Below are 122,500 nucleotides of genomic sequence, written 5' to 3'. Positions count from 1 at the left end.
GTTGAACAGACAGCTATGTTAAAAAAATAAAAAAATAAAAAAAATTAGGAATTTAAAAAGTAATGCTGGCGTGTTTTATATTGCAACGTCATGCGCGTGCACGTCGACTTCATCTCAACCTTGTTTACACAATAATAAATCGTTCACAAAAAATATATTTCTAAATATATATATATATATATATATATATATATATATATATATACACACAAATAAACGCTCGTAACGGTTTGCCAGGAACGACGTTTCAGAGTGCCATGGTAACGGCGACGTTTCTGATTGGGTGTGGAGCACTGGAGGATTGTGGGTAGTGTAGTCCTTGGCCTGATTGTGAACTCGTAAATAACGTGTCATTAATTATTACTATTTATTTTTAATCAAGGAGAAACGTGTTACTATTAAATTTCGCACTACTGTTAGTTTGTTAATGATAGTTAATATGTTTATTTATTTATTTATTTAAATTAAATATATAAAACTAGGCTAACTCGTGACCTGTCACTTTCACTTCCGGAAGCGGTCCGCTTCAGTTCTATGGTAACGTCATCCGTGTTGTGTGTGCGCGTGCGCTCCTTCGCCTGCGTTCGGCTTGTATGTTTGTGTGCGTGTGCCTGAGTCTGCTTTACCGAACCGATTTAGCGCGTTTGTTACGGTTCCGACCGGCTGAGGCGCGCGACATGGCGGCGGCCCCAAACTCGAGCCCGAGCCCGAGCCCGAACTCGAACCCGAATCCAGCCCGGAGCTCAGGTTCAGGCGCGAGCCCGGAGGAGGTGCACCGGCCCCCGGCGGCGGCGGCGGCAGCTGCAGCGGCGGCAGCGGCTCTGGCGAGTGACGGTGAACCGGAGGAGGCCGAGCAGTTCTCCTCAGCACTGCACTGCTCGGAGCTCGCGCGGCGGCAGAACGAGCAGCGGAAGCTCGGGCTCTTCTGCGACGTCACACTGGCGTTCAGCGGCGGAGGAGCGGGTGGAGGAGGAGGAGGAGGAGGAGGAGGAGAGGGCGCGGGCAGTGGGTTCGAGCTCGGCGCGCACCGCTCCGTGCTCGCAGCCGCCACCGATTACTTCACCCCGCTGCTGGGGGGCCAGTTTGCGGAGTCCGTGTCGCGGCGCGTGGAGATGAAGGAGTGGAGCAGCGAGGCGGGGCCCGAGCGCGAGACCGTCGAGAGCGTCGTGCAGTTCATGTACACCGGAGAGATCCGCGTCAGCACGAGCAACGTGCACGAGGTGCTGGAGCTCGCGGACAGGTGAGACCTGAACCTGCATAACAGTGTGGTTTTTAGTTGTGTATAATCCACTGCTTACCTGCACTCTCAGACCTGCACCTTTCCCCTGTCACCATCACCATCATAATCATCATCGTCACTCACCATCATCACTCACCATCATAATCATCATCGTCACTCACCATCATAATCATCATCATCGTCACTCACCATCATCACTCACCACTATCATAATCACCATCATCACTCACCACCACCACCATCACCATCGTCACTCACCATCGTCACTCACCATCATAATCATCATCATCACTCACCACCACCACCATCGTCACTCACCATCGTCACTCACCATCGTCACTCACCATCGTCACTCACCACCATCATCACCACCATCATCACTCACCACTATCATACTCATCACCATCACTGACCATCGTCACTCACCATCATAATCATAATCATCGTCACTCACCATCATCAATCACCACTATCATAATCATCACCATTGTCACTCACCATCATCATCATCACTCACCACCACTCACCACCACCATCATAATCATCACCATCACTCATCACTCACCACCACCACTCACCATCATCACTCACCACTATCATAATCACCATCACTCATCACCATCATAATCCTCACCATCACTCATCACTCACCATCATAATCACCATCACTCACCACCACAATCATCATTCACCACCATCACCACCACTCACCATCACTCACCACTATCATAATCACCATCACTCACCACTACCATCACCACTCACCATCACTCATCACTCACCACTATCATAATCATCACCATCACTCATCACCACCATCACTCGCCATCATCACTCACCACTATCATAATCACCACCATCACTCACCACTATCATAATCACCACCATCACTCACCACTATCATAATCACCACCATCACTCACCACCACCATCATCATTCACCACTATCATAATCACCACCATCACTCACCACTATCATAATCACCACCATCACTCACCACCACCATCATCACTCACCACTATCATAATCACCACCATCACTCACCACCACCATCATTCACCACCACTCACCATCATCACTCACCACTATCATAATCATCACCATCACTCATCACCACCATCACTCACCATCATAATCATCATCACCATCACCACCACAATCATCACTCACCATCACTGTCACAACCACCATCATTACTCACCACCATCACCACCATTATTACACACCATCACACACCACCATCATCATCATCATCATCACCACCATCTTCTCATTTGAATCTTCATCAGAAAGCCTTCACCTGATCTGTGTTTCCACTCTTCTTCTTCTTCTTCTTCTTCTTCTTCTTCTTCTTCTTCTTCTTCTTTGTACGGTCTACCTGCTGTGTTCTCAGAACCCTGTTCCTGACTGACAGGAGAGGAACCCTGTGTGGTCTTCTGCTCTTGTAGCTCGTCTGCCTCAAGGTTCAGCGTGTTATGCTGCTTTTTTGCTTGCCCTGGTTGTAAAGAGTGGCTGTTTGAATAACTGTACCGCTCCTGTCCACTCTAACCGCATTCAGACTAATCCACTGAGATCACTCCCCTCATCCATCCCTCCATCCCTCCCTCCATTTCCATTGATTGTTGACATTAACACACTGCTCTGCTACATCCTGATTGTTTAACTGATTGTATGAATCAGCAGGTGTTCCTAATAAAGTGGTCAGTGGGTGTATATTTAGACCTGAAAACGTGATCAACTAACAAAAGCTCAAAAATAGTTAATAAAGTAAATGTATTATTATTATTATTATTAATATTATTAATATTATTACTAAATTAGATGTATTTCCAGGTTGTTGTATAAGGAATAAAACCCTCCATGTTTCGTTGTTGTAGGAAAACGATCAACAGAATGTTTAATCTCTCTTATACCACAGCGAAACACCAACACGTACAAATTTTAAACATATTAACGATGTTGTACTTCTTATCCGTTTCTAGTTACATTTAAAAGATTAAACGATCACTTCTTTTCATCCGTCAGGTTCCTGCTGGTGCAGCTGAAGGAGTTCTGTGGTGATTTCCTGAAGCGGAAGCTGAGCCTGGCCAACTGCGTGGCGGTGCACAGCCTAGCGCACATGTACACTCTGGACCAGCTGGCATTGCGTGCCGCCGAAATGATACGCCGCAACTTCCACCGGGTGATCCAAGACGACGAGTTCTACACGCTGCCGTTCCACCTGGTGCGTGACTGGCTGAGTGATGCCGAGATCACCGTCGACTCGGAGGAGGTTCTGTTCGACGCGGTCGTCAAGTGGGTGCACCGGGGCACCGAGGACCGCGAGAGGCACTTCGAGGAGCTTTTCCGCCTCCTCAGGCTGCCTCAGATCAAACCCACTTACCTGACGCGGGTGGTGAAGAACGAGCCCCTCGTGGCACGGAACGAGGCGTGCCTCAAACTTGTGTCGGATGCCGTGGAGAGTCATGCCATCCGTTTTGAGAACCATAAAAAGTCCGCGTCCGATTCAGAATTCTGGGCAGCTTTCCAGCCTCGATTTGGACAAAACATGGACGTCATCATGGTGGTCGGCGGCGTCTCGGAAGGAGGCGACTACCTGAGCGAGTGTGTTGGGTATTTCGTGTACGAGGACCGTTGGGTGAACCTTCCGCACATCCACAATCACCTCGACGGCCATGCGATCGTAGTTACGGATTCGTACGTCTACGTGGCGGGCTCCATGGAGCCTGGATTCGCCAAAACGGTGGAAAGATACAATCCGAATCGCAACACTTGGGAGCAGGTGAGCAACCTCACGACGCGTAAGCACTCGTTCGGCCTGACGTGCGTCAAAAATATCCTCTATAGCATCGGCGGCCACGGGAATTTCAGCCCGGGATTCAAGGACGTAAGCGTTTATGAGCCGGAGCAGGACAAATGGCACAATTTGGAGTCGGCACCAAAAATCCTGCGTGATGTGAAGGCGATTAGCGTCGAAGATCGCTACGTTTACGTTACAGCGAGGACCCCTGTGGATACAGACAATGACGACGGGCTCAAGACGGTGACGACGCGCTATGACACCGAGAGCCGCCAGTGGCAGGAAGTCGATTCTTTGCCCCTGATCGACAATTACTGCCTCTTCCAGATGGCCGTGGCGTCCACCAATTTCTACCACACCGCGTCCTGCTGTCCGAGGAGCTACACCAACGTCCGAGATGAAGCCGCACGGCAGAAGATTAGTGCCCGGATTTCGGACGAGATCCTTGAAAGCCTGCCTCCGGAGGTCACCAGCGTCGAAGGAGCTGCCGTGTGCTTCCTCGGCGACGACGTGTTTGTCATCGGCGGCTGGAAAAACAGCGATGACGTGGACAAGCAGTACCGAAAAGAGGCCTACCGGTACTGCGCCGAGAGAAAACGATGGATGCTGCTTCCGCCGATGCCGCAGCCTCGTTGCCGGGCGACCGCGTGCCACGTCCGAATCCCCTACCGCTTCTTGTATGGGTGCCAGAGGTACCCGATGCCACAGAATTTAGCACGGCAGCGAGACCGGATGCAGCAGATGCAGCAGCTTCATCGACGCACACTCACCCTGCGCAGGCAGCTGCAGTCCCAGATCGAATGCTGAAGGAACGGACAATGTTCGGCTGCGTTTTGGGTCCAAGCGGAAGGAAGAGAGTTCTCTGGAGCTGCTGCGCTTTTCTCAATACCGTTAACATCTTTTGGTCCAGCTTTCATCTTTTCACCGCGGTCCTAAACTTTCATTGTGCGTCGAAAGTGTGTGTGTGTGTGGGGGGGGGTGTCCTCCGGGCCACTTGGGGGCGTTGAGGAACGAAGAGACTCGATAACTTTCTGCCGTTTTTCATTGTGTATTAAAGCTTCTTTGTATATTTATTTGTCGACTTTGATAATCGGCGATAATCGCCTGTGTTTCGGGTTCGGCGTGAAAGTCCTCAGGTCCACCAGGGGGCAACAACGGACGCCGAGCGATAACATTAACATTCCACCGTTACGGGTTTCGCATTGCGTTCTGCGTACGATATTTGTCCAGTTTTTCATCGAGACCGAGCGATCACAAATTGAAATCTAAATGTAGCTTGAACTTTTTGCTTAAACGTCAAGACATGGTGAGTTTTTAAATTCCGATGACGTACAACTGCGTTCGTATACAGCATCGCATCCTGCGAGCGATCAGCCCCGACCCTAACGTTAGCGCTTAATTAGTGTGATGGCTTTACAAAATAAATTCCCAGTGACTCCGGTAAGTCCATGAAACGCGCAATATAAAGCAGTTATGTAACGGTCAGGCCGTAGCTATTTCAGCCAAGAACGCGAGCTGCTGTTGCTCAGAAGGTCCTCCGGGCCACTAGAGGGCAATGGTATGTGTATAATGTAATAACTGTATTATATAACGTACAGGAAGGAATAACTGCTTCCGAGGCCACGTGTAATGTTCGTATCGTCGCTTGCTTCAGGTTTTGCCTTAATGTTGCGATATGTTTCATCACAAAGACAGATGAAGATCCATTTTTGAACACGCTGATAATTTTATGAATGGACGACCAAAATGTTAGAATGGAGGTCTTTTTGTTGTTGTTGTTGTTGTTTTTTTAAACCTGAAGAGTCATCTTTGCACTTTGCCACATCCTGATTTGCATATTTTTATTTCCCCATTGTGTTCTGCACTTGAAACTTTAAACGCACTTCTAAAGGGACTCTGTGTCTTAATCATTTATTCGCGCTGAGCCTGTGTTCCAATACGACCGTACCGACCTTGTTTACTTGCCTTTGTTTACGTCTACTTGTGCACGTTAATTGTAGTTCCATTGCAGCACGTTTCGATATCGGCCGAAGGTAATGACTTTGCTTTCTTTATTCTGCTAGTTAGCTTTAAGGCTAACGGCCGAGCCGAGACGAGTGTGAGGGATACAGTCTGAGGGGAAGTCCGGGTCAGCGAGGGCGCGTTAATCACCGTACAGAACGCAATGCGGAAGTGAAGCGGAAAAGGGGCCGTTACAGTAATAATTTATTGTATTTAACAGCATTAAACCATAGTGATGTTTTATTTTCTACCTCAGTGCATCCTTACGTGTGTGTGTGTGTGTGTGTGTGTGTGTGTGTGTGTGTGTTAATCGCTGCCATGCGAGGAAAGGGAATTCCCATCGTCTTGTTATTACGAGATATGTATTATTACAAGAACAGCATCTCGCTGCTACTCCAAAAAGAACTTATTATAAAATAGCTCGTTATTGCAAAACCCTGGTGTTGTTATAAGGAAACGTTTTGTTATTACGAGAACATTATTTTGTTATTTTGCGAAAACATTCAGGTACAATGAAAGGACATTTTATTACTACAAGAAAACATTGTGCGGTAAAGCGTCTTATTACTACAGGATAAAAAAAACTATGAGGAAAATCAACATCTTATGAGAAAACGTTTCCTTATTACGATAAAACGTCTCGTTAATAAGAGAACGTTTCGTTATTACGAGAGAAATTTCCTAAATGCCATTAAAATGTCATTACGATAAAACGTCTCGTTGCGGTTAAAGGACATTTCATTGCTACAAGAAAACGTGGTAAAAGCATCTTATTACTACAAAATAAAAGCTACGAGAAAACCATCTTATGAGAGAACATTCCGTTATTACGAGGGCGTTTTGTTACTGAAAGGAATATGTAATTGTTTTAAAAAGAAGAGATGTTTTCTCATAAAATGTTTTTCTGTAGTAATATAAGATCCTTTTGTTTTTCGTAATATGAGCTTTAACATTTTTCTTGTAATAAAGATTCATATCTGTAAATAATAAGACGCTACTGGTCAGTTTTTTTTCTCGTGTGGCAGAGACACGTTTTCGTACATAAATAATTCTTGTGGTGGTTTTTCATTTTTATCGCCTCAAACCGTACACGAGTGTGCGTGAAGCTTCTTTATTCCGTTTTTACAGATCCGTTCACTCGACTGTGATTAAATCAGCTCCCGTACTTCTTTGACGTAGTGAATTTTTATCCTGTATGATTGATCGCCTCTGAGCGACTGTAAATATTACATTCCATCGTTTTGTGTGCGCCGCCCACACGTGATTTTTTTTTTGTTGTTTATTTATTATTTTTGTTTTTCTTTTTTTGCAAACCATCAGGTCAAGTTTGTGCCCAGTTTGGAAGTACGTTTATGGTTTTTGAACTGCGTGTCCAAAATTTAAAAGCCAGACGTCTGTAACTTCCCCGGGTCAAGACGAGCTGCGCCTAATTTAGATTTTCCGCCATCTTGGATTTTGGAAAAACAGTTTTTGTTTGTTCGCTACTTTTTTTTTTTTTTTTTTTTTACAAATGTTGTCCAATCCTTACAAATGTGGCACATGTCCTCTTCAGACTAAGCCTCACAAAGCTATCGAAAGAAATTTGAACATTTCAAACGGTTTGTCCAAACTGGGCCGACGAATCGGCGAAACCGCCAAGCAGGAAGGGTGGCTGTATCTCAGAAACGACGCGACAGCACCACCTTCTGGTCAAAAGTTACAATAACATGCTTAAGAATCGAGCTGCCGTTTTTTGCTCCTCCTCCAAATTTTGCTCAAATCTCGCATAAAACGGAATTCTGATACTCAGAACCGTTCTCCCATAACGGACTGGCGAATGCGTGAAACTACACATCATTCCTGAATCCCTTTGCCTGTAGTCATGGCTCTGCTTTCCTGTGATTGCTTATGCAACAATTGTGAATGTGCAGCTCATTATTATTATTATTCAAGTTATGCTTTTTTCACACTGACGTGCTGATTATCGTTAGCTACGGTAGAAATATAGGTACGTCTAGTATCGCTGAAACCTTTTCCACTCCCGCTGAAATAACCGAAAATATTCAGCGTTAGATTATTTCAGTGCACAAACCATCTTTAATCGTTTTTATTTTTTATTTTATTGAGATGTTGGGATTGATGTCCGTCTCCTGCTACGAGTGAACAAGTCCAAAGAACTTCCTGCCTGTGAGAAAAATCTGTGTGTGTGTGTGTGTGTGTGTGATGTCTGATTCCAGCCTAAATGTGCCAGATATGTTTAAAATAAAAAATCAATCATGTTGACGCTTTTGTGAGATGAAAAGGTCTGTAAAGAACATATATATATAATATATATAGTATATAAATATCAGTATATTGCATTATATATTTTGCTTTGCACGTATCAGCAGGAATGCACAGCAAGATGTGGACTGCAATAAAAAGATAAAGTTTGTAATAAAGTTTTGTGGGTTTTTTGACGATCATTGATTTTGAAATGATTTTTAACAGCCTCAGATGTTTTAGCGCCCCTTCACCTCTCCGGAATGGTTCCACGAATAAACTTGTTCGAAATAGAACAGCTGGAGACAGAGGTTCTGCCAATGTGGTTTAATAGCGTTTTTAAAAGCTCCGTGTCTAGAGAAGGTCATGGATAACAGAACGTCATGTCAGGTTTTCTACCTCACTTAATACCATGAGTTTAGGATTTCAAGGAAACGTCACTAGACATCACTACAGTTCTGATCCTGGTCTCGATTTATATCTTAACTCCAGAACGGCAGATTTCTGGACCTGACACTATACGTCTCGTACCAGTCATCGTTCTCTTCGTCGTAGTACGCGCAGTTGGTTGTGGTGCTTTCGTCGCTGTAGCCGCCAACCACGTACAAGCGGCCGTCCATCACCTGGAAGAAGAAGAGGAAGAAGAAGAAGGCGGCGTCATGGTGAAGAGGTACATGACTAATTTCATTAATTCATTCCAGTGTTCGGAGTTAGGAAGTCTGATGGATCCAGCCTCGGTAAAAGAAACGATAAATTAGTTAGCCATGTGTTGTTTGGTGCGTTACCTCGACGCCAAAGTTCCTTCGTGGGTTAAACATGGAGGCAAGCATTCTCCAGGAGTTGGTATGAGGGTTGTAGGCTTCGACGCTCTGCAGACTGTGGGCTTAATGTGCATTAATAAAAGAACATAACATAATGATGCATTAATAAAAGAACACAAACCATGCTAACAGAAACACGCCTCCTTCCCATCCTTTACAGAGCGATTACAGAAACTTCACTGACTCTCAGCGCTGGAAGTTCTTACCGCAAACACTCGGTTGTTCACAGCGATGACGCTCACGACACTGCTTTGGATGGGCATCGGTTCGAATCGCGTCCACTGATCGTAACGAGGGTCGAAACACTCGACCGTGAAAAGGCACTCGTTTCCGTTGAGTCCTCCACAGATGTAGATCTGAAGGAACCCAAAACCAAGATGGTTCTGGGTGTTTCCAGTTCAAGCTTTCAGGTTCCCTCAGGGACTGTAACATTTTAAATAATGTTTATTTATTTATTTAATTGGTGCAGTCGTGTTTGGAGCAGCTCTGAGAACTTGACTGGTCTAGAAGATACTAAGTACTGACTTGTACCTTGTGTTGTACCCACTGATACCTTCATGTCCACCATGAAGCTCACTGCAGGTCATGATTATCTACAGCGCTGTGCGTTAACCGACCTTCAGGTGAACACTGATTGGTTGGCAGAGAAGAAGTCTGGAAAAGTATAACTCGGTGGTAAAGATCAGTGAAAGTGAGCGCATTTCACTCTTACCTTGGCCAGTAAGGTCATAGACCGGAACTTCTAGAATTCCAGCATTCTTAGAACCAGCTCACGCCATAGTGAAGGATCTCAGAATCAACGGTAGCTTCTCTTATGTATGTATGTATGTATTTATTTATTTATTTATTTATTTATTTATTTATTATTGAGGGACATTTTAAATATTTATTATTATTATTATTAATAATAATAATAATAATAATAATAATAATAATCATCATCATCATCATTATTGCTGTACTTTTCATTTATCGGAGAGAAGCCTGTGAAATAAACCCTCTGCTTTACGTCACTAAGCTGTGGCCTCAAACTACACGATTTCATGATTAGTGTTTAATTTAAGTTTCCCAACATCAAACACAGTATATTATAATGACACTGATATTATAATAAACCCGGAAGCACCACATTCACCTGTCTGAATACATTACACAACTTTACAGATTTTATTTTTAAAGAAAGAAAGAAAAAGAATTCTCATTGTTTTAACATACAGCACGCCATGTTTCCTCTCGCTGCAGTCAGACTTAACTCTTGAAATGCAAAAGAACTAAACAAAAATAATAAAGAAATGTTATATACAATTATAGAAATGCATTACTTATAATACCTTTCCAGCATCACTCTTATATAATGTCATCTGATTTATGTGTACTGTATAAAAATATAAACTCTGAGCATCTAAATAAAATAAACAATAAAAAACAATAAAATAAAATGTCTCAAAACAGGTAATAAATGAATAAATCCAGTCATTATATCGAGAAATTAGATAATAAAAACTATTCTACAGGAGGCGCAAACATGAAGACAAGAAACTCACATTTACGTGTCACTCAAAAGATTGTAAAAAAAAAAATATATATATATATATATATATTTATATACAACACATTACAAGCATCTTTAAAACAATCCCTGAGGTGATCAGACGAGTGCGTCCAGTCTGTTCAGGTCATGGATGATGTCCTTTCTTCTCAGCGTGATGTAGAGATACACCCGAGTGCTCCAGAACACCAACCCGCCGTACGTTCTGCTTTTCTAGATGCGCACACAATCACTGATGATTCATTCATCTTTTCATTTCATATTTCAGTAATAACACCTGGAACAATCTTGTGTTGTTGTTTTCTTCTTACCTGCTAAGACCCTGAGGGCTGAGCTTCAGGAGCCAGATTCTCAAGTTCACGTTCATCACATTGTGGAGGTGAGTCCTGCGTTTGTATGAAGTTTAATGTAAAAACACACAAGTTAATGATGTTAATCAATTTTTTATTCCGTGTTTAATATTACACCGTGACGTACTCACCCTGTGTTCCTGTTTACACCCGCACGATCGTCCCAGCCGGTCGATTTCTTCTCTAATACTGTAAAAACCAGAACAAAAACGATCTTATCGTCTCTCTAAACATCTATCTATATATTCATGTTCCTCAGCAATACTCACGTACCTTTTTCTGTTCCTCTTCCCTGTGTGTGATGGGGAAAGAAAACGTGACAGTGTTTTAGAACAGAAACTGGTCGTGTTTAGAGCATGCACAAGTACTAAACCGATCCGGATGTAAATAATCCGAGTGTAGTGTCTGATCTAAGGGATATATTCAGAGTCAGAGACTTTATTTCTGTTACTGATACGACAATAGAATGAGAAAAAGTACACACAGCAGCTACATCAGATCACACACTGTGTCGTGTTTGTAGATTATACTTACAGAAAGCAGATATTTGTAAAGCAAGGCAGCACACAGCAAAGACGCATTCAGTCGGTAGGAGAACGACGCGCAGATCCACTGTACGCTGGCCAGTTCCTATTTATAATCATAATTGGAAAAGAAAAGAAATTGTAGTTCTGTACGTATATACATTAACTGGACTGGTTTCAATAACATTTTTCTGATTACTTTAATGTCAGTAATTTCACACTAACGTTTTTACCGTGATGAGTTTTTGTAGAATTATTATTAAAATCATGGACTATAGAGTTCACTCACGCGCTTTTAGGATCAGCTCCACTAATAACACAACCGCGTTCACAAGAACCACCACCACTGAGCCAAACATGAACACAACCAAATGGGACAAACCTGCAACACAAAGACATGAGGATTAGACAAAACCTTCACTTTTCTCTTTTAACTCCGTGTGTTGTTTTATAAATATAGAATAACGGTATTTTATGGCCTGAATGTAACTCGGATATATCCTGACTGAGACAGAAATATCTTCATACTTTGACAGAAAATAATGTTGTACTTACGTTGCTGTGTCCCAGTGTTTCTGGAGTCAGATTCTTCATCTGTGGTGATTAAAGTGAAATCAGTGAATTTATACGAGATCTGTGACAATAGAAACAAAACCTGTTCCCTTCTGTGTAATCCAGTACACGTTTTCCAATTCCATATAAATAACAACGCACTAGTGGAACCCCAAACCTGCACAGCAGTGGTAACTGAAGCTGGTCAAAATCAGACCCTTTCAGCAGGACATTCACAACCATGCACATGGACGCCACATTTCTAGCTGTGTAACGCATTAGATTACTCACAACTACTGAATGATAAAACCACTCGGAATGATTAGATACAGCGGTGCAAGGACCATTCAAGATGCTTTGGCCAAACATCTCACAGACGCCAATACTCCAAAAATGTGCTTACAGAGGCCACAGTATGAAACTCTTGGGGTTCTCTTTATATCTCTGAGGATTAAACGGTCTGAACTTGGGCTGAATTTGCAGGAACGCACACTCCTGAGAAGAGAAGGCAACTGTCTTGAAGGCTCTCCATCCTTCTCTCTCGAGAATGGTGAATTTCAATTATAACCCTTCCCAGTCTGATTAGCAGCAACAAATCTCTTCTCTGAGGTCATGGCTGATGTCCTTTCTCCTTGGCATGATGTGCTCCAGAACAAAAAACTCCCATAAGTTCTGCTTTTATAGAGGTAGTCACACTTCTAGATGTTTTTTTTTTTTTTATTATTTATTTGTTTATAGAAGTTGGTGAGGACCACATAACTGTTATTTAACTCCTGAAAATAAATAAGAATAGAATTGAAGGAGGGTGTACTTTCTTTTACCCCCATGGCTGTAGTTACAGTAAATGTTGTGGAACATTCATGAGAACAATCTCCAGGACAGAGGAGTTTCCCATTTCTGGCTTCTTTTATAAATGTTTCTCTTTATCTTCAAGATGTTAAGGGAATGACCGTGTACAGCTCCTATATAATACAGTGGATGTAAAAAGTTTACACACCCCTGTTAAAATGGCAGGTTTTTGTGATTTAAAAAAAAAAAATTAAACCAGGATAAAATCATGTCAGAACCTTTTCTACCTTTATTGTGAAATTTTAACCTATTAATTAAAGTGAAACACAATAAGAATCCTTTTAGGGGGAAAAAGTAATAAATAATCTGGTTGCATAAGTTTGTATACGCCTAAACTAATACTTAGTTGAAGTACCTTTAGATTTTATAACAGCATTCAATCTTTTTGGGTAAGAGTCAATCAGTTTGATACATCTTGACTTAGCAATATTTTGCCATTCTTCTTTGCAAAGCATTCTGCACAGCCCTCTTCAGGTCACTACGCAGATTTTTGATTGGAATTAGCTCTGGACTTGTTTTGATGAAGCCATTCCTTTGTTGATCTGGAGGTTTGCTTTGGGTTGTTATCAAGTCTTCTTGGCTGGCATAGAGGTGAGGATGGGTAGGAAGTGGAGGGCCCAGGAGGCAGTTGACCAGGCTGAAACTCTGCTGTGGTATAGTGTGCTGGTGGGGACAGTGGCGTCAGGACATGCAGGGCTTGGCTGGATCCAAAGACCTCGATACGACAAGGCCCGGGGAAAGGACAGATGTCGACTAGTCCACGAAGAAATTCGAGCAGAGGTGGAGGAAAGATGCATCAGCAGGATGGTGGGGATGTGACAACAAGGGGCGTGGACTCGCTGGGAACAGGTAATGGATCGAAAGATCTTGTGGTTAGAGTTGTGGAAAGCGAAGCCACATCAGATCCAGTTCCTTATCCAATCAGTCTATAATGTCCTCCCCAGCCCAACCAACCTCTTTTCCTGAGGCCTGATAGACACCCCTGCATGCCCTCTGTGCCAAACAAGAGGATCCCTTGAGCACATATTAAGTTGCTGCCCTGAAGCCCTGGGAGAGGGACGTTATCGGTGGCACCACGACCAGGTGCTAAGGGTTATTGCAGAAGCCATCAGCATGGGGATCTCTCTCAGTAGACACTGGCAGCCAGCACAGCGCTTGATCGCATTTGTTAGGGCTGGAGAGAAATCACCACGGAGCAGGAACCCAGCAGGGGGACTTCTGGCAACAACCCGGGACTGGCAGCTAAAGGTCGACGTGAGAAGGCAGCTCAAATTCCCAAAAACCATCACCACGACCACACTTGGGCCTGACATGGTCCTGAATGGAAGAGGGGCAAGTACAAGGAGTTGGCAGGTAAATGAGACAGCAGAGGTTAGAAGACCCGCTGCTTCCCATTGAGGTTGGCTGTAGAGGGTTTGCCTGGGTTGCCCAGGCAATTGTATATGATGTTGAAAGATCAGATGTACACTAATTAGTATTTAACACGAGTTTGAATGGGATTGGTTGATTCTGAACACTACCACTTTCCCAGTTATAAAAGGATGTGCAAACTTATGCAAGCTGGAGATTGGAAGTTTTTTGGAAGTTTTTTGTTTTTTTCCCCTCAAATGATTCTTATTGTTTTTCACTTTAATTAGCAGGTTAAAATGTCACAATAATGGAAGAAAAGGTTAAAATGTTAATATCTTAATATGTTAATAAAATGTTAAAATGTCACAATAAAAGTAGAAAAGGTTCTCACATGATTTTATCTTGAATTAATTTTCTTACATCACAAAAACCTGGATATTACTGACTGTTACACAGCACCTACTCGATACTCCTTCCATAAATGTTAAAGAAATGTCTCCTAACAGAAAACCATATCAACAATTACAACAACAATACCAATGAAGCCTCCACTTGTCAACGAGCTATTACTACAGAAACAATAACTTTCAGTATGACAGTGAGTGCATTAATATAAACATTTATGTTACAGTCATAAATACTCAGGTCCGTACTGTTATAGAAAATGAATCAACACTTTCTGATTTGAGAATTCACCTGAGCAGTGGTCTAATTATTGTAACTAACCTCTGATAAAATAAAAATAATGTTACTGTTATTCAGGTAGTGCAGGTCTTATGTATGCTGCTTAATATAACACTTGATGTAAAAAAAAAAACAAAAAAAAAACAAAAAGCATTTTGTTTATTATATTTTTAAAAAATATTTTACAATTAGACATCTGTGAAATCCAGTGATAAAAGCTCATTTTCTTTTGTTGTAAAATTTCTGTTTAGTTTTTAATTAAGTTTGAACCACTTTCTTCGAATTTATCTGAATGGATTAGTTTTTTAATCGTGCTATTAAAATAGAAAGTATTTCAAAAGGATGAGAAAAGTAATGAATACCTGATGAATACTTTATATCTATAAACAGTGTTATCGTATTCAAGATGTGGAGGAATGCAGTCGCACAGGTCAGCGCGTCACGCTCTACAAAGTGAGAAAAAGACATTTTTACACAAGTGCAATCACGACAGAGTTACTGTATAAACAATTCACCACAGAACTGCAGTAAAAACACTTTGAAAGATAAAACACATGGTCGTGCTTTTGTACTGGATTATTCTTACCTTCTTCCTCTTGGCTTCCTGATTAACTATTTAACATTTATAACTTCTTGTCATATCTCAGTCCAGCCATGACTCAGTTTCCCAGGAAACACCGCTTACTACAAACATGGCCGCTGAGGACTACACTTCCCACACACGCATGCGCTCACCTTCCCCAGAGTTCTAATCAGACACACCTGCAGCCAATCACAGACACACTCTCATGACAGCACTTGAGAGACTTTGGATGCATACAGACTTTGTGAAGTAAATGTTCAGTTGACTTGCTCTCTACCACTATCCAAGCCTTATTTCTTGTGTTTTGACAAAGTGACTTTGACCAGTGTTTACGTCCCTGACCTCGATTTCTGCCTTGCCCTGCTTTGTTTTGTTTGCCTGATCGCCTGACCTTTGCTTGTTTGTCAACCACAAACTTTGTTTATTTCCTTTGGATTATTCTGCCTGAGTCTGTCACCCGTATCTGCTTCCGTCTTCAAACACGGTACGTGATAGATTACTTCCCCTTCCTATGGAAGTAGCGGGTGATCCATTGTGGCTGAAGGCCACAGTAGAATGATTAGCAACCAGAAACAACAGCTAGCCAACCTGACTGAGCAAGTGGCTAGGCTAGCTCAAGCCGCGCCAGTCGCTACACCAACGCCTGCGCATTTTCCTCCCATACCCGCGCCGGAGAAATATACCGGGGATCCGGCACGCTGTCGGGGTTTTTCTCATCCAGTGCTCCCTGTTTTTCTCGAGCTAACCAGGAATGCCGGAGAGTCTGAGAATTATCCATTTCGTGGAGCTGTTGACCAGGAGAGCGTTACTCTGGGCCATGGCTGAATGGGAGCGGGGAAACAGCACCATCGCTTCCCTGGAGCAGCTGACGGATTGCTTTCGGATCATCTTTGATCACTCTCCAGACAACAAGGAGACAGGGGAGGAACTACTTACCCTAAAGCAAGGGACACGCTGCGTTGCGGATTATGCTTTAGAATTTCGCACTGTTGCTGCTAGAAGTGGATAGAACCAACCATATAGTGACAGAGCTTGCCTGTCACGATGACCAACTAACCCTCGATTCACTCATTAGCCTGGCTATCCCCCTAGTTCACCTCCTACAGAGCCGCTGCCCAGTACGCAGCGAGGCTGTGGTTGCAGTGCAAAGTCTCCCGGCTTAACCCATGCAGCTTGGCCCTCTCAAGCAGCGGAGACAACGGAACGGCCAAACCACATCAGCCAGGGGTGAGTTTGGATCCTTCAACCCAGAGCATCTCAACCTGCATTTTTGCTACCTGTCATAGTGGAATACTCAGGAGTGTCTTGTACTTTAGAAGCGCTGATTGACTCAGGAGCAGCGGGGAATTTCATTGACCAGACCACCGTATAGCAGCACAACATCCCCGTTCATCCCCTAAGCACACCACGTCAGATTCAAGCCATTGATGGACTGCGCTGGTCTGGATGTTGAGTGGCCCCATCAGGAGAGCATGGTGTTTTACGTCACGGTGTCCGCCAGACATCCAGTGGTCCTAGGCCTCCCCGGTTAGAACAACACAACGAAGGTATTTCATGGACTCTCAAGGAGATCACACACTGGTCCCCCCACTGCATAAACCATTGTTTTCAGACACCAGTGATCACCCTAGCGACCACCTCCATCGAAAGCCTGGATAAAACTGCCACAGTCCACATTCCACCCGAATACCAGGACCTCAGCGAGGCGTTTAGCAAAGAAAGGGCTAGTGGATTATGACCTCATCGGCCCTATGACTGTGCCATAGATCTGCTTCCAGGAATTAAGCCACCCCAAGGAAGGGTTTACCCATTATCACAGACTGAAAAGAGAGCTATGGAGGAGTACATCCAAGAGGCACTACAGCAGGGTTACATAAGACCTCCTATGTCCCCCGCCTCTGCAGGATTTTTCTTTGTGGAAAAGAAGGGAAAATGGCTCCGACCATGCATAGACTACAGGGGTCTTAATCAGTGCTGTATCAAGTATCGCTACCCTCTCCCGTTAGTACCACTCGTCCTAGAACGACTTCGTGCTGCCACCATCTTCACAAAACTGGACCTCCGCAGTGCATACAACCTGGTCCGGATTAGAGAGGGAGATGAGTGGAATACGGGGTTCAGCACCACCTCCGGTCACTATGAATAACTGGTAATGCAGTATGGGTTCTCTAGCACTTCCTCAGTTTTCCAGTGCTTAATAAACGACGTCCTAAGGGACATGCTGGGATGTACCATGATCACGTACATCGATGATATCTTGATCTATTCCAGTTCCAAGGAAGAGCATGTTCACCATGTCCGGAAAGTCCTGCAGAGACTACTCTAGCACCAGCTTTATGTCAAAGCCGAAAAATGTGAGTTCAATAAGGACACCATTTCGTTTCTGGGGTACATCATCAGCCCTGAGGGGGTCACCATGGACCAAGTTAAAGTGAAAGCAGTAGCAGAATGGCCCACGACTGCAACTGTGAAAGAGCTACAGAGATTCCTGGGTTTTGCAAATTTCTGAGATTTCAGCTCTATAGAACACCCACTGACATCCTTATTGAAAGGAAAACCCAAACGCCTGCCAGACCCATCCAAGCCATTCGTAGTGGAGGTCGATGCATCAGAGAGGAGCGTAGGAGCCATCCTCTCCCAGCATTTCGGAGAGAAACTCAAGCTCTATCCTGTGGCATTCTTTTCATGAAAACTATCACCAGCAGAATGAAACCACGATGTGGGCAATAGCAAATTCTTGGCCCTTAAGCTAGCCCTGGAAGAATGGTGACACTGGCTGGAGGGGGCTACACACCCCTTCATCATATTCACCGATCACAAGAACCTAGAATATCTACATACCGGCAAGAGTTTATCACCCCGTCAAGCCTGATGGTCACTATTTTTCACCAGGTTCCAGTTCACCCTGTCGTATAGACCCGGATCCAAGAACACTAAGGCTGACGCCCTGTCTTGTCTGGACAGCACTGAGGTTCTGAGGAACCACGAGAAGTGCATCATACCCCCCTCCTGTATTATTAGTGCCCTGGAGTGGGAGCTGGATCAAACACTAGAAAACATTCCTCAGTCACAGGTTCCAGCAACATGCCCTTCAGGAAGACGATTTGTGCCTGAGTGGAACTAATTGTCTGGGCCCACACGGTGGTTGCCACAGGTCACCCAGGTGCACAATGCACCTACCATCTGTTGCGGGAAAAGTACAGGTGGCCAAATATGGAGAGAGAGATACACAGAGTAGTGGCGTCATATTTATCTTGTGCTCAAAGTAAAGTTCCACGGACACTCCCAGCCAGCAAGCTCAAGCCTCTACCTGTACCAGAACTCCCATGGTCACATATCACCATTGACATTGTTACAGACCTACCCGAGTCCCAGGGTAACACAACGATTCTGGTGACGGTGGACCGATTTTCGAAGTCAGTAAGGCTTGTTCCACTACACGCCCTGCCCACCACCTTCATGACAGCCGAGTTACTATTACAACATGTATTCAGGTACTTCGGCATAGCAGAGGAAACAGTCAGTGACCGAGGACTGCAGTTCACACCCAGGGTATGGTCTAGTTTTATGGAAAAAATGGGGATCACAGTCAATCTCACATCTGGTTATCATCCACGAGTCAACTGCCAAGTGGAACGAGTCAACCAGGAAATTAGCCAGTTCCTTAGAACATTCTGTGCCTCAAACCCAAAGGATTGGAGAAGATTTCTCCCTTGGGCCAAATATGCACAGAATTCGCTGCGTCACTCAGCCACAGATCTCACACCATTTCAGTGTGTACTAGGTTACCAACCCCCACTGTTCCCCTGGAATGCGAACGCCACGGAATCACCAGCAGTGGATCTGTGGTTCCAGAGGAGCAAACAGGTCTGGGCCAACACACACCAGCCACTGAGACAGACAGCACACACCTACATGCACAAAGCTGATCACCTCCGCAGCGAGCATCCACAGTACCAGCCCTGGTTGTCCACCAAGGACTTGAGACAACCACATGGCTGCAAGAAACTCACCCTAAGGTACACGAGGCCATTCAAAGTCTTAAAACAAATCAATGAGGTCACCTATCATCTGGAACTACATCGACACAGTCACATATCTCCCTCCTTAATCGGGTGGGAGGGCTATGGGCCAGAAGAACAATTCAAGGTTCTGACGCAAGACATCCTGGACCCACAGCTCTGTGGGGGGCGGACAGTTCCGGGGGGTGTTTCTGTCATATCTCAGTCCGGCCACGACTCGGTTTCCCGGGTCACCGCTTACTACAATCATGGCCGCTGAGGACTACACTTCCCACACACGCATGCACTCACCTTCCCCGGAGTTCTAATCACGCACACCTGTAGCCAATCACAGACACACTCTCACCACCGCACTTAAGAGACTTTGGATGCATACAGACTTTGTGAAGTAAAAATTCAGTTGACTTGCTCTCTGTCATTATCCAAGCCTTATCTCTCGTGTTTTCACAAAGTGACTTTGAACAGTGTTTACGACCCCGACCTCAATTTCTGCCTTGCCCTGCTTTGTTTTGTTTGCCTGATCACCTGACTCCTGCTTGTTTCTCGACCACGAACTTTGTCTATTTCCTTTGGATTATTCTGCCTGAGTCTGTCATCCGCATCTTCTTCCGTCTTCAATCATGGTACGTGACACTTCTTTTGTACATGAAACCATGCATGGACGATCCAGTGGAAAAGTATCTCCTCTACTAGTAAACAGTAATGAAGCAGGACTGGTACTTACCTTTCACATTATCCACAACGACATAATGGACGTAGATCGACCCTGATGCACTTAGAACCTCCAGGATCATCATCAATGATAGCCAGAATAAAACTGCAAAAATAAACAAGTGTTTTTACATAGTTCACATAATGCATCTCTCACTGATCTTACTGAGGTTATTAAATCTGCTGCACACTCCGTACCAGGATTTCTGTGCTGCAGTGTTAGCGCAGTGCTAGCAAGCTACTTAACTGTTAATACAATACCCAAATCTGATGGAATATACCATCACAAGCATGGTTTTATTCCTCACTAACATTATCTAAGTTTTCCAGCCAGAGAGAAGTTAACCGTTTACACCACATGTATTATATTACAAATTAAATTCAAACAAAATTTACAATCAATTTAAAATGACATATATCATGCATTTTATATGAACACAATCAAAAGTGAAATGTGTTTCGAATCATGTACATTTGTGAAAATAATACATTTATTAATGTTAACATTTTCATTCACTGTATTCCTGACCAACACACAAAGTCTGTATGTAAAAGTTTTTAGGAATGGAGTTGTGTAATCAGTTAATGTCACGTATTGTGACGGAGCGGAGATAGGACGGATGCAAGTGCAGTATGAACAGTTGTATATTTTAAAAGAGAGACAGGCAGACAAATCCAAAACGTGATTCAAAAACATAATCCAAAACAGGCGAAGGTCAGGCGATCGGCAAACAGGCATACACAGGGTTAAACATGAACCAAGGTCGTGGTCACGGAAAACAGGGTCGATAAACAAAACGGGAAACATGAACTATGACGAGGAACTGGGAGCAGATAATCCAGCGTGAACTAACTCTAAACATGGACCGTGACTATGACTACTAAACGAACTAATCTAACTCTACGATAATCTTCCACGTCGTGTGCTGGGAGGCGCGTGGTATATATGTGGGCATGATCAGCGTCTAAACTGCTAGCAGCTGAGGGCAATACAGACATACTTGAAATCCCAGCCAATGACAAAACAGGGAGGAGACATAACAGAAACAAACAAAACACATGTGTCCAGATGTCACTACTGTCAACAATGGAAAAGCAGGTGCTCACGCATTCGTACTTAGAGCACGCTGCTTCAAGGGGGAATCATGACAGAACCCCCCCAAAGGCACTCCTCCTGGAGTGCCATGAGTCATCCCATTTCATTGGCGGCCCCGGCCCCCTGGGCTGAATGTCCCAAGCAGAGCCAGGAAACCGCACTGTGTTCTTGGCGGCACAGGGAAGCAGAGCGACATCCCTAGCTGAACAGGGAGGCAGAGTAACGACCACAGCCGGGCCGACGGGCTGAGCGAAGTCCTCGGCGGAGCATGAAAGCGGAGCGACGACCACAGCCGGGCAGGCAGGCTGAGCGAAGTCCTCGGCGGAACATGAAGGCAGAGCGACGACCTCGGCGGAGCAGGGAAGCAGAGCGACATCCTCGGCGGAGCAGGGAAGCAGAGTGACATTCACAGCAGGGCAGGCAGGCTGAGCGAAGTCCTTGGCGGAGCATGAAAGCAGAGCGACATCCTCGGCTGAACAGGGAAACAGAGCGCTGTACTCAGCGGAGCAGGGAAGCAGGGCGACGTCCTCGGCGGAGCAGGGAAAGCGGAGCGACGTCCTCGGCGGAGCAGGGAAAGCGGAGCGACGTCCCCGGCTGAACAGGTAGGCACAGCGACAACCACAGCCAGACAGGGAGGCTGAGCGACCTCCACAGCCGAACAGGGAGACTGAGCGACGACCTCAGCTGAGCAGGGAGGCTGAGGCTCTGAGGTCACCCTGTGAACCTTGGCCATGGGCGGATCTTGGGTGGCCGTGTCGGTAGACTCGGGCGTGAGCAGAACTTGGCTGTGCGTGTCAGCAGACTCGGGCGTGAGCAGAACTTGGCTGTGCGTGTCAGCAGACTCCGGCGTGAGCAGAACTTGGCTGTGCGTGTCAGCAGACTCCGGCGTGAGCAGAAATTGGTTGTCCCTGTCAGCTGACTTGGGCGTGAACATAACTTGGTTGGTTAGGTCATCAGACGTAGACATGAGCAGAGCTTGGTTGTTTGTTTCAGCAAACTCAGGCGTGAGCAGAACCTGGTCGAACGGTTCTTCTGACTCTGGCGTGAGCATAACTTGGTGGTTCAGGTCATCAGATGGGAACATGAGCAGAGCTTGATTGTTTGTTTCAACATACACTTGGTTGTGCATGTCAGCAGACATGGACGTGAGCAGAGCTTGGTTGTCCATGTCAGCAGACTCTGGCTTTGGCGGAACGGGGTCAGTAGACTTGGGCGTGGGCTGAACATGGGCGACCGGGTCGGTAGACTCTGGCTTGAGCAGAATGTGGTCCGCCATGTCGTTAGACTCGGGCGTGAGCAGAACTTGGTCGGCCGTTTCAGTAGACTCGGGCGTGAGCAGAACTTGGTCGGCCGTTTCAGTAGACTCGGGCGTGAGCAGAACTTGGTCGGCCGTTTCAGTAGACTCGGGCGTGAGCAGAACTTGGTCGGCCGTTTCAGTAGACTCAGGCGTGAGCAGAACTTGGTCGGCCGTTTCAGTAGACTCGGGCGTGAGCAGAACTTGGTCGGCCAGATCAGTAGACTCAGGCTTGAGCAGAACTTGGTTGTTAGGCTTAGATATCAGGGGAACTTGGTCAACTGGATCAGCAGGCTTGGATGTGACATCAGGAACTTGAGACTTGACTTGGACTTCAGAGACTAGAGACTTGACTTGGACTTGGTCCTCAGAGACTGGAGACTTGACTTGGACTTCAGAAACTGGAGACTTGACTTGGACTTCAGAGACTGGAGACTTGACTTGGACTTCAGAGACTGGAGACTTGACTTGGACCTCAAGGTTGAGCTCTGGTCCTGGAGCCTCCTTGTTGACCTCTAGCTGGAGCTCGGCAGGTGAGCCCACCTCGTGGGTCTCAGGTTTGAGCTCTGAGGTCGCCAGGTTCACCTCCGGCTGGGGCTCAGGTGCCGAGACCTCCAACGGACGCTCCGAGGTCACCCTGTTGACCCCGGTCTGGATCTCTGCACGGGCTCTCTGGTGGAGTTTCTTATGCTCCCACCAGCTGCTCTTGAAGCATTCCTGAGAGCAGTAGAATGCTTCCTGGAGACCCAGTTTTTTTGCAGGTAGGGCATTGTAGCTTGGTCTCCCACCTGCAGCCCTCAGACATGCATGTCGGTGCTACCTCCTCCACGTTGGCTGGAACCTGAAGCGGATCGGTGGAGGCTGACCTGTCAATCCCCTCATAATAGAGGTTAAAGGGCAGGTCAGGCTGGGGCTGTCCATTGACTTTCCACCCCAGTAAATCCAGACCATGAAGTTGCCCTGGTTGCGTGAACTCCTCCATAAAAAGTTCTGCAAATTGAGTGACCTTCCTGCAGGACAGAGGTCTCAGTGCTCACCAGGTGCTCCGCCCAGTCACGGGCCGGACCGCAAAACCTGGACACCAAGAACCCGATCCACTGTCTCTTAGTAGGCTTGGGATGCTGCAGAAATATTCCTGGCATCTGAAAAGGAGCTCCAGCGGGTAGCTCCCCAATCCCGCTGTCTCTGGCGGCAGTTCAACGGCGTACCGCTGAGGGAACTGCACGGACAAGAAATGCGGCCAGTAATCCGAACGTTGCCCGATAAGGTATTGTCCTGCTACTCCCATTGTAGCGTGATGTCTCCCTTGTCCTCCTGCTGCATCCATGTAATGGCGGAAGATTCTGTCACGTATTATGACGGAGCGTAGATAGGACGGATGCAAGTGCAGTATGAACAGTTGTTTATTTTAAAAGAGAGACAAGCAGACAAATCCAAAACGTGATCCATAAACGTAATCCAAAACAGGCGAAGGTCAGGCGATCGGCAAACAGGCATACACAGGGTTAAACATGAACCAAGGTCGTGGTCACGGAAAACAGGGTCGATAAACAGAACGAGAAACATGAACTATGACGAGGAACTGGGAGCGGATAATCCAGCGTGAACTAACTCTAAACATGGACTGTGACTGTGACAACTAAACGAACTAATCTAACTCTACGATAATCTTCCGCGTTGTGTGCTGGGAGATGCGCAGTATATATGTGGACATGATCAGCGTCTAAACTGCTAGCAGCTGAGGGCAATACAGACACACGTGAAATCCCAGCCAATGACAGAACAGGGAGGAGACATGACAGAAACATAAACAAAACACACATGTCCAGATGTCACTACTGACAACAATGGAAAAGCAGGTGCTCGCGCATTCGCGCTTAGAGCATGCTGCTTCAAGGGGGAATCATGACAGGTAACTGTTATCTACACATATAGAGTTTTAAATAATGTAATGTCTGTGGACTGAAGATAAAATAATATACTTATGAACGAATATTACATAAAATGTAATGTTTGACTGGCAAAAATTAATTATCAAAAATGAGATAAATAAAGAATTAAATAAAGAATTATATAATGTACTTACACAAACGCTTGCAATAAAAATAACGGCGAAAACAAATCCATGCCAAAAACTGAAATACTGCAAAAGCCTGATATCCTGAAAAACAGAGAATGTTCATTACATTAATACAGCACTTTGTTTGAGAAGGTTCAGATTTAATCTGGAATTATTATTTGTGTCTGTAATTGTGCTGTTGAAGCTAATATGCTCCAGGCTCATCACACACACGACTAAAACTGAAATCTTGTGGAATGAGACTGATTTTAAGGTACTGTATGTAAGTGTTAGTAGGTCTGGACAATGAGGGAACAAAATATAGAGAATATGTTTAAATATTTAAAATATCTAGAATTTAAAAGTGTTCATTGTGTGTAAAATCAATTACATTACATCTACAGTGAGGGAAAAAAGTATTTGATCCCCTGCTGATTTTGTACGTTTGCCCACTGACAAAGAAATGACCAGTCTATAATTTTAATGGTAGTTGTATTTGAACAGTGAGAGACAGAATAACAACAAAAAAATCCAGAAAAACGCATGTCAAAAATTTTATAAATTAATTTGCATTTTAATGAGGGAAAAAAGTATTTGACCCCCTCTCAATCAGAAAGATTTCTGGCTCCCAGGTGTCTTTTATACAGGTAACGAGGTGAGATTAGGAGCACACTCTTAAAGGGAGTGCTCCTAATCTCAGCACACACTTCGCCGTGAAGGACTGAAAACCTGCAGCACGCGCAAGGTCCGCTGCTCAAGAAAGCACATATACATGCCCGTCTGAAGTTCGCCAATGAACATCTGAATGATTCAGAGGACAACTGGGTGAAAGTGTTGAGGTCAGATGAGTCCAAAATGGAGCTCTTTGGCATCAACTCAACTCGCCGTGTTTGGAGGAGGAGGAATGCTGCCTATGACCCCTGGAACACCATCCCCACCGTCAAACATGGAGGTGGAAACATTATGCTTTGCAGTTTTTTTTCTGCTAAGGGTACAGGACAACTTCACCGCATCAAAGGGACGATGGACGGGGCCATGTACCGTCAAATCTTGGGTGAAAACCTCCTTCCCTCAGCCAGGGCATTGAAAATGGGTCATGGATGGGTATTCCAGCATGACAATGACCCAAAACACACGGCCAAGGCAACAAAGGAGTGGCTCAAGAAGAAGCACATTAAGGTCCTGGAGTGGCCTAGCCAGTCTCCAGACCTTAATCCCATAGAAAATTTGTGGAGGGAGCTGAAGGTTCGAGTTGCCAAACGTCAGCCTTGAAACCTTAATGATTTGGAGAAGATCTGCAAAGAGGAGTGGGACAAAATCCCTCCCGAGATGTGTGCAAACCTGGTGGCCAACTACAAGAAACGTCTGACCTCTGTGATTGCCAACAAGGGTTTTTAAACCAAGTACTAAGTCATGTTTTGCAGAGGGGTCAAATACTTATTTCCCTCATTAAAATGCAAATCAATTTATAACATTTTTGACGTGCGTTTTTCTGGATTTTTTTGTTGTTATTCTGTCTCTCACTGTTCAAATAAATCTACCATTAAAGTTATAGACGGATCATTTCTTTGTCAGTGGGCAAACGTACAAAATCAGCAGGGGATCAAATACTTTTTTCCCTCACTGTATACATGCAGTGTAAATGTTAGACTTTAGGATAAGATGTGCTTGGGAACATATAATAGTACATTTAATGAAACATACATGTCAATGAAGTACAACATTATCTGCAAAAAGCGGTACTTACCAGGATAAACTCCATATATCAATATAATAAACACTATTCGTAGACTATTGTTGAGTTCTGTAAAATAGTAACTTAGGTTTGCTCGTTTTTGTAGAGTCCTTCCACGGCACACTGTATTGGAAAATAGAATATCATTAAAAGGTTATTTCAGAGGTCTGTAAGGCATTTTTAAAAGAACAATAAATAAAAACACATGAATGGTATTTATATTCCAGGTATTATGACAGCTACCCGAAACAAAAGGTAACACTACAGTTATACACCAGTGCTGTCATTCCAGTGTAAGGACCCGTGTAACTACGATTTATCAATATGAAATATTCATTTCATCACTTGCTGCAGGTTAACAAATTTAAACAGTTAATTAATGTAAAAATCTAAAGTTTTTTAAAGGAAATAAATACACAGAGATGTTAAACATCTCTTACAGACCATACAGACTTCATATAAATCCACAATGAACTTTTTCACACTATCTGTTGTTACCCAGATGAGGATGGGTTCCTTCTGAGTCGGGTTCCTCTCAAGGTTTCTTCCTCTTAAAACATCTTAGGGAGTTTTTCCTCACCACCGTCGCCACTCAGTGGCTTGCTCAGTTGGGATAAATTCACACCTTTAATATCTGTATACCATGTTGATATTTCTGTAAAGCTGCTTTGAGACAATGTCTATTGTAAAAAGTGCTATACAAATAAAATTTAATTGAATTGAATTGAAACAGGATGTTGTCAGCAGGGATGTTATTTTAGAAGTTATTTCAGAATTATACACAGAGGCATGTCTGAGTTATCCTCGATTTTGATCTTGAACTTAAGCGCAAGTTTCTTGAGTAAGGAGCAGGGGTACTGTAAATTTCCACAAAAAAAGGTAACTGATTAAGTCTGTGTGAAATTGTTTAAAACATGTAATAACATTTCTGGAATCTATCTGTACATCAATTCTATAATGTAGCAGTGATTTACCTCTGTCTCTCTCTTGCTCTCTATCTCTCTCTCTCTATCTCTCTCTCTTTCTCTCACTCTCTCTCTCTCTCTCTCTCACACACACGCGCACACACACACACATTAAGAAATGTTTAATATCAAAAAAAATAAATGCTTCAAACACCTACCGATAGCGATAACATATAGAATATACAGAAGAGTACAAAGTGGCCACGGTAGCAGAAATATCAGAAGAATAATTTTCCCTTCAGTGTCTAGTCTATTCCAGACATCCACAACAAGAGCTAGACAATAACAAAAGCAAAAAATAATGTTAGTATATATTACACAAATACATACAGTGCTTTGTAAACAAAAATATGAAACGCTTTGAATTCAATTTTTGAATTCAAAAATTCAACGCTTTGCTTAGAGAAATGCAGAAGTAAAAACCTGTAAAGGAAATAAATAATGTATTAAAATTAAATATTACACTTTGCGGTAGACGTCATCACATCAACTGCAGCAAGAAGCCTTAATAATGAAGTTAAAGTTTTACTCAGATGAAGCAAACTGCACTGGAGGAGAGCTGGAACAATTATAATCCAGTCACATATATAACAGCAGTCACATTCAAACAGCTCTGTCTCGTTCTTTTTTAATAGAGCACAATCAGACCTGTGCATTTAAAATGACTTCTCTACCCCAAGCAATGGGTTAAACCAAAGTAATATCATTTTCCCCAGATGTGATAAAAGATAATAGACCAAGGCGCTGATACGGATAATTACCTCTTGACAATATGTCACGATCTCGCCGGCAGATGGCTCTGCGGCAACGACGTGCACAGTCAGCTGTATGTACGGTAAGACTTTGGTTACAATGGACATGTGCACTTATTTTGGTTTTTGTTCTGTCCCCGCCCTGTTCAGTTATTGGCGGAGGTGTGAGGGTGTGCTTTGAAGTGTTACCAGCTGTCAGCAATTAAGGTAATTGTGACTGCTTATTTAAACCCCTCGCTTTGCTACGCACGTCGGGCAGTATCAGAGTAAAGACGGATAAGAGTAATGGTGCCAGGCGGTAATGTTTTCATGCTCTGTCTAGTTACTTGTTCCTTGTTCATGCCATATTTTAACGAGTGTTTCCTGCCAGAGTTAAATGAGTGTTTCATGTCATCGTAAGACGAGAGTTTCATGACATAGTTAACCATGTGTGTCATTGTTAAATGATAGTTGCAGGCCATAGTTAAACGAGAGTTTCATGTCATAGTCTTGTTTTGTGTTTTATGCCTCATTTCTAGGTAAATGATAGAAGTTTCAGTTAGTTAAAAGTGGTAGCGTTTCCATGCCCAGTTTAAGTTCATGTTTTGTGTTTCAGCTCTTGGTTTATGTTTAGACCTTGTTTCCTGCCTCATAATACCTTGACTTGAGTGTAAATAAAGACCTTACTCCTGCGCTTACTTCCGGACCAAGTCTCGTTTCGTGACACAATTACTTTAATTTGCATCTTAGAAATAAAAAAAATTGAGACTAATTATTTTTTATCTTTCCAAAGACAGTGGAAACACATGATTTTCAAATCATTTTAATCTTAACTTTTTACTTTATACAAGAATGAAATAAGATCCTGCAGATGGTAATGGTGTAATGGTTTGATACTCACATGAATAAGCAACAAAATTTATCACTGCATATTGTAGTGGAATTGCCAAGCGGTTAATTATTTGGCGGGGATAACCTGCAATATAATGAGGACACAGTACGTACTGATTAGGCCAGTGTTTCATAAATCCCCCATTTATAACTCATTCCCAGTTTCAAAACTGGGTACTGGATAACTAAAGTAATCCTAAACACTGATGACCTGCTGCAGGTGTTTCCAGAGCTAGCAGTAAGCAAAAGATGGACCTGGAGCAGGAATTCAAACTGTGCAAGACATTCTGGGATGGGTACAGGTGAGGGATGGAAAGTAAAATACCTAATATATATATATATATATATATATATTTATATATATATATATATATATATATATATATATATATATATATATATATATATTAAATGACTTTATCAGACATGCAGACCTTTATACACACCTGCAGCTGATCCAGTGTCACATTAAACAGCCTCCAACAAAGTGTCAAATCTAACACTTTACAATTAAATGTAATGGCAGTGATACTCAAAAAGTCATTATTTCCTGCTCTGCTATGTAACATTACACAGTTTCTATAAAGAAAACTAGATTAAAAAATGATTTATTAAAGGATTATATCGAAAACATGTTTACTGCGAATTTAAACTGCAAATGGATTATTCTTTCAGATTTGTAACTACATATTTACATAATGCCAATAACTGAGAAGTTCTCATAAGACCACTTATCCATGAGATCATCAATTCATACCTTCAAATGTTTTCAAGTGGAGAGCAATCCAAAGTAGAAAAAGGATCCGAACACCGTTCAGTGCTGAACAAGTTGCTGCTTCTGTCAAAAACCCTGGAGGAAAGATCAATGAATTAATGAATGTATCACAGCCAATAAAGAAACTGTTTATTAACCAACACCCCACTGAGTTTAATACGACACAATAGTGTCTCTTTATTGAATTACTATTACTGTCAATTATTCCATCCATGCATTTTCTGTACCACTTATCCTACAGGGTCACGGGAACCTGGAGCCTATCCCAGGGGTCATGGGGCACAATCACACACATTCATACACTACAGACATGACTGGACAGGCCAGTCAGCCTACAATACATGTAGAGAATGTATTGGGGATACAGCATAGGGAGAACATGCAAACTCCGCAGACACAGGGCTGTGGCAGGAATCGAACCCCCGACCCTGGTGGAGATGTGAGGTCAACGTGCTAACCATTTTATTTTTTAAAGATGTTAATGGCACCTCTGAATTAATTTCTTTCATGTCTCCTCTTTGGCAGTACAGCGGTGTGTTCTCTATCATAATACTGGTGGAGATGGGGGAGACAACAAGGGGTTGTGTAACAAACCAGGACTGGAGGCGGGAAGTAGGTGCAGGAGCAATGTCTTTATTTATAAACAACCAAACAAACAAACACAGGGAGCACGGTCTATACTGACTATACTCAAACATGGGATACCTAGCTACGACCGCTAGCATGCTACAATGTTAGCACATACCGTCATACTCTTTAGACATAACTTAACTTGAACCAAATAATACTGTGTGATGTGTGCAGCCACACAAGGGGTTTAAATGACAAACACAATCAAAACTAAACCATGGACACCTGGGGCAAATCAAAGACATCTTCAAACATAACCCAATACTCAAGCAGAAAGAAAACAAACCAAAACAAAGTCACGTATCCATTTGGAAGCCGCGCCACAGTGCCATCTGCCGGCGAGGGGTAACAGGTTGAATGCCTTTAGGTCACAACCATATCCACAGTTCTATGGGGGCGTGAGTGAGGTATCATCACTTTGTCCCTCAGAAACAAGATTCTATTACGCCAGCCACCTGACATGTCAGTGATGTGCTGATAATTCTGGGGATGAATGTAGGATTAGGTTCCAGTAAAACCTGAGCCTCGCCCCATAGAAACTGCATACATGATGGGTTTACCACCATGGTTATCAGCGTGGATGTCACTAATGCACTTTGCAGAAGCCAGTTCCAGCAGCATCACCATATTCAAAGAAAGTGCTATAAGATCTAACTGATCCAGAGGATCGAACAGCGGTTCTGATAATACATCCAGCACCACAGCCAAGTCCCTTGGAATGAAAACTTTAGATTGTAGTGGAGTCGAGGAACCCCTTTCATCAATCCTGTTCCCCAAAATTACATGGCAGGTATTCCTTAATGGTGGAGAGGGCTTTGCCCTTATCTAGCAGTTCCTGTAGAAACGGGACACTGAAAAGCAACCGAGCCTGAGGCTGAGCACCGCTCCTCAACTAGGTTCCATTTGCATTTGTAGTCTGATCTCATAACTGATGCTCTCACATTCTGAACGGTTATGATAACACTATCACATAACCAGGCTGTGGTCAGATTGAACCTTTCACACACCAGGCCCAGAGTGCCAGACCTTCTGGATGAGGCTGGAGTATTTCCCAGTGAGTCTGAGTTAGGAGATCTCTGCGTGTAGGGAGGGTCCACAGGCGGCCACAGAGCAGTTGAATTATGTCGGCCAGCCGCTGCTTCCCTGCTTCAAAATGAGCCTCATAGAATAGAAGCCAAAATGGCTTACCTCATGAGGTACCAGCCTTATCAGCCTGGCTTCTTTGTGCCACAATGGGGTTGAAGGACTTTTTAATCTATGTACCTCTAGGCTCTGAGGGTTTGTTTGGGCCCTGAGTGACGCCTGAAATGATGGCTGTCTCTTTGGGCTCCGGTAGGCCGGTGGACAGGCTATAGCCTGAACAAAAATCTGCCAAGGTGTCTGGGAGGGTGCTGTTTGTGTCATAGGGAGGCACAGTTTAAGTGCTATGCATTGTGGCTACTAGAGGTCTAAAAAGACCTTTGGAGGACCACAGGCACATCCAGCAACATGATCTTTTCTCTATGGGAGAGGCTTGAGAGGGTGAGCCATCATGCTCTCTTCTGAGAGACCAACAGGGTCATGGTTCTCCCAGATGCTTGAAGAACTACACATCTGTGAAGGCGCAGTCAGAGGTCTGTGACCACTCACACCTCATCTCACAGTGCTGGGCTGGTTGAGGTTGTCATTTCTTCCTCCAGTTCTTGGCAGCCATTTTCCCTGATGCTCTGGGCTTTGTGGCCTGTGCAGAGAGAATAAAAGGCTCTGTCGACTTTGTGGACAGAACCACTCTGTCCTCACTAGCGGTGAACAGATGAAAGATCTTTTGCAAGATGAGGTGCAGGTCGCATTCATTGACCAAGCTGAGAACTTGCCCTGTGAACAGTTTATCTGAGCCACAAGCAACGCTTGTTGTCTAAGTGATACTTACCGTCAGTAACACCCCAAAGGATGAAGACAATGGCCATAGTAATATTAGGGCAAAGGACGTATCCCCACTGTATAGCTAGGGCTCTTCTGCTGTCATCTACAAGCAAAATAAAGAACATTTTATATTAAGTTTACTTTATTATTTCGAAATGTAACCTTACCAAACTTCCGAAGTGATAAAATGAAGGTCAGACCTACCATTATTATTAAAAGATGTATAAGAGAAGTATCCTAGGATAAGTGATCCAATTACAAATCCCAGTGCACATAAAACAAAAATTCCAACCTGCATAGAGGAAAAACCTGCGTAGCACAAACACCAGAGTTATTAAAACATTATAACACTGTAATATCTGTGAGGAAATAAAGAACAACTGGTGATATTATAAAATAGTTCATCACATCAACTTACTAGTGGACCTGCTTCCCTAATAAATACATTTTCATATTACAGTTAAAATGTTTTTTAAAAAAAATTTAAAATAACTGTCATCATAGAGCAATCAATGGACATTTTAAGGGATTGATATCATGCAGGAATAATGCGCTTACTGTCACGATCTCGCTGGCAGATGGCACTGCGGCAACGACATGCACGGAGAGCCGGAGAGCGCACATGCACATGTTTTAAGTGCGTGTGGATGACAGGACTTTGTTTACAATGGACATGTGCACTTGTTTTGGTTTCTGTTCTGTCCCCTCCCTGTTTTAGTTATTGGCGGAGGTGCGAGGGTGTGTTTTCAATTGTTACCAGCTGTTAGCAGTTAAGGTAAATGTCATTAGTTATTTAAACCCCTCGCGATGCTGCACACTTCGCGCAGTATTACAGGTTTCATGTTTTGCGCCTCGGGTCTAGTTAATGTGTAGATGTAAGAAGTTACATGTGCAATGGTGCCACGAGGTAATGTTTCGATGACTTGCTCTGGTTTCCTGTTTCACACCTCGGTTCTAGTTCTATGTGTAAATGTTTGCACGAGATTAATGTATAATTGTGCTACGTGGGAGTGTTTAAAAGCCAAGTTCTAGTTTCACGTTTAATGCCTCAATTCTGGTTATGTTTTGACCCCATTTCCTGTATCTTGTATATTGACTTTAGTGGATAATAAAGACTTTGATCCTGCACTTACTTCCAGTCCCAGTCTCGTTGCGCAACACATACACATTACATTCATCTTGGAGCAATTAACGGACATTTTAAGGGACTGATATCATCAAGAATAATGCGCTTACACATAGAGGATAGGTAGTGCATGACCTCACAGATGCTGACAGTTGGCTAGCATCTGTTATATCACAGCAAACCAGTGACTACATTTCCCATCCTGCACTGTGGCCTACAAACATAGCCGCCATGGACTGCAATTCCCAGAACACTCATATTCATTCTAATCACACACACCTGCATCCAATTCACACACTCACTCCACAGTATAAAGAGACTGCTTCTACACAATGACTTTGTGAAGTATTACGTTCAGCTGCCTAGTCTCTGTCGTAGGTCCAAGCCTTATATCGTGTTTGCTTTCTGATCATCGACCTTTGTTTACTCTGTTGACCTCAATTCTCTGCCCTGCCTAGTTTTGCCTGTTTGCCTGATCACCTGACCTCTCCCTGACTTCTGCCTGTCTTTGTTTATTAATTTCTGCCTAATCCTTTGGACTTTGTTTAATTAAACTGCCATACCTGCACTTGCTTCCGTGTCAGCCTCCATTACGTGACCGCGTCACTGTGACTGACAGGAGAAAGTGTCATGGATATGCGGAAATAGGCACTGGACTACGATTCCCATCAGCCACTGCACCGCACACGATCCCACCACATGATTGTTTGCACCTATTTTCATGTTTTGGTTAATTAGCACTTGTGTGTGTATATAGTCACGTTTTCCACAGCGCACATTGTCTTGTGATTGTTTATGTTGTCATCTTATGGTTATGTTCCTTAGTCCTGACACGTGTTCGTAGTTCTTGTTCTGTCTGTCTATTCTACTCCGTTTTCATTCAACTTTACTCTACACTTGTCTCCATTACATGACCCAGAGAGAGTGCACATGATTTCAGTCATGATAATCCACTTCCAACGTATTTTAGCACTCAGCTCTGGTACATCTTTACATGATTTGTACATTAAAACAGTGACTTACCCAGCTGCTGCACTTCCATAGTTGTGTTATCTGAGAATGCCCCAGAGAATGCTGAACATGTATACAGCCCTTTATCGTCAGTTCGGACATCCTTCAGTCTCAATGAGAAGTTTCCTTTGTTTCTTTCTTCAGCACTGAACAATTCTACTCTGTCCATGTATCTCTCATGAGACGAGTCTGTCTGGACCTCACCATGTTCATAGAGCAGCACTAAGATCTCTCCATCCATTTTCATCCATGAGACCTGTTCTATATTTTCCGCTGGGATATGTGAGTCTACAGAGCAATTAAGAGTGATATCTTCACCCGCATATGCAGATATGACGTGGGCTCCAGACACGATCAAACGCTCTGAAAGAGAATTACATAAACAGAATTGACCTCCTTTTTAAATCAAGTATTTATTTTACAGAACATCATGTGAATTAAGTGAAAGAATTTACCCACCAATCTCCTTTATTTCAATCAGAGTTTCATAGGAGTCATGGTTTGTGTAGACAGCACACTTATAAACTCCTGCGTCTTCCCGGGTCACGTTCATAAGGAAGAGAGAGAAGTTTCCCAGAGCGATCTCCTCAATGAAGAAATGAGCTCTTTCACGATAACTCGGGTTCTGAGACTCCGGATGACTCTCTCCGTCCTGCCACAAGTGCACTAGAGTTTCAGAGTCATTTCTTTTCCACTCTATTTCCAGTTCTTGCATTGGTAGAGGAGTGTCTACAAAGCAGGGCAGCATCACTGAGCCTCCCAGCTGGACAATGAGAGGATCAGACGGACCATGGACATGGAACCCTAAAGTGAATAAAAACACAGTTAACAGACGTTGACCTAATGTTGTTTGTTCTTCCCAGGCAATGCCGGTTTCCTTCACCCTCACAAAAACATGCCACTAGGTAAATGAAAGTACAGTACTCCTCCTTACAGAACCAAAAGTTCAGGGGGTGGAGTCAGACCTGATTTTACCTGAGTTAGGGTTAGGGTTAAGCTGATAGGAGGAGTCAGATCAGGTCCAGCTCCACTCCCTGAACTTTTAGTTCTGCAGCAAGGCCTATCTTTAGAGATAGGTTACTCTAAATTTCCCCTAGTTGTGAATGGGTAAATGTTTGTGATGGCCTGAGATGGACTGGAATAACCTGATTGAGACTTCTTAAAAGTAAGTAAGCTGTCTGTGGCTGGGAGTTCAAGACAGTAAAATTGGTTGTGTTCTCTGGGTAGGAGTGGTGGTGTTACTCTCCTCTATATTGTTCAGAGTGACATTAGCTCAGACCCACCTGGATAATAGCAATTCCTATGTGAGGATGCTATTTATCAATTGCAGCTCAGCATTTAACACCGTCACTCCAGCTGAGCTGATAAATAAGCCCACCCACCTTGGCATCAGTACCTCCCTCTGCAATTGGATAATGGACATTCTCACAGACAGACCACAGTCTGTGAAGCTCGGCAACATGACTTCCTCTACCCTCACTCTGAGCACTGGTGTTCCACAGGGCTGTATACCCAGCCCTCTCCTCTACTCCCAGTTATAACACCATAATCAAGTTTGCAGATGACAACACAGTGGTTGACCTTATCATCATTGCTCAATGAAACAGCCTACAAGGTCCAGCACCTGCTGGAATGGTATGCCAATAACAACCTGACCCTCAATACCCCCAAAAATGGAACTTATTGTGGATTTACGTCAGGCCACAAAAAGTCATGCACACACCTCTATTTACGTAAATGGAGAATGCATGACTAACTTCAAGTTCTTAGGAGTACACCTCTCTGATTATCTGACCTGGAGCATTAACTCCACTGTGTCATGATTTCCCCTCGCACTAAACACTGGAGCACACAGATAAACCTGCCCTTCCGATCACCACCTATTATGAGCAGGCAAATAGGGTGACCTCCGCCGCAAAGCTCCAGCCTGAGACCCGAGAAATGGTCTTCTCTGCCAAGCTTCATCTGGAGGTGAATGTGGTGACCCCCTCCCCAATGCTCCAACCTGAGACCTATGAGGTGGTCTCACCAGCCGAGCTCCATCTGGAGGTCAACGTGGTGACATCCTCCCCATAGCTACAACCTCAGACCCACAAGGTGGTCTCAACTGCCTTTGTTTGCTGACTTTGTTTATTTATGACACATGCATTTGTTATGATTTTAGTTCTTTCTCCGCCCCTGTGTTGCCATTGGCTCAGGATCATAGTGACGAATCTAGTGATCTTGAGCAGATGTTAGAGATTGCTCACATCACAGCTGTTAAATGTATGAGTTGAGAGAGCAGTTTCACTCTACTCACCAACAGTGTGAAAAGCCAACAACCAATCACTGATCACCAGGGTTTCTTAAAACCAATCACTGATCACCATTTTTTCTTAAAACCAATCACTGATCATCTTTTTCCGTAAACTGATACTTGGTGATATTTACAGTAATAAAAATGAGAAAAGTAATTTCATGCTTAATCATTACTCCTCATGTCTATTTCCAGACTCATTGCTATGGCTTCAGGTTTTTTCTGTATTCTTAAATGAAATTGTAAAATTTTGTAAATACATAACAAAACTCTATTCTATTGCATTCTGTTATCAGAAATTCCTCCTTCGTGTTAAACACATTTTAATATGCAAATAAGCATGACCATTCAATTCAGTGTGAATTAGATACATCTAAGATACATTTTGTGACTTCTAGAAATGTTTTGAGCCTTGTACTTTATCTTGTTCCTCCGGAAAAACCAGTCTACGCATGAATCACACCCTCTATTTTTGTTTTTTAACCAGTGACACAATACACACTTGTGCTGGATTTTAGTGATTCAGCAATTAGAAATTAATTCTGGTTGACTGGCAGTTTCACAGACAAACTATTTATTTTTATTTTTTATAGTTTATAGTTTTATAGTCCCTCAATTCTGCATTTCTTTTTCCAGAGTTGAAGCACGGGTAGAGAAACCTATCCTCCTCACATAAATAACATCCTATACTGTCCTTTTAGCTCCATATAACTCAAAGTGAAGTCACAGTGCACTAACAAGCAGAATAATGCTGTATATTACCATCACAGATGACCATCAACAACAACAGATAAAAACAACGCATCATATCAGTCTCCATGTTTCCATTCAAAGAGAACAACTTTAATTTTCACTTTAACTTTTCAGATCACATGGTACAACCTGCTCTGTGGGAACCGCCTCTGTTAACACCTAGAAGCATATTTTATAAACGTTTGTAGTGTTCATAGTCTTTATTAACAGTATGTATATTGGCAAATCTGATTCAATTTTGTCATAAATAAATATATGCACCATAATCTGTTTGCTGTAGCTCTGTGTTTATACATACATAGGCCGTAACACACATATAACACACATATAACACACATATAACACACATATTTTACTGTTCAAAATGTATGTTGGGAAATCTCAAGGGGACTTCATTTGTTTTTTACAAGGTGTTAAAGTGGGAGATGGATGCATTTTTCTCTGACCTGTTACCAAAAATCATGTGTTTTAAAAAGCACGTTTAAAAGCAACGTCAACTAATTCCTTTGTTTTCCTCTCACAAAAGTGTTTTTTTCTTTTAAAAGAAAAAAAAGGTTGGTTGCAAGTTTAAATTATTGATATTTGTGAGGGAAAAAAATCTCTATATATGCACACAAGGTGTTTTTTTTTTAATGCAAAGCCATTTTTTCATTTTAGACACAAACCTCAACTTTCTAAAAAAAAAATGTATCATGTAATTAATTAAGAAACTGGATAAATGATGGACATAACACAATTGAGAAAAACAGTGAATTAACTTTTTTAGAGAAAAACAATTTGATAACAGGAATGAACACTGCGTAACAGGAATGTGTATCCGCATGTGTGTGCGTGTGTGTGTGTGTGTGTGTGTGTGTGTGAGTGTGGGTGTGTGGGTGTGTGGGCGTGCATAGCTTGTTTGTATGTGAGAGAGAGAGAGAGATTTTTGAAGGAATGTGCTACATGCTTGTAGTTCATCACAGTGAAGAAGATGGAAAGAGAAAGAATGAGAGACAGCGAGAACTGAGAGAGATAAACTCGTATGTTATTCACAACGGAACATAGAAAACATATTAAAATGTTTAAACTGAGGAAATGGACCATTTTAAGGGGAAAATAAGGTCACTTTGAGTTTGATGGCCGCAACACGTCGCAAACATGTTGGTTCTGGGACAATGAAAGGCTCTTTTTGTACTCAGTCACGTTTCTGACCTGTCGCCAGTTTACCTCCAGCTGTTTCTTTCCAGTAGCACTTTACTTTTCCAGCCTTTTGTTGCCTCCCATTTGTGTAATGTACATTATAAGAGAATTAAAAAGTGTTTTTGACCTTGGATACACTAAAACATGGACCAACTGAATATATTGCGCACAAAAAAAAGAATTCAGTAACTTTTTCAGCTGTACTTTTATTTTTCAAAATCTCATTTTAAGAACTTGCATATTGTCTTCTTTTTTATTTTGTCTGAAGAATCAGAAGCTTGTGAATGTAAAAGATGTGGCCGTGTTCTTGTTTTCCATCAATTCAGGTAAACAGCAGACAGCGCCCACTGCTGTCTTCCAGGTGAACTGCAACTACAGTAACGTAGTTAAGTAAGAGACCAAAACTAGAACATTGATTGATTGATTGATTAATTGATTGATTGAGCTTGTTTTGCAGCAAAAACAAAAACCTGCACAGTTTATACAAAGGAACATTTCCCAGTTCACACCAAAGAGCTTTACTACAAAATGGAAAATAAAATAATAATAAAATAACGTCTGTCACATCTTTCCATGTGTACGGAATGGAGAACGAAGGCCACATTATTTTCTTGTTTACAAAATACAAATAATACGTTTAAAAAAAACAGTGCAAGTCCACTTTAGATGCGCTGATATTTTTCATTTTTAGAAAAAAAGACAAAATCCTGAGTAGTTTTCGTCTCCGAGAGGAATTGGTTTAATGCACGTGTGTGTGTGTGTGTGTGTGTGTGTGTGTGTGTGTGTGTGTGTATGTGTGTGTGTGTGTGTGAATAGAATTTCTGGCTGTATTTATAACCCAGAGACTCTCTCTCTCACAGCTACTTGTAGATTCGCCAGTCCGTTATGGGAGAACAGTTTGAGTATCAGAGTTCTGTGTTATGTGAGATTTGAGAAAAATTTGGAGGAGGAGCAAAAAACGGCATCACATTGTTATTATTATTATTATTATTATTATTATTATTATTATTATTATTATTATTATTGTTCAAGTTATTCTTTTTTCACACTGACGTGCTGATTATCGTTAGCTATGGTAGAAATATAGGAACGTCTAGTATCGCTGAAACCGTTTTCACTCCTGCTGAAATAACCGAAAATATTCAGCGTTAGATTATTTCAGTGCACAAAACCATCTTTAATCATTTTTATTTTTTATTTTATTGAGACGTTGGGATTGATGTCCGTCTCCTGCTACGAGTGAACAAGTCCAAAGAACTTCCTGCCTGTGAGAAAAATCAGTGTGTGTGTGTGTGTGTGTGTGTGTGTGTGTGTGTATGTGTGTGATGTCTGAAGCCAGCCTAAATGTGCCAGATATGTTTAAAAAAATAAATAAATCATGTTGACTTCGTTCGGAATAAAACAGCTGGAGACGGAGGTTCTCCAATGGGATGTGGTTTAATAGCGTTTTAAAAGCTCTGTGTCTAGAGAAGGTAATCGTACGCGATGGTGTAGTCGTGACGTTTGGAAGCCCGGATATCACACAGCAGCTCACCACACCGCGGACGATATTCATGTCCTGGACGTTGAACCTGCAGGAAATCTCGTTTATGACATGCGTTATGCTTTTAATCACCACTGTAGCATATTTAGCCTGGGGTCCTGAATTACTGCACAGAATAATTACATGAATAATACAAATATATAATAATATACAAATATTTAATAAATAATACAAAAATAATTCAAGCTGCTGAGTTCTGGATCGTGATTGGGTCAGAAGGTGTTGATTAGTTCTCCGTAACAGCAGCTCTGACAGTAGTGTTATCGTTTCTATAGTAACAGCTCTTTTATACACGCCACATAAACATTAAAAAGAAAGTCCATTAACATGGAAGGAGTCTCCAGTGTCGCTGCTTTGTAACAGTCTGGACAAAGGAGTTTATAATAAAGAAAGTTGAAGCTAAATGCAGGTCATGATTATCTACAGCGCTGTGCGTTAACCGGCCTTCAGGTGAACACTGATTGGTCGGCGGAGAAGAAGTCTGGAAAAGCATAACTCGGTGGTAAAGATCAGTGAAAGTGTGTGCATTTCACTCTTACCTTGCTCATTAAGGTTGTCGCACTGGTGTCACTTCGTTCCTCATGCGTGGATGGGATGAGGCTCCACTGGTTGGTGTTTGGCTGATAACGTTCAGCCGTGTTAAATCAAAGCCTCCAATCACGTAGATGTATCCATCCAGTTCGGCTACGCTCACAAAGCAGCGGCAATCGAATCGCACAAAACCGTCCAGGAACACTGTACCGTGATAGGCTCGAGCTGTTTCTTCTCTGCTGGAGATGCACATCCAGCTGTCCATCCTCGAGTTGTAGGTTTCTACAATGTTTGTAGGAGACGCGCCGCTGAATCCGCCAACGATGAACAAGATGGAATCCGGGTATCTGGTGTTGTCCTGTCTTCACTCATCTCTCTCAGAACTCTCATCCGATCTGTAACTTTCTTTGTAAAAGAGGCCGTGATGATGATGAGCGTTCACACAGGGCTGTTTTATAAAGACCGGAACCTCTAGAATTCCAGCATTCTTAGAACCAGCTCACGCCATAGTGAAGCATCTCAGAATCAACCTTAGCTTCTCTTATTTATTTATTTGTTTATTTATTTATTTATTTATTATTGAGGGACATTGTTTTATATTTATATTTATTATTATTATTGCTGTACTTTTTATTTATCAGAGAGAAGCCTGTGAAATAAACCCTCTGCTTTACGTCACTAAGCTGTGACCTCAAACTACACGATTTCATGATTAGTGTTTAATTTAAGTTTCCCAACATCAAACGCAGTATATTATAATGACACTGATATTATAATAAACCCGGAAGCACCACATTCACCTGTCTGAATACATTACACAACTTTACAGATTTTATTTTTAAAGAAAGAAAGAAAAAGAATTCTCATTGTTTTAACATACAGCACGCCATGTTTCCTCTCGCTGCAATCGGACTTAACTCTTGAAATGCAAAAGAACTAAACAAAAATAATAAAGAAATGTTATATACAATTATAGAAATGCATTACTTATAATACCTTTCCAGCATCACTCTGATATAATGTCTTCTGATTTATGTGTACTGTATAAAAATATAAACTCTGAGCATCTAAATAAAATAAACAATAAAAAACAATAAAATAAAATGTCTCAAAACAGGTAATAAATGAATAAATCCAGTCATTATATCGAGAAATTAGATAATAAAAACTATTCTACAGGAGGCGCAAACATGAAGACAAGAAACTCACATTTAAGTGTCACACAAAAGATCGTAAAAAATATATATATATAAATATATTTATATACAAGACAATTCAAGCATCTTTAAAACAATCCCTGAGGTGATCAGACGAGTGCGTCCAGTCTGTTCAGGTCATGGATGATGTCCTTTCTTCTCAGCGTGATGTAGAGATACACCCGAGTGCTCCAGAACACCAAACCGCCGTACGTTCTGCTTTTCTAGATGCGCACACAATCACTGATGATTCATTCATCTTTTCATTTCATATTTCAGTAATAACACCTGGAACAATCTTGTGTTGTTGTTTTCTTCTTACCTGCTAAGACCCTGAGGGCTGAGCTTCAGGAGCCAGATTCTCAAGTTCATGTTCATCACATTGTGGAGGTGAGTCCTGCGTTTGTATGAAGTTTAATGTAAAAACGCACAAGTTAATGATGTTAATCAGTTTTTTATTCCGTGTTTAATATTACACCGTGACGTACACACCCTGTGTTCCTGTTTACACCCACACGATCGTCCCAGCCGGTCGATTTCTTCTCTAATGCTGTAAAAACCAGAACAAAAACGATCTTATCGTCTATCTAAACATCTATCTATATATTCATGTTCCTCAACAATACTCACGTACCTTATTCTGTTCCTCTTCCCTGTGTGTGATGGGGAAAGAAAACGTGATAGTGTTTTAGAACAGAAACTGGTCGTGTTTAGAGCATGCACAAGTACTAAACCGATCCGACTGTAAATAATCCGAGTGTAGAGTCTGATCTAAGTGATATATTCAGAGTCAGAGACTTTATTTCTGTTACTGATACAACAATAGAATGAGAAAAAGTACACAGAGCAGCTACATCAGATCACACACTGTGTCGTGTTTGTAGATTATACTTACAGAAAGCAGATATTTGTAAAGCAATGCAGCACACAGCAAAGACGCATTCAGTTGGTAGGAGAACGACGCGCAGATCCACGGTACGCTGGCCTTTTCCTATTTATAATCATAATTGGAAAAGAGAAGAAATTGTAGTTCTGTACATATATACATTAAAATGGACTGCTTTCAATAACATTTTTCTGATTACTTTAATGTCAGTAATTTCACAATAATGTTTTTACCGTGATGAGTTTTTGTAGAATTATTATTAAAATCATGGACTATAGAGTTCACTCACGCGCTTTTAGGATCAGCTCCACTAATAACACAACCGCGTTCACAAGAACCACCACCACTGAGCCAAACATGAACACAACCAAATGGGACAAACCTGCAACACAAAGACATGAGGATTAGACAAAACCTTCACTTTTCTCTTTTAACTCCGTGTGTTGTTTTATAAATATAGAATAACGGTATTTTATGGCCTGAATGTAACTCGGATATATCCTGACTGAGACAGAAATATCTTCATACTTTGACAGAAAATAATGTTGTACTTACGTTGCTGTGTCCCAGTGTTTCTGGAGTCAGATTCTCGACCTGTGGTGATTAAAGCGAAATCAGTGAATTTATACGAGATCTGTGACAATAGAAACAAAACCTGTTACCTTCTGTGTAATCCAGTACACGTTTTCCAATTCCATATAAATAACAGCGCACTAGTGGAACCCCAAACCTGCACAGCAGTGGTAAATGAAGCTGGTCAAAATCAGACCCTTTCAGCAGGACATTCACAACCATGCACATGGACGCCACATTTCTAGCTGTCTAACCCATTACATTACTCACAACTACTGAATGATAAAACCACTCGGAATGATTAGATACAGCGGTGCAAGTACCATTCAAGATGCTTTGGCCAAACATCTCACAGACGCCAATACTCTAGAAATGTGCTTACAGAGGGTACAGTATGAAGCTCTTGGGGTTCTCTTTATATCTCTGAGGATTAAACGGTCTGAACTTGGGCTGAATTTGCTGGAACGCACACTCCTGAGAAGAGAAGGCAACTGTCTTGAAGGCTCTCCATCCTTCTCTCTGGAGAATGGTGGATTTCAATTATAACCCTTCCCAGTCTGATTAGCAGCAACAAATCTCTTCTCTGAGGTCATGGCTGATGTCCTTTCTCCTTGACATGATGTGCTCCAGAACAACAAACTCCCATAAGCTCTGCTTTTATAGAGGTAGTCACACTTCTTGATGTTTCTTGATGTTTCATCTGTAACACCAGGCTGTTTATTACTCTCTTAATGATCGTAGAAGTAGGAAGGGTGTATTTATTTTTTCCCACCTAGCTTCTGAATTTTGATTTATGTTTAGGGAAAAAACGACTACGTATTGAAATCTGTTGTGGTTTTTTATCATCATCTAAGTTCATTTATTTGTTTATAGAAGTTGGTGAGGACCATACAACTGTTATTTAACTCCTGAAAATAAATAAGAATAGAATTGAAGGAGGGTGTACTTTCTTTTTCCCCATGGCTGTAGTTACAGTAAATGTTGTGGAACATTCATGAGAACAATCTCTAGGACAGAGGAGTTGTTTTTTTTTTCTCTTTATCTTCAAGATTGTAAGGGAATGACCGTGTACAGCTCCCATAGAATACAGTGGATGTAAAAAGTTTACACACCCCTGTTAAAATGGTGGGTTTCTGTGATTTAAAAAAAAAATTAAACGAGGATAAAATCATGTCTGAACCTTTTCTACCTTTATTGTGAAAATTTAACCTATTAATTAAAGTGAAACACAATAAGAATCATTTTAGGGGGAAAAAATGGTAAAAAAAACTAAACTAAACTAATACTTAGTTGAAGCACCTTTAGATTTTATCCCAGAATTCAATCTTTTTGGGTAAGAGTCAATCAGTTTGGTACATCTCGACTTAGCAATATTTTGCCATTCTTCTTTGCAAAAGCATTCTGCACAGCCCTCTTCAGGTCACCACGCAGATTTTTAATTGGATTTAGCTCTGGACTTGGAACTAAACCTCGACTTAGTTCTGGATTCTCGACCAGGCTGAAGCTTGGCTGCGGCATATTGTGCTGGTAGGGGCAGTGGTGTCAGGACATGCAGGGCTTGGCTGGATCCAAAGACCTCGATACGGCAAGGCCCAGGGAAAGGACAGATGTCGACTAGTCCAAGAAGAAATTCGAGCAGAGGTGGAGGAAAGACACATCAGCAGGATGATGAGGATCCAACAACAAGGGGCATGGACTCGATGGGAACAGGTAATGGATTGAAAGATCTTGTGGTCAGAGTTGTCGAAAGCGGAGCTACATCAGATCCAGTTCCTTATCCAACCAGTCTATAATGTCCTCTGTGCCAAAGAAGAGGATCTCTGGAGCACATATTAAGTTGCTGGCCTGAAGCCTTGGGAGAGGGACGTAATCGGTGGCACCACGACCAGGTGCTAATGGTTATCGCAGAAGCCATCAGCACAGGGATCTCTCTCAGTAGGCACTGGTAGATCGCTTGATCACAGTTGTTAGGGCTGGAGAGAAACCACTACGGGGCAGGAACCCAGCAGGGGGACTTCTGTCAATAAACTGGGACTGCCAGGTAAAGGACGACCTGGGAATACAGCTTAAATTCCCAGAGACCACCACCATGAACACACTTGGGCCTGACATGGTCCTCTTTTCAGAAAAATCAAGGTAGGTGGACCCTCTGCCCTGGGAGGACCGAATGGAAGAGGCATTTGAACGGAATGGGGCCAAGTACAAGGAGTTGGCAGGTGAATGCCATAGCAGGTGATAGAAGACCCGCTGCCTGCTCATTGAGATTGGCTGAAGAGGGTTTGCCTGGGTCGCCCGGGCAATAGTGTATGATGTTGAAAGACCTGAAACACCCGATGACCCCAGGTTACATCACAGATAATGTGTCTAGGTTGCACCTGCAAGGTGTGTGTAATATCATGCTGAAAGGTGAAATTCGTCTTTATTTTAAGTGTTTTATCAGAAGCCTTAAGGTTTTACGCCAAAGCTACTCATTATTCCCTCCACCCTGATTAAAGCCCCGGTTCCAGCTGAATGAAAACGGGGGATGATGGGGACGTGGGGACGGTGTTCTTTTAGTGATGTGCTGTGTGTTGTTTTTTTTAGCCAAACTTATCTTTTGGTATTCTGGGCAAAAAGTTCTACTTTGGTCTCATAAGATCACTGGACATTACTCCACATGGTTTTGGGAGATTGGATGTTTTTTAAAATAATTTTTTGATTGAAAAAGGCTTCCGTCTTGCCGCCCTACCCGATAATCCATAACATAGATTGTTGTCACATGTAGGGAGCAACCAGAACTTGCCCGAAAATGCTGTAAATCTTTTAATGTTGCTGTAGCCGTTTCCCCGGGTCTTCTCATCAATTTCAGAGGGACGTCCTGTTCTTAGTAATATTTTCTTACTGTAATAAAATTTTCCCCACTTGCTGATTATTGTCTTTACAGTGTTGCATGGAATATCCAATGCCTTGGAATTGTTTTTGTAGCCCTCTCCTGACTGATATTTTTCAGCAATGAGATCTCGTAACTGCTTTGCTTTGTAAGCTCTTTGTTGTCCAGGACTTTTCCAGATGGATATTACCAAGAAGATGTCAGGAGAATCCTACAGGAACAGCTGGACTTTATTTGGGGTTAATCAGTCACTTTAATTGATGTCAGATGTACACTAATCAGTATTTAACATGAATTTGAATGTGATTGGTCGATTCTGAACACTACCACATTCCCAGTTATAAAGGGTGTGCACACTTATGCAACCTGGGGGTTGGAAGTTTTTTGTTTTTGGGGTTTTTTCCCCTAAAATGATTCTTATTGTTTTTCACTTTAATTAGCAGGTTAAAATGTCACAATAAAGGCAGAAAAGGTTCTAACATGATTTTATCTTGATGTAATTTTCTTACATCACAAAAACCTGGAAATTACTGACTGTTACACAGCACCTACTCAATACTCCTTCCATAAATGTTAAAGAAATGTCTCCTAACAGAAACACATATCAACAATTACAACAACAATCAACAATAACAACAATAACAACAATCAACAATAACAACAATACCAATGAAGTTCCACTTGTGAACGAGCTATTACTACAGAAACAATAACTTTCAGTATTGCAGTGAGTGCATGAATATAAACATTTATGTTACAGTCATAAATACTCAGGTCCGTACTGTTATAGAAAATGAATCAACACTTTCTGATTTGAGAATTCACCTGAGCAGTGGTCTAATTATTGTAACTAACCTCTGATAAAATAAAAATAATGTTACTGTTATTCAGGTAGTGCAGGTCTTATGTGTGCTGCTTAATATAACACTGGATTTAAAATTTATGTTTAGTTTTTAATTAAGTTTAAACCACTTCCTTTGAAATGATCTGAATGTGTTAGTTTTTTAATCATGCTATTAAAATAAAAAGTATTTGAAAAGGATGAGAAAAGTAATGAATACCTGATGAATATTTTATACTTATAAACATGATCATCGCGGTCAAGATGTGGAGGAATGCAGTCACACAGGTCAGCGCGTCACGCTCTACAAAGTGAGAAAAAGACACATTTTTACACAAGTGCAATCACGACAGAGTTACTGTATAAACAATTCACCACAGAACTGCAGTAAAACACTTTGAAAGATAAAACACATGGTCGTGATTTTGTACTGGATTATTCTTACCTTCTTCCTCTTGGCTTCCTGATTAATTATATAATATTTATAACTTCTTTTGTACATGAAACCATGTGAGGACGATCCAGTGGAAAAGCATCTCCTCTACCAATAAACAGTACTGAAGCAGGACTGGTACTTACCTTTCACATTATTCACAAAGACATAATGGATGTAGATCGACCCTGATGCACTTAGAACCTCCAGGATCATCAATGATATCCAGACTAAAATTGCAAAAACAAACGAGTGTTTTTACACACTTCACATGACACATCTCTCACTGGTCTTACTGAGGTTATTAAATCTGCTGCACGCTCCGTACCAGGTTTTCTGTACTGCAGTGTTAGCGCAGTGCTAGCAAGCTACTTAACTGTTAGAGAGAGATACTTTGTATATATTGTAACCTTAGTTTTGACAGGTATAGGTCAAAGGTCAAAAAGATACACATTCTAACTCTATATCTAGATCAAAGGTAATGATCATAAAAATATTAATAGTTATGTTAAATCTGGATCACATCCATTCGTTACCATACATGGTGCGGCCATGTGTTTTCCACCCCACACACGTTGCACACTCATGTTCTTTCTTTTCACATAGAATATGAAACTCTCTGTGGTAGGTCATAAAAATATATATAGTTATGTTAAATCTGGATCACATCCATTCGTGACAGAAACGTTACTAGTTATGTTAAATCGGGTTCCCATCCATTCCTGACACAAATGTTACTATACATGGTACAGCCATGTGTATTACACATCCAAACAAAAATATGACACACACAAACGCACTTTATTTTCACATTATTTAAAAGGAATTTAAGTGTTATGTACTAAATTACCATAATTATGAACACAAGTTGTTAAGTTGACAATCATTTTTAATATTAAGTTTCTCCATTTAGATTGTCTGCAGTAGAATGCAGTCTTTTAAACCGGGAAAATGTTTTAAGTTTTATAACAATAGTAAGTAAAATCCAGTGTGATTTACATTACAAATCTCATACGTAACATCTCTGCAGGATTTATAGACGTTAAAGCACTGAATGAAATGAGCAATATAGACAAAAAATAAACACTCTGTGTCTACTACTTTGATCTCTCTCATAGAACTATCCACAGTACAAAGGCTGTGGAGCTAGAAGGCTACGTGTGCGAATGACAAAAGATTTTTAAAAATAAAATAAAAAATGTATCAATACATGAAATTAGATTACACAATGTAGTTGAGGTTTACATGAATAAGCAGGAATGTAATCATGCTTATCTTTCCTATAGCACAAATGAAAAGCCCTCTCTAGATGAACAGATTTGTCAAATGAAACTTTTTCCTTCTTATCCACTGCTACGGTAAACTAAAGAGTAGATATTCAAATTACACTGCTAAATATGACTAGCATTAGCTACGTGTACTAGTGCAAAATAGTCCATCAAATGTATTAGCAGGTGTAGCCTATACACGAGTCCACTATTGGTCATATCACTATTGAGAACATGCCCCAAATTCATTGCTTTAGTAGAATTTAATTGTAAGTGAAATGATAATCACATTGTAATGTCCTTAGTATTTGTTCAGTCTACAGGTCCTCTAACACTCTGTTAAATGAATAAATGTAAATGTACTACAACGTAAATTTAGTTTTAAATCAATTAACGCAGAAATTACACACAATATTAAGTTGATGTAATTATCAACATTATTATGTCAACACAACTCATCAAAATAATGTGTACGACTTTAAATATTTAATTATTTCAATAAATAAGAATTTTTATCACATTAAATTTAGATTGTGGGGGTTTGTTTTGTATAGCTGCACTGTTAGAAAATACATGATGGTTGAATGTGAACATAAATGAGCAGAATGTAAGCTTGTGAAATAAATGAAACGTTATTGATTGCACTTTTGAGAAAATGGCATGACTTTGAATAAAATTTTACTGAAATAAATACTCTAAAACATTGATATACCCGAAGAAATGTAAAAAAGAAAACAAAAAACTTTTTACATACCTTCTAAATAGGTCCCTTTAGGAGGTAACTGTTTTAAAGACGGTGTTTTATAAGAAACGCGCGTATTACAGGCCTTCTAAACCTAACCCTTTAGGATGTAAAATGCTGCTTAAAAGAATCAAGAGTTTTGTTTAAACTAGAAGACACATTTTCCGGGCAATGTCTTGTAGGCCTATACACGGTGTCCTACACATCTGAAGTGTGTGTGTATGTGGGTGTGTGGGTGTGTGTGCGTGTGTGTGGGTGTGTTAGAGAGAGAGAGAGAGAGAGAGAGAGAGAGAGAGAGAGAGAGTCATGTGTTTCCTGGGGGTTTGCTGACCAGACTGCTTACAGTGTGTTTATGTTAATGAATTAAGGTACGAGTCGTGTGTTTTAGGGTTTAACGATCCCTACCAATGTGTACATTTGTGGTTTAAGTGAATCTTTGTTTCTGAAAATACTTCTGTGGTAATTATCAGTTTGTGTAACTAATCTATCAGAAAATACTAGACCTGGTGACTGAATGTGGTAGATGTATTAGAATTTTGGACATGTTATGCATGTGTAGCTCCCTATGTGTATGATCTATGTGTAATCCTTCTGTCAAGAAATGAGCAGACTGAGGTTTGTGAAATAATTGAACTGTTTATTGGCTACGTTGTTGAGAAAAACACTGTGATGTGTAAAACATTTCTACAGTCCTTCAAGGCTGTATGATGTCGTTGTTCTCTTTTACTGAAAGAAAGGTCGAAACCATCGGTGTTATTCGTTGTGGAGACTGAAGTGACAATATGTCTGAAGAAAATTAAAATATGTATTACATATCCTACCTTCTAACCAGGTTATTTTAAGGGTGAAAAAACCTTTTTTAAAGACGGTGTTTTAAAAGAGTCGTGCATTTTGTTTAAACTATAAACAAGATTTCAGAAAATGGTTCGCCAACGAGGATACTTACACAGAACTATCGCTAAATACATAAGCTTTCGTCTATGCTTTGACATCCCATGTCCCAGCAGTACATTTATGACCTCTGATGACCATGTGGGTGTGCGGGGGTGGGTGTGAGAGAGAGAGACACAGGTGTTCTTTTGGGGGTTTTGCTGACCAGAATTCTTACAAATGTGTTTGTTAACGAATTAAAGGGAGTCGTGTGTCTCAGTGTTAAAATAATGGTTAAGACGTTGTACTTAAAACACAGAAGAAACTCTGAAACTATCTGTTACAATGTCTGCTCCAAGAAATCCTAATACCCTTACTTAGAAGATTGCTGTGTATTCACCAACAAGAGGACCTGTTGAAATGAGAGAGGACCTGACTTTTGCTCAAAAAAAAAAAAAAACCAAGATGTTAGTTTGACAATTTATTAATGAAGGTAATGTAAAGACGTTGTTGTTTAACCCTGAGCAGGGCGTCAACAACTCCAAAGATCGTGTCTTAAGTCCGAGGGTTTACTTAGGAGGTAGAAAAACATTTAAAGATGATATTTTAAAAGAAACAAGTGTTTCATCCTTAATGGTAAAAAAGAAAAATGGTTGTACTCCAATATGAAATAAAACGGCGGAGACACACTGAGTACATTTCTGTTCCACAGTCTATAAGAATCCCCAAACTTCATGTAGTGTGGAAAAATATATACACCCTCTGTGACTCTGTTACTTAAGGTTTAAACATTTTTATTTTGTGATGGGAGCAAGACAAAACGGTTGTGCATTTGGTATGTGGTGATTTTAGAATTAGGCCCCAAATGTCAAATATGTTTGTGTATGGCTTCGTCAGGCAAAGATCACGATGGAATGGAAAGTGTATACAAGAGTAACTGGGGTGATCTAATGCTTAGGACTTGTACAGTACTTCAACTCGGGAACGTCCCACCATGGCGTTCAGAGAGGCATTATCTAAGGTACACGTATATATAATATAGATCAGATCACCAGTCTGTCTTTACCCACTCCTGATCTGGGGGTTCGGGGGAGGGGGGATTACAGTTCAGGCATATTTACAACAGAACAGAATATTAGACATTTAGTGTAAACTAGTGAAAAAAAAATCTCTGAAACATTTCAGTGAAAATAGTGGTCCATATTTAATGCATTATATTAGAAATGATAGTACAGTCTTTGTTGATCAGTTACCAACTCATACTTTATAATAATTTGTTTAGGAGCATCTGAATCTGGCAAATAACTTTTATTGCATTTAGGCATACAATAAAAGTTAATAAAAAATTAGGAAGAAATGACGTGCACTACTGCTGCGGATATTAAGTCAAACCATTTTGTTCAAACTTCAGCATGACCCATAGAGAAGCAGAAACCTATGGCACCTTATGAATACCATGTGAAGGATTACGTTGACTCGTCCCTTACAGTTACAAAGACGTGTCCTTGTGCAGGATCACCTTCGCACCAGCATCGGACCCCTCTTCTCCCATTTCAACGTATAAGAAAAGGCAAAATGTAATATAAGATGTATAAGAATACATTTATAAAATATAACACATTATGAGGAAGAAACATAAAATATTATATAACAAGGTCTGCCGTTCAGCCCTCTTAACTGTAAGAGCATCATCAGTATTGTACGGCAGTTGGGGAACAGTAGTTAGCTTTCAGATGTCAGATATAAAACAACTTTTTGAGTCACAGTGCCAAACTACTGGTATTATATTCGGATCCTTCTTTTTCAGCAGGAAGGACCGGCATTTATTTAATAGACAGATGGTACAGCCATATACTTGGTCAGAGGATTTAGGAATTTCTTTGAGAAAGGTTCATTGTTTTTGTTCTTTTATCATAGCTTCAGTTTGTATACTTACTTTGGTTAGTGACTTAAACTGTTTTATTAGGTACTGACAGATTTCATTAACAGGGAACGATGATAGGTGAAGATTAAGTTGGTATGCGTGTACAAAATAAAACTGTCTATATGTATATTTGTCTGCTATGTATCTGTTTAAACACTGCTGTAATGGCGATATAAAGAGAGAGAGATACCCATTTACTAATTCATAGAACCCCTTTCCACCTTTTCAAGTTCGTTATACATTTTTCTTTTCAAGCACCGTGTTCAGACATTGCAAATCATCAGTCTGAAGGTTAAGGGTTACTTAGATTTTTGCTTCTTCAGCATCAAAAAAGTCTAAAGATTAATCTTATTATTAAACTCAGAAACACTATAACTGTCTGGTTGTGATCATAATAAAAGGCAACGTGAAAGGTGACTTAATTCCAAATGAGATTTCTCTATGTTCTATATGACCTTTCTACAGTATATGCCATTAAGTCCTAGTGTCCAGCCATCATTACAGCATGGGAGAGGAAATCTCGTTTATCAGATGTATGATGTACGTCTAGACAATCTGATAACAAACTACACACACAACATTTATGTTGAGAGAATTCAGATTGATCTTTGTTCCCAAATAACATTGGATCAGATCCATAGTTTACAGCATCTGTCCCACGCGTATTTAATCTATATTACGAGTACTGCACAAGTTAGAGGAGGAGAAAATGTAGATTTACTGTTCGTTGGAACTTTATTGTTTATTTAGATCTGTCTTGATTCATTTTCATATTCAAATTTTAAAAAAAAAAACATTTTATTATTACATCATAAAAAGTCTCATATCTATTAAATACCATATCTATTTAACATATCTATTTAAATACTTATTAAGATTACTGTGCTAGTAAGTGTTCCTTACCAGCTCCTGACTATGGCTATCACAGATAGTTGTGTGTTCATGTAATTTTGTGTAGATCCATGTTGTAGAATTGCGTTTGTTGTCTATGAATGTGATTAATCTCTTATAGGATGCAATAGGGTGTGTTAATTAACCACTAATAAAGTGTTTTAGTTTACTGATTTTCATTCACTCAGCTCAAACAGGTCATTCGTTATGATATCTGTATTACTACTTTCCACAACGTGTCTTTATCTCCACCACCTTTGAAACAAAGTGATGCACACGTATTGCCTAACCCTATCGTTACTGAGTGTACCTATTCCTTATGGACAGACTGAACTGCAGGAAAGAACTGTTAACGAGATGAGGTTATGGTCTGAATTACCAAGTGGGTGGTGTAGTAACTCTGAGAGCTACAGTACAGTAATGAGTTTATCTATATTTACTCAAACCCTATACAGGAATAGTAAATTGGTGTATGATTTTATGAAAAGAAAAGTAGGTTCTGTGTGCATAAGAAACAGAGAAAGACCATTTTCTGAAAAGAGTCGCATGGTGAAAATCCATGTTCCTACATTCATACGTTATTTTATGTTACGTTATGTATTTTTTTTTTTAAATTTGAATATGAAAATGAATCAAGACAGATCTAAGTTCCAATGAACAGTAAATCTACATTTTCTCCTCCTCTAACTTGTTCAGTACTCGTAATACAGATTAAATACGTGTGGGACAGATGCTGTAAACTATGGATCTGATCCAGTGTTATTTGGGAACAAAGATCAATCTGAATTTTCTCAACATAAATGTTGTGTGTGTAGTTTGTTATCAGATTGTCTAGACGTACATCACACATCTGATAAACGAGATTTCCTCTCCCGTGCTGTAATGATGGCTGGACACTAGGACTTAATGGCATATACTGTAGAAAGGTCATAGAGAACATAGAGAAATCTCATTGGGAAATAAGTCACCTTTCACGTTGCCTTTTATTATGATCACAACCAGACAGTTATAGTGTTTCTGAGTTTAATAATAAGATTAATGTTTAGACTTTTTTTTTTATGCTGAAGAAGCAAAAATCTAAGTAACCCTTAACCTTCAGACTGATGATTTGCAATGTCTGAACACGGTGCTTGAAAAGAAAAATGAATAACGAACTTGAAAAGGTGGAAAGGGGTTCTATGAATTAGTAAATGGGTATCTCTCTCTCTTTATATCGCCATTACAGCAGTGTTTAAACAGATACATAGCAGACAAATATACATATAGACAGTTTTATTTTGTACACGCATACCAACTTAATCTTCACCTATCATCGTTCCCTGTTAATGAAATCTGTCCATACCTAATAAAACAGTTTAAGTCACTAACCAAAGTAAGTATACAAACTGAAGCTATGATAAAAGAACAAAAACAATGAACCTTTCTCAAAGAAATTCCTAAATCCTCTGACCAAGTATATGGCTGTACCATCTGTCTATTAAATAAATGCCGGTCCTTCTTGCTGAAAAAGAAGGATCCGAATATAATACCAGTAGTTTGGCACTGTGACTCAAAAAGTTGTTTTATATCTGACATCTGAAAGCTAACTACTGTTCCCCAACTGCTGTACAATACTGATGATGCTCTTACAGTAAAGAGGGCTGAATGGCAGACCTTGTTAAATAATATTTTATGTTTCTTCCTCATAATGTGTTATATTTTATAAATATATTCTTATATATCTTATATAACTTTTTGCCTTTTCTTATACGTTGAAATGGGAGAAGAGGGGTCCGATGCTGGTGCGAAGGTGATCCTGCACAAGGACATGTCTTTGTAACCGTAAGGGACGAGTCAACGTAATCCTTCACATGGTATTCATAAGGTGCCATAAGTTTCTGCTTCTCTATGGATCAGGCTGAAGTTTGAACAAAATGGTTTGACTTAATATCCGCAGCAGTAGTGCACAAGTCATTTCTTCCTAATTTTTTATTAAACTTTATTGTATGCCTAAATGCAATAAAAGTTATTTGCCAGATTCAGATGCTCCTAAACAAATTATTATAAAGTTTGAGTTGGTAACTGATCAACAAAGACTGTACTATCATTTCTAATATAATGCATTAAATATGGACCACTATTTTCACTGAAATATTTCAGAGATTTTTTTTTTTTTTTAACACTAGTTTACACTAAATGTCTAATATTCTGTTCTGTTGGAAATATGCCTGAACTGTAATCCCCCCTCCCCCGAACCCCCAGATCAGGAGTGGGTAAAGACAGACTGGTGATCTGATCTATATTATATATATACGTGTACCTTAGATAATGCCTCTCTGAACGCCATGGTGGGACGTTCCCGAGTTGAAGTACTGTACAAGTCCTAAGCATTAGATCACCCCAATTACTCTTGTATACACTTTCCATTCCATCGTGATCTTTGCCTGACGAAGCCATACACAAACATATTTGACATTTGGGGCCTAATTCTAAAATCACCACATACCAAATGCACAACCGTTTTGTCTTGCTCCCATCACAAAATAAAAATGTTTAAACCTTAAGTAACGTAGTCACTGGTCAGCAAAACCCCCAAAAGAACACCTGTGTCTCTCTCACACACACCCACCCCCGCACACCCACATGGTCATCAGAGGTCATAAATGTACTGCTGGGACATGGGATGTCAAAACATAGACAAAAGCTTATGTATTTAGCGATAGTTCTGTGTAAGTATCCTTGTTGGCAAACCATTTTCTGAAATCTTGTTTATAGTTTAAACAAAATGCACGACTCTTTTAAAACACCGTCTTTAAAAAAGGTTTTTTCACCCTTAAAATAACCTGGTTAGAAGGTAGGATATGTCATACATATTTTAATTTTCTTCAGACATATTGTCACTTCAGTCTCCACAACGAATAACACCGATGGTTTCGACCTTTCTTTCAGTAAAAGAGAACAACGACATCATACAGCCTTGAAGGACTGTAGAAATGTTTTACACATCACAGTGTTTTTCTCAACTACGTAGCCAATAAACAGTTCAATTATTTCACAAACCTCAGTCTGCTCATTTCTTGACAGAAGGATTACACATAGATCATACACATAGGGAGCTACACATGCATAACATGTCCAAAATTCTAATACATCTACCACATTCAGTCACCAGGTCTAGTATTTTCTGATAGATTAGTTACACAAACTGATAATTACCACAGAAGTATTTTCAGAAACAAAGATTCACTTAAACCACAAATGTACACATTGGTAGGGATCGTTAAACCCTAAAACACACGACTCGTACCTTAATTCATTAACATAAACACACTGTAAGCAGTCTGGTCAGCAAACCCCCAGGAAACACATGACTCTCTCTCTCTCTCTCTCTCTCTCTCTCTCTCTCTCTAACACACCCACACACACGCACACACACCCACACACCCACATACACACACACTTCAGATGTGTAGGACACCGTGTATAGGCCTACAAGACATTGCCCGGAAAATGTGTCTTCTAGTTTAAACAAAACTCTTGATTCTTTTAAGCAGCATTTTACATCCTAAAGGGTTAGGTTTAGAAGGCATGTAATACGCGCGTTTCTTATAAAACACCGTCTTTAAAACAGTTACCTCCTAAAGGGACCTATTTAGAAGGTATGTAAAAAGTTTTTTGTTTTCTTTTTTACATTTCTTCGGGTATATCAATGTTTTAGAGTATTTATTTCAGTAAAATTTTATTCAAAGTCATGCCATTTTCTCAAAAGTGCAATCAATAAAGTTGAATTTATTTCACAAGCTTACATTCTGCTCATTTATGTTCACATTCAACCATCATGTATTTTCTAACAGCGGAGCTATACAAAACAAACCCCCACAATCTAAATTTAATGTGGGGTGATAAAAATTCTTATTTATTGAATTAATTAAATATTTAAAGTCGTACACATTATTTTGATGAGTTGTGTTGACATAATAATGTTGATAATTACATCAACTTAACATTGTGTGTAATTTCTGAATTAATTGATTTAAAACTAAATTTACGTTGTAGTACATTTACATTTATTCATTTAACAGAGTGTTAGAGGACCTGTGGACTGAACAAATACTAAGTACATTACAATGTGAGTATCATTTCACTTACCATTAAATTCTACTAAAGCAATGAATTTGGGGCATGTTCTCAATAGTGATATGACCAATAGTGGACTCGTGTATAGGCTACACCTGCTAATACATTTGATGGACTATTTTGCACTAGTACACGTAGCTAATGCTAGTCATATTTAGCAGTGTAATTTGAATATCTACTCTTTAGTTTACCGTAGCAGTGGATAAGAAGGAAAAAGTTTCATTTGACAAATCTGTTCATCTAGAGAGGGCTTTTCATTTGTGCTATAGGAAAGATAAGCATGATTACATTTCTGCTTATTCATGTAAACCTCAACTACATTGTGTAATCTAATTTCATGTATTGATACATTTTTTATTTTATTTTTTAAAATCTTTTGTCATTCGCACACGTAGCCTTCTAGCTCCACAGCCTTTGTACTGTGGATAGTTCTATGAGAGATAAAAGTAGTAGACACAGAGTGTTTATTTTTTGTCTATATTGCTCATTTCATTCAGTGCTTTAACGTCTATAAATCCTGCAGAGATGTTACGTATGAGATTTGTAATGTAAATCACACTGGATTTTACTTACTATTGTTATAAAACTTAAAACATTTTCCCGGTTTAAAAGACTGCATTCTACTGCAGACAATCTAAATGGAGAAACTTAATATTAAAAATGATTGTCAACTTAACAACTTATGTTCATAATTATGGTAATTTAGTACATAACACTTAAATTCCTTTTAAATAATGTGAAAATAAAGTGCGTTTGTGTGTGTCATATTTTTGTTTGGATGTGTAATACACATGGCCGTACCATGTATAGTAACATTTGTGTCAGGAATGGATGGGAACCCGATTTAACATAACTAGTAACGTTTCTGTCACGAATGGGTGTGAACCAGATTTAACATAACTATATATATTTTTATGACCTACCTCAGAGAGTTTCATATTCTATGTGAAAAGAAAGAAGTTATAGAGAGTAAGAATGTGTATCTTTTTGACCTTTGACCTATACCTGTCAAAACTAAGGTTACAATATATACAAAGTATCTCTCTCTACTGTTAATACGATACCCAAATCTGATGGAATATACCATCACAATCATGATTTTATTCCTCACTAACATTATCAAGTTTTCCAGCCAGAGAGAAGTGAGAGAAGTTAAAACATTTCAATTCAGACTAAATCTACAATCAATTTAGAATTCAGTATATCATGCATTTTATACGAACACAAAAGTGAAATGTGTTTAGAATCATGTACATTTGTGAAAATAATACATTTATTAACGTAAACATTTGAATTCACTGTATTCCTGACCAACACACAAAGTCTGTATGTAAAAGTTTTTAGGAATGGAGTTGTGTGATCAGTTAACTGTTATCTACACATATAGAGTTTTAAATAATGTAATGTCTGTGGACTGAAGATAAAATAATATAGTTATGAACGCATATTACATCTAATGTAATGTAATGTTTGACTGGCAAAAATAAATGATCTAAAACGAGTCAAATAAAGAATTAAGTAATGTACTTACACATAGATAAATAATCAAAACAACAGCGAAAACAATTCCATTTCAAAACTGGAATTAGTGCCAACGCCAGAAGTTCTGAAAAACAGAGAATGTTCATTACATTAATACAGCACTTTGTTTGAGAAGGTTCATTGTTACGACACGGCGAACTTCGCGGCAGCTCACAAAGTGTAGTGCCGCCCAGGGATGTGGCGGAGGAGGACTACACTTCCCAGTCATACCCGCGCTCGAGTTCGCCGGAGTTCTAATTACGAACACCTGCAAACACCTAAGGTTATATAAGGGCCTCCCTAGCATGAGCCGCTTGCGAAGTAACCATTCAGCAGCCTCGTCTCTGTTTGTTTAACAAGCCGATATCCTTAGAAGTATTTTCCCTAGTGCTCGACTTCACGCTCGCTTCTCACTACGCTTTCGCCTACGTCCCTGATACACAGCTTACCTGTCCTGGCCCGACTCGATTCTCATTCTGGATTCTTCCTCTCGTCATTCCTCCGCTCGCCCGCGCTTGTCTCCGTCTACGCTTCGTAACATTCAGATTTAATCTGAAATTATTATTTGTGTCTGTAATTGTGCTGATGAAGATAATATGCTCCAGGCTCATCACACACACGACTAAAACTGAAATCTTGTGGGATGAGACTGATTTTAGGGTACTGTATATAAGTGTTAGTAGGTCTGGACAATGAGAGAACAAAATATAGAGAATGTTTGTTTAAATATTTAAAATATCTAGAATTTAAAAGCTTTAGTGTGTGAAATCAATTACATTACATCTACACATGCAGTCTGAGTGTTTTATATACTGTATATAATAGTCTTTAGGATAAGACGTGTTTGGGAAAATATAATAGTACATTTAAAGAAATGTAAATGTCAATCAAATATAACATTACCTGCAAAAAGTGGTTCTTACCTGGATGAAGTCCATAGATTAGTATAATAACAAATATTCGTAGAAAATTGCTGAGCTCTGTGATATTGTAACTAAAGATTGCTTCTATTTGCAGAGTCCTTCCACTGCATACTGTATTGGAAAATAGAGGATCATTAAAAGGTTATTTCAGAGGTCTGTAAGGCATTTTTAAAGAGCAATAAATAAAAACACATGAATGGTATTTATATTCCAGGTATTATGGCAGCTACCCGAAACAAAAGGTAACACTACAGTTATACACCAGTGCTGTTATTCCAGTGTAAGGACCCGTGTAACTACGATGTGTTAATATGGAAATACAGCAAATTACAATATGCATTTACATGTGAATAATTACAGAACTGAATTATTCACTTGTTGTGAAAGATAAATAAAATACCATGGATAGTATAATGCTGTCCTCAACACCAGAACTGATTCAGTAGGATTGAGAAACAGAAAATCAGAGGAATTCACACACGTCAGAATAAAGGAAATCTGTAGTTAGGGATTGGGACAGTATTTGTGGTCATTTTATTTATTTATTTATAAGCATTAATTCTATATTGTTCCACATGCCATGTGTTTAACCCTCATCACCTGCTGCAGGTTAACGAATTTAAATTTGTGATCAATCAACGACTGACATTTAGTAGTTCCTACTCAGTGTGTCCCGTTCCAGAACCTTCACACTAACTGTTCCTCAGTGGTGGAATGAACTTCCCACCTCAATCCGGACCGCAGAATCTCTCCATCTTCAAAAAACAGCTAAAGACCCACCTCTTCCCTCAACACCTAACCAACCCCTAAAATAATGATTATTTTTAAATTATACATTAAACCTCTACTCTGTGCACATTGCTACTTCTGGAACTCAATTAAACATCTTGTACAGTAACTCTACTTGTACTGTTCTCTGCTTGTAAGTCGCTTTGGATAAAATCGTCTGTTAAATGAATAAATATAAATAATTAATGTCAAAATCTAAAGTTTTTTAAAGGAAATAAATACACAGAGATGTTGAACAGGACATCGTCAGCAGGGAAGTTATTTTAGAAGTTATTTTAGAAGTTATTTTAGAATTATACACAGACGTTTGTCTCAGTTATCCTCGATTTTGATCTTGAATTTACAGAAGTACTCTGAAGTGTCTATTAATAAATACATCCTGATACCGGTTCACTATGTCACGGAATAAGAGTAATCAGTGTAGAAACTCTGTTGGGGAGGGAATATAGTAAGAAAAGCACAAACACAACCCTTTTTTCAGGAATAAAAGGGTGACTGATTAAGTCTGTGTGAAATTGTTTAAAACATGTAATAACATTTCTGGAATGTATCTGTACATTAATTCTATAATGTAGATCTGATGTACCTCTCTCTCTGTTCTTAAACACATTAAGAAATCTTTAATATAAAACAATAAATGCTTGAAACACCTACCAGTAGTGATAACATACAGAATATACAGAAGAGTAGAAAGTGGCTCCAGAAGCAGAAATATCAGAAGAATCACTTTCCGTAAAGTGTTTAGTCTATACCAGACATCCACAACAATAGCTAGACAATAACACAAGCAAAATAAAATGTTAGTATATATTACATAAATACATACAGTGCTTTGTAAACAAAAATATGAAACACTTTGCTTAGAGACATACAGAAGTAAAACATGTAAAGGAAATAAATAATATAATATAATAAATTAAAATAAAATATTACAGTTTTGGATTTAGTGATCATTCAAGCGGTAGACGTTATCACATCAACTGCAGCAAGAAGCCTTAATAATGAAGTTTAAAGTTTTACTTAGATGAAGCAAACTGCACTGGAGGAGAGCTGGAACAATTATAATCCAGTCACATATATAACAGCAGTCACATTCAAACAGCTCTGTCTCGTTCTTTTTTAATAGAGCACAATCAGACCTGTGCATTTAAAATGACTTCTCTACCCCAAGCAAGGGGTTAAACCAAAGTAATATCATTTTCCCAGATGTGACAAAAGATAATAGACCAAGACGCTGATACGGATAATTACCTCCTGACAAAGACTTTAATTTGCGTCTTGGAAATTATAAAAATAGAGACTAATTCTTTTTTATCTTTTCCAAAGACATGATTTTCAAATCATTTTACTTTCTTATCTTTTTACTTTATACAAGAGTGAAATAAGATCCTGCAGATGGTAATGGTGTAATGGTTTGATACTCACGTGAATAAGCAATAACACTTATCACTGCATATTGTAGTGGAATTGCCAAGCGGTTAATTATTTGGCGGGGATAACCTGCAATATAACAAGGACACAGTACGTACTGATTAGGCCAGTGTTTCATAAATCCCACATTATAACTCATTCCCAGTTTCAAAAAGCCTAACTAAAGTAATCCTGAACTGTGCATGAAATTCTAGGATAGGTCCAGGTGAGGGATGGAAAGTAAAAATAAATATTTAAATGACTTTATCAGACATGCAGACCTTTATACACACCTGCAGCTGATCCAGTGTCACATTAAACAGCCTCCAACAAAGTGTCAAATCTAACACTTTACAATTAAATGTAATGGCAGTGATACTCAAAAAGTCATTATTTCCTGCTCTGCTATGTAACATCACACAGTTTCTATAAAGAAAACTAGATTAAAAAATGATTTATTAAAGGATTATATGGAAAACGTGTTTACTGCGAATTTAAACTGCAAATTGATTATTCTTTCAAATTTTTAGCTATATATTTACATAATGCCAATAACTGAGAAGTTCTCGTAAGACCACTTATCCATGAGATCATCAGTTAATACCTTGAACTGTTTTCAAGTGGAGAGCAATCCAAAGTAGAAAAAGGATCCGAAAACCATTCAGTGCTGAACAAGTTGCTGCTTCTGTAAAAAACCCTGGAGGAAAGATCAATGAATTAATTAATGTATCACAGCCAATAAAGAAACTGATTATTACCCCTCTTACCCCTAAGTTCCCACAGTATTATGTCCCATAATAACCCAACCCTGAGTTCCCGGGCCAAAATCAACATTTTAATTTGAACATTTTTTATGCCTTGAAACAACTTATATTAATGTATTTGTGTAATATTACTTTGAAAATGAAGCAGTTCAGAGTTTTTACTAAACTTAGAGCACAATTCTTAACTAGAGAATTTACGAAAAAATGCTCGCTGAAATCCTTCTACTCATTTAGAAGTACCATACGAGCATCAGCGTGGTCAGTGCCTTTGAATAAATTCAAGTAAATAATAAATAATTAAATGCATTTTAGCGCCTAAAGTCAAGTTTCTGGTGGTAATCAGACCAGCAGGTAGTGTTTTCACGAATGCACAGAGATGGTCAGGTTCTGACTCCAGACCCCTGCAGTGTCAGTCGCACTGGTTGATGCTGAAGATGAAGACGGATCAGGGTCTGAATCAGGAGAGTTTGCGTCTCTATCAGTTTCGGTTTCAGTTTCAACATCGCCTGAACTTTCACTGCTATCTCTATCTAGAATCCTCGCTCTCGCCTGTGTAACTGTGTATGTTTTCTCTTTTTTTCACTGTTTTAGATGTACCTGTGTTCACTGTAGGTGTAACTTTAGCTGGAACACGATTAGCTTTTCGCTTTGGCATTTTTAGTTCACTTCTACTAGTACACCAATATTCACGCTTGGATCAGCTTCATCGTAATGCCGGCGTAATAACGTAATCACATCCTGATGTCATGACGTCATCAACCTTCCGGATCAAAAAATAATAATTAAATAAGAAAGGAATCATAGCAGAGTAATGCTGGTACTCCGGCCTTACGGGGATAACGTTTACACTGTAGATGCTCTATATCGGCCTTAAGGGGATTTGGCATATACGACCAAGCCAGTATCAAAGACGGGCAAGCCGGTTTTTCGGCCATACGGGGTAAGAGGGTTAACCAACTCCCCAGTGAGTTTAATACGACACAATAGTGTCTCTTTATTGAATTACTATTACTGTCAATTATTCCATCCATGCATTTTCTGTACTGCTTATCCTACAGGGTCGCGGGGAACCTGGAGCCTATACCAGGGGTCATGGGGCACAAGGCAGGGAACATGCTGGACAGGGTGCCAATCCATCACAGGGCACAATCCTGTTATGATGCATACACACTCACACACCCATTCATACACTACGGACATGACTGGACATGCCAATCAACCTACAATGCATGTCTTTGGACTGGGGAGGAAACCGGAGTACCCGGAGGAAACCCCCACAGCACGGGGAGAACATGCAAACTCGAACCCCCGTCCCTGGTGGAGATGTGAGGCGAACGTGCTAACTACTTTATTTTTAAAAGATGTTAATGGCACCTCTGAATTAATTTCTTTCATGTCTCCTCTTTGGCAGTACAGCGGTGTGTTCTCTATCATAATACTGATGGAGATGGGGGAGACAACAAGGGGTCGAATATCTTTAGGTCACAACCATATCCTCAGTTCTCTGGGGGCACGAGTGAGGTATCTTCACGTTGTCCCTCAGAAGCAATATTCCGTTATGCCAGCTACCTGACACGTCAGTGATGTGCCGATAACTCTGGGGATGAATGTAGGATTAGGTTCCAGTAAAACCTGAGCCTTGCCCCATAGAAATTGCATACATGATGGGTTTACCAGCATGGTTATCAGCGTGGATGTCACTAATGCACTTTGCTGAAGCCAGTTCCAGCAGCATCACTATATTCAAAGAAAGTGCTATAAGATCTAACTGATCCAGAGGATTGAACAGCGGTTCTGATAATATATCCAGCACCACAATCGAGTCCCTTGGAGTGAAAGCTTTAGACTGTAGTGGAGTCGAGGAGCCCCTTTCATCAATCCTGTTCCCCAAAACTACATGGCATGCTTAAATGGCAGACAGGTATTCCTTAATGGTGGAGAGGGCTTTGCCCTTATCTAGGACACTGGAAAGCAACTGAGCCTGAGGCTGTGCACAGCTTCTCAACCAGACGCCATTTGCAATTATAGACTGATCTCATAACTGATGCTCTTGCATTCTGAACGGTCATGATAACACTTTCAGGTAACCAGGCTGTGGTCAGATTGAACCTCTCACACACCGGGCCCAGACTGCCAGACCTTCTGGATGAGGCTGAAGTATTTTCCAGTGAGCCTGAGTTAGGAGATCTCTGCATATAGGGAGGTGCCACATGCGGCCACAGAGCAGTTTAATTATGTCGGCCAGCCACTGCTTCCCTGCTTCAAAATGAGCCTCATAGAATAGAAGCCAAAATGGCTTACCTCATGAGGTACCAGCCTTATCAGCCTGGCTTCTTTGTGCCACAATGGCGTTGAAGAACATCTTAACCTATGTGCCTCTAGGCTCTGAAGGCTTGTTTGGGCCCTGAGTGGATGTTTGAAGTGATGACTGTGGCTTTGGGATCCGGTAGGCCGGTTGACAGGCTATAGACTGAACAAAAATCTGCCAAGGTGTCTGTGAGGGAGCTGTTTGTGTCATAGGGAGGCACAGTTTAAGCGCTATGCATTGTGGCCACTACAGGTCTAAAAAGTACTTTGCAGGTCCACAGGCACATCCAGCAACTGCATCTTTTCTCTATGGGAGAGGATTGAGAGGGTGAGCCATCACGCTCTCTTCTGAGAGACCATCAGGGCCATGGTTCTCCCAGATGCTTGAAGAACTACACATCTGTGAAGGCGCAGTCAGAGGTCTGTGACCACTCACACCTCATCTCACAGTGCTGGGCTGGCTGAGGTTGTCATTTCTTCCTCCAGTTCTTGGCAGCTATTTTCTCTGATGCTCTGGGCTTTGTGGCCTTTATTCCCCTATAGAGGGAATAAAAGTTTCTCCACTCCGTCCTCACTAGCCATGAACAGATGAAAGTTCTTTTGCAAGATGAGGGGCAGGTCACATTCACTGACCAAGCTGAGAACTTGCCCTGTGAACAGTTTATCTGAGCCACCAGCAACGCTTGTTGTCTAAGTGATACTTACCATCAGTAACACCCCAAAGGATGAAGACAATGGCCATAGTAATATTAGGACAAAGGACATGTCCCCACTGTATAGCTAGGGCTCTTCCGCTGTCATCTACAAACATAATAAAGAACATTTTGCATTAAGTTTACTTTATTAAGTCGAAATGTAACCTTACCAAACTTCCGAAGTGATAAAATGAAGGTCAGACTTACCATTATTTTTAAAAGATGTATAAGAGAAGTATCCTAGGATAAGTGATCCAATTACAAATCCCAGTGCACATAAAACAAAAATTCCAACCTGCATAGAGGAAAAACCTGCGTAGCACAAACACCAGAGTTATTAAACATTATAACACTGTAATATCTGTGAGGAAATAAAGAACAACTGGTGATATTATAAAATAGTTCATCACATCAACTTACTAGTGGACCTCTTTCCCTAATAAATACATTTTCATATTACAGTTAAAATGCTTTAAAAAAAATTTTTTTATAAATAACAGTCATCATAGAGCAATCAATGGACATTTTAAGGGACTGATATCATGCAAGAATAATGCACTTACACATAGAGGATAGGTAGTGCATGACCTCACAGATGCTGACGGTTGGCTAGCGTCTGTCATATCACAGTAAACCAGTGACTACATTTCCCATCCTGCACTGTGGCCTACAAACATGGACTGCAATTCCCAGAACACTCATTCATTCTAATCACACACACCTGCATCCAATTCACACACTCACTCCACAGTATAAAGAGACTGTTTCTACACAATGACTTTGTGAAGTATTACGTTCAGCTGCCTAGTCTCTGTCGTATGTTCAAGCCTTATATCGTGTTTGCTTTCTGAACATCGACCTTTGTTTACTCTGTTGACCTCGATTCTCTGCCCTGCCTAGCTTTGCCTGTTTGCCTGATCACCTGACCTCTCCCTGACCTCTGCCTGTCTTTGTTTATTGATTTCTGCATAATCGTTTGGACTTTGTTTAATTAAACTGCAATACCTGCAATAGCTTCCGTCTCAGCCTCCATTACGTGATAGCGTCACTACCTACGTTTACATGGACAGCAGTAATCTAATTATTGACCTCACTCTGATTAAGATAATAATGTGATTAAGGTGTTTACATGAGTCGCTTTTAGAATACTCCTGTCATGATCCCGTTTTACATGTTTTAGAACGTAATTAGATTAACAGCCCGCGGCATTACGTCACCGCGCCACGCTGTCCGACGTCCCTCCAGAATTTCACGTATCAACATATAGTTCGTCAACTGCTTGAAGCCGTGGGCTGCGTCTCAAACCGCATACTTACCGTCTATATAGTAGCCGAGATACGTGTATTTTTCCCCACTACAGGCTTAGCGTAGGCAAGTATGCGGTTTGGGACGCAGCCGAACTCTCTTGTTCGCCATAAAACTGCCGTGTGCGACTGGTGAAAACTCTCACACGACGCTCATAATGTGATTAAGGTGTTTACATGTCTGTAATACACGACCATAATGTGACTAAAACAGGAGTACTCCACCTGTCTTAATTCGAGTATGACCTTAATTAGATTAAGGTAAGTAAAAACTGCTGTTTACATGCTAGTTTCTTAATTAGAGTATGGTCTTAATCAGGTTAATAGTGGATTATTGTTGTCCATGTAAACACAGCTACTGTGAGTGACAGGAGAAAGTGTCATGGATATGCGGAAATAGGCACTGGACTACGATTCCCATCAGCCGCTGCACCACACATGATCCCATCACATGATTGTTTGCACCTGTTTTCATGTTTTGGTTAATTAGCACTTGTGTGTGTATATAGTCACGTTTTCCACAGCGCACATTGTCTTGCGATTGTTTATGTTGTCATCTTATGGTTATGTTCCTTAGTCCTGACACGTGTTCATAGTTCTTGTTCTGTCTGTCTATTCTACTCCGTTTTCATTAAACTTTACTCTACACTTGTCTCCATTACATGACCCAGAGAGAGTGCACATGATTTTAGTCATGATAATCCACTTCCAACGTGTTTCAGCACTCAGCTCTGGTACATCTTTACATGATTTGTACATTAAAACAGTGACTTACCCAGCTGCTGCACTTCCACAGTTGTGTTATCTGAGAATGCCCCAGAGAATGCAGAACATGTATACAGCCCTTTATCGTCAGTTCGGACATCCTTCAGTCTCAATGAGAAGTTTCCTTTGTTTCTTTCTTCAGCGCTGAACAATTCCACTCTGTCCATGTATCTCTCATGGGACGAGTCTGTGTGGACCTCACCATGTTCATAGAGCAGCACTAAGATCTCTCCATCCATTTTCATCCATAAGACCTGTTCTATATTTTCCGCTGGGATATGTGAGTCTACAGAGCAATTCAGAGTGATATCTTCACCCGCATATGCAGATATGACGTGGGCTCCAGACACGATCAAACGCTCTGAAATGAGAATTACATAAACAGAATTGAACTCCTTTTTAATTCATGTTTTTTTACAGAACATCATGTGAATTAGGTGAAAGAATTTACCCACCAATCTCCTTTATTTCAATCAGAGTTTCATCAGAGTCCTTGTTTGTGTAGACAGCACACTTATAGACTCCTGCGTCTTCCCGGGTCACGTTCGTAAGGAGGAGAGAGAAGTTTCCCTGAGCGATCTCCTCAATGAAGAAATGAGCTCTTTCACGATAACTCGGGTTCTGAGACTCCGGATGACTCTCTCCATTCTGCCACCAGTGTACTAGAGTTTCAGAGTCATTTCTTTTCCACTCTATTTCCAGTTCTTGCATTGGTAGAGGAGTTTCTACAAAGCAGGGCAGCATCACTGAGCCTCCCAGCTGGACAATGAGAGGACCAGACGGACCACGGACATGGAACCCTAAAGTGAATAAAAACACAGTTAACAGACATTGACCTAACATTTTTTGTTCTTCCCATCCAATGCCAGTTTCCTTCATCCTTACAAAAACATGCCACTAGGTAAATGAAAGTACAGTACTCTTCCTTACAGAACCAAAACTTCAGGGGGTGGAGTCAGACCTGATCCACCTGATTTTACCTGAGTTAGGAGTTAGGGTTAAGGTTAAGCTTATAAGAGGAGTCAGATCAGGTCCAGCTCCACTCCCTGAACTTTTAGTTCTGCAGCAAGGCCTATCTTTAGAGATGGGTTACTCTAAATTTCCCCTAGTTGTGAATGGATAAATGTTTGTGATGCCCTGAGATGGACTGGAATAACCTGATTGAGACTTCTTAAAAGTAAGTAAGCTGTCTGTGTCTGGGAGTTCAAGACAGTAAAAGTGGTTGTGTTCTCTGGGTAGGAGTGGTGACGTTACTCTCTTCTCTATCGTTCAGAGTGATATTAGCTCTGACCCACCTGGATAACAGCAATTGACATGTGAGGATGCTATTTATCGATTGCAGGTCAGCATTTAACACCGTCACTCCAGCTGAGCTGATAAATAAGCACACCCACCTTGGCATCAGTACCTCCCTCTGCAGTTGGATAATGGACTTTCTCATAGACAGACCACAGTCTGTGAAGCTCTGCAACATGACTTCCTCCACCCTCATTCTGAGCACTGGTGTTCCACAGGGCTGTGTGCCCAGCTCACTCCTCTACTCCCAGTACACCCACGATTGGGTTCCTGCCTATGGTTATAACACCATGCAGGGTTGGGTACAGGGTTTTGTCACGATTTCCCCTCGCGCTAAACGCCGGAGCACGCAGCGTTTCAGTGACACTGAATTTGTTTACTTATGACACGTGCATTTGTTGTGATTTCTGCCCTGTCTCCGCCCCTGTGTTGTCATTGGTTGTTTCCCGTATGTGTCATCATTAGTCTGAGCTGTTTTGTGTTCACCCTTGATTACGTCTGTCATTTAAATCCCACGTGTCTTTTTGTACTTTGTGAGGGATTACGTGAGTTTTGTTATAGTTTTGATCTTGTTCTCGCCCTCGTTCTCTATTCCTGTTTTGCCTTGTTTACACCCGTTTGCCGATCGCCTGACCCATTGTCTATTTTTGACCACGCTATTGTCTCACATTTTGGATCTCTTTAATTAAACTCTTATCTGCATTTGCATCTGTTCTAACCTCCATTACGTTCAATTACGTGACACACTGTGGTCAAGAAGGCACAATAGTGCCTTTTTCACTGAGGAGACTGAGGAAGGCTCATCTATCTCCACTGATCCTGGTGAACTTTTGTTTCTGTGCCATTGAGAGCATTCTGACAAACTGCATCTCAATGTGGTACAGAAACTGCTCAGTCACTGACCAGCGAGTGGTGAAAACTGCTCAACATATCATCGGTGTCCAGCTCCCAACAATTACAGAAATCCACAGTAAAAGATGCCTGCAGAGGGTGAGAGGCATCACCAAGTACCCCGCTCATCCCAATCATGAACTGTTTACCCTCCTCCCCTCAGGGAGGCGCTACAGGTGCCTGTACTGTCACACCAGCAGGCTCAGGATCATAGTGACGAATCTAGCGATCTTGAGCAGATGTTTGAGATTGCTCACATCACAGCTGTTAAATGTATGAGTTGAGAGAGCAGGTTTACTTGATTCACCAACAGTGTGAAAAGCCAAAAACCAATCATTGACCACCAGTGTTTCTTAAAACCAATCACTGATCACCATTATTTCTTAATACCAATCACTGATCACCACTGTTTCTTAAAACCAATCACTGATCACGAGTGTTTCTTAAAACCAATCACTGATCATCTTTTTCCATAAACTGATACTTAGTGATATTTACACTAATAAAAATTCCTCATGTTTATTTCCAGACTCATTGCTATGGCTTCAGTTTTTTTCTGTATTCTTAAATGAAACTGTAAAATTTTGTAAATACATAACAAAACTCTATTCTATTTCATTCTGCCATCATGAAAATTCAATTCAATGTGAATTAGATACATCTAAGATACATCTCGTGACTTCTAGAAATGTTTTGAGCCTTGTGCCTTATCTTGTTCCTCCAGAAAATCCAGTCTATGCATGAATCACACCCTCTATTTGTGTTTTTTAACCAGTGCCACAATACACACTTGTGTTGGATTTTAGTGATTCAGCAATTAGAAATTAATTCTGGTTGACTGGCAGTTTCACAGACAAACTATTTAATTTTATTTTTTTATAGTTTACAGTTTTATAGTCCCTCAATTCTGCATTTCTCTTTCCAGAGTTGAAGCACAGGTAGAGAAACCCATCCTCCTCACATAAATAACATCCTATACTGTCCTTTTAGCTCCATATAAAAAGTGAAGTCACAGTGCACTAACAAGCAGAATAATGCTGTATATTACCGTCACAGATGACCATCAACAACAACAGATAAAAACAACTCATCAGATCAGTCTCCATGTTTCCGTACAAAGAGAACAACTTTAACCTTTGCTTTAACTCAGATCACATGGTACAACCTGCCCTGTGGGAACCGCCTCTGTTAACACCTAGAAGCATATTTTATAAACGTTTGTAGTGTTCATAGTCTTTATTAACAGTATGTATATTGGCAAAACTGATTCAATTTTGTCATAAATAAATACATGCACCATAATCTGTTTGCTGTAGCTCTGTGTTTATACATACATAGGCCGTAACACACATATAACACACATATCACACACATATAACACATAATAACACACATATAACACATTCACTTCACTGTTCAAAATGTATATTGGTCAATCTCAGGTGACTTCATTTAATTTTTACAAGGTGTTAAAGTGGGAGATGGATGTATTTTTCTCTGACCTGTTACCAAAAATCATGTGTTTTAAAAAGCACGTTTAAAAGCAATGTCAACTAATTCCTTTGTTTTCCTCTCACAAAAGTGTTTATTAAAAAAAAAAAGGTTGGTTGCAAGTTTAAATTATTGATATTTTTAAATGCAAAGCCATTTTTTCATTTTAGACACAAACCTCAACTTTCTAAAAAAAATGTATGATGTAATTAATTAAGAAACTGGATAAATGATGGACATAACACAACTGAGAAAAACAGTGAATTAACTTTATTTTTTAGATAAAAACTATTTGATAACAGGAATGAACACTGCGTAACAGGAATGTGTATCCGCACTGTGTGTGTGTGTGTGAGTGTGTGTGAGTGTGTGTGTGTGTGAGTGTGTGTGAGTGTGTGTGTGTGTGTGTGTGTGTGTGTGTGTGTGTGTGTGTGTGTGTGTGTGTGTGTGTGTGTGTGTGAGTGTGTGTGTTGGTGTGTGTGGGTTTGCATAGCTTGTTTGTATGTGAGAGAGAGATTTATGAAGGAATGTGCTACGTGCTTGTAGTTCATCACAGTGAAGAAGAGGGAAAGAGAAAGAATGAGAGACAGCGAGAACTGAGAGAGAATGTGACGAGTTCTTTGCCATGAGGTGCCATGTTGAACTTCCAGTGACCAGTATGAGGGAGTGTGAGAGCGATGACACCAAATTTAACACATCTGCTCCCCATTCACACCTGAGACCTTGTAACACTAACAAGTCACATGACACCGGGGAGGGAAAAATTGGGCCCAATTTGTACATTTTCACTTAGGGGTGTACTCACTTTTGTTGTCAGTGGTTTAGACATTAATGGCTGTGTGTTGAGTTAATTTGAGGGGACAGCAAATTTACACTGTTACACAAGCTGTACACTCACTACTTTACATTGTAGCAAAGTGTCATTTCTTCAGTGTTGTCACATGAAAAGATATCATCAAATATTTACAACAATGTCACGGGTGTACTCACTTTTGTGGGGTACTGTATATATAAAGATATGTACTGTGTCAGGCGGCAGTAGAGGAGGACTAAACCCTCAAAGCACGGTAAGCGGCCTCTTAGGGCTCCAGGGAATCAGGGGCCCCATCAAATACCCAGAAGTCTATATAAATCATATATAACATTCATTTTCTGTCGGCCACCTAAAGGGTCCTTTTGAACCCGGTTTTGCTCGCTTTATTTACACATCCACCTTATTATTAAATTCCTCCTCATTATTAATGTTCCTGTGAGGTAATAAAATAAATAAATAAATACACACACACTCATACACACACTCACTCACACACACACACACACACACACACACACACACACACACACACACACACACACACACACTCGACATTAATCCGAGTCGGCGCTTTAACCCTGGGGCATTTATTGTTTCCAAAATGACGACGCACAGGAAGGACCGCCTCTTCACAGGAACGCTTGCTGATTGGTTGAAATGACGTGACGTGATTTTAATACGTTGTGTTTTTCCTCCTCAGGTATTCTGCACAGCAGCGCTGTCATTAGCGAGGACTGTAATGCCAAGGTAACCATAACAACTGTCTGTATTCATGAGGACTGAAAGAAATACAAATCAGCAGATTGAAGTGGTATCTTATTTTATTTTTACGCAGATGTCGGATTTGTTTGATCTTTATTACCCTGTTGAGATCAACAACTCGATGTCGGTGGAGGAGAAAATCCCTCACATGGAGGAATGGTCAGACATCACACCATCATTAACACCATCTTCATTCAGTGCGTTTACATGGACAACAATAATCCACTATTAACCCGATTAAGAAAATACTCTGATTAAGAAACTACCATGTAAAGAGCAATTTTTAATTACTTTAATCCGATTAAGGTGATGACGTAATGACGTGTGCCGTTAATCTAATTATGTTCTATAACATGTAAAATGGGTCCATGAAAGACACTAAAAGTGACTCATGTAAACACCTTAATCACATTATTATCTTACTCAGAGTAAGGTCCATAATTAGATTATGCTGTCTGTCATGATTCCCCCTTGAAGCAGCGTGCTCTAAGCGCTAATGCGCGAGGACCTGCTTTTCCATTGTTGACAGTAGTGACATCTGGACACGTGTGTTTTGTTTATGTTTCTGTCATGCCTCCTCCCTGTTCTGTCATTGGCTGGGATTTCACGTGTGTCTGTATTGCCCTCAGCTGATAGCAGTTTAGACGCTGATCATGTCCACATATATACCGCGCGCCTCCCAGCACACAACGCGGAAGATTATCGTAGAGTTAGATTAGTTCGTTTAGTAGTCATAGTCACGGTCCATGTTTAGAGTTAGTTCACGCTGGATTATCTGCTCCCAGTTCCTCGTCATAGTTCATGTTTCTCGTTTTGTTTATCGACCCTGTTTTCCGTGACCACGACCTTGGTTCATGTTTAACCCTGTATATGCCTGTTTGCCGATCGCCTGACCTTCACCTGTTTTGGATTACGTTTATGGATCACGTTTTGGATTTGTCTGCCTGTCTCTCTTTTAAAATAAACAACTGTTCATACTGCACTTGCATCCGTCCTATCTCTGCTCCGTCACGATACGTGACACTGTCCATGTAAACGTAGTCATTCAGAATTATTATTGTTTTATCTTTTATTCATTCATTGTTAGAATTGTGACTGAGAAATCTGCGAAAACACTGAAAAGTGTGTGTGTGTGTGTCAGGGTGTTGTGTGTGCATTTAAGGGTGATGTGATCCACACGTTTAATAAAAGACAGGGCGCTCTACAGAACACACAGCAGTTCGTACACGACCGCAGCAACGTGCTGCTGCTGGGAGATTCGCTGGGAGACCTGGACATGGCCGACGGCGTGCAGGGCCTCCGCAACATCCTGCGCATCGGCTACCTCAACGACAAGGTGACACGCCCACAAACACTGAAACTCGTCATGACTGAATCACGTGTTTATAACTGTAACACGAATCGTTTATATTTTAACATGTGAAGGTCGAGGAGAGGAGGGAGGCGTACGTCAGGTCTTACGACATCGTGCTGGAGAAGGACGAGACGCTGGACGTCCCAAACGCAATAATTAATTACCACACAGCGGAGAAACGAGACCACGCGACCGTCTGAAAGGTCACCCAGCCAATGGGAAACCAGCATCCCAGCCAGTGGCCAATCAGAATTAAGCTGGGGTTCGGATCATCCGTAATAGCGTGTCTTTTATTATTTTTTCCCCTCAGATTTTATATTATTTTTTATACATTTTTAAATTGGGTGAGTTTCTCATATCTAAACATTTGAGATATTTTCTCTTGTACATTAAAACGTCCATCTCCACTCGACGCTGTAATCTCGTACAGGAGATAAACTCGTATGTTATTCACAACGGAACATAGAAAACATATTAAAATGTTTAAACTGAGGGAATGGACCGTTTTAAGGGGAAAATAAGGTCACTTTGAGTTTGATGGCCGCAACACGTCTCAAAAAGTCGGGACTGGGGCAACGCAAGGCTCTTTTTATACTCAATCACGTTTCTGACCTGTCGCCAGTTTACCTCCAGCTGTTTCTTTCCAGTAGCACTTTACTTTTCCAGCCTTTTGTTGCCTTCCATTTGTGTAATGTACATTATAAGAGAATTAAAATGTGTTTTTGACCTTGGATACACTAAAACATGGACCAACTGAATATTTTGCGCACAGAAAAAGAATTCTGTACCTTTTTTCAGTTGTACTTTTATTTTTAAAAATCTCATTTTAAGAACTTGCATACTGTCTTCTTTTTTTTTTTGTCTGAAGAATCAGAAGCTCCTAAATGTAAAAGATGTGGTCGTGTTCTTGTTTTCCATCAATTCATATAATCAGCGCCCCCTGCTGTCTTCCAGGTGAACTGCAACTACAGTAACGTAGTTAAGTAAGAGACCAAAAGTAGAACATTTATTTATTTATTGAACTTGTTTTGCAGCACAAACAAAAACCTGCACAGTTTATACAAAGGAACATTTCCCAGTTCACACCAAAGAGCTTTACTACAAAATGGAAAATAAAATAATAATAAAATAACGTCTGTCACATCTTTCCATGTGTACGGAATGGAGAACGAAGGCCACATTATTTTCTTGTTTACAAAATACAAATAATACATTTAAAAAAAAACAGTGCAAGTACACTTTAGATGCGCTGATATTTTTCATTTTTAGAACAAAAGACAAAATCCTGAGTAGTTTTCGTCTCCGAGAGGAATTGGTTTAATGCACGTGTGTGTGTATGTGTGTGTGTGTGTGTGTATGTGTGTGTGTGTGTATGTGAATAGAATTTCTGGCTCTATTTATAACCCAGAGACTCTCTCTCTCACACAGCTACTTGTAGATTCGCCAGTCCGTTATGGGAGAACAGTTTGAGTATCAGAGTTCTGTGTTATGTGAGATTTGAGAAAAATTTGGAGGAGGAGCAAAAAACGGCATCACATTATTATTATCATTATTATTATTATTATTATTATTATTATTATTATTATTATTATTCAAGTGTCGCGACGGGCAGAGAGCCGGCGCACACAAGAAGGAAATCGCTCCTTCTCCAACTGCCGCACTGGCACGACGTGGGCAGCTTCCTGCCGAACATTCCGAGAGCCGGAAGGACCGCCATGGCAGGGCGGGACTGACGCGACACCGGCCAGCGATTGGCGGACCCAATGGAGAAATTCCACCACTCAGGCGACGGTGGAAGAAGATAAAAGGGCGTGCTTCCGGCCGTACGAGAGAGGAGAATATCGTAGCGACAAGACGGACTCCGTGCGTGTTTTCAGCGACATAGCGACTCGCAATCACCGATCACGACGGAAACCTCACGCCCCACGCTAATCTCCCCCCCCCCCCTTTACAAAAGGTGCAAGCGTGGACGAGATCGCCGGGTGGTGAGAGTCACATCTACGGAGGACGAGTAGCCTCCGCCACGAGTAGGCTACACCGGCAGTCACGCCTCCACAAAATCCCGCACTCATCCCCTCACAACCCACTCACTTCACCCTTGCACCAATAAATCACCGTTTTGAACGTTCTTCTGCCTCCTGTGGGTCTGTACGCCACCCTTCCCCGGGCTAATCCCTCACATCAAGTTATGCTTTTTTCACACTGACGTGCTGATTATCGTTAGCTACGATAGAAATATAGGTACGTCTAGTATCGCTGAAAACTTTTCACACTGAAATAACTGAAAATATTCAGCGTTAGATTATTTTAGTGCACAAACCATCTTTAAGCGTTTTTATTTTTATTTATTTTATTGAGATGTTGGGATTGATGTTCGTCTCCTGCTACGAGTGAACAAGTCCAAAGAACTTCCTGCCTGTGAGAAAAGCCTGCCTGTGAGAAAAGTGTGTGTGTGTGTGTCACGTTTCGTGACGTAACGGAGATAAGGTAGGATGCAATCGTAGTAGAACAGGTTTATTTAAGAGAGAGACAGGCAGACAAATCCAAAACATGATCCACAAACGTAATCCAGTAACACGCAAAGTTCAGGCGATCGGAAACAGGCATAAAGGGGCGAGGCAGGAATCAAGGTCTCGGTCACGGAAATACAGGGTCGAGGAACAAAACAAGAAATATGAACAATAGCGGGGGACTGGTAGCAGAGAAACCAGCGTGAACTAAACTAACTAACTGAATCATGACATGAATTATGACTATGGTTATCTATAGTAAGGACTCTAAGTGACTATAACTCATTCAGTATTCTGCGCTGAGTGCTGGGAGGCGTGCGGTATTTATACAAACATACTCAGCGTCCTGATGGCTGAGGGCAATTCAGACACACGTGAAACAATAGTCAATGACAGAACGGGGAGGAGACATAACAGAAACATAACAAATGCACGTGTCGAAATGTCACGATTATCCACAAGGGAAAAGTGCACGCGCACTCACATGCTCCACAGCGCGCTGCTTAAAGGGGAACTCGTGACCCCCCCCCAAGGGCGCTCCTCCCGGAGTGCCATGAAACATCCATTTCCATTGGCGGCCCCGGCCCCCTGGGCAGAATGTCCCCAGCAGAGCCTGGAGACCGCACTGCGTTCTTGGAGAAACAAAAAAGCAGAGCGACGTACACGGCAGAGCAGGAAAGCAGAGTGACGTCCTAGACTGAACAGGGAAACGGAGCGCTGTACTCCTTTTCCACTCCCACTGAAATAACTGAAAATATTCAGCATTAGATTATTTTACTGCACAAAACCATCTTTAAATGTTTTTATTTTTTATTTTATTGAGATGTTGGGATTGATGTCTGTCTCCTGCTACGAGTGAACAAGTCCAAAGAACTTCCTGCCTGTGAGAAAAATCAAAGTGTGTGTGTGTATGTGTGTGAAGCCAGCCTAAATGTGCCAGATATGTTTAAAAAAATAAATAAATCATGTTGACTTCGTTCGGAATGAAACAGCTGGAGACAGAGGTTCTCCAATGGGATGTGGTTTAATAGCATTTTAAAAGCTCTGTGTCTAGAGAAGGTCATCGTACGCGATGGTGTAGTCAGTGACGTTTGGAAGCCCGGATATCACACAGCAGCTCCCCGCACCGCGGACGATATTCATGTCCTGGACGTTGAACCTGCAGGAAATCTCGTTTATGACATGCGTTATGATTTTAATCACCACTGTAGCATATTTAGCCTGGGGTCCTGAATTACTGCACAGAATAATTACATGAATAATACAAATATATAATAATATACAAATATTTAATAAATAATACAAAAATAATTCAAGCACAACGCTGCTGAGTTCTGGATCGTGATTGGGTCAGAAGGTGTTGATTAGTTCTCTGTAACAGCAGCTCTGACAGTAGTGTTATCTTTTCTATAGTAACAGCTCTTTTATACACGCCACATAAACGTTGAAAAGAAAGTCCATTAACATGGAACAGTCTGGACAAAGGAGTTTATGCTTTGCAGTTTCAATAATACGTTTAAATTTAGGAATAATAAACACTTCAGGACGTGCTGTTTATAGTAAAATAGTCCACCTTGGGGTGGACACCACCTGGTCATCGATTATTGATTTATTTTTTAATAACAGCACGTCATGTCAAGTTTTCTACCTCACTTAATACCATGAGTTTAGGATTTGAAGGAAACATCACTAGACATCACTACAGTTCTGATCCTGGTCTCGATTTATATCTGAACTCCAGAACGGCAGATTTCTGGACCTGACACTATACGTCTCGTACCAGTCATCGTTCTCTTCGTCGTAGTACGCGCAGTTGGTTGTGGTGCTTTCGTCGCTGTAGCCGCCAACCACGTACAAGCGGCCGTCCATCACGAGGAAGAAGAAGAGGAAGAAGAAGGCGGCGTCATGGTGAAGAGATACATGACTAATTTCATTAATTCATTCCACTGCTTGGAGTTAGGAAGTCTGATGGATCCAGCCTCGGTAAAAGAAACGATAAATTAGTTAGCCATGTGGTGTTTGGTGCGTTACCTCGACGCCAAAGTTCCTTCGTGGGTTAAACATGGAGGCAAGCATTCTCCGGGAGTTGGTATGAGGGTTGTAGGCTTCGACGCTCTGCAGACTGTGGGCTTAATGTGCATTAATAAAAGAACATAACATAATGATGCATTAATAAAAGAACACAAACCGTGCTAACAGAAACACGCCTCCTTCCCATCCTTTACAGAGCGATTACAGACACTTCACTGACTCTCAGCGCTGGAAGTTCTTACCGCAAACACTCGGTTGTTCACAGCGATGACGCTCACGACACTGCTTTGGATGGGCATCGGTTCGATCCGCGTCCACTGATCGTAACGAGGGTCGAAACACTCGGCCGTGAAAAGGCACTCGTTTCCGTTGAGTCCTCCACAGATGTAGATCTGAAGTAACCCAAAACCTAGAAGGTTCTGGGTGTTTCCAGTTCAAGCTTTCAGGTTCCCTCAGGGACTGTAACATTTTAATTAATGTTTATTTATTTATTTAATTGGTGCAGTCGTGTTTGGAGCAGCTCTGAGAACTCGACTGGTCTAGAAGATACTAAGGACTGACTTGTACCTTGTGTTGTACCCACTGATACCTTCATGTCCACCATGAAGCTAACTGCAGGTCATGTTTATCTACAGCGCTGTGCGTTAACCGACCTTCAGGTGAACACTGATTGGTTGGCGGAGAAGAAGTCTGGAAAAGTATAACTCGGTGGTAAAGATCAGTGAAAGTGAGCGCATTTCACGCTTACCTTGGCCAGTAAGGTCATAGACCGGAACTTCTAGAATTCCAGCATTCTTAGAACCAGCTCACGCCATAGTGAAGGATCTCAGAATCAACGGTAGCTTCTCTTATTTATTTATTTATTTATTTATTTATTTATTTGTTTATTTATTATTGAGGGACATTGTTTTATATTTATATTTATTATTATTATTGCTGTACTTTTTATTTATCGGAGAGAAGCCTGTGAAATAAACCCTCTGCTTTACGTCACTAAGCTGTGACCTCAAACTACACGATTTCATGATTAGTGTTTAATTTAAGTTTCCCAACATCAAACACAGTATATTATAATGACACTGATATTATAATAAACCCGGAAGCACCACATTCACCTGTCTGAATACATTACACAACTTTACAGATTTTATTTTTAAAGAAAGAAAGAAAAAGAATTCTCATTGTTTTAACATACAGCACGCCATGTTTCCTCTCGCTGCAGTCAGACTTAACTCTTGAAATGCAAAAGAACTAAACAAAAATAATAAAGAAATGTTAGATACAATTATAGAAATGCATTACTTATAATACCTTTCCAGCATCACTCTGATATAATGTCATCTGATTTATGTGTACTGAATATAAATATAAACTCTGAGCATCTAAATAAAATAAACAATAAAAAACAATAAAATGTCTCAAAACAGGTAATAAATGAATAAATCCAGTCATTATATCGAGAAATTAGATAATAAAAACTATTCTACAGGAGGCGCAAACACGAAGACAAGAAACTCACATTTACGTGTCACTCAAAAGATTGTAAATATATATATATAAATATATTTATATACAACACATGACAAGCATCTTTAAAACAATCCCTGAGGTGATCAGACGAGTGCGTCCAGTCTGTTCAGGTCATGGATGATGTCCTTTCTTCTCAGCGTGATGTAGAGATACACCCGAGTGCTCCAGAACACCAACCCGCCGTACGTTCTGCTTTTCTAGATGCGCACACAATCACTGATGATTCATTCATCTTTTCATTTCATATTTCAGTAATAACACCTGGAACAATCTTGTGTTGTTGTTTTCTTCTTACCTGCTAAGACCCTGAGGTCTGAGCTTCAGGAGCCAGATTCTCAAGTTCACGTTCATCACATTGTGGAGGTGAGTCCTGCGTTTGTATGAAGTTTAATGTAAAAACGCACAAGTTATTGATGTTAATCAGTTTTTTATTCCGTGTTTAATATTACACCGTGACGTACTCACCCTGTGTTTCTGTTTACACCCGCACGATCGTCCCAGCTGGTCGATGTCTTCTCTAAATCTGTAAAAACCAGAACAAAAACGATCTTATCGTCTCTCTAAACATCTATCTATATATTCATGTTCCTCAACAATACTCACGTACCTTTCTCTGTTCTCCTTCCCTGTGTGTGATGGGGAAAGAAAACGTGACAGTGTTTTAGAGCAGAAACTGGTCGTGTTTAGAGCATGCACAAGTACTAAACCGATCCGGATGTAAATAATCCGAGTGTAGAGTCTGATCTAAGGGATATATTCAGAGTCAGAGACTTTATTTCTGTTACTGATACGACAATAGAATGAGAAAAAGTACACAGAGCAGCTACATCAGATCACACACTGTGTCGTGTTTGTAGATTATACTTACAGAAAGCAGATATTTGTAAAGCAAGGCAGCACACAGCAAAGACGCATTCAGTTGGTAGGAGAATGACGCGCAGATCCACTGTACGCTGGCCAGTTCCTATTTATAATCATAATTGGAAAAGAAAAGAAATTTTAGTTCTGTACGTATATACATTAACTGGACTGGTTTCAATAACATTTTTCTGATTACTTTAATGTCAGTAATTTCACACTAATGTTTTTACCGTGATGAGTTTTTGTAGAATTATTATTAAAATCATGGACTATAGAGTTCACTCACGCGCTGTTATGATCAGCTCCACTAATAACACAACCGCGTTCACAAGAACCACCACCACTGAGCCAAACATGAACACAACCAAATGGGACAAACCTGTAACACAAAGACATGAGGATTAGACAAAACCTTCACTTTTCTCTTTTAACTCCGTGTGTTGTTTTATAAATATAGAATAACGGTATTTTATGGCCTGAATGTAACTCGGATATATCCTGACTGAGACAGAAATATCTTCATACTTTGACAGAAAATAATGTTGTACTTACGTTGCTGTGTCCCAGTGTTTCTGGAGTCAGATTCTCGACCTGTGGTGATTAAAGTGAAATCAGTGAATTTATACGAGATCTGTGACAATAGAAACAAAACCTGTTCCCTTCTGTGTAATCCAGTACACGTTTTCCAATTCCATATAAATAACAACGCACTAGTGGAACCCCAAACCTGCACAGCAGTGGTAACTGAAGCTGGTCAAAATCAGACCCTTTGAGCAGGACATTCACAACCATGCACATGGACGCCACATTTCTAGCTGTGTAACCTATTACATTACTCACACCTACTGAATGATAAAACCACTCGGAATGATTAGATACAGCGGTGCAAGTACCATTCAAGATGCTTTGGCCAAACATCTCACAGACGCCAATACTCCAGAAATGTGCTTACAGAGGCCACAGTATGAAGCTCTTGGGGTTCTCTTTATATCTCTGAGGATTAAACGGTCTGAACTTGGGCTGAATTTGCTGGAACGCACACTCCTGAGAAGAGAAGGTAACTGTCTTGAAGGCTCTCCATCCTTCTCTCTGGAGAATGGTGGATTTCAATTATAACCCTTCCCAGTCTGATTAGCAGCAACAAATCTCTTCTCTGAGGTCATGGCTGATGTCCTTTCTCCTTGGCATGATGTGCTCCAGAACACCAAACTGCCGTATGTTCTGCTTTTATAGATGTAGTCACACTTCTTGATGTTTCTTGATATCTCATCTGAAACACCTGGCTGTTTATTACTCTCTTAATGATCGTGGAAGTAGGAAGGGTTTACTTATTTTTTTCCTCACCTGCTTTCTGAATTTTGGTTTACGTTTAGGGAATAAACGACTACATGTTTAAACCTGTTGTGGGTTTTTTTTTTATCATCATCTAAGGTTATTTATTTGTTTATAGAAGTTGGTGAGGACCACACAACTGTTATTTAACTCCTGAAAATAAATAAGAATAGAATTGAAGGAGGGTGTACTTTCTTTTTCCCCATGGCTGTAGTTACAGTAAATGTTGTGGAACATTCATGAGAACAATCTCCAGGACAGAGGAGTTTCCCATTTCTGCCTTCTTTTATAAATTTTTCTCTTCATCTTCAAGATGGTAAGGGAATGACAGTGTACAGCTCCTACAGAATACAGTGGGTGTAAAAAGTTTACACACCCCTGTTAAAATGGCAGGTTTTTGTGATTTAAAAAAAATTAAACCAGGATAAAATCATGTCTGAACCTTTTCTACCTTTATTGTGAAATTTTAACCTATTAATTAAAGTGAAACACAATAAGAATCCTTTTAGGGGGAAAAAGTAATAAATAATCTGGTTGCATAAGTTTGCACACTAAACTAAACTAATACTTAGTTGAAGCACCTTTAGATTTTATCCCAGAATTCAATCTTTTTGGTAAGGTGGTAGAAGACCCACTGCCTCCCCATTGAGGTTGGCTGCCGAGGGTTTGCCTGGGTCGCCCGGGCAATAGTGTATGATGCTGAAAGACCCGTAACACCCGATGACCCCAGGTTACATCACAGATGATGTGTCTAGGTTGCACCTGCAAGGTGTGTGTAATGTCATGCTGAAAGGTGAAATTCCTCTTCATCTTAAGTGTTTTATCAGAAGCCTTAAGGTTTTACGCCAAATCTACTCATTATTCCCTCCACCCCGATTAAAGCCCCAGTTCCAGCTGAATAAAAACAGCCCCGATGAATGATGCTGCACCACCATGCTACCCCGTGGGGACGGTGTTCTTTTGGTGATGTGCTGTGTGTTGGTTTTTTTAGCCAAACTTATCTTTTGGTATTCTGGGGAAAAAAATCAACTTTGGATGTTTCATTATTTATTTATTTTTTGGTTCAAAAAGGCTTCCCTCTTGCCCCCCTACCCCATAGCCCATAACATAGATTGTTGTTACATGTAAGGAGCAACCAGAACTTGCCCGAAAATGCTGTAAATCTTTTAATGTTGCTGTAGCCGTTTCCCCGGGTCTTCTCATCAATTTCAGAGGGACGTCCTGTTCTTAGTAATATTTTCTTACTGTAATAAATTTTCCCCACTTGTTGATTGTTGTCTTTACAGTGTTCCATGGAATATCCAATGCCTTGGAATTGTTTTTGTAACCCTCTCCTGACTGATATTTTTCAGCAATGAGATCTCGTAACTGCTTTGCTTTGTAAGCTCTTTGTGGTCCAGGGCTTTTCCAGATGGATGTTACCAAGAAGATGTCAGGAGAATCCTACAAGAACAGCTGGACTTTATTTGGGGTTAATCAGTCACTTTAATTGATGTCAGATGTACACTAATTAGTATTTAACACGAGTTTGAATGGCATTGGTCGATTCTGAACACTACCACATTCCCAGTTATAAAGGGTGTGCACACTTATGCAAGCTGGGGATTGGAAGTTTTTTGTTTTTCGGGGTTTTTTCCCTAAAATGATTCTTATTGTTTTTCACTTTAATTAGCAGTTTAAAATGTCACAATAAAGGTAGAAAAGGTTCTAATATGATTTTATCTTGATTTCATTTTCTTACATCAAAAAACCTGGAAATTACTGACTGTTACACAGCACCTACTCGATACTCCTTCCATAAATGTTAAAGAAATGTCTCCTAACAGAAAACCATATCAACAATTACAACAACAATCAACAATCAACAATATCAACAACAATCAACAATCAACAATATCAACAACAATCAACAATATCAACAATACCAACAATACCAATGAAGCTCCACTTGTGAACGAGCTATTACTACAGAAACAATAACTTTCAGTATGACAGTGAGTGCATTAATATAAACATTTATGTTACAGTCATAAATACTCAGGTCCGTACTGTTATAGAAAATGAATCAACACTTTCTGATTTGAGAATTCACCTGAGCAGTGGTCTAATTATTGTAACTAACCTCTGATCAAATAAAAATAATGTTACTGTTATTCAGGTAGTGCAGGTCTTATGTGTGCTGCTTAATATAACACTGGATTTAAAATTTATGTTTAGTTTTTTATTAAGTTTAAACCACTTCCTTTGAATTGATCTGAATGTGTTAGTTTTTTAATCGTACTATTAAAATAAAAAGTATTTGAAAAGGATGAGAAAAGTAATGAATACCTGAGAAATACTCTATAAACAGTGTAATCATGGTCAAGATGTGGAGGAATGCAGTCGCACAGGTCAGCGCGTCACGCTCTACAAAGTGAGAAAAAGACATTTTTACACAAGTGCAATCACGACAGAGTTACTGTATAAACAATTCACCACAGAACTGCAGTAAAAACACTTTGAAAGATAAAACACATGGTCGTGATTTTGTACTGGATTATTATTACCTTCTTCCTCTTGGCTTCCTGATTAACTATTTAACATTTATAACTTCTTTTGTACATGAAACCATGTGAGGACGATCCAGTGGAAAAGCATCTCCTCTACCAATAAACAGTACTGAAGCAGGACTGGTGCTTACCTTTCACATTATCCACAAAGACATAATGGACGTAGATCGAGGCTGATGCAGTTACAACCTCCAGGATCATCCATGATATCCAGGATAAATCTGCAAAAACAAACGAGTGTTTTTACACACTTCACATGACACATCTCTCACTGGTCTTACTGAGGTTATTAAATCTGCTGCATGCTCCGTACCAGGATTTCTGTACTGCAGTGTTAGCGCAGTGCTAGCAAGCTACTTAACTGTTAATACGATACCCAAATCTGATGGAATATACCATCACAAGCATGATTTTATTCCTCACTAACATTATCAAGTTTTCCAGCCAGAGAGAAGTGAGAGAAGTTAAAACATTTAAATTCAAACTAAATCTACAATCAATTTAGAATTCAGTATATCATGCATTTTATACGAACACAAAAGTGAAATGTGTTTAGAATCATGTACATTTGTGAAAATAATACATTTATTAACGTAAACATTTGAATTCACTGTATTCCTGACCAACACACAAAGTCTGTATGTAAAAGTTTTTAGGAATGGAGTTGTGTGATCAGTTAACTGTTATCTACACATATAGAGTTTTAAATAATGTAATGTACGAATATTACATCTAATGTAATGTAATGTTTGACTGGCAAAAATAAATGATCTAAAATGAGTCAAATAAAGAATTATATAATGTACTTACATGTAGGTAAATAATATAAACAACGGTAAATAAAATTCTGTGCAAAAACTGGAATTAGTGCCAACGCCAGAAGTCCTGAGAAACAGAGAATGTTCATTACATTAACACAGCACTTTGTTTGAGAAGGTTCAGATTTAATCTGAAATTATTATTTGTGTCTGTAATTGTGCTGATGAAGATAATATGCTCCAGGCTCATCACACACACGACTAAAACTGAAATCTTGTGGGATGAGACTGATTTTAAGGTACTGTATGTAAGTGTTAGTAGGTCTGGACAATGAGGGAACAAATTATAGAGAATATGTTAAAATATTTCAAATATCTAGAATTTAAAAGCTTTAGTGTGTGAAATCAATTACATTACATCTACACATGCAGTCTGAGTGTTTTATATACTGTATATAATAGTCTTTAGGATAAGACGTGCTTGGGGAAATATAATAGTACATTTAAAGAAACATACATGTCAGTCAAATATAACATTACCTGCAAAAAGTGGTTCTTATCCTGACTGAAATCCATATGTATTTATAATAACAAATAGTCGTAGAAAATTGCTGAGTTCTGTAATATCGTGACTTAAGCCTGCTCCTTCTTGTAGAGTCCTTCCACGGCACACTGTATTGGAAAATAGAGGATCATTAAAAGGTTATTTCAGAGGTCTGTAAGGCATTTTTAAAGAACAATAAATAAAGACACATGAATGGTATTTATATTCCAGGTATTATGGCAGCTACCCGAAACAAAAGGTAACACTACAGTTATACACCAGTGCTGTTATTCCAGTGTAAGGACCCGTGTAACTACGATGTGTTAATATGGAAATACAGCAAATTACAATATGCATTTACATGTGAATAATTACAGAACTGAATTATTCACTTGTTGTGAAAGATAAATAAAATACCATGAATAGTATAATGCTGTCCTCAACACCAGAACTGATTTAGTAGGATTGAGAAACAGAAAATCAGAGGAATTCACACACGTCAGAATAAAGGAAATCTGTAGTTAGGAATTGGGACAGTATTTGTGGTCATTTTATTTATTTATTTATAAGCATTAATTCTATATTGTTCCACATGCCATGTGTTTAACCCTCATCACCTGCTGCAGGTTAACAAATTTAAACAGTTAATTAATGTCAAAATCTAAAGTTTTTTAAAGGAATAAATACACAGAGATGTTCAACAGGAAGTTATTTTAGAATTATACACAGAGGTTTCTGAGACTATTAATGTATCTGTACATTAATTCTATAATGTAGAACTGATGTACCTCTCTCTCTCACACACACACACACACACACACACACACACACACACATTCGCACACACACATTAAGAAATGTTTAATATAAAAACAATAAATGCTTGAAACACCTACCAGTAGTGATGATATACAGAATATACAGAAGAGTAGAAAGTGGCCCCGATAGCAGAAATATCAGAAGCCCCACTTTTCCTCCAGTGGTTATATTATACCAGACATCCACAACAATAGCTAGACAATAACACAAGCAAAATAAAATGTTAGTATATATTACATAAATACATACAGTGCTTTGTAAACAAAAATATGAAACACTTTGCTTAGAGACATACAGAAGTAAAACATGTAAAGGAAATAAATAATATAATATAATAAATTAAAATAAAATATTACAGTTTTGGATTTAGTGATCATTCAAGCGGTAGACGTTATCACATCAACTGCAGCAAGAAGCCTTAATAATGAAGTTTAAAGTTTTACTTAGATGAAGCAAACTGCACTGGAGGAGAGCTGGAACAATTATAATCCAGTCACATATATAACAGCAGTCACATTCAAACAGCTCTGCCTCGTTCTTTTTTAATAGAGCACAATCAGACCTGTGCATTTAAAATGACTTCTCTACCCCAAGCAAGGGGTTAAACCAAAGTAATATCATTTTCCCAGATGTGACAAAAGATAATAGACCAAGACGCTGATACGGATAATTACCTCCTGACAAAGACTTTAATTTGCGTCTTGGAAATTATAAAAATAGAGACTAATTCTTTTTTATCTTTTCCAAAGACATGATTTTCAAATCATTTTACTTTCTTATCTTTTTACTTTATACAAGAGTGAAATAAGATCCTGCAGATGGTAATGGTGTAATGGTTTGATACTCACGTGAATAAGCAATAACACTTATCACTGCATATTGTAGTGGAATTGCCAAGCGGTTAATTATTTGGCGGGGATAACCTGCAATATAACAAGGACACAGTACGTACTGATTAGGCCAGTGTTTCATAAATCCCACATTATAACTCATTCCCAGTTTCAAAAAGCCTAACTAAAGTAATCCTGAACTGTGCATGAAATTCTAGGATAGGTCCAGGTGAGGGATGGAAAGTAAAAATAAATATTTAAATGACTTTATCAGACATGCAGACCTTTATACACACCTGCAGCTGATCCAGTGTCACATTAAACAGCCTCCAACAAAGTGTCAAATCTAACACTTTACAATTAAATGTAATGGCAGTGATACTCAAAAAGTCATTATTTCCTGCTCTGCTATGTAACATCACACAGTTTCTATAAAGAAAACTAGATTAAAAAATGATTTATTAAAGGATTATATGGAAAACGTGTTTACTGCGAATTTAAACTGCAAATTGATTATTCTTTCAAATTTTTAGCTATATATTTACATAATGCCAATAACTGAGAAGTTCTCGTAAGACCACTTATCCATGAGATCATCAGTTAATACCTTGAACTGTTTTCAAGTGGAGAGCAATCCAAAGTAGAAAAAGGATCCGAAAACCATTCAGTGCTGAACAAGTTGCTGCTTCTGTAAAAAACCCTGGAGGAAAGATCAATGAATTAATTAATGTATCACAGCCAATAAAGAAACTGATTATTACCCCTCTTACCCCTAAGTTCCCACAGTATTATGTCCCATAATAACCCAACCCTGAGTTCCCGGGCCAAAATCAACATTTTAATTTGAACATTTTTTATGCCTTGAAACAACTTATATTAATGTATTTGTGTAATATTACTTTGAAAATGAAGCAGTTCAGAGTTTTTACTAAACTTAGAGCACAATTCTTAACTAGAGAATTTACGAAAAAATGCTCGCTGAAATCCTTCTACTCATTTAGAAGTACCATACGAGCATCAGCGTGGTCAGTGCCTTTGAATAAATTCAAGTAAATAATAAATAATTAAATGCATTTTAGCGCCTAAAGTCAAGTTTCTGGTGGTAATCAGACCAGCAGGTAGTGTTTTCACGAATGCACAGAGATGGTCAGGTTCTGACTCCAGACCCCTGCAGTGTCAGTCGCACTGGTTGATGCTGAAGATGAAGACGGATCAGGGTCTGAATCAGGAGAGTTTGCGTCTCTATCAGTTTCGGTTTCAGTTTCAACATCGCCTGAACTTTCACTGCTATCTCTATCTAGAATCCTCGCTCTCGCCTGTGTAACTGTGTATGTTTTCTCTTTTTTTCACTGTTTTAGATGTACCTGTGTTCACTGTAGGTGTAACTTTAGCTGGAACACGATTAGCTTTTCGCTTTGGCATTTTTAGTTCACTTCTACTAGTACACCAATATTCACGCTTGGATCAGCTTCATCGTAATGCCGGCGTAATAACGTAATCACATCCTGATGTCATGACGTCATCAACCTTCCGGATCAAAAAATAATAATTAAATAAGAAAGGAATCATAGCAGAGTAATGCTGGTACTCCGGCCTTACGGGGATAACGTTTACACTGTAGATGCTCTATATCGGCCTTAAGGGGATTTGGCATATACGACCAAGCCAGTATCAAAGACGGGCAAGCCGGTTTTTCGGCCATACGGGGTAAGAGGGTTAACCAACTCCCCAGTGAGTTTAATACGACACAATAGTGTCTCTTTATTGAATTACTATTACTGTCAATTATTCCATCCATGCATTTTCTGTACTGCTTATCCTACAGGGTCGCGGGGAACCTGGAGCCTATACCAGGGGTCATGGGGCACAAGGCAGGGAACATGCTGGACAGGGTGCCAATCCATCACAGGGCACAATCCTGTTATGATGCATACACACTCACACACCCATTCATACACTACGGACATGACTGGACATGCCAATCAACCTACAATGCATGTCTTTGGACTGGGGAGGAAACCGGAGTACCCGGAGGAAACCCCCACAGCACGGGGAGAACATGCAAACTCGAACCCCCGTCCCTGGTGGAGATGTGAGGCGAACGTGCTAACTACTTTATTTTTAAAAGATGTTAATGGCACCTCTGAATTAATTTCTTTCATGTCTCCTCTTTGGCAGTACAGCGGTGTGTTCTCTATCATAATACTGATGGAGATGGGGGAGACAACAAGGGGTCGAATATCTTTAGGTCACAACCATATCCTCAGTTCTCTGGGGGCACGAGTGAGGTATCTTCACGTTGTCCCTCAGAAGCAATATTCCGTTATGCCAGCTACCTGACACGTCAGTGATGTGCCGATAACTCTGGGGATGAATGTAGGATTAGGTTCCAGTAAAACCTGAGCCTTGCCCCATAGAAATTGCATACATGATGGGTTTACCAGCATGGTTATCAGCGTGGATGTCACTAATGCACTTTGCTGAAGCCAGTTCCAGCAGCATCACTATATTCAAAGAAAGTGCTATAAGATCTAACTGATCCAGAGGATTGAACAGCGGTTCTGATAATATATCCAGCACCACAATCGAGTCCCTTGGAGTGAAAGCTTTAGACTGTAGTGGAGTCGAGGAGCCCCTTTCATCAATCCTGTTCCCCAAAACTACATGGCATGCTTAAATGGCAGACAGGTATTCCTTAATGGTGGAGAGGGCTTTGCCCTTATCTAGGACACTGGAAAGCAACTGAGCCTGAGGCTGTGCACAGCTTCTCAACCAGACGCCATTTGCAATTATAGACTGATCTCATAACTGATGCTCTTGCATTCTGAACGGTCATGATAACACTTTCAGGTAACCAGGCTGTGGTCAGATTGAACCTCTCACACACCGGGCCCAGACTGCCAGACCTTCTGGATGAGGCTGAAGTATTTTCCAGTGAGCCTGAGTTAGGAGATCTCTGCATATAGGGAGGTGCCACATGCGGCCACAGAGCAGTTTAATTATGTCGGCCAGCCACTGCTTCCCTGCTTCAAAATGAGCCTCATAGAATAGAAGCCAAAATGGCTTACCTCATGAGGTACCAGCCTTATCAGCCTGGCTTCTTTGTGCCACAATGGCGTTGAAGAACATCTTAACCTATGTGCCTCTAGGCTCTGAAGGCTTGTTTGGGCCCTGAGTGGATGTTTGAAGTGATGACTGTGGCTTTGGGATCCGGTAGGCCGGTTGACAGGCTATAGACTGAACAAAAATCTGCCAAGGTGTCTGTGAGGGAGCTGTTTGTGTCATAGGGAGGCACAGTTTAAGCGCTATGCATTGTGGCCACTACAGGTCTAAAAAGTACTTTGCAGGTCCACAGGCACATCCAGCAACTGCATCTTTTCTCTATGGGAGAGGATTGAGAGGGTGAGCCATCACGCTCTCTTCTGAGAGACCATCAGGGCCATGGTTCTCCCAGATGCTTGAAGAACTACACATCTGTGAAGGCGCAGTCAGAGGTCTGTGACCACTCACACCTCATCTCACAGTGCTGGGCTGGCTGAGGTTGTCATTTCTTCCTCCAGTTCTTGGCAGCTATTTTCTCTGATGCTCTGGGCTTTGTGGCCTTTATTCCCCTATAGAGGGAATAAAAGTTTCTCCACTCCGTCCTCACTAGCCATGAACAGATGAAAGTTCTTTTGCAAGATGAGGGGCAGGTCACATTCACTGACCAAGCTGAGAACTTGCCCTGTGAACAGTTTATCTGAGCCACCAGCAACGCTTGTTGTCTAAGTGATACTTACCATCAGTAACACCCCAAAGGATGAAGACAATGGCCATAGTAATATTAGGACAAAGGACATGTCCCCACTGTATAGCTAGGGCTCTTCCGCTGTCATCTACAAACATAATAAAGAACATTTTGCATTAAGTTTACTTTATTAAGTCGAAATGTAACCTTACCAAACTTCCGAAGTGATAAAATGAAGGTCAGACTTACCATTATTTTTAAAAGATGTATAAGAGAAGTATCCTAGGATAAGTGATCCAATTACAAATCCCAGTGCACATAAAACAAAAATTCCAACCTGCATAGAGGAAAAACCTGCGTAGCACAAACACCAGAGTTATTAAACATTATAACACTGTAATATCTGTGAGGAAATAAAGAACAACTGGTGATATTATAAAATAGTTCATCACATCAACTTACTAGTGGACCTCTTTCCCTAATAAATACATTTTCATATTACAGTTAAAATGCTTTAAAAAAAATTTTTTTATAAATAACAGTCATCATAGAGCAATCAATGGACATTTTAAGGGACTGATATCATGCAAGAATAATGCACTTACACATAGAGGATAGGTAGTGCATGACCTCACAGATGCTGACGGTTGGCTAGCGTCTGTCATATCACAGTAAACCAGTGACTACATTTCCCATCCTGCACTGTGGCCTACAAACATGGACTGCAATTCCCAGAACACTCATTCATTCTAATCACACACACCTGCATCCAATTCACACACTCACTCCACAGTATAAAGAGACTGTTTCTACACAATGACTTTGTGAAGTATTACGTTCAGCTGCCTAGTCTCTGTCGTATGTTCAAGCCTTATATCGTGTTTGCTTTCTGAACATCGACCTTTGTTTACTCTGTTGACCTCGATTCTCTGCCCTGCCTAGCTTTGCCTGTTTGCCTGATCACCTGACCTCTCCCTGACCTCTGCCTGTCTTTGTTTATTGATTTCTGCATAATCGTTTGGACTTTGTTTAATTAAACTGCAATACCTGCAATAGCTTCCGTCTCAGCCTCCATTACGTGATAGCGTCACTACCTACGTTTACATGGACAGCAGTAATCTAATTATTGACCTCACTCTGATTAAGATAATAATGTGATTAAGGTGTTTACATGAGTCGCTTTTAGAATACTCCTGTCATGATCCCGTTTTACATGTTTTAGAACGTAATTAGATTAACAGCCCGCGGCATTACGTCACCGCGCCACGCTGTCCGACGTCCCTCCAGAATTTCACGTATCAACATATAGTTCGTCAACTGCTTGAAGCCGTGGGCTGCGTCTCAAACCGCATACTTACCGTCTATATAGTAGCCGAGATACGTGTATTTTTCCCCACTACAGGCTTAGCGTAGGCAAGTATGCGGTTTGGGACGCAGCCGAACTCTCTTGTTCGCCATAAAACTGCCGTGTGCGACTGGTGAAAACTCTCACACGACGCTCATAATGTGATTAAGGTGTTTACATGTCTGTAATACACGACCATAATGTGACTAAAACAGGAGTACTCCACCTGTCTTAATTCGAGTATGACCTTAATTAGATTAAGGTAAGTAAAAACTGCTGTTTACATGCTAGTTTCTTAATTAGAGTATGGTCTTAATCAGGTTAATAGTGGATTATTGTTGTCCATGTAAACACAGCTACTGTGAGTGACAGGAGAAAGTGTCATGGATATGCGGAAATAGGCACTGGACTACGATTCCCATCAGCCGCTGCACCACACATGATCCCATCACATGATTGTTTGCACCTGTTTTCATGTTTTGGTTAATTAGCACTTGTGTGTGTATATAGTCACGTTTTCCACAGCGCACATTGTCTTGCGATTGTTTATGTTGTCATCTTATGGTTATGTTCCTTAGTCCTGACACGTGTTCATAGTTCTTGTTCTGTCTGTCTATTCTACTCCGTTTTCATTAAACTTTACTCTACACTTGTCTCCATTACATGACCCAGAGAGAGTGCACATGATTTTAGTCATGATAATCCACTTCCAACGTGTTTCAGCACTCAGCTCTGGTACATCTTTACATGATTTGTACATTAAAACAGTGACTTACCCAGCTGCTGCACTTCCACAGTTGTGTTATCTGAGAATGCCCCAGAGAATGCAGAACATGTATACAGCCCTTTATCGTCAGTTCGGACATCCTTCAGTCTCAATGAGAAGTTTCCTTTGTTTCTTTCTTCAGCGCTGAACAATTCCACTCTGTCCATGTATCTCTCATGGGACGAGTCTGTGTGGACCTCACCATGTTCATAGAGCAGCACTAAGATCTCTCCATCCATTTTCATCCATAAGACCTGTTCTATATTTTCCGCTGGGATATGTGAGTCTACAGAGCAATTCAGAGTGATATCTTCACCCGCATATGCAGATATGACGTGGGCTCCAGACACGATCAAACGCTCTGAAATGAGAATTACATAAACAGAATTGAACTCCTTTTTAATTCATGTTTTTTTACAGAACATCATGTGAATTAGGTGAAAGAATTTACCCACCAATCTCCTTTATTTCAATCAGAGTTTCATCAGAGTCCTTGTTTGTGTAGACAGCACACTTATAGACTCCTGCGTCTTCCCGGGTCACGTTCGTAAGGAGGAGAGAGAAGTTTCCCTGAGCGATCTCCTCAATGAAGAAATGAGCTCTTTCACGATAACTCGGGTTCTGAGACTCCGGATGACTCTCTCCATTCTGCCACCAGTGTACTAGAGTTTCAGAGTCATTTCTTTTCCACTCTATTTCCAGTTCTTGCATTGGTAGAGGAGTTTCTACAAAGCAGGGCAGCATCACTGAGCCTCCCAGCTGGACAATGAGAGGACCAGACGGACCACGGACATGGAACCCTAAAGTGAATAAAAACACAGTTAACAGACATTGACCTAACATTTTTTGTTCTTCCCATCCAATGCCAGTTTCCTTCATCCTTACAAAAACATGCCACTAGGTAAATGAAAGTACAGTACTCTTCCTTACAGAACCAAAACTTCAGGGGGTGGAGTCAGACCTGATCCACCTGATTTTACCTGAGTTAGGAGTTAGGGTTAAGGTTAAGCTTATAAGAGGAGTCAGATCAGGTCCAGCTCCACTCCCTGAACTTTTAGTTCTGCAGCAAGGCCTATCTTTAGAGATGGGTTACTCTAAATTTCCCCTAGTTGTGAATGGATAAATGTTTGTGATGCCCTGAGATGGACTGGAATAACCTGATTGAGACTTCTTAAAAGTAAGTAAGCTGTCTGTGTCTGGGAGTTCAAGACAGTAAAAGTGGTTGTGTTCTCTGGGTAGGAGTGGTGACGTTACTCTCTTCTCTATCGTTCAGAGTGATATTAGCTCTGACCCACCTGGATAACAGCAATTGACATGTGAGGATGCTATTTATCGATTGCAGGTCAGCATTTAACACCGTCACTCCAGCTGAGCTGATAAATAAGCACACCCACCTTGGCATCAGTACCTCCCTCTGCAGTTGGATAATGGACTTTCTCATAGACAGACCACAGTCTGTGAAGCTCTGCAACATGACTTCCTCCACCCTCATTCTGAGCACTGGTGTTCCACAGGGCTGTGTGCCCAGCTCACTCCTCTACTCCCAGTACACCCACGATTGGGTTCCTGCCTATGGTTATAACACCATGCAGGGTTGGGTACAGGGTTTTGTCACGATTTCCCCTCGCGCTAAACGCCGGAGCACGCAGCGTTTCAGTGACACTGAATTTGTTTACTTATGACACGTGCATTTGTTGTGATTTCTGCCCTGTCTCCGCCCCTGTGTTGTCATTGGTTGTTTCCCGTATGTGTCATCATTAGTCTGAGCTGTTTTGTGTTCACCCTTGATTACGTCTGTCATTTAAATCCCACGTGTCTTTTTGTACTTTGTGAGGGATTACGTGAGTTTTGTTATAGTTTTGATCTTGTTCTCGCCCTCGTTCTCTATTCCTGTTTTGCCTTGTTTACACCCGTTTGCCGATCGCCTGACCCATTGTCTATTTTTGACCACGCTATTGTCTCACATTTTGGATCTCTTTAATTAAACTCTTATCTGCATTTGCATCTGTTCTAACCTCCATTACGTTCAATTACGTGACACACTGTGGTCAAGAAGGCACAATAGTGCCTTTTTCACTGAGGAGACTGAGGAAGGCTCATCTATCTCCACTGATCCTGGTGAACTTTTGTTTCTGTGCCATTGAGAGCATTCTGACAAACTGCATCTCAATGTGGTACAGAAACTGCTCAGTCACTGACCAGCGAGTGGTGAAAACTGCTCAACATATCATCGGTGTCCAGCTCCCAACAATTACAGAAATCCACAGTAAAAGATGCCTGCAGAGGGTGAGAGGCATCACCAAGTACCCCGCTCATCCCAATCATGAACTGTTTACCCTCCTCCCCTCAGGGAGGCGCTACAGGTGCCTGTACTGTCACACCAGCAGGCTCAGGATCATAGTGACGAATCTAGCGATCTTGAGCAGATGTTTGAGATTGCTCACATCACAGCTGTTAAATGTATGAGTTGAGAGAGCAGGTTTACTTGATTCACCAACAGTGTGAAAAGCCAAAAACCAATCATTGACCACCAGTGTTTCTTAAAACCAATCACTGATCACCATTATTTCTTAATACCAATCACTGATCACCACTGTTTCTTAAAACCAATCACTGATCACGAGTGTTTCTTAAAACCAATCACTGATCATCTTTTTCCATAAACTGATACTTAGTGATATTTACACTAATAAAAATTCCTCATGTTTATTTCCAGACTCATTGCTATGGCTTCAGTTTTTTTCTGTATTCTTAAATGAAACTGTAAAATTTTGTAAATACATAACAAAACTCTATTCTATTTCATTCTGCCATCATGAAAATTCAATTCAATGTGAATTAGATACATCTAAGATACATCTCGTGACTTCTAGAAATGTTTTGAGCCTTGTGCCTTATCTTGTTCCTCCAGAAAATCCAGTCTATGCATGAATCACACCCTCTATTTGTGTTTTTTAACCAGTGCCACAATACACACTTGTGTTGGATTTTAGTGATTCAGCAATTAGAAATTAATTCTGGTTGACTGGCAGTTTCACAGACAAACTATTTAATTTTATTTTTTTATAGTTTACAGTTTTATAGTCCCTCAATTCTGCATTTCTCTTTCCAGAGTTGAAGCACAGGTAGAGAAACCCATCCTCCTCACATAAATAACATCCTATACTGTCCTTTTAGCTCCATATAAAAAGTGAAGTCACAGTGCACTAACAAGCAGAATAATGCTGTATATTACCGTCACAGATGACCATCAACAACAACAGATAAAAACAACTCATCAGATCAGTCTCCATGTTTCCGTACAAAGAGAACAACTTTAACCTTTGCTTTAACTCAGATCACATGGTACAACCTGCCCTGTGGGAACCGCCTCTGTTAACACCTAGAAGCATATTTTATAAACGTTTGTAGTGTTCATAGTCTTTATTAACAGTATGTATATTGGCAAAACTGATTCAATTTTGTCATAAATAAATACATGCACCATAATCTGTTTGCTGTAGCTCTGTGTTTATACATACATAGGCCGTAACACACATATAACACACATATCACACACATATAACACATAATAACACACATATAACACATTCACTTCACTGTTCAAAATGTATATTGGTCAATCTCAGGTGACTTCATTTAATTTTTACAAGGTGTTAAAGTGGGAGATGGATGTATTTTTCTCTGACCTGTTACCAAAAATCATGTGTTTTAAAAAGCACGTTTAAAAGCAATGTCAACTAATTCCTTTGTTTTCCTCTCACAAAAGTGTTTATTAAAAAAAAAAAGGTTGGTTGCAAGTTTAAATTATTGATATTTTTAAATGCAAAGCCATTTTTTCATTTTAGACACAAACCTCAACTTTCTAAAAAAAATGTATGATGTAATTAATTAAGAAACTGGATAAATGATGGACATAACACAACTGAGAAAAACAGTGAATTAACTTTATTTTTTAGATAAAAACTATTTGATAACAGGAATGAACACTGCGTAACAGGAATGTGTATCCGCACTGTGTGTGTGTGTGTGAGTGTGTGTGAGTGTGTGTGTGTGTGAGTGTGTGTGAGTGTGTGTGTGTGTGTGTGTGTGTGTGTGTGTGTGTGTGTGTGTGTGTGTGTGTGTGTGTGTGTGTGTGAGTGTGTGTGTTGGTGTGTGTGGGTTTGCATAGCTTGTTTGTATGTGAGAGAGAGATTTATGAAGGAATGTGCTACGTGCTTGTAGTTCATCACAGTGAAGAAGAGGGAAAGAGAAAGAATGAGAGACAGCGAGAACTGAGAGAGAATGTGACGAGTTCTTTGCCATGAGGTGCCATGTTGAACTTCCAGTGACCAGTATGAGGGAGTGTGAGAGCGATGACACCAAATTTAACACATCTGCTCCCCATTCACACCTGAGACCTTGTAACACTAACAAGTCACATGACACCGGGGAGGGAAAAATTGGGCCCAATTTGTACATTTTCACTTAGGGGTGTACTCACTTTTGTTGTCAGTGGTTTAGACATTAATGGCTGTGTGTTGAGTTAATTTGAGGGGACAGCAAATTTACACTGTTACACAAGCTGTACACTCACTACTTTACATTGTAGCAAAGTGTCATTTCTTCAGTGTTGTCACATGAAAAGATATCATCAAATATTTACAACAATGTCACGGGTGTACTCACTTTTGTGGGGTACTGTATATATAAAGATATGTACTGTGTCAGGCGGCAGTAGAGGAGGACTAAACCCTCAAAGCACGGTAAGCGGCCTCTTAGGGCTCCAGGGAATCAGGGGCCCCATCAAATACCCAGAAGTCTATATAAATCATATATAACATTCATTTTCTGTCGGCCACCTAAAGGGTCCTTTTGAACCCGGTTTTGCTCGCTTTATTTACACATCCACCTTATTATTAAATTCCTCCTCATTATTAATGTTCCTGTGAGGTAATAAAATAAATAAATAAATACACACACACTCATACACACACTCACTCACACACACACACACACACACACACACACACACACACACACACACACACACACACACACACACACTCGACATTAATCCGAGTCGGCGCTTTAACCCTGGGGCATTTATTGTTTCCAAAATGACGACGCACAGGAAGGACCGCCTCTTCACAGGAACGCTTGCTGATTGGTTGAAATGACGTGACGTGATTTTAATACGTTGTGTTTTTCCTCCTCAGGTATTCTGCACAGCAGCGCTGTCATTAGCGAGGACTGTAATGCCAAGGTAACCATAACAACTGTCTGTATTCATGAGGACTGAAAGAAATACAAATCAGCAGATTGAAGTGGTATCTTATTTTATTTTTACGCAGATGTCGGATTTGTTTGATCTTTATTACCCTGTTGAGATCAACAACTCGATGTCGGTGGAGGAGAAAATCCCTCACATGGAGGAATGGTCAGACATCACACCATCATTAACACCATCTTCATTCAGTGCGTTTACATGGACAACAATAATCCACTATTAACCCGATTAAGAAAATACTCTGATTAAGAAACTACCATGTAAAGAGCAATTTTTAATTACTTTAATCCGATTAAGGTGATGACGTAATGACGTGTGCCGTTAATCTAATTATGTTCTATAACATGTAAAATGGGTCCATGAAAGACACTAAAAGTGACTCATGTAAACACCTTAATCACATTATTATCTTACTCAGAGTAAGGTCCATAATTAGATTATGCTGTCTGTCATGATTCCCCCTTGAAGCAGCGTGCTCTAAGCGCTAATGCGCGAGGACCTGCTTTTCCATTGTTGACAGTAGTGACATCTGGACACGTGTGTTTTGTTTATGTTTCTGTCATGCCTCCTCCCTGTTCTGTCATTGGCTGGGATTTCACGTGTGTCTGTATTGCCCTCAGCTGATAGCAGTTTAGACGCTGATCATGTCCACATATATACCGCGCGCCTCCCAGCACACAACGCGGAAGATTATCGTAGAGTTAGATTAGTTCGTTTAGTAGTCATAGTCACGGTCCATGTTTAGAGTTAGTTCACGCTGGATTATCTGCTCCCAGTTCCTCGTCATAGTTCATGTTTCTCGTTTTGTTTATCGACCCTGTTTTCCGTGACCACGACCTTGGTTCATGTTTAACCCTGTATATGCCTGTTTGCCGATCGCCTGACCTTCACCTGTTTTGGATTACGTTTATGGATCACGTTTTGGATTTGTCTGCCTGTCTCTCTTTTAAAATAAACAACTGTTCATACTGCACTTGCATCCGTCCTATCTCTGCTCCGTCACGATACGTGACACTGTCCATGTAAACGTAGTCATTCAGAATTATTATTGTTTTATCTTTTATTCATTCATTGTTAGAATTGTGACTGAGAAATCTGCGAAAACACTGAAAAGTGTGTGTGTGTGTGTCAGGGTGTTGTGTGTGCATTTAAGGGTGATGTGATCCACACGTTTAATAAAAGACAGGGCGCTCTACAGAACACACAGCAGTTCGTACACGACCGCAGCAACGTGCTGCTGCTGGGAGATTCGCTGGGAGACCTGGACATGGCCGACGGCGTGCAGGGCCTCCGCAACATCCTGCGCATCGGCTACCTCAACGACAAGGTGACACGCCCACAAACACTGAAACTCGTCATGACTGAATCACGTGTTTATAACTGTAACACGAATCGTTTATATTTTAACATGTGAAGGTCGAGGAGAGGAGGGAGGCGTACGTCAGGTCTTACGACATCGTGCTGGAGAAGGACGAGACGCTGGACGTCCCAAACGCAATAATTAATTACCACACAGCGGAGAAACGAGACCACGCGACCGTCTGAAAGGTCACCCAGCCAATGGGAAACCAGCATCCCAGCCAGTGGCCAATCAGAATTAAGCTGGGGTTCGGATCATCCGTAATAGCGTGTCTTTTATTATTTTTTCCCCTCAGATTTTATATTATTTTTTATACATTTTTAAATTGGGTGAGTTTCTCATATCTAAACATTTGAGATATTTTCTCTTGTACATTAAAACGTCCATCTCCACTCGACGCTGTAATCTCGTACAGGAGATAAACTCGTATGTTATTCACAACGGAACATAGAAAACATATTAAAATGTTTAAACTGAGGGAATGGACCGTTTTAAGGGGAAAATAAGGTCACTTTGAGTTTGATGGCCGCAACACGTCTCAAAAAGTCGGGACTGGGGCAACGCAAGGCTCTTTTTATACTCAATCACGTTTCTGACCTGTCGCCAGTTTACCTCCAGCTGTTTCTTTCCAGTAGCACTTTACTTTTCCAGCCTTTTGTTGCCTTCCATTTGTGTAATGTACATTATAAGAGAATTAAAATGTGTTTTTGACCTTGGATACACTAAAACATGGACCAACTGAATATTTTGCGCACAGAAAAAGAATTCTGTACCTTTTTTCAGTTGTACTTTTATTTTTAAAAATCTCATTTTAAGAACTTGCATACTGTCTTCTTTTTTTTTTTGTCTGAAGAATCAGAAGCTCCTAAATGTAAAAGATGTGGTCGTGTTCTTGTTTTCCATCAATTCATATAATCAGCGCCCCCTGCTGTCTTCCAGGTGAACTGCAACTACAGTAACGTAGTTAAGTAAGAGACCAAAAGTAGAACATTTATTTATTTATTTATTTATTGAACTTGTTTTGCAGCACAAACAAAAACCTGCACAGTTTATACAAAGGAACATTTCCCAGTTCACACCAAAGAGCTTTACTACAAAATGGAAAATAAAATAATAATAAAATAACGTCTGTCACATCTTTCCATGTGTACGGAATGGAGAACGAAGGCCACATTATTTTCTTGTTTACAAAATACAAATAATACATTTTAAAAAAAACAGTGCAAGTACACTTTAGATGCGCTGATATTTTTCATTTTTAGAACAAAAGACAAAATCCTGAGTAGTTTTCGTCTCCGAGAGGAATTGGTTTAATGCACGTGTGTGTGTATGTGTGTGTGTGTGTGTGTATGTGTGTGTGTGTGTATGTGAATAGAATTTCTGGCTCTATTTATAACCCAGAGACTCTCTCTCTCACACAGCTACTTGTAGATTCGCCAGTCCGTTATGGGAGAACAGTTTGAGTATCAGAGTTCTGTGTTATGTGAGATTTGAGAAAAATTTGGAGGAGGAGCAAAAAACGGCATCACATTATTATTATCATTATTATTATTATTATTATTATTATTATTATTATTATTATTATTCAAGTGTCGCGACGGGCAGAGAGCCGGCGCACACAAGAAGGAAATCGCTCCTTCTCCAACTGCCGCACTGGCACGACGTGGGCAGCTTCCTGCCGAACATTCCGAGAGCCGGAAGGACCGCCATGGCAGGGCGGGACTGACGCGACACCGGCCAGCGATTGGCGGACCCAATGGAGAAATTCCACCACTCAGGCGACGGTGGAAGAAGATAAAAGGGCGTGCTTCCGGCCGTACGAGAGAGGAGAATATCGTAGCGACAAGACGGACTCCGTGCGTGTTTTCAGCGACATAGCGACTCGCAATCACCGATCACGACGGAAACCTCACGCCCCACGCTAATCTCCCCCCCCCCCCTTTACAAAAGGTGCAAGCGTGGACGAGATCGCCGGGTGGTGAGAGTCACATCTACGGAGGACGAGTAGCCTCCGCCACGAGTAGGCTACACCGGCAGTCACGCCTCCACAAAATCCCGCACTCATCCCCTCACAACCCACTCACTTCACCCTTGCACCAATAAATCACCGTTTTGAACGTTCTTCTGCCTCCTGTGGGTCTGTACGCCACCCTTCCCCGGGCTAATCCCTCACATCAAGTTATGCTTTTTTCACACTGACGTGCTGATTATCGTTAGCTACGATAGAAATATAGGTACGTCTAGTATCGCTGAAAACTTTTCACACTGAAATAACTGAAAATATTCAGCGTTAGATTATTTTAGTGCACAAACCATCTTTAAGCGTTTTTATTTTTATTTATTTTATTGAGATGTTGGGATTGATGTTCGTCTCCTGCTACGAGTGAACAAGTCCAAAGAACTTCCTGCCTGTGAGAAAAGCCTGCCTGTGAGAAAAGTGTGTGTGTGTGTGTCACGTTTCGTGACGTAACGGAGATAAGGTAGGATGCAATCGTAGTAGAACAGGTTTATTTAAGAGAGAGACAGGCAGACAAATCCAAAACATGATCCACAAACGTAATCCAGTAACACGCAAAGTTCAGGCGATCGGAAACAGGCATAAAGGGGCGAGGCAGGAATCAAGGTCTCGGTCACGGAAATACAGGGTCGAGGAACAAAACAAGAAATATGAACAATAGCGGGGGACTGGTAGCAGAGAAACCAGCGTGAACTAAACTAACTAACTGAATCATGACATGAATTATGACTATGGTTATCTATAGTAAGGACTCTAAGTGACTATAACTCATTCAGTATTCTGCGCTGAGTGCTGGGAGGCGTGCGGTATTTATACAAACATACTCAGCGTCCTGATGGCTGAGGGCAATTCAGACACACGTGAAACAATAGTCAATGACAGAACGGGGAGGAGACATAACAGAAACATAACAAATGCACGTGTCGAAATGTCACGATTATCCACAAGGGAAAAGTGCACGCGCACTCACATGCTCCACAGCGCGCTGCTTAAAGGGGAACTCGTGACCCCCCCCCAAGGGCGCTCCTCCCGGAGTGCCATGAAACATCCATTTCCATTGGCGGCCCCGGCCCCCTGGGCAGAATGTCCCCAGCAGAGCCTGGAGACCGCACTGCGTTCTTGGAGAAACAAAAAAGCAGAGCGACGTACACGGCAGAGCAGGAAAGCAGAGTGACGTCCTAGACTGAACAGGGAAACGGAGCGCTGTACTCCTTTTCCACTCCCACTGAAATAACTGAAAATATTCAGCATTAGATTATTTTACTGCACAAAACCATCTTTAAATGTTTTTATTTTTTATTTTATTGAGATGTTGGGATTGATGTCTGTCTCCTGCTACGAGTGAACAAGTCCAAAGAACTTCCTGCCTGTGAGAAAAATCAAAGTGTGTGTGTGTATGTGTGTGAAGCCAGCCTAAATGTGCCAGATATGTTTAAAAAAATAAATAAATCATGTTGACTTCGTTCGGAATGAAACAGCTGGAGACAGAGGTTCTCCAATGGGATGTGGTTTAATAGCATTTTAAAAGCTCTGTGTCTAGAGAAGGTCATCGTACGCGATGGTGTAGTCAGTGACGTTTGGAAGCCCGGATATCACACAGCAGCTCCCCGCACCGCGGACGATATTCATGTCCTGGACGTTGAACCTGCAGGAAATCTCGTTTATGACATGCGTTATGATTTTAATCACCACTGTAGCATATTTAGCCTGGGGTCCTGAATTACTGCACAGAATAATTACATGAATAATACAAATATATAATAATATACAAATATTTAATAAATAATACAAAAATAATTCAAGCACAACGCTGCTGAGTTCTGGATCGTGATTGGGTCAGAAGGTGTTGATTAGTTCTCTGTAACAGCAGCTCTGACAGTAGTGTTATCTTTTCTATAGTAACAGCTCTTTTATACACGCCACATAAACGTTGAAAAGAAAGTCCATTAACATGGAACAGTCTGGACAAAGGAGTTTATGCTTTGCAGTTTCAATAATACGTTTAAATTTAGGAATAATAAACACTTCAGGACGTGCTGTTTATAGTAAAATAGTCCACCTTGGGGTGGACACCACCTGGTCATCGATTATTGATTTATTTTTTAATAACAGCACGTCATGTCAAGTTTTCTACCTCACTTAATACCATGAGTTTAGGATTTGAAGGAAACATCACTAGACATCACTACAGTTCTGATCCTGGTCTCGATTTATATCTGAACTCCAGAACGGCAGATTTCTGGACCTGACACTATACGTCTCGTACCAGTCATCGTTCTCTTCGTCGTAGTACGCGCAGTTGGTTGTGGTGCTTTCGTCGCTGTAGCCGCCAACCACGTACAAGCGGCCGTCCATCACGAGGAAGAAGAAGAGGAAGAAGAAGGCGGCGTCATGGTGAAGAGATACATGACTAATTTCATTAATTCATTCCACTGCTTGGAGTTAGGAAGTCTGATGGATCCAGCCTCGGTAAAAGAAACGATAAATTAGTTAGCCATGTGGTGTTTGGTGCGTTACCTCGACGCCAAAGTTCCTTCGTGGGTTAAACATGGAGGCAAGCATTCTCCGGGAGTTGGTATGAGGGTTGTAGGCTTCGACGCTCTGCAGACTGTGGGCTTAATGTGCATTAATAAAAGAACATAACATAATGATGCATTAATAAAAGAACACAAACCGTGCTAACAGAAACACGCCTCCTTCCCATCCTTTACAGAGCGATTACAGACACTTCACTGACTCTCAGCGCTGGAAGTTCTTACCGCAAACACTCGGTTGTTCACAGCGATGACGCTCACGACACTGCTTTGGATGGGCATCGGTTCGATCCGCGTCCACTGATCGTAACGAGGGTCGAAACACTCGGCCGTGAAAAGGCACTCGTTTCCGTTGAGTCCTCCACAGATGTAGATCTGAAGTAACCCAAAACCTAGAAGGTTCTGGGTGTTTCCAGTTCAAGCTTTCAGGTTCCCTCAGGGACTGTAACATTTTAATTAATGTTTATTTATTTATTTAATTGGTGCAGTCGTGTTTGGAGCAGCTCTGAGAACTCGACTGGTCTAGAAGATACTAAGGACTGACTTGTACCTTGTGTTGTACCCACTGATACCTTCATGTCCACCATGAAGCTAACTGCAGGTCATGTTTATCTACAGCGCTGTGCGTTAACCGACCTTCAGGTGAACACTGATTGGTTGGCGGAGAAGAAGTCTGGAAAAGTATAACTCGGTGGTAAAGATCAGTGAAAGTGAGCGCATTTCACGCTTACCTTGGCCAGTAAGGTCATAGACCGGAACTTCTAGAATTCCAGCATTCTTAGAACCAGCTCACGCCATAGTGAAGGATCTCAGAATCAACGGTAGCTTCTCTTATTTATTTATTTATTTATTTATTTATTTATTTGTTTATTTATTATTGAGGGACATTGTTTTATATTTATATTTATTATTATTATTGCTGTACTTTTTATTTATCGGAGAGAAGCCTGTGAAATAAACCCTCTGCTTTACGTCACTAAGCTGTGACCTCAAACTACACGATTTCATGATTAGTGTTTAATTTAAGTTTCCCAACATCAAACACAGTATATTATAATGACACTGATATTATAATAAACCCGGAAGCACCACATTCACCTGTCTGAATACATTACACAACTTTACAGATTTTATTTTTAAAGAAAGAAAGAAAAAGAATTCTCATTGTTTTAACATACAGCACGCCATGTTTCCTCTCGCTGCAGTCAGACTTAACTCTTGAAATGCAAAAGAACTAAACAAAAATAATAAAGAAATGTTAGATACAATTATAGAAATGCATTACTTATAATACCTTTCCAGCATCACTCTGATATAATGTCATCTGATTTATGTGTACTGAATATAAATATAAACTCTGAGCATCTAAATAAAATAAACAATAAAAAACAATAAAATGTCTCAAAACAGGTAATAAATGAATAAATCCAGTCATTATATCGAGAAATTAGATAATAAAAACTATTCTACAGGAGGCGCAAACACGAAGACAAGAAACTCACATTTACGTGTCACTCAAAAGATTGTAAATATATATATATAAATATATTTATATACAACACATGACAAGCATCTTTAAAACAATCCCTGAGGTGATCAGACGAGTGCGTCCAGTCTGTTCAGGTCATGGATGATGTCCTTTCTTCTCAGCGTGATGTAGAGATACACCCGAGTGCTCCAGAACACCAACCCGCCGTACGTTCTGCTTTTCTAGATGCGCACACAATCACTGATGATTCATTCATCTTTTCATTTCATATTTCAGTAATAACACCTGGAACAATCTTGTGTTGTTGTTTTCTTCTTACCTGCTAAGACCCTGAGGTCTGAGCTTCAGGAGCCAGATTCTCAAGTTCACGTTCATCACATTGTGGAGGTGAGTCCTGCGTTTGTATGAAGTTTAATGTAAAAACGCACAAGTTATTGATGTTAATCAGTTTTTTATTCCGTGTTTAATATTACACCGTGACGTACTCACCCTGTGTTTCTGTTTACACCCGCACGATCGTCCCAGCTGGTCGATGTCTTCTCTAAATCTGTAAAAACCAGAACAAAAACGATCTTATCGTCTCTCTAAACATCTATCTATATATTCATGTTCCTCAACAATACTCACGTACCTTTCTCTGTTCTCCTTCCCTGTGTGTGATGGGGAAAGAAAACGTGACAGTGTTTTAGAGCAGAAACTGGTCGTGTTTAGAGCATGCACAAGTACTAAACCGATCCGGATGTAAATAATCCGAGTGTAGAGTCTGATCTAAGGGATATATTCAGAGTCAGAGACTTTATTTCTGTTACTGATACGACAATAGAATGAGAAAAAGTACACAGAGCAGCTACATCAGATCACACACTGTGTCGTGTTTGTAGATTATACTTACAGAAAGCAGATATTTGTAAAGCAAGGCAGCACACAGCAAAGACGCATTCAGTTGGTAGGAGAATGACGCGCAGATCCACTGTACGCTGGCCAGTTCCTATTTATAATCATAATTGGAAAAGAAAAGAAATTTTAGTTCTGTACGTATATACATTAACTGGACTGGTTTCAATAACATTTTTCTGATTACTTTAATGTCAGTAATTTCACACTAATGTTTTTACCGTGATGAGTTTTTGTAGAATTATTATTAAAATCATGGACTATAGAGTTCACTCACGCGCTGTTATGATCAGCTCCACTAATAACACAACCGCGTTCACAAGAACCACCACCACTGAGCCAAACATGAACACAACCAAATGGGACAAACCTGTAACACAAAGACATGAGGATTAGACAAAACCTTCACTTTTCTCTTTTAACTCCGTGTGTTGTTTTATAAATATAGAATAACGGTATTTTATGGCCTGAATGTAACTCGGATATATCCTGACTGAGACAGAAATATCTTCATACTTTGACAGAAAATAATGTTGTACTTACGTTGCTGTGTCCCAGTGTTTCTGGAGTCAGATTCTCGACCTGTGGTGATTAAAGTGAAATCAGTGAATTTATACGAGATCTGTGACAATAGAAACAAAACCTGTTCCCTTCTGTGTAATCCAGTACACGTTTTCCAATTCCATATAAATAACAACGCACTAGTGGAACCCCAAACCTGCACAGCAGTGGTAACTGAAGCTGGTCAAAATCAGACCCTTTCAGCAGGACATTCACAACCATGCACATGGACGCCACATTTCTAGCTGTGTAACCTATTACATTACTCACACCTACTGAATGATAAAACCACTCGGAATGATTAGATACAGCGGTGCAAGTACCATTCAAGATGCTTTGGCCAAACATCTCACAGACGCCAATACTCCAGAAATGTGCTTACAGAGGCCACAGTATGAAGCTCTTGGGGTTCTCTTTATATCTCTGAGGATTAAACGGTCTGAACTTGGGCTGAATTTGCTGGAACGCACACTCCTGAGAAGAGAAGGTAACTGTCTTGAAGGCTCTCCATCCTTCTCTCTGGAGAATGGTGGATTTCAATTATAACCCTTCCCAGTCTGATTAGCAGCAACAAATCTCTTCTCTGAGGTCATGGCTGATGTCCTTTCTCCTTGGCATGATGTGCTCCAGAACACCAAACTGCCGTATGTTCTGCTTTTATAGATGTAGTCACACTTCTTGATGTTTCTTGATATCTCATCTGAAACACCTGGCTGTTTATTACTCTCTTAATGATCGTGGAAGTAGGAAGGGTTTACTTATTTTTTTCCTCACCTGCTTTCTGAATTTTGGTTTACGTTTAGGGAATAAACGACTACATGTTTAAACCTGTTGTGGGTTTTTTTTTTATCATCATCTAAGGTTATTTATTTGTTTATAGAAGTTGGTGAGGACCACACAACTGTTATTTAACTCCTGAAAATAAATAAGAATAGAATTGAAGGAGGGTGTACTTTCTTTTTCCCCATGGCTGTAGTTACAGTAAATGTTGTGGAACATTCATGAGAACAATCTCCAGGACAGAGGAGTTTCCCATTTCTGCCTTCTTTTATAAATTTTTCTCTTCATCTTCAAGATGGTAAGGGAATGACAGTGTACAGCTCCTACAGAATACAGTGGGTGTAAAAAGTTTACACACCGCTGTTAAAATGGCAGGTTTTTGTGATTTAAAAAAAATTAAACCAGGATAAAATCATGTCTGAACCTTTTCTACCTTTATTGTGAAATTTTAACCTATTAATTAAAGTGAAACACAATAAGAATCCTTTTAGGGGGAAAAAGTAATAAATAATCTGGTTGCATAAGTTTGCACACTAAACTAAACTAATACTTAGTTGAAGCACCTTTAGATTTTATCCCAGAATTCAATCTTTTTGGTAAGGTGGTAGAAGACCCACTGCCTCCCCATTGAGGTTGGCTGCCGAGGGTTTGCCTGGGTCGCCCGGGCAATAGTGTATGATGCTGAAAGACCCGTAACACCCGATGACCCCAGGTTACATCACAGATGATGTGTCTAGGTTGCACCTGCAAGGTGTGTGTAATGTCATGCTGAAAGGTGAAATTCCTCTTCATCTTAAGTGTTTTATCAGAAGCCTTAAGGTTTTACGCCAAATCTACTCATTATTCCCTCCACCCCGATTAAAGCCCCAGTTCCAGCTGAATAAAAACAGCCCCGATGAATGATGCTGCACCACCATGCTACCCCGTGGGGATGGTGTTCTTTTGGTGATGTGCTGTGTGTTGGTTTTTTTAGCCAAACTTATCTTTTGGTATTCTGGGGAAAAAAATCAACTTTGGATGTTTCATTATTTATTTATTTTTTGGTTCAAAAAGGCTTCCCTCTTGCCCCCCTACCCCATAGCCCATAACATAGATTGTTGTTACATGTAAGGAGCAACCAGAACTTGCCCGAAAATGCTGTAAATCTTTTAATGTTGCTGTAGCCGTTTCCCCGGGTCTTCTCATCAATTTCAGAGGGACGTCCTGTTCTTAGTAATATTTTCTTACTGTAATAAATTTTCCCCACTTGTTGATTGTTGTCTTTACAGTGTTCCATGGTATATCCAATGCCTTGGAATTGTTTTTGTAACCCTCTCCTGACTGATATTTTTCAGCAATGAGATCTCGTAACTGCTTTGCTTTGTAAGCTCTTTGTGGTCCAGGGCTTTTCCAGATGGATGTTACCAAGAAGATGTCAGGAGAATCCTACAAGAACAGCTGGACTTTATTTGGGGTTAATCAGTCACTTTAATTGATGTCAGATGTACACTAATTAGTATTTAACACGAGTTTGAATGGCATTGGTCGATTCTGAACACTACCACATTCCCAGTTATAAAGGGTGTGCACACTTATGCAAGCTGGGGATTGGAAGTTTTTTGTTTTTCGGGGTTTTTTCCCTAAAATGATTCTTATTGTTTTTCACTTTAATTAGCAGTTTAAAATGTCACAATAAAGGTAGAAAAGGTTCTAATATGATTTTATCTTGATTTCATTTTCTTACATCAAAAAACCTGGAAATTACTGACTGTTACACAGCACCTACTCGATACTCCTTCCATAAATGTTAAAGAAATGTCTCCTAACAGAAAACCATATCAACAATTACAACAACAATCAACAATCAACAATATCAACAACAATCAACAATCAACAATATCAACAACAATCAACAATATCAACAATACCAACAATACCAATGAAGCTCCACTTGTGAACGAGCTATTACTACAGAAACAATAACTTTCAGTATGACAGTGAGTGCATTAATATAAACATTTATGTTACAGTCATAAATACTCAGGTCCGTACTGTTATAGAAAATGAATCAACACTTTCTGATTTGAGAATTCACCTGAGCAGTGGTCTAATTATTGTAACTAACCTCTGATCAAATAAAAATAATGTTACTGTTATTCAGGTAGTGCAGGTCTTATGTGTGCTGCTTAATATAACACTGGATTTAAAATTTATGTTTAGTTTTTTATTAAGTTTAAACCACTTCCTTTGAATTGATCTGAATGTGTTAGTTTTTTAATCGTACTATTAAAATAAAAAGTATTTGAAAAGGATGAGAAAAGTAATGAATACCTGAGAAATACTCTATAAACAGTGTAATCATGGTCAAGATGTGGAGGAATGCAGTCGCACAGGTCAGCGCGTCACGCTCTACAAAGTGAGAAAAAGACATTTTTACACAAGTGCAATCACGACAGAGTTACTGTATAAACAATTCACCACAGAACTGCAGTAAAAACACTTTGAAAGATAAAACACATGGTCGTGATTTTGTACTGGATTATTATTACCTTCTTCCTCTTGGCTTCCTGATTAACTATTTAACATTTATAACTTCTTTTGTACATGAAACCATGTGAGGACGATCCAGTGGAAAAGCATCTCCTCTACCAATAAACAGTACTGAAGCAGGACTGGTGCTTACCTTTCACATTATCCACAAAGACATAATGGACGTAGATCGAGGCTGATGCAGTTACAACCTCCAGGATCATCCATGATATCCAGGATAAATCTGCAAAAACAAACGAGTGTTTTTACACACTTCACATGACACATCTCTCACTGGTCTTACTGAGGTTATTAAATCTGCTGCATGCTCCGTACCAGGATTTCTGTACTGCAGTGTTAGCGCAGTGCTAGCAAGCTACTTAACTGTTAATACGATACCCAAATCTGATGGAATATACCATCACAAGCATGATTTTATTCCTCACTAACATTATCAAGTTTTCCAGCCAGAGAGAAGTGAGAGAAGTTAAAACATTTAAATTCAAACTAAATCTACAATCAATTTAGAATTCAGTATATCATGCATTTTATACGAACACAAAAGTGAAATGTGTTTAGAATCATGTACATTTGTGAAAATAATACATTTATTAACGTAAACATTTGAATTCACTGTATTCCTGACCAACACACAAAGTCTGTATGTAAAAGTTTTTAGGAATGGAGTTGTGTGATCAGTTAACTGTTATCTACACATATAGAGTTTTAAATAATGTAATGTACGAATATTACATCTAATGTAATGTAATGTTTGACTGGCAAAAATAAATGATCTAAAATGAGTCAAATAAAGAATTATATAATGTACTTACATGTAGGTAAATAATATAAACAACGGTAAATAAAATTCTGTGCAAAAACTGGAATTAGTGCCAACGCCAGAAGTCCTGAGAAACAGAGAATGTTCATTACATTAACACAGCACTTTGTTTGAGAAGGTTCAGATTTAATCTGAAATTATTATTTGTGTCTGTAATTGTGCTGATGAAGATAATATGCTCCAGGCTCATCACACACACGACTAAAACTGAAATCTTGTGGGATGAGACTGATTTTAAGGTACTGTATGTAAGTGTTAGTAGGTCTGGACAATGAGGGAACAAATTATAGAGAATATGTTAAAATATTTCAAATATCTAGAATTTAAAAGCTTTAGTGTGTGAAATCAATTACATTACATCTACACATGCAGTCTGAGTGTTTTATATACTGTATATAATAGTCTTTAGGATAAGACGTGCTTGGGGAAATATAATAGTACATTTAAAGAAACATACATGTCAGTCAAATATAACATTACCTGCAAAAAGTGGTTCTTATCCTGACTGAAATCCATATGTATTTATAATAACAAATAGTCGTAGAAAATTGCTGAGTTCTGTAATATCGTGACTTAAGCCTGCTCCTTCTTGTAGAGTCCTTCCACGGCACACTGTATTGGAAAATAGAGGATCATTAAAAGGTTATTTCAGAGGTCTGTAAGGCATTTTTAAAGAACAATAAATAAAGACACATGAATGGTATTTATATTCCAGGTATTATGGCAGCTACCCGAAACAAAAGGTAACACTACAGTTATACACCAGTGCTGTTATTCCAGTGTAAGGACCCGTGTAACTACGATGTGTTAATATGGAAATACAGCAAATTACAATATGCATTTACATGTGAATAATTACAGAACTGAATTATTCACTTGTTGTGAAAGATAAATAAAATACCATGAATAGTATAATGCTGTCCTCAACACCAGAACTGATTTAGTAGGATTGAGAAACAGAAAATCAGAGGAATTCACACACGTCAGAATAAAGGAAATCTGTAGTTAGGAATTGGGACAGTATTTGTGGTCATTTTATTTATTTATTTATAAGCATTAATTCTATATTGTTCCACATGCCATGTGTTTAACCCTCATCACCTGCTGCAGGTTAACAAATTTAAACAGTTAATTAATGTCAAAATCTAAAGTTTTTTAAAGGAATAAATACACAGAGATGTTCAACAGGAAGTTATTTTAGAATTATACACAGAGGTTTCTGAGACTATTAATGTATCTGTACATTAATTCTATAATGTAGAACTGATGTACCTCTCTCTCTCACACACACACACACACACACACACACACACACACATTCGCACACACACATTAAGAAATGTTTAATATAAAAACAATAAATGCTTGAAACACCTACCAGTAGTGATGATATACAGAATATACAGAAGAGTAGAAAGTGGCCCCGATAGCAGAAATATCAGAAGCCCCACTTTTCCTCCAGTGGTTATATTATACCAGACATCCACAACAAGAGCTAGACAATAACACAATCAAAAATAATGTTAGTATATATTACACAAATACATACAGTGCTTTGTAAACAAAAATATGAAACACTTTGCTTAGAGAAATACAGAAGTAAAACATGTAAAGGAAATAAATAATATAATATAATATATTAAAATAAAATATTACAGTTTTGGATTTAGGGATCGTTCAAGCGGTAGACGTTATCACATCAACTGCAGCAAGAAGCCTTAATAATGAAGTTAAAGTTTTACTCAGATGAAGTAAACTGCACTGGAGGAGAGCTGGAACAATTATAATCCAGTCACATATAGAACAGCAGTCACATTCAAACAGCTCTGTCTCGTTCTTTTTTAATAGAGCACAATCAGACCTGTGCATTTAAAATGACTTCTCTACCCCAAGCAAGGGGTTAAACCAAAGTAATATCATTTTCCCAGATGTGACAAAAGATAATAGACCAAGACGCTGATACGGATAATTATCTCCTGACAATGACTTTAATTTGTGTCTTAGAAATGATATCACATGTAAAGGAATCATACGTAAATGAATCACATGTAAATGAACCATATGAAAATGAATAAATAAATTAAAGACAGAAATGATAAAAATAGAGACTAATTCTTTTTTATCTTGTCCAAAGAGATTGGAAGCACACGATTTTCAAATCATTTTACTTTCTTATCTTTTTACTTTACACAAGAGTGAAATAAGATTCTGCAGATGGTAATGGTGTAATGGTTTGATACTCACGTGAATAAACAACAACACTTATCACTGCATATTGTAGTTGAATTGCCGAGCGGTTAATTATTTGGCGGGGATAACCTGCAATATAATGAGGACACAGTACGTACTGATTAGGCCAGTGTTTCATAAATCCCACATTATAACTCATTCCCAGTTTCAAAAAGCCTAACTAAAGTAATCCTAAACACTGATGACCTGCTGCAGGTGTTTCCAGAGACACCAAAATACCAAAAAAATAAATATTTAAATGACTTTATCAGACATGCAGACCTTTATACACACCTGCAGCTGATCCCGTGTCACATTAAACAGCCTCCAACAAAGTGCCAAATCTAACACTTTACAATTAAATGTAATGGCAGTGATACTCAAAAAGTCATTATTTCCTACTCTGTTATGTAACATTACACAGTTTCTATAAAGAAAACTAGTTTAAAAAACGATTTATTAAAGGATTATATCGAAAACGTGTTTACTGCGAATTTAAACTGCAAATGGATTATTCTTTCAGATTTGTAGCTATATATTTACATAATGCCAATAACTGAGAAGTCCTCATAAGACCACTTATCCATGAGATCATCAATTCATACCTTCAAATGTTTTCAAGTGGAGAGCAATCCAAAGTAGAAAAAGGATCCGAACACCGTTCAGTGCTGAACAAGTTGCTGCTTCTGTAAAAAACCCTGGAGGAAAGATCGATGAATTAATGAATGTATCACAGCCAATAAAGAAACTGTTTATTAACCAACACCCCACTGAGTTTAATACGACACAATAGCGTCTCTTTATTGAATTACTATTACTGTCAATTATTCCATCCATGCATTTTCTGTACCGCTTATCCTACAGGGTCGCGGGAACCTGGAGCCTATCCCAGGGGTCATGGGGCACAAGGAGGGGTACATGCTGGACAGGGTGCCAATCCATCACAGGGCACACTCACACACCCATTCATACACTACGGACATGACTGGACACGCCAATCAGACTACCATGCATGTCTTTGGACTGGAGAGGAAACCCCCACAGCACGGGGAGAACATGCAAACTCGAACCCCCGACCCTGGTGGAGATGTGAGGTCAACGTGCTAACCACTTTATTTTTTAACGATGTAAATGGAACCTATGAATTAATTTCTTTCATGTCTCCTCTTTGGGGTTGAATATCTTTAGGTCACAATCATATCCTCAGTTCTCTGGGGGCACGAGTGAGGTATCTTCACGTTGTCCCTCAGAAGCAATATTCTGTGACGCCAGCCACCTGACACGTCAGTGATGTTTCGATAACTCTGGGGATGAATGTAGGATTAGGTTCCAGTAAAACCTGAGCCTCGCCCCATAGAAATTGCATACATGATGGGTTTACCAGCATGGTTATCAGCGTGGATGTCACTAATGCACTTTGCTGAAGCCAGTTCCAGCAGCATCACCATATTCAAAGAAAGTGCTATAAGATCTAACTGATCCAGAGGATCGAACAGCGGTTCTGATAATACATCCAGCACCACAGACAAGTCCCTTGGTGTGAAAGCTTTAGACTGTAGTGGAGTCGAGGAACCCCTTTCATCAATACTGTTCCCCAAAACTACATGGCATGCTTAAATGCCAGACAGGTTTTCCTTAATGGTGGAGAGGGCTTTGCCCTTATATAGCAGTTCCTGTAGGAACGGGACTCTGGAAAGCAACTGAGCCTGAGGCTGTGCACCGCTCCTCAACCAGACGCCATTTGCAATTTTAGACTAGATTTTAGATCTCATAGATGATGCTCTCGCATTCTGAATAGTGATGATAACACTTTCAGGTAACCAGGCTGTGGTCAGATTGAACCTCTCACACACCAGGCCCAGAGTCAGACCTTCTGGATGAGGCTGAAGTATTTCCCAGTGAGTCTGAGTTAGAAGATCCATGCATATAGGGAGGGGCCACAGAACAGTTGAATTATGTCCTCCAGTCACTGCGTCTCTGCTTCAAAATGAGCCTCATAGAATAGAAGCCAAAATGGCTTACCTCATGAGGTACCAGCCTTATCAGCCTGGCTTCTTTGTGCCACAGTGGGGTTGAAGGACTTCTTAACCTATGTGCCTCTAGGCTCTGAAGGCTTGTTTGGGCCCTGATGGATGCTTGAGATGATGGCTGTGGCTTTGGGTTCCGGTAGGCCGGTGGACAGGCTATAGACTGAACAAAAAGGTGTCTGGGAGGGAGCTGTTTGCGTCATAGGGAGGAACAGTTTAAGCGCTAAGCATTGTGGCTACTACAGGTCTAAAAACGCCTTTGGAGGGCCACAGGCACATCCAGCAACTGCATCTTTTCTCTATGGGAGAGGATTGAGAGGGTGAGCCATCACGCTCTCTTCTGAGAGACCATCAGGGCCATGGTTCTCTCAGATGCTTGAAGAACTACACATCTGTGAAGGCACAGTCAGAGGTCTGTGACCACTCACACCTCATCTCACAGTGCTGGGCTGGGTGAGGTTGTCACATTCACTGACCAAGCTGAGAACTTGCTCTGTGAACAGTTTATCTGAGCCACCAGCAATGCTTGTTGTCTAAGTGATACTTACCGTCAGTAACACCCCAAAGGATGAAGACAATGGCCATAGTAATATTAGGACAAATTACATGTCCCAATTGTATAGCTAGGGCTCTTCTGCTGTCATCTACAAACACAATAAAGAACATTTTGTATTAAGTTTACTTTATTAATTCGAAATATAACCTTACCAAACTTCCAAAGTGATAAAATGAAGGTCAGACTTACCATTATTTTTAAAAGATGTATAAGAGAAGTATCCTAGGATAAGTGATCCAATTACAAATCCGAGTTCACATAAAACAAAAATTCCAACCTGCATAGAGGAAAAACCTGCGTAGCACAAACAGGTATTAAAACATTATAACACTGTAATATCTGTGAGGAAATAAAGAACAACTGGTGATATTATAAAATAGTTAATCAAATCAACTTACTAGTGGACCTGTTTCCATAATAAATACATTTTCATATTACAGTTAAAATGCTTTTAAAAAAAATATATAAATAACAGTCATCATAGAGCAATCAATGGACATTTTAAGGGACTGATATCATCAAGAATAATGCACTTACACATAGAGGATAGGTAGTGCATGACCTCACAGATGCTGGCGGTTGGCTAGCGTCTGTCATATCACAGTAAACCAGTGACTACATTTCCCATCCCGCACTGCGGCCTACAAACATGGCCGCCATGGACTGCAATTCCCAGAACACTCATTCATTCTAATCACACACACCTGCATCCAATTCACACACTCACTCCACAGTATAAAGAGACTGCTTCTACACAATGCCTAGTCTCTGTCGTATGTTCAAGCCTTATATCATGTTTGCTTTCTGATCATCGACCTTTGTTTACTCTGTTGACCTCGATTCTCTGCCCTGCCTAGTTTTGCCCATTTGCCTGATCACCTGACCTCTCCCTGACCTCTGCCTGTCTTTGTTTATTGATTTCTGCATAATCCTTTTCACTTTGTTTAATTAAACTGCCATACCTGCAATAGCTTCCGTCTCAGCCTCCATTACGTGACCGCGTCACTGACTACGTTTACATGGACAGCAGTAATCTAATTATTGACCTTACTCTGATTAAGATAATAATGTGATTAAGGTGTTTACATGAGTCGCTTTTAGAATACTCCTGTCATGTTCCCGTTTTACATGTTATAGAACATAATTAGATTAACAGCCCGCGTCATTACGTCACCGCGCCATGCCATCCGACTCCCTCCAGAATTTCACGTATCGACATACAGTTCATCTTCGTTATGGAACCGTATACAGTTTTGGGTGTTTTTATTAAATTTTTTTACGAACGCTTTAAATGCAGTTAATTATTTGTCACGCTGTACGTGCTAATGGAAAACTGCTTGAAGCTGTGGGCTGCGTCTCAAACTTACCGTCTATATAGTAGCCGAGATACATGTATTTTTCCCCACTACAGGCCTAGCATAGGCAAGTATGCGGTTTGGGACGTAGCCGAACTCTCTTGTTTGCCGTAAAACTGCCGTGTGTGATCGTGTCCTGTCGCAAAATGCGGTGAAAACTCCCACACGATGTTCATAATGTGATCAAGGTGTGTACATGTCTGTAATACACGTCCATAATGTGACTAAGGTCATAATCGAATTAAGACAGGTGGAGTACTCCTGTTTTAATTAGATTAAGGTAAGTAAAAATGGCTGTTTACATGGTAGTTTCTTAATTAGAGTATGGTCTTAATCGGGTTAATATTGGATTATTATTGTCAATGAAAATGCAGCTACTGTGACTGACAGGAGAAAGTGTCATGGATATGCGGAAATAGGCACTGGACTACGATTCCCATCAGCCACTGCACCACACATGATCCCATCACATGATTGTTTGCACCTGTTTTCATGTTTTGGTTAATTAACACTTGTGTATATAGTCACGTTTTCCACAGCGCACAGAGTCTTGCGATTGTTTATGTTGTCATCTTATGGTTATGTTCCTTAGTCCTGACACGCGTTCGTAGTTCTTGTTCTGTCTGTCTGTTCTACTCCGTTTTCATTCAACTTTACTCTACACTTGTCTCCATTACATGACCCAGAGAGAGTGCACATGATTTCAGTCATGATAATCCACTTCCAACGTGTTTCAGCACTCAGCTCTGGTACATCTTTACATGATTTGTACATTAAAACAGTGACTTACCCAGCTGCTGCACTTCCACAGTTGTGTTATCTGAGAATGCCCCAGAGAATGCGGAACATGTATACAGCCCTTTATCGTCAGTTCGGACAGCCTTCAGTCTCAATGAGAAGTTTCCTTTGTTTCTTTCTTCAGCGCTGAACAATTCCACTCTGTCCATGTATCTCTCATGGGACGAGTCTGTGTGGACCTCACCATGTTCATAGAGCAGCACTAAGATCTCTCCATCCATTTTCATCCATGAGACCTGTTCTATATTTTCCGCTGGGATATGTGAGTCTACAGAGCAATTCAGAGTGATATCTTCACCCGCATACGCAGATATGACGTGGGCTCCAGACACGATCAAACGCTCTGAAATGAGAATTACATAAACAGAATTGACCTCCTTTTTAATTCATGTTTTTTTACAGAACATCATGTGAATTAGGTGAAAGAATTTACCCACCAATCTCCTTTATTTCAATCAGAGTTTCATAGGAGTCACGGTTTGTGTAAACAGCACACTTATAAACTCCTGCGTCTTCCCGGGTCACGTTCGTAAGGAGGAGAGAGAAGTTTCCCTGAGCGATCTCCTCAATGAAGAAATGAGCTCTTTCACGATAACTCGGGTTCTGAGACTCCAGATGACTCTCTCCGTCCTGCCACAAGTGCACTAGAGTTTCAGAGTCATTTCTTTTCCACTCTATTTCCAGTTCTTGCATTGGTAGAGGAGTCTCTACAAAGCAGGGCAGCATCACTGAGCCTCCCAGCTGGACAATGAGAGGACCAGATGGACCATGGACATGGAACCCTAAAGTGAATAAAAACACAGTTAAAAGACCTTGACCTAATGTTGTTTGTTCTTCCCAGGCCATGCCAGTTTCCTTCACCCTCATAAAAACATGCCACTGAGTAAATGAAAGTACAGTACTCCTCCTGACAGAACCAAAAGTTCAGGGGGTGGAGTCAGACCTGATCCACCTGATTTTACCTGAGTTAGGAGTTAGGGTTAAGGTTAAGCTGATAGGAGGAGTCAGATCAGGTCCAGCTCCACTCCCTGAACTTTTAGTTCTGCAGCAAGGCCTATCATTAGAGATGGGTTACTCTAAATCTCCCCTAGTTGTGAATGGGTAAATGTTTGTGATGCCCTGAGATGGACTGGAATAACCTGATTGAGACTTCTTAAAAGTAAGTAAACTGTCTGTGGCTGGGGGTTCAAGACAGTAAAATTGGTTGTGTTCTCTGGGTAGGAGTGGTGGCGTTACTCTCTTCTCTATCGTTCAGAGTGATATTAGCCCTGACCCACCTGGATAACAGCAATCTGACGATGCTTTTTATCGACTGCAGGTCAGAATTTAACACCGTCACTCCAGCTGAGCTGATAAATAAGCCCACCCACCTTGACATCAGTACCTCCCTCTGCAATTGGATAATGGACTTTCTCATAGACAGACCACAGTCTGTGAAGCTCTGCAACATGACTTCCTCCACCCTCACTCTGAGCACTGGTGTTCTGTGGACCCTCTCCTCTACTCCCAGTACACCCATGACTGGGTTCATGCCTATGGTTATAACACCAATATTCAATTTTGTAGATGACTACACAGTGGTTGGCCTTATCAGCAAAGACAATGTTACAGCCTACAAGGTCCAGCACCTGGTGGAGTGGTACGCCAATAACAACCTGGCCCTCAATAACCAAAAAAATGGGGGGGGGGGGGGGGGGGGGGGTTGGCTGGTTGGGTGCAGGGTTTTGTCACGATTTCCCCTGGAGCTGGAGCACACAGCGTTTCAGTGACACTGACTTTGTTTACTTATGACACATGCATTTGTTGTGATTTCTGTCCTGTCTCCGCCCCTCATTGGTTGTTTCCCGTATGTGTCATTATTAGTCTCAGCTGTTTTGTGTTGACCCATGATTACATTTGTCATTTAAATCCCTCATGTCTCTATGTACTTCGCAAAGTATTATGTGAGTTTTCCATGTACTAAGCATTTCTTGTTTCATGTGTTATAGTTTTGATCTTGTTCTCGCCCTCGTTCTCGATTCCTGTTTTGCCTTGTTTACGCCCGTTTGCCGATCGCCTGACCCATTGTCTATTTTTGACCACGCTATTGTCTCACATTTTGGATTTGTCTTCCTGCCTCTCTTTATTTAAACTCTTATCTGTATTTGCATCCATTCTAACCTCCATTACGTTCAATTACGTGACACACTGTGTTCAAGAAGGCACAATAGTGCCTTTTTCACTGAGGAGACTGAGGAAGGCTCATCTATCTCCACAGATCCTGGTGAATTTTTATTTCTGTGCCATTGAGAGCATTCTGACAAACTGCATCTCAATGTGGTACAGAAACTGCTCAGTCACTGACAAGCGAGTGGTGAAAACTGCTCAACATATCATCAGTGTCCAGCTCCCAACAATTACCGAAATCCACAGTAAAAGATGCCTGCAGAGGGTGAGAGGCATCATCAAGTACCCCTCTCATCCCACTCATGGACTGTTTACCCTCCTCCCCTCAGGGAGGCGCTACAAGTGCCTGTACTGTCGCACCAGCAGGCTCAGGATCATAGTGATGAATCTAGTGATCTTGAGCAGATGTTTGAGATTGCTCACATCACAGCTGTTAAATGAATGAGTTGAGAGAGCAGGTTTACTTGATTCACCAACAGTGTGAAAAGCCAACAACCAATCACTGATCACCAGTGTTTCTTAAAACCAATCACTGATCACCGTTGTTTCTTAAAACCAATCACTGATCACCGTTGTTTACAAAGACCAATCACTGAACATCTTTTTCCATAAACTGATACTTGGTGATATTTACAGTAATAAAAATGAGACAAGTGATTTCATGCATAATCATTATTCCTCATGTTTATTTCCAGACTCACTGCTATGGCTTTAGTTTTTTTTTCTGTATTCTTAAATAAAATTGTAAAATTTTGTAAATACATAACAAAACTCTATTCTATTTCATTCTGTCCTCATGAAGTCAATTCAATGTGAATTAGATAAATCTAAGATACATCTTGTGACTTCTAGAAATGTTTTGAGCCTTGTACCTTATCTTGTTCCTCCGGAAAATCCAGTCTATGCATGAACTACACCCTCTATTTTTGTTTTTTAACCAGTGCCACAATACTTTCTTGTGTTGGATTTTAGTGATTCAGCAATTAGAAATTAATTCTGGTTGACTGGCAGTTTCACAGACGAA

The 122,500-nt window shown here is 40.4% G+C and overlaps 7 protein-coding genes across 16 annotated transcripts in view; 3 read left to right on the top strand and 4 right to left on the bottom strand.

The window, feature by feature from the left end:
* The first annotated feature begins 526 nt into the window (after window positions 1–526).
* On the top strand, window positions 527–6,297 carry klhl11 (kelch-like family member 11). Its single transcript, XM_017483285.3, has 2 exons — window positions 527–1,240; window positions 3,267–6,297. The coding sequence occupies exons 1-2, from the start codon at window positions 594–596 to the stop codon at window positions 4,846–4,848; spliced, it is 2,229 nt and encodes a 742-aa protein (XP_017338774.1). The 5' UTR covers window positions 527–593; the 3' UTR covers window positions 4,849–6,297.
* Window positions 6,298–10,248: 3,951 nt separating this feature from the next.
* Window positions 10,249–37,652, bottom strand: LOC108273771 (uncharacterized). Its single transcript, XM_017483290.3, has 19 exons — window positions 37,552–37,652; window positions 34,953–35,297; window positions 34,506–34,856; window positions 32,561–32,665; window positions 32,364–32,459; window positions 29,807–29,899; window positions 29,060–29,134; window positions 27,586–27,702; window positions 26,475–26,585; window positions 24,755–24,829; window positions 20,292–20,384; window positions 15,325–15,408; window positions 12,083–12,121; window positions 11,817–11,909; window positions 11,538–11,633; window positions 11,277–11,295; window positions 11,135–11,192; window positions 10,965–11,039; window positions 10,249–10,866 (listed from the first exon to the last, which is right to left on the bottom strand). Exons 1-18 carry the CDS (start codon window positions 37,607–37,609, stop codon window positions 10,968–10,970), a joined length of 1,980 nt encoding a protein of 659 aa, XP_017338779.1. The 5' UTR covers window positions 37,610–37,652; the 3' UTR covers window positions 10,249–10,866; window positions 10,965–10,967.
* A 3,952-nt stretch (window positions 37,653–41,604) lies between these two features.
* Window positions 41,605–97,430, bottom strand: LOC128634448 (uncharacterized). 7 transcript variants are annotated; one of them, XM_053685028.1, is made up of 19 exons: window positions 97,328–97,430; window positions 94,548–94,892; window positions 94,103–94,453; window positions 92,231–92,335; window positions 92,034–92,129; window positions 88,862–88,954; window positions 88,273–88,347; window positions 87,502–87,618; window positions 86,627–86,733; window positions 86,114–86,192; window positions 85,435–85,524; window positions 85,083–85,160; window positions 81,975–82,013; window positions 81,709–81,801; window positions 81,430–81,525; window positions 81,169–81,187; window positions 81,027–81,084; window positions 80,857–80,931; window positions 41,605–42,215 (listed from the first exon to the last, which is right to left on the bottom strand). In XM_053685028.1, exons 1-18 carry the CDS (start codon window positions 97,383–97,385, stop codon window positions 80,860–80,862), a joined length of 1,971 nt encoding a protein of 656 aa, XP_053541003.1. In that variant the 5' UTR covers window positions 97,386–97,430; the 3' UTR covers window positions 41,605–42,215; window positions 80,857–80,859. The 7 variants fall into 7 exon arrangements, with proteins under 7 accessions (XP_053541003.1, XP_053541002.1, XP_053541000.1 ...); XM_053685027.1 differs by lacking the exon at window positions 80,857–80,931 and adding an exon at window positions 42,314–42,388; XM_053685025.1 differs by lacking the exons at window positions 80,857–80,931; window positions 81,027–81,084 and adding exons at window positions 42,314–42,388; window positions 42,484–42,541.
* LOC128634451 (CD276 antigen homolog) lies at window positions 59,472–71,220 on the bottom strand. 2 transcript variants are annotated; one of them, XM_053685035.1, is made up of 9 exons: window positions 71,118–71,220; window positions 68,338–68,682; window positions 67,893–68,243; window positions 66,021–66,125; window positions 65,824–65,919; window positions 62,652–62,744; window positions 62,063–62,137; window positions 61,292–61,408; window positions 59,472–59,959 (listed from the first exon to the last, which is right to left on the bottom strand). In XM_053685035.1, the coding sequence occupies exons 1-9, from the start codon at window positions 71,173–71,175 to the stop codon at window positions 59,754–59,756; spliced, it is 1,446 nt and encodes a 481-aa protein (XP_053541010.1). In that variant the 5' UTR covers window positions 71,176–71,220; the 3' UTR covers window positions 59,472–59,753. The 2 variants fall into 2 exon arrangements, with proteins under 2 accessions (XP_053541010.1, XP_053541011.1); XM_053685036.1 differs by lacking the exons at window positions 59,472–59,959; window positions 61,292–61,408 and having other exon boundaries at window positions 61,461–62,137.
* On the top strand, window positions 73,195–75,346 carry LOC128634454 (cytosolic 5'-nucleotidase 3-like). Its single transcript, XM_053685039.1, has 3 exons — window positions 73,195–73,295; window positions 74,278–74,472; window positions 74,562–75,346. The coding sequence occupies exons 1-3, from the start codon at window positions 73,293–73,295 to the stop codon at window positions 74,688–74,690; spliced, it is 327 nt and encodes a 108-aa protein (XP_053541014.1). The 5' UTR covers window positions 73,195–73,292; the 3' UTR covers window positions 74,691–75,346.
* A 1,980-nt stretch (window positions 97,431–99,410) lies between the features above and the next one.
* LOC108261693 (cytosolic 5'-nucleotidase 3-like) lies at window positions 99,411–101,848 on the top strand. The gene is made up of 3 exons (XM_017462505.3): window positions 99,411–99,511; window positions 100,494–100,688; window positions 100,778–101,848. The coding sequence occupies exons 1-3, from the start codon at window positions 99,509–99,511 to the stop codon at window positions 100,904–100,906; spliced, it is 327 nt and encodes a 108-aa protein (XP_017317994.1). The 5' UTR covers window positions 99,411–99,508; the 3' UTR covers window positions 100,907–101,848.
* A 4,531-nt stretch (window positions 101,849–106,379) lies between these two features.
* The window catches only part of LOC128634449 (uncharacterized), a 16,416-nt gene continuing 295 nt past the window's right edge, over window positions 106,380–122,500 (bottom strand). The window contains exons 2-19 of one of the 3 annotated variants that reach the window (XM_053685030.1): window positions 119,748–120,092; window positions 119,303–119,653; window positions 117,347–117,451; window positions 117,150–117,245; window positions 115,180–115,272; window positions 114,590–114,664; window positions 113,724–113,840; window positions 112,851–112,957; window positions 112,338–112,416; window positions 111,659–111,748; window positions 111,307–111,384; window positions 108,199–108,237; window positions 107,933–108,025; window positions 107,654–107,749; window positions 107,393–107,411; window positions 107,251–107,308; window positions 107,081–107,155; window positions 106,380–107,001 (exon numbers count right to left, since the gene is read on the bottom strand). In XM_053685030.1, coding sequence (XP_053541005.1) covers window positions 107,084–107,155; window positions 107,251–107,308; window positions 107,393–107,411; window positions 107,654–107,749; window positions 107,933–108,025; window positions 108,199–108,237; window positions 111,307–111,384; window positions 111,659–111,748; window positions 112,338–112,416; window positions 112,851–112,957; window positions 113,724–113,840; window positions 114,590–114,664; window positions 115,180–115,272; window positions 117,150–117,245; window positions 117,347–117,451; window positions 119,303–119,653; window positions 119,748–120,092 — 1,913 coding nt within the window. In that variant the 3' untranslated portion in view covers window positions 106,380–107,001; window positions 107,081–107,083. The remainder of the gene's footprint in view (window positions 107,002–107,080; window positions 107,156–107,250; window positions 107,309–107,392; window positions 107,412–107,653; window positions 107,750–107,932; window positions 108,026–108,198; window positions 108,238–111,306; window positions 111,385–111,658; window positions 111,749–112,337; window positions 112,417–112,850; window positions 112,958–113,723; window positions 113,841–114,589; window positions 114,665–115,179; window positions 115,273–117,149; window positions 117,246–117,346; window positions 117,452–119,302; window positions 119,654–119,747; window positions 120,093–122,500) is intronic. The other 2 variants (XM_053685029.1, XM_053685031.1) reach the window with 2 other exon arrangements.

The sequence above is a fragment of the Ictalurus punctatus genome, chromosome 13 (genome assembly GCF_001660625.3).
Source record: "Ictalurus punctatus breed USDA103 chromosome 13, Coco_2.0, whole genome shotgun sequence".
NCBI lineage: Eukaryota > Metazoa > Chordata > Actinopteri > Siluriformes > Ictaluridae > Ictalurus > Ictalurus punctatus.
Note: the sequence above shows the minus strand (reverse complement) of the source record. Positions and strands in the feature narration are given on the sequence as shown.

Bases quoted from the DNA above. Each gene is read 5' to 3' on its own strand.
- klhl11 (XM_017483285.3), top strand. From the start codon at position 594: ATGTTTGTGTGCGTGTGCCTGAGTCTGCTTTACCGAACCGATTTAGCG. The intron at 1,241-3,266 runs GTGAGACCTGAA...TTCATCCGTCAG, and splicing joins GTGCTGGAGCTCGCGGACAG to GTTCCTGCTGGTGCAGCTGA.
- LOC108273771 (XM_017483290.3), bottom strand. From the start codon at position 37,609: ATGGAGACTGATATGATGCGTTGTTTTTATCTGTTGTTGTTGATGGTC. The intron at 15,409-20,291 runs GTAAGTACCAGT...CTCACTTTGTAG, and splicing joins CGTTGTGGATAATGTGAAAG to AGCGTGACGCGCTGACCTGT. The intron at 11,040-11,134 runs GTGAGTACGTCA...ATACAAACGCAG, and splicing joins GGTGTAAACAGGAACACAGG to GACTCACCTCCACAATGTGA.
- LOC128634451 (XM_053685035.1), bottom strand. From the start codon at position 71,175: ATGGAGACTGATCTGATGAGTTGTTTTTATCTGTTGTTGTTGATGGTC. The intron at 62,138-62,651 runs GTATTAACTGAT...GTTATATTGCAG, and splicing joins CCACTTGAAAACAGTTCAAG to GTTATCCCCGCCAAATAATT. The intron at 61,409-62,062 runs GTGAGTATCAAA...GTTATTGTCTAG, and splicing joins AAGTGTTATTGCTTATTCAC to CTATTGTTGTGGATGTCTGG.
- LOC128634448 (XM_053685023.1), bottom strand. From the start codon at position 97,385: ATGGAGACTGATCTGATGAGTTGTTTTTATCTGTTGTTGTTGATGGTC. The intron at 92,130-92,230 runs GTAAGTCTGACC...TTATGTTTGTAG, and splicing joins TACATCTTTTAAAAATAATG to ATGACAGCGGAAGAGCCCTA. The intron at 42,389-42,483 runs GTGTGTACGTCA...ATACAAACGCAG, and splicing joins GGTGTAAACAGGAACACAGG to GACTCACCTCCACAATGTGA.
- LOC128634454 (XM_053685039.1), top strand. The intron at 74,473-74,561 runs GTGACACGCCCA...TAACATGTGAAG, and splicing joins TCGGCTACCTCAACGACAAG to GTCGAGGAGAGGAGGGAGGC.
- LOC108261693 (XM_017462505.3), top strand. The intron at 100,689-100,777 runs GTGACACGCCCA...TAACATGTGAAG, and splicing joins TCGGCTACCTCAACGACAAG to GTCGAGGAGAGGAGGGAGGC.